This window comes from Corvus hawaiiensis, chromosome 1 (genome assembly GCF_020740725.1).
Source record: "Corvus hawaiiensis isolate bCorHaw1 chromosome 1, bCorHaw1.pri.cur, whole genome shotgun sequence".
NCBI lineage: Eukaryota > Metazoa > Chordata > Aves > Passeriformes > Corvidae > Corvus > Corvus hawaiiensis.
The window spans coordinates 50,082,252-50,199,486 of NC_063213.1; the positions used below are offsets into that span (position 1 = coordinate 50,082,252).

General features: G+C 37.8%; 1 protein-coding gene across 5 annotated transcripts; it reads left to right on the top strand.

The window, feature by feature from the left end:
- The first annotated feature begins 6,717 nt into the window (after positions 1-6,717).
- Positions 6,718-73,946, top strand: SNX13 (sorting nexin 13). Of its 5 annotated transcripts, none has more exons than XM_048304131.1 (26): positions 6,718-6,865; positions 27,745-27,857; positions 32,457-32,559; positions 37,519-37,608; positions 38,064-38,185; positions 40,548-40,669; positions 40,816-40,917; positions 41,583-41,671; positions 42,131-42,214; positions 44,562-44,700; positions 45,159-45,247; positions 45,898-45,997; positions 47,411-47,604; positions 48,647-48,751; positions 50,228-50,360; positions 51,102-51,139; positions 55,416-55,485; positions 58,031-58,203; positions 60,636-60,743; positions 61,477-61,587; positions 62,882-63,043; positions 64,260-64,331; positions 66,633-66,778; positions 68,559-68,627; positions 69,783-69,895; positions 70,378-73,946. In XM_048304131.1, the coding sequence occupies exons 1-26, from the start codon at positions 6,854-6,856 to the stop codon at positions 70,623-70,625; spliced, it is 2,907 nt and encodes a 968-aa protein (XP_048160088.1). In that variant the 5' UTR covers positions 6,718-6,853; the 3' UTR covers positions 70,626-73,946. The 5 variants fall into 5 exon arrangements, with proteins under 5 accessions (XP_048160088.1, XP_048160106.1, XP_048160097.1 ...); XM_048304114.1 differs by lacking the exon at positions 6,718-6,865 and adding an exon at positions 7,435-7,525; XM_048304123.1 differs by lacking the exon at positions 6,718-6,865 and adding an exon at positions 7,436-7,525 and having other exon boundaries at positions 58,064-58,203.
- Positions 73,947-117,235: the final 43,289 nt, after the last annotated feature.

A 117,235-nucleotide genomic window follows, 5' to 3' on the forward strand; every position in this document is an offset into this window, starting at 1 on the left:
TTCTGATGTTGAAAACAATCCAGCAGAGAAAGGGAAAAATCCAAAATTCCAGGAAAAAACAAAGTTCAACTCTCCGGAGGGAAAAAACTTACAATATTTAGCTTCTTTCTTATAGATTTTGGAGCCAAGTCATTTATTGCTAGGGAAGACAAGCTTTTAAAAGATTTTGTAGTGTTTATGATTGCAAAGCAAAGCCTGAAAATATGACTTGACAATTTCTTAGAGGTTCAGGAGACACAGAAAATGTAAACAACTTTCAGTTCCAATGTCATGATTCGTAGAGCCTGGCTAATGGCTCTGAACACCTGAGGCTGCTGATACTGCAGACAGAATACTTATTTTATTCATAGCTATTCAATTCGACTCATTTTCTCCCCTGCATACATCCCCTATAAGCAGATTAACTGTCTTAGAAATTTTGTTGATTATGGATTAGGCCTTTAGGACTCAGTGGAAAACTTTGCTTAAAGAAAAAAAAAAAAGTTTTAGAGTCACTTCTAATACCCCTCTGCTCAGATTTTGTTTTTTTAAATACACTTCCTAACCAAGAACCTTTTGTACCATATGTTAACTGCAGTCAGATTTCTAAGGATGATATCTTCATCTGGATTTATGTAAAGAGGACACAACAGATACCAATTTTGCAGAATACAAATATGGTAAATGATGCTAAATTTTTTAAGGCATAGTGAATAACTTTGCTTCGTATTTGTCTTTTTTTTTTTTTACTAGCTGTTAGTCTTATTAAGTGGGTATTTCCTCCCAAAATGTTTTAGATATAACTTATTTTGTGTTCTATGTGCCATTGAGTATCTTAATTTTGCTCTTAAGTCACTGGCAAAATTCTGTATTGTTGTAACACTCACAGTGTCAGTGTCACTGTAATCACTACTGTAGCAATTTGTAACCTGAAATTCAGGCCCAAACTCCTGCTTGGGACCTGCACATAATGTCTGGAAGGATAACTATGACATAATGATTCAAACAAATTCCTCTTACCAGAAAAGTAAACTGAGTCCATTGCGACACAATCACCAAACAAAACTAAAATCCATGTAAAGAAATTGTTTGCAATATGTTCTTAAAAAGCCCGTATTTATGCTCGAGAGGATACCAAAAGTAGGTATTTTTTAGACCGATAGGCCCGTCATGTAGACTGTCAGATACACTCAGGGGTTCAGATCTCAGAAGAGAAACTATCCAAACCCTTTTACAATGGGTACTTACTGATACCAGGTCAAGCTTGGGTAACAGCAAATAGTCTGACGAGAAACAGAAATATCTTTAAATCACAGATATGCTTTCATGACTCTTGACCCACGTGAAAGGAGTGGGATCATTTACCGTAACATAGAATAAAAATTCCATTCAACAGTTTTATCTACAAATTACTGTATCATTCAGATAAAGAATTGCACAGGTTGCTCTCAAAGAAATTTTAAGAATTAAGGTGACTTTTCTAAACACTTTGTTGTGTTTGACCTTGCTTGCCTTTGTATCAGCAATGTACAAATAGCATAGGAAGCCTTCTGTTTGTGTGCAGTATTTTCACAGAAAGTCCCCAGCCACAAGCTAAGTAGGTGATGACTAACATCTATGTTACAATTCTGATATTACTCTAGTTGTGTCATGATAGATTTTTGAAAAGGACACCATAATTTTGAACGTTCTCTTTGTATTAAAAATATAGCTTATCTTTATTATAATACTTAGACAAGTAGGATCAAGCTGCTAAGGCAAACAGTGTCTGTCTAGCTGCAGACAGCTGTTTGAATAGCAAAATGTTCACTACAGTGAAGACATGTAAGCTGGCAAAAGCTTTAAAAGACATTTCAGCCTCCAGTAAACAGTTTTGAGAACATGAACATTGGGGAGATATTGCATCCTTATTGCAAAGGATGAAGCACGAATTAAAGCTGATGCTTCTTCAGTAATTATTTATCTAATGCCCCACATCCACATCATATTGCCTTGAGTGGCCCTTTCACATACACTCTTGCATCTTCTGTCTGTGCTGCATCTCAGTGAATGATGAAAAAGCATAAAGTGAATGAGATCTTTAATTGGAAATTATACACCTGTGATCCTGACCAGAAACAAAACTTCCGATCAGGCCACGCAGACCAAAGAGCAACATCCTGAAATAACGGAATATTCAAATTTCACACATAAAAGATACTTTGAGTTCCCCTTTCAATCGCATTGCTATGTAGACTTTTGGGGGTCATGTGACCTTATTTTAAATGGAATAGAATGCAATCACAGAGAATTGCTTTTAAACAGTTAAGACTTAACATTTGAAATATTTAATGACTACAAATTCTTCAGATCTCCTCCACCTCACCTTCTCCCCCAACAAAAAGAGTGAATCCCAAACTAAACAACCCTATGCAAACTCTAACCGTACTGTCAGCTTGCACGACGAGCAAGTTAAACAAGAGAACAGAAGCCAAACTTTGGTTTGTATCAGTTGTTATGGACAATCAGAACTAATTTACAGTACTCAGAACTAATTCTGTAAAAGATCTTTCTAGACTGTAGAAAAAGGTACAGAAGTTCAGGCTTGCTGATGTTAGAAACAGTCTTGCAGCCACTTCCATGATACTGCTTTGTAAAGCAAAATTGGTCTGTTGTTCTTTCAGTCCGTCCCTCCCCCAACCCTGCCTGTAGTTTCCCCTTTCCTTAGCTTTCACTTGTTTTCTTGTATAGGCCATGAGAATGTATCCTTTTGCTCTCCAAATGCAGGTTACTGCTCTTTCAGAGGTTATCATGATGGCAATTAGGTCACCAATTTCAATTTTCATAAGCTGGTGAGCTAACAGTTATTTAGGTTGTGGAACTGCCCTCCTTTCAGGGCTGGAAAAAAATTTGCACTCCTTTGTGCTTCGCTGCAAGTTGGCACAGTTGCTCTTTTATTGCTAAATCTTGCTTATGCCCCTGCTTCTGTCTGTGCTGTGTCCTCCCCCTCATGACTGTATTTTTGTCTCTTAACTTAGTGGACTTCCTATGCTTTACTTCGCAAAATCTTTATAAACTTCTGGATGTAGAGCCTAATGGTGCTATCCCTATCTCCTCCTGCTGTATATCAGATTTTAATGCTGCATTCATCCCTCATTTAAGTACACAGCCCCATGGCTTCCAGTGTTCCCAGTGGGATTTCAAAATGTGGATCTAGACCATCAGACAACTCCTTTAGCTTATAGTGAAAACTGTAAAGAGTGCAAAGAACACTAAGATGTTTGGCAACAGGTAGGAGTTGTTTTTTAACTATGAAGGTATTTGCAGCCATCAGCTTTCAGGTACTCCTTCTAGATGAACTAAGCATTTGTCTAGGCCTAAGAGAAGAAAATTCTGTAAATATTTTAAGGACTGGGTGCAAACACTTTCTGCCAGGTTTGCATTTGACTACAGATATAAATACTTGTCCTATCACAGTACTTCACACTGTGCTTGTGGGCTTGTGCAAGTGACATGAAAAGTAAGGCGTGTGCTGCTCTGCCTGGATGAGTGTGGTGCTAATGTGGCTGCCCTGCTGCTGTTAATATGGCTTGTTGCAGCACCTGTCCCGAGCTGTATGTAATAAATGCAAAAGGATAAAATGGATAAAACTCTCTTACAGATGACCCATCAAGGCTAATGGAGTTACTTGAAGATGGGCTCAGGGAAACAAGTGTTCTAGTGCTTCTGGCCTACTGTTGATAATTCTTTCAGTCTCTGTTGAAGCCTCATTTCCAGACCTGTTTATACTAAATTAGAAACACCCTCCCTCCCAGGTAGAAAAAAAAAAAATTGTATATTTTTTCAATTTATTCTAAGAAAGGGAACTGGCAACATAACTGCAGATTTCTCTTTCTCCCAGCAGTTTTTCAAGAATTCCCTGATATCATCCTCTTCCCAAGCTGCTGCTCCTTCTCACCTCTCCTTTATGATGCTGACTCTTCTGTCTTGAGTCTGTCTGTGGTTCAGTCCTCCTCACAGCCTCACTCCTTGCTGTTGCAATTACACTGCCTTTCCCTTTTGAAGTTGAGGTGGTAGTGACCAAAAATTAGAACAACGGATTCTAGCATTAGTAAAAATTTTGAACTATTCAGGCTGCGCTGATTGCTGTAAAATCAGAGAACAGTTTTCAGCAGAAGTACTGGTAGGTTTATTCCAGCAGTACAAGAACAGAAGGTGCTTCCCAGACCATTATGCTGTTGGGCTGCCAAAGCCCAAGCAGAAGTAGGGGCAAATTCAAGTACAAAGTATTAATTGTGACTTCATCTTGGTGGGAGATTTGCATAAGATTTGCACTTCTTTTACATCTAGCACACTTAGGATATATACACCTTTGCAGTAAGTTTTCAAAGGGGATTGTTTCTTCTGAAAACCGTAACTGCTATATCCAAACAAACAAGAGATACAGTGCCTAGAAAGTTTGTTTTTCTAGACTATTACCTTGGTTCAGCTACTACTATTTATATATATTCATAAATATAATAAGATTTTTACCTCTTACCCCTTATATTTTATGAACTAGGTAATTTATCTTACCAGTTCACGATACTGTGCCTTGCCCAGAGGCCATATTTATTGACTCAATGACATGTCAAGCAGTAAGTGGTTAAGTATTTTGATTCTATTTCCTATCTACCTAAGTATGTGTTGAAGTTTTTTCATAACTACAAACTACTGATCATTTACTGATCACTCTGCTATTTTATAGCAGGGTGCCTTCAGGATTTCCTGTACCACAGATCTGAGCACAGGACATTATTTGCTTGACTTGAAGCACAATGAAAGCCACAAATATGGATCCCAGCTGTGTACATATACATCTGCCAAATAAGCACCTACAAAATTTTAGGGGACCAAAGCAATACAATTAAATTCGTATTTCACAACATCCACTGCTCAATGGTTTTGAAGAATTTTTAATTTATCAGAGTGGTGATACACCACATGCAAAGCCACTGCATGGCTCTGTTATTGCCAAGCCTATTGTTTAAAGCAGAGTTGTGTGCACTGTGAGATTTGGATTTTTCCTGAGGGATCAGCTTGGGGGGAAGAGTACTGCTAACATGAAACAATCAAAATTATAGACTCATAAGTAAAAAGTGTATCAGAAACTTAGAAAAAATAGTATTTTTTATTATTTAGAAAAGGCAAATAAACGATTATGAGTATCAAGGGTCTGCTCTTTTTGCTTCACATGACTAACAGCTGGGTCTCTGACAAGGGCAAAACAGTTGTATGAGTAAAACTGAAACTCCATAATACTCACAAATAAAACTAAGAAGTGGTCAACCTTGAAATGGTAAGTATTTAACAATCCCTGAGAAAATTACAGAACTTCAACAAAACCCATCAGCCTTAAGAACTGCTTAATGCGCTTCACATTTCTGCAAGAAAACAGATTTTGCTTTTACTCAGGGAGAAAAAACACTGTAATTGAAGAGGGTTGGTTTTCTTCACATTAAAATAGGAGTGTTGTTTTTCCTCCATCTTTCCTGCAAACCATTAGAATTTCTTTTGTTGTGTTACTGGCAATGCAGAAAAAAACCCCATCTTGTTTCTACTCTCCTTATGCACCTAAGGTTAACTTTGTAACTTTAAAGGCTTGTGAAAAAACAAGCACACAAACAAAAGCCCGCAGAACACTTCTTAAAGGAAGAGCAAGTTTCAGACAGGAATCTTTCCGTGTATTCAAATACTGAGCTGTGGGGGTACATCACCCCAGGGCTCTCTGGGCTGGGGCAGACATGGCTCTGTTTCTGAGGAGATGTGTTTCTGTTCCATACTTTATGCCATTACTTAACAATGCTGTAATAAGGTAACAGGCTTACAGACGTTTCTTTCACAGAATCAATGAGTTTGGAAAAGACCTCTGAGATCGTCGAGTCCAACCAATGACCGAACATCACCATGTCCACTAGACCATGGCACTGAGTGCCACATCCAGTGTTTCCTTAAACACCTCCAGGGACAGTGACTCCACCACCTCCCTGGGCAGCCCATTCCAATGTCTAAACATACTTTCAGTGAAGAAATTCTTCCTAATATCCAACCCAAACCTCCCCTGGCGCAGCTTAAGACTGTGTCCTCCAGCCCTGTCGCTGGTTGCCCGGGAGAAGAGACTGACTTCACCTGGCTACACCCTCCTCTCAGGGAGTTGTAGTGAGCAGTAAGGTCACCCCTGAGCCTCATTTTCTCCAGGCTAAACAACCCCAGATCTCTCAGCCACTCTACACAGGGCTTGAGCTCCAGATAGGACATGCGCTCTTCCTTAGCATCCAGAACAGGGAAAAACGCGCAGCGTTGCATACGTCACTGGTGGATGAGAGACCTGCTGCTTGGTCAGAAATGTAACAAAATATCTCGATTAGCGTCGGCAGCACAGTTGCCTGACACCGAAGAGCTCTGAGACAGGTCACAGCAAGGGAGACAGGGCAAAAACCCCAACCCGCAGTTTCGAGCTCGGTGCCCTGCGGCCGGACCCCGCCAAAGGCCGCCGATACCGATACCGGTGCCGGTGCCGCCGGGCAGGCGCAGCGCGGGCCGGGGCTGGGCGGGGAGCGGAGCGGAGCGCCGGCCCCGGCAGGGGCGGCCCCGCGGCCCCGCTGGGCGGGCGGGGCGCGGCGGCGGCGCACGTAGCCGTCCCAAGATGGCGGCCGCTCCGGACCGGGCTGCGAGGGCGGCGGCGCGGCCGGGGCCGGCGGGCGGGCGCTGAGCGGGGCGGCGGCGGCGGCGGGGGCTGGCGGCGCTCGCCTCGCCTCCCCGCGGGGTGCGGGGTAGTTTTCCGCGCGGCCGCCAGGCTTCACCATGCTGCGGGGCTAGAGCCGCCGAGGCGCCGCCGCAGCGCAGCGGGGTAATAATGTTAACAGAGGTAAGAGCGCTGCCCGCGGCGTGCCGGAGCGCCGGGAGCGGCTCGCTGTCCGCCCGAGCGGGCAGCACTCAGTGCCGCGGCTCAGACCTCCGCCGGGGGCCCGAGTTGTCTCGGCGGCTGGCAGTCTCCCCCTTGGCCGCGGAGGGCGGAGGCGCCGGCCGGCTCGCCCCGGGCACCGCCGGGCCCCTGTTATCAGCCTCTCTCCTCTCCCGGCCGGGCGGGACGGGAGCGGGGCGTTCCGCCGTGCCCGCTCCGTGCGGCCGCTGGGCCCGGTCCCTGTTTCGCCGCGGTCCGCAGGCGGCCGGGCTGTGCTGCCCGGCGAGGGGCCGTGGGGCCGCGCCCCCGCGGCGGGCCCGTGTCTGGAGGAGCGGAGCGCACCTGGTGACGGGAAGCCCGCCTCGGCCCTGGGCCGCGCTGGGGAGATGCCCCCGCCTGGGCCCCGCACGCCCGCTCGGGCTTCAGCCCCTCTGGCCTCCTCCTCCGCGGTGGCTTCGTAAAAGCTCCGTGCTTGCTTTCTTCTTGGAGAGCTTAAGCCGAGCGATTCGGCTGTGCTTGCAGGAGTTTGTGTCAGTAGGTAATCCTTAGAAGTTGGCTGCCCCGGTTCACCTCTGCCTGATGGAGGGTTTCCGTCCCGAAGCAGCCCGGCAGCTCGGCTGTGAGGTAGGTATTTGAGGATCAGCGTGGGCTATAAATGTCTGCTGTGTCCAAAGGCATTCTAAAAGGGGGAATCTGGCAGTGCTATCTGGCAGTGCTTTCCCGTTGCTGGAAATTAGACTTTACCCTGTATTCTGTTTTGTCTACAAAGAGCAATTGATTTTCTATTTTTAATATGTCAGCAAGGTATCCTGAGTGCAGATATTTCTCCATCACAATGACTGCGTTACCCATGTTTTATAATTTGACATTTTATTCTACAGTGGAGGTTATTCATCCAGAAGTGAGTTGTGTTAAAGCTTGCTTTCCAACACCTGAACATTTCAGCTCTGCTTTCCTGAATGATATTAAACAGTATCTTACACGTTTCAATTTGCATCAGTTCAAAGTTTTAGGGCATTAAGAAAGCAGTTCTGTAGAGCCATGAGCTCTCAGATTTCCCCAGGAGGGTAAAATTTGCAGAATGAGTTAAACCTGTAAAAATATATGACCTAGTTTTGCATTGAGGGTATTTGGTGGGTGGTCAGGATTAATAAGCTGCATTGAAGAGAGTTGGTGAGTGTGATGCGTAAGCATTAGCCATAGTAATTTAGATTATTTTAAGGGTAGCATAGAACATTCTGGGTCGGTGCCTCCTACTGGACTGTTTGTTCCTTTTGATGGTGGCTGTGTGTGCCTATCCAAGACACTTTATATTGGAACTGAATTTTTTTTTTTTCTAACAGTGCTGAAATTGTGTGAATAGCAGTGTGAATGACACTTAATCCATTGGCTTTTTGAGGTAAAGCTTAGTGATTTTATGTGTTAAGACCAGTTATGACACTTACCCTTGGTGTCAGGAGGAGAGGGTTCTGATGTTCCCTACTTCTAGTTCCTGTACATAAGTTATAGACAAGATGCTTCAAGGTAAAGTATTCCAGCCTTGGTCTCTGCCAAGGAGAGGAATTTAAATTTTAAGGGAGTCTAGCAAAAATGCAGGCTTTGCCTGCCTGAAAAGCAGTTGTGGGGAGTTCTTCAGGCAGTCAGACAGCTCTAGGCTGTCAGTAGTACCCACCTAAGGTGAGCTGGAGGAGTCCTTTCCCGGTGCACTTTTCTAGGTATTCCGATGGTGACTTGGTAGCTACAACACCCTGGGGAAACTGCAAACAGTCGCACCCATGAACCCTTACCACACTTTGGAGGAATATGCAGACTGTTTCAAGTCTACTGATAGATGCTTTCTTTATATATGAAAATTGAGATTGACTGTATGGTGAACTGGCATTAGAAGCAAAAACTGCACTAGTTTTTGGTGCTTGATATTTGTGGACTTTTCAAGTTTGCTACTGTCTAGAATGGCCAAGATCACTGTAATTTTTTTTTAGCCATTAAAAATTTAGATCAATTTCCCCCACTATAACTGGTAGTTTTATAACTTAAGAATGTAGAAAATATTTTTTCTTAAATATGTTTAAGCATGAAAGAAAAGCAGATCAGGTTTTACATGTATTGTAATCATGCAGTTAAAACATAACGTTGAGTTTCTCAAGGTCAGTTTCCTACATCCTTTGACTGTATCCATATTGCAGACCCCAGCAGATTCATTTCAGTTTTGTGTGAATGCAGTTAAGATTAGGACTTTGTAATCAGTAATTTCAGGGGAAGATCACACTTCCTGTCAGGAAAAAATACTCTGTGTGTTTTTTATTTGACCCTTTCTGCCTGTCTTATTTTAGTTGCATTCAAAACCCATGCTGTTGGATGCCAAGCACATACATTTATTTACCTAGCTAGCAAATGCCATTTCCAAATTTTTCACCATAAAACTTATTTCTGCAGTAGTGTCAAATACATTCTGTTGGCATGTATTCAAAGTCCTGCTGTGATGATCATTTCCCTAGTCTGTCGTGTTGGCCATTCTGTGCCTTTTCACTTGTTCCCCTTTTCTTGTTCATCGGATGTCTCGTCTGCTTTTCAGGCCAGTGTGGCCTTTTCAGGCCGTGTGACTTACTGTCTGATCACTTTCTCATCTGGCGAGGCCATGATGGACACGAGTTGCAGTGGTCTTTCTCTTGTCTTTTTGGAAAGCTGGCTTCATCATGCTCGCCTCTTGTGCGGTGGCAACCGCACTGCACTGGCTGCGGGGAAGCAGTTGGTGTTTTACAGCTCTGGCTCTTGGTGGTCAGTAGTGTCTTAAATTCTGATGGAACAAACATTCAGTAGGATTTTGACTTAGTTTACAAGAAGTTTTAGATGTCTTTAAAACTGATGGCCTGTGCTGCCTACATTTGCAGCCTGTGTTAGCTCTGGAGAAGGCATTTTATCTCAACTGAGAAGTAGATTCCTTTTACTTTTCTCCAGCCGCTCATTAAACTGCTTTGAGATGCTTAGGGAGGACTTCCTTCAGAATTTATCAGCAGCTAAATTTTTGACAACTTAATTCTCAGCAAGAGTAACTTGTTGCAGTACTAGTGACAGTTGAGAAGATTTTTGAAATTTGACAAAGTAGGAAAACTTTTTTTCTTACCCCACCTGAAAATGAGCCATACTAAATGAGCTCTGATGTGTTGGTATTTCTTCCTGCAACAAGTCAAGATAATTTACTAACTACATGCAATATTTCCATTAAACAATCCACATTTTGTTTATAAGAGAGGTTTAACAACCTTTTTTCTTGTTTTTGGTTAAATTTTGGTAACTATTAGCCGTTGAGAACGGTTTCTGAGCAAAACTAAGCAAATTAGCCTGTTTTTTAAGAATAAAGGTTGGCTCAGCAGCTTGTTTTAACTTGCTCTAGAATAATAGTGAATTAGCCTTCCTGCAACAGTAGCACATTGTAAAGTATATTAGTACAGCTCTGAAAGATGCAGAACACAGTTAACTGCTTGATGTACTGTAGCATTAACTTCTTCTGTTCCTTGATACATGGCAGTGGCAGATTGCTCTGGTGCTTTATGTATCTGAACTATGTTCTGCTGGAAGCACCATTTTCAAATGTGTAGACATTTACCAGGGTGCTGAAATAAATTAGTTTCTGTCCTTTTGTGAAACTTGTGTGCTGGGACTTTCTTTAGTGCCAGTGTTTTGCTAGATGAGATCTAGCTGGAGCATTAGTTACAAACCCTTGGGAGGAAAAAAGCCTCTTTCTCCTTTATTATTTTCTGTCAATGAGGTTTCCCGTACTGCTGGTTTGTGTTGTGTCCCTAATTGTTCCTATTACAGCTCTTTTAATAACTCCATGTTTTATGAAGTGTCAGTTAAAAGTATGTGAGAAATGCTAAAATTAAGAAAACTAACCTTTTACAAAGAACAGTTATCATGTATTCCTAAGTACTTGTTTTTAAATATTTTGCTGGCTACTAGTAAAACGTAGTGTCTAAACACTCAGGACTATTCTTAGAGTGTACAGTTGGGCCTAAACTGCTGAGACTGAATGCAGAGTTCTGCATCAACTCTAAAATATCAGTCTGGACCATTCCCCAAAACTGTGTGTAAAAAGAAAAGCATGAAGTTCCTTACTTCAACAAAAATAGTAATAGCTTGTCTGGTTAGATAGCTGAAGGAGCTCCACATGATGGTTTCCTCAGTCTGGTTGCACTCTAAGGAATTATCTCTTTTTTAAATATGTTTGTTGTCTTCTCCCCACCCTTACAAAGATGACAAAGCATGTTTTCTTTGAACTAGCATTGAGAGAATTTCTATTATTAGAAAAGAGAAGTCATTGGTATTATATCTTATTTGCAACACTGGAGGAATTAATATTTAGAAGTCCCACTAGCAGTTTTCCCCATTGCTTGGTTGAGAATACCAGGGCTCGAATGATAGCAAAATCGGTTGCAGTTGGCACTTGCAGTTATGTGAGCAAGAAGCTTCAAGAAGTACAAGGCATTGTAGTCTTGGGCCCAAATGCTTGCTCTTATGCCCCCACCATGTGATGTCTGATTTCTGAACTAATAAAATGAGGCATTATTTCATGATGTAAACATATTGACAAGTTTTAATAAGAGCACTCTAACCTTGTTTACATAATTTCTGTGGAATCACACCTTAAAATGATGATGGCATGATTGTGATTTACAAGTATGGGGTGAAATGGGTGTTTCTTTTTATTGTGAGTAAGCATAGATTATAGGTATGTTCAACTAGGGAAACTCCTTTTATAAATGCCTTTTGTTTTGGACAGGTCAATTCCTACGCTGTCACAAGTTTGGGAGGACCTGTTAAAGATTATTATTGCTCTGAAATGGGAGTAGCTGTAAAATCCTCAGAGGGTGGAGATGGATTTCTGAAGAAGTTGCAATGTTGATTGACTTTGTGTTCTGTGTGGAATGGGATGTGATCTCGGTGTTGCAGTTAAAATAGTGTGAGCCAAATTTATTGCTGTATTCTAACATTGACATTTTACAGACATTTAAAAAGCCCCACAAATTTTTAACTGGTTTTTTTCAAGTGGGATGCCATGAAAAATCTGGGATTTCCCAGGATGGAATACAGAATTTGACCATGGTGGTTAATGCAGGAGTTTATTTTGAAGCTGTTTTACCAGCGACACTGAAATTTTTTCAGTCCTGCTGTTTTGCCTATTTCCTCGGACAGTGAGCACAAGACTAATTTGATTTGAACCTCACCAGTTTGTCAGTCCACCAGTTGCCAGCAGAAGGAGATAAAATCATCTCTGTTGGCTTGCATTCCATTAAATCTTTTCATGCATCAAATGGCCTGTATGATGTCCTTTCTGCAACTTCACTTGGAAGGATTTTGTGATAATCAGAAATACTAAATTTCAAGAACTTTTTCTTTATTTCACAGGTGGAAATAGCACTGTGTTTATTCATGTGAGGGCTAATATGGCCTAATTAAAAGTTCACAGGTACCATTGTTGTCTGAAATGCTTAATTCAGGATCCCATTGTGGTTGGAGTTTTGAGTAGGAGGATGAGTTTTGCACACATTTTCTTTCCAAGAATGCTCGTAAGTTTGGAAATGTACTTTGAAGGATATTAACTGCTTAAATGCACTTGTGCTTTTGTTACAGTGTTGGGGTTTTTTTTAATGTCTGTTCCTTTGCCTTTCTTCCCTTAATCTCATGCTTCTTGGAGGAATGGGGTGATCCCAGTTCTATTTTAATCAAATCTGTTTGTGTCAGAATATTTTTATTTCAGAAATGTCACTATTGTAAGACCATGTATTCTTGTTCTTCAGTATATTTTTGCAATTCTAAGGAATGAGTACTCAGCCCTTCTGGTTGTGCCTCTAAGGCAGTGCAGGTTAGCCTATCTGTTGTGGTGTAAGGGAGTGAATTTGAGCCGGAAGTTTGAGTTGCTACATATCCTGTAGGACACCCTGCATTTCTACTCTTCCAGCGCTGTTAGACAAGGCCAAGTAGAAAATAATCTAGAATTGCAACATTCTTGCAGCAGCTGTCCAGCTGATTTTGAAACAGTGCCTCAGACTTGGGATGGTTTCTCACCTACCTCTTAATTGGCACTGAAAGCAGTGGGGAATGAAAGTGTATGGTGTTCCCAGTCACCCCTTATTCAGGATTTGGCATTCCAGACTGCATGGATGAGTTGAAGATCTGGTGATGTACATACCGTGGGAAACAAGTGTCCAACCTGTGTTACTGCAGAAAGAGTGATTGGTTTAAAGTCTTGCTGATTGTCAGAATGGTCTTGGAATTGTCTGACTTGGAGAGAGATGAGGGAGCCTTGCTTGTTGCCATGCTGCTGTTGTAACAACAGCTGCTGCAGGCTGAGATATCTCTGAGGCTTGAGTGTTTTCTCCTGTGTGAGGCCCACTTAAACCTTTACACTCCATGTCCATTATAATAAATCAAAACTTTGTTTAGGTTGGTTTTCCCCAAAGGTTGTGGTGTTTCATACCATTGTATCAGCTTACTTCTCTGAAGCATATGTAGTGATTTTTTGTGATAGCTTGAAAATAGTAGGATCAGTAAAAATGATAAGTATTCCTTATTCACTGAAGGAACTATTTGTGCTTGAAATCGCATCTGTATTTTACTGTATGATTTTTATTTTTTTTCTAAAAATCCATGCAAGTGGTTGTGGTTCCATTCTCTTCCCACCCACCCCCCACCAATGTATCTTGGTGTATTTGTTACTGATAGACATCTTAATTTTTCATGAAGCCTATTGGGGATTTAGGTATCCAACCTCTTTTAACATACTTGGAAGAAAAATACCTTTTTTTATTGTTTATATACTCAAATTAATATTTCTGATCACAATGCTAGCAAATGTAAATTTCATTAACTTTGTAAAGTAAAATCATATACTATGGAAGTCTTAAGTCTTGTGATTTAATGCCTGAATTACAAATTTAATTTGATGGTACATATAATGAAGTAGTAATTACTTTTTATGCTTGTTTATTTATTTTGTAAAATTTAAAAATTCTTGTCGAGAACAAATTGTTTTATGTGAATATAATTGTTGTCATTTTGATAAGAAGTTATTTATTTACAACATTAGGCTAGGACAGTAAGGTTTTATTTAAAATTTTCATGCTAAACAAAGTTTTTCTTTTCACAGTCAGCAGTTTTTCTAAATTGAATAGTGTGCAGTAGGTAGGTGTGTTAAAAATAATTTGTTCTTACTTTGTGTATACAAGCACTTTAGTACTGGTACTTTGCTTTATGGTCTTACAACTATGTAGTTCATTGCTTCTTTTGTGCTTTATGCTTGACTTGAATGTGTGCTTAAAACTTTGAAATAAGTTTTATATTTATTTCTTTATGTTGTTTTTTAAGGTCTGGACTTTAAATGGTACTGGTCTTCTGTCTTTCAGTTGGCAGTTGTCCTACTGCAGCTTCTTAAAAATTCTTATGAAGATTATGAATTAGCAGTAGAGAGACCAACAAGGAACAATATTTCTATGAATGTTTCTAAGATCTTCCATTACTTTATTGGATATTTTCCTTTATTGAATTCTCCAATTAATGATGGTTGGCTGTTGCCTATCACTGTTTCTTTTAATTGTGCTTTATTTTACTGGCACCTTTTTTGTTTGAAATATTTTTTCTATTTTAACAATCTCAATATAACATGATGCTTGCTGTCTTCTTAATTTTTCTCTCTAGATTTCTAGATAATTGCCCATAACTCCTATTTCCCTTATTCTCTATTTTTTGATGCATTATGCCAAATGTTTTTTTGTTTTCCAGTGATCAAAGTAGCTGCATTGTGCTGTGTGGAGTTATGTACCTGGGTTGGTCTATGAATACTTCCACCTTGCTGTCTGTGTAGTTCTTATTTTCTTCGTTCTTTGTTTCTCTCATGTGTTGCCCTCTCCTTTATTGTTATTTTCTTTATGTAGTTACCTTTGTTTTCCTGCTGCAGTCACTGGGATGGCCATGTATTTTCCTTTAGATGTCCTTCATGCACAAAGGCTTTAGGATGCTAGGAGTGCCATTTCATGTTTGGCTTCACTGGGTGTAGCTTGGGTGCTACTAAAGAGGTTTTTCTCCCCTCCACCAGACACAAGCTGGTCTGACTCTTCTTGTTTCAGGTCTAGCAGCTAAGTAGCAACCGCATGAAGAATTCTTTTGCCTTGGTGAATGAGTCTTGTGGAGGGATATGAGGGTGGGAACACAGGATAAGTTGCCAGATCAACAGCTGCATGGTTTGGTGCTAGGGAAGTGCATAGTGCTATTCTGCGTTTCCTTCCGCGTAGATCTAAACCAAGTCAATATCCAAAATAATTCCTGTACTTTGGAAAGCAGGGAATGTCACTATTCCCTCAGTGACTTCTGAATGCATCACTGCTTCCAGAAGAAGTTATGAGTAAGGTTTGTTAGCTCCAGTTAGGTTTCTTTTTTTTGTTCTTGGCCATGTGGCAATAATTGAAGTTTTCAGATATCTTCTCTAAACTTGCCCTGGGAGCTGGATACTCAAATGACTCAATTAGTTTAATCTATAATAAGTTTCAGTCTATAATCTTGAAGTGGGAAGAGTTGATGCACCATTTCTATGGTTTCCTTCCTCTCCGAATTCATTGAAATTTGTTGGAAATATTCCATGCCCTGATGTTTGAGAATGAAGTGTTTCAGCAAGTTCATGGAACTGTCCCTTTATGTAAATGCTATTTGTAGGTATTCACATTGCTTTCCCTCTTCTGTTTCTTAATGGGAGAGGTAGTATGTGAACCTGGAGATATCCAGAAAATAGTTGAGGTGCTGATTCTGGGCCCAGATTTAGTATGAGGAAGAAGATGACTACTTGAGGCTAAAAGATTAATTTAGGATACTCAACAGGCTCTTTTCTTTCATAGAGAGGCCAGATGGACAGAGGTTATGGAGCAGAGTCTTGGAAGAAGCTGTAGGAGGCTCCACGCTAGTTACACTTACCTGCAGCGCTGTCAGCAGTGTTCTGTAGCAAACCACTTGATAAAACTTGTGGAGTTTCTCAGGGTTGTGTGGGCAGCAGGCAGCAGTTTTCTCAGTAACAGTATTAGGGAAAAGGCAAAAGTGCAGAGAACTGTGAGAGAGATGCACAGAGTGAGCAAGCCTTCCCAAATGCCTTCCCCAAACATCTCTGGAAAGCAAGTGGGTAAAGCACACAGGCAATAAGGACTGTAGGAGGTTTTGGGAAAAGGGGATATTAAATACATGAAGGGGAAAGATTTGATTTGTTTCTGTTGCATTCCTGTTACGTTTGTTCCATTGGAAAAAGACAATAATATTTAAATAATTTCCCCCCCTGTTAAGTAAGGGCTTTTTTTGCTGATTAGAAGCAAAATCAGAGTGCTGATTTTTTGTGTTGGCACTGTCCATTCTGTGAAGGTAGGCATCAGCTGCTTATTAAAGAAGTTGCAGATTTTTTTGTATATTGTGCAGTATTGAAAAACTTGGTGACACTGAACTAATCTCTTTCTCTTGCTTTATTTTGTGCAACTGGATGATGTTATTCTGTCCAGAAAAACAGTTGCAAGGAACAGGAAGTTTTTAGGCTTACTCTAGCTTTGTAAAGGTTTGTGTCATTTTGTATAACAGCTGTTTCCATGGTTATTTTGTCTTAACCCAGTAAGCATGCTTCATATGAAATTTGGCCTTGTTGGAGTTCAGATGTACTCTCAGAGACCACTGGGAATTTGTAGTGAAATAGTGGTTTTATCAGAGTTTCTGTATTTAGTAACTGGAGAAAACCTGTGGTACTCAAAGAACTGCATAAAATTTAAACTTTGGAAGAAAACAGTGGAGTAACATTACAGTCTCCAGAGGAAGGTGCTAGTATTTTGTCAGTGGTTTTAAGTTTCTTTAAAACGTACTATATTTGCAGTTTGGGATCCTACTTATTATTTGTGTACTGACAGCAACTTCTTTGTGGTGCATACTCTGATCTTTGGAGTTTTTATATCCATTTCATTTTCCAGTTTGTTAATTATAATACTGATTAAAAAGCACTACATAGTTTTAAAAACTATTGTGGAACTATCAGTGCATTTTAGACAAGAAATTAGATATAGCAAAGGGTTGACCATTGCAAGCAGGAGTCCAAACTGGAACTGGTTCATGCTGCTGGCACTGATTGAGGTCTTGGAACTAAAAGAACAAAAAAAATCTGCCAAAATATTAAAATCAGTGAATACAGTGTTGGTAGCTGTTTCTTCAGAATCTGGTGTTTTGGCAGCAGATGCCCTTTATTACTTTGGTGGTAGGTGTGGAGAGACTACGACTCTTGTTTATTTTTGAAGACAAAGGTGAGCACCAGAGAGAGGAGGAAGGGAGTAATACTTTTAAAAATTGTGTTACTTTTCAGTCACATAAAAGAGGGTCAGAATGTTAATTGGGAGCACCCACAAGCTTTCTAAATCTACCCTTCTCTTGGTGGCAAGTGTCGCCAGTGGCTTCATAATATGGATATATTTTGTTTCAGCACAAAATCCTTTGTGGTGGAATTGGATATTGTACATTGGTTTCCAGATTGATTTGGATTTTAATGGGAAGGCCAAAACTGGACACAGGGCTCCAGGGGTGTCCAAATGGAGAGAAAGATTCACTTTGCTGTCTCTGCTGGTGACACTTCTGTTGATAGAGAGTAGAATACTGTTGGCCACCTTTGCTGCAAAGGCACACTACTGGCTCAAATTCACCTTACAGCCCACCTCGGGGTCCCTTTCTGCAGAGCTGCTTCCCAGAGAGTGGGCCCCAGACAGTATTGTGGCCCAGGGTTAGTCCACCCTAGATGCAAACTTCTGCTTGTTTTTGTTGAACTTGATGAGGTTCCTGTAAACCCATTTTTCCAGCCTGTTGATACACCTCAGAACCCTCCAGTGTAATGAGCGCTCACCCCACTTGAGGATTCTGTGCACACTGAGAGTTCACTGTATCACATCACCCACATTGCGAAGGCATCATTGGTCCCATATTGATCCTTGAAGGTTTCCACCTAGTTACTGGCTGCACACTGAACTCTGTACCACTAGTCACATCTTTGCAGCCAGCATTTTTTCACTTACCTTTTAATCTACTCATCCAGCCCATACCTCACCAATTTAGTGATAAGGAAGCTGTGGGATGTTGTGCTAAAGGCAAAGTGCACATCATCTAAGGCCCTGCCCTTGTCCTCAGTATCACTCACCTCACTGTAGAAAGCAGCTGGGTTGCTCAGACATGATTTGCACTTGGTAAATCTCTTGGTTGCTCACAACCTTCTTAGAGACTGAGGGAGATTCTGACTGGCATGTATTTTTCCTTCCTCCCTAGCCTGGACCTTCTCTCCTGTTGATGCTCTTCTGCTGCCAATACAGTCTGAATAATCATTTATGTTGGCTTCTGTTAAGCTTTGTGGTTTTGGATTCCATGATAGCAATTACAGTACTGCCTTTAGTCAAGGTGGCCTTTGACATTACAGTTATTGCCTACAGCTTTTCTCCTCCTTTTTAATAAATTAGGAAAAAGAGGAAAAACTTTATTCAGGGGTTGTAAAAAGGGTAGGGATGTTTTAACCACATTATTTCATTTACCAAAATAATACTACAAACATAGATGGCATTACTGTATTTAGAGACAACAGCCTTGATCACTTGGGACAATATGAAAATTAATTTTTAGTCTTGTTCAGTCTGTTACTGGAGAACTCCTTCTGGCAATTATGATATATAATATGAAATAGCTTCTTCCACTTGTATTCTTTCACATTTGTAACCCAACTTAATAAGGCAAGTAGAGTCAATCTTTATATTTAGTACAGACCTTGATAAAAATATTCTGAAGTTATGTTTTTAGCTTAGTATTTTTAAAGTAACTTTTTCATCTAGATGAGGAATGTTGCTTATTTGGAATCTATTAGATTGAGCGTACTATTCAAAGAATAAAAACCCCACAGTAAACCACTATATTGCATCCAAAGCAGTTGCATCTTACATTTAGTGGGATAATGCTGAAAACTGTGATGCAAGTAGCAAATAGCAACATAATATTAGCAGTGGATTAAAGAACTAAACAAAACTCTTGGATGACTAATTTTATAGGCTGAGGAAGCCAGAGTACTAAAAGGTTGATCAGAAGTTAATGACTAAATCTTTCTGCAGTAAATTTAAGTACTGGATTTTGTGTGTATATATATAATATTTATGTATATGTGAAATATGTATGAACACATATAATAAATTTAACTCTCAGTAAAAAAAAAATCACACTCCTGCAGATATATATTGAAACATATGGTTTATCAGTCTGTTTAGAAGAAACTACTGGTTTTAAGGAATTTGCTTGAAAACAATTATTTGCTTATGGCTGCTTTCAAGCAAGTCCTCAAGTGGTAGAACAAAAATCTTAGTATTTTTGTCAGTATAAAATTTGAAGGTGTTGTCTGCTGTTTACCTGTGATGAGTTGTTTAGGGAAAAGCAAAAAAATAAAGCTCAATAACTGCTGTTGCAGTGTGCAGTTCCAAAATGTTCAAAATTTTATATAATTCATCTTATTTTATACCTCATGTCTCTGACACATCTGTATTTGCAAAAACTTTGCACTTTCACTTAGTTTCACTTTTTGTTGTAGTGGGGTTGTTGTTTGAAGTTAGCGAGATTTTCCAAAGCAGATACTGTATCTTTGTGCATCTTTTTTATATTTATTCTTTTTTTAAGCTGATTCTATCAATTCAAGATTGCACAAACTGTTTTGCACACAACCACTGCTGTGAAATTGTGTGGTATCTCCATAGGAAAAAAAATGGATTTATTTTAAGAAAAGTAGTCATTGTTCGTCAGACCGCTTATAACCCATCTTTTTCCATGTTGTCCTCCCTGTAAAGATCATAGACAATAATGATTTGCCTTTGAACAGAAGACTCTGTCCAAAATAATGTTTATATAAATAATCTCTGTATAAATTTTTTTAGTAATGGTATAAATTGGGCAAGTGTAACGGAGATTTAAGTTCCAGGAATAGGCAGATGCTTATTGCTTGGCAAAAGGGATGCTTAGTTGAAGTTACCACTATGACAGAAGAACAGCATAGAGCTAAAGAGATTTCTTCTCTACTTCCCAAAACCACAGCTCTCTAGGTATGAAGAAACCTTTCTAAAAACATGTCCCAAGCAACTGTTTCTGTAGTATCCGTGAGCTCTGCCTACACGTTTTTATTAGAAACACAGAGAGATGACCACTAGATCTGATTCTTGTGGGGAGAGACTCATTTAATGCATACAGATAAATACTAGGAGCAGGAGTGGTAGAAATTGTTCTCAAAGCAAAGCTCATGATTCTTCAAGTTCATTCAGTGGAATCAGGTTTCTTTAGCAGTGAAAAAAGAAAAAAATGGTGAAAAGAACGTTTAGATAACTCGTTGCTGCCGGAAAATAAAAAGCTTAAGATGCTACTTGAGCAGTAGTCAAAAATGAAATAACAGTTTCTTGACCTAGAGCATGTGACCTCATTATTTTAGCTATATAGGAGAACAGACCTTTTTTTTCACCTGCTAAGGATTCTGGGGGCTTCCCCCTCTGTCCACTTTGCCACTATTTTGCACCAGAAGAACTTGAAATAGATGTAATCTGTTTATCCAGGGGCTGAATGTAGAGCAGTCTAGATTATCTCATTGGCTTGAATTCAAGATAGAGGGATTATTTTATTCTCTCACTGTAGATCACTTTAGGCAATCCTGTGAAGCCTGGCCCTGTTTCAGTCACCTAAGGTGATCCAAGATGCTTTTATCTTTTTGTCTTGCTTTCTGTCCAAATAAATAAATTAGCTTGGATACAAGTCAATATGTATTGTTACAAAGGAAAAAGATCACTTTCTTGGATTTTGTATTAAAGATGAGTTTGATTATGTCACTTTCATATTCAAGAAAGTAGCAGAAAGTGGCACTTGCCTCTTTTATTTCTCATTGCTATCCAAGATGCTCAAGTGCCTCTTTTAAATTTGACTGAAATTTCATATCCTTTAAGTAGAACATGATTCAGACTGGATTTTAATGCAAGCATGTTATCAGAAAGAGTGTGCATCTGTGAAGGTGGCCTCTTTGTTTTTCATAGCAAGATAAGTACTTGGGCGATTCAAGAAAAGGTTACATGAAATGAAGCTTTCTGTCCGTTGATGATAGTTTTGCTATATAATAAAGTAGCTGTTAGCACTGGAAATAAAGGTTAGTAAAATGAAGGTCAGTTTAAAATTAAACATTTCGCTTCCTAATCTCATGTAATGATCAGCAATGGTGGCAAAGCAAGTGTGAGAGAGGAAGAAAAAATAATCTTGACTCTTGACTCCAGGCTGAATTTTACTCTGTTTACTTGAGAAAAAAGTTTGACATTGGAAATATTTACCATTTCTTATAGAACTGTAAGTGATAATCACAAAAACGGTCTTTTTCTTGCAAAAACCCCAGTTGTATCAAAATATGGAACTTCTTAATTTTTAATTATATTACAGATTGTATAGTAATATTCTGTTTATTGCAAACAGTCAAGTTTTAGTAATGGAATTTGTTGCTCTCTGGATAAACACTAAAATTGAAGTAATGTGCACAATAACTTTTAGTCTTTCTAGTTACACACTATAATGTTACATATTTTAAGAAACAGTTAGAATGTATTTTCATTTAAATATTTGCACTTCTAAAAAAGAGTTTCAGGAATAGCCAAAACCGCAGTAATAGTGAATACAGACAAAAAATTATTGCCTATCCATTAGAGCTTAATGCATTACTCCGCCTTGTATAGCTGTAGGGGAGAGTAGGGGGAAACGATCCCAAAAGCTTTACTGTTTCATGCAATGTGAGGAACAGCAGGAAAACCCAAACTCAGTGCAGTTAGACATGATTGTGTTTGAATTAATCCAACTGTTAAATAATTAAGCCATTTGACATACAAAGTGTGCGTTGAATGGAAGAAGGGGAGGTGAGGTAGAGAGGAGACAGATGGACTCTTGCTTGCAACAGAGAGTTTCCAGCCTCTGTAACCAGGAGGGATCAGCAGGAGTACTGCGCTTACCTAGAAGAAACTTCATTGGCCAAACTTCTTAACTCTTAACATTAATTAACATTATCTTTTTTATTTATGTAAAAGATTATTAGTGTATATTTATATGCTTTAGTATTTTAAGCTCTCTTTAGAAAAAAACCCCAATCTAAATGTAGAATGACAAAAGCAAAATAGACTATGTAAAGTTCTTTAAAAATTTTTTTAAAATTTCGAGAGTTTCTTTGGAAGTACTGCAGTAAATTATTGTATAAATTCACCACAATTATTTTTCCATAGTGTGAAGTAGGAGTGGAGGTTAGGGTGTTGTTTGCCTTTATGGGCTAAGGAAAGAAAAGGGCAATAGGATAAGAAGAAAGAGCTTAAAAAAGGACCTTTAGTGTTGTTAGGATATCATGATATGCAGAACTCAAAACTCTGTTGACATGTCTTTCAGATGACTGCTTTAACTTTGGCAGATAGGAGAACGTAACTAGAAAGCTGCTAATGGTTTATTTCACAATTGTTAAATATTTCCCTGAGTAGTGTAACATAAGAATTTCACTGTGCTGAAATTGGCACTCCGGTTGGTACAGCTTTCCAATTTTACTTGTCATGCTAGTGAAGAGACAGTAATTTGAAACCTAAAATAATGTTTTTAATCACTTGACAAAAGTGACACTCACCTTAATTATAGAAAGGTTTATATGTGAACATGTTCCATTTGCACTCAAAATGGAAGTCAAATTAAAAGGCAGATGTGTGGAATTAACAAAATTAAACTTGACATCTACTGTAAATGCAATCTCTGACAATTTTTTTAATGTGAGCCCAGAGGAGGCATTAAAAAAACCCACCAACCTAATAATTTAAATTACCCAAATGGCAAAAGGTAGTTTGATTATCAGTGTGTGTTGGGAACAGATCATCTACTGTAACTTTTTAATGGACAAATGTAATTTGATAAACAGAGTAAAAGTTGAGCAGAGAAACATGTTTTTGTTTTTAAATGTTGCTTTTCTTTTGAAGTTCAGATGATTCTGTTGCAACCGTTAAATCTGAAAATAATCACAAATTATAATCTTCCAAAGTAGTATTGGTCTTTTGGATGCTGCGATAAGACTTACATCTTCTGCTGCAGCTTTAAGATTGACAAGCAGATGATTCCAGAGCCAGGCCTTCCTATATGGGTGTTCTTTATTTCCTCTTGATCTGTGTCTTCAAACCTGAAACCACAATTACTGTGAATGTGTGTGGGAATTGTGAAGAGAGACAAGTGCCTGGAACAGGAGCTTCTTGCTGGAGTAGGAGCATGGTGGCACCCAGAGCCTCATGAGTGGAAACACTTGTCCGTTGTTCACTGGCAGAGGGGGACTAGCAGGAACCTGTCATCTGGACTTGTGGAGTAACACTTGTTTTGCCCTGAACCAGACACACGTGTTACCTTACTGCCAGTTCCAAGCTAAAATTGACAGCACTAGTTTAAATCCAAACAACAAACCTACATTGGTGAATCATTTTTAGAGAAAGATGTGTCAAGACTGAAGATCTTGCTTAAAAATGAGTGTGGGGCAAAGGTCTGAAAGATTGTCAGATGGATTAAGCAAATAAGAAACCTATTGAAGCTACTTTTTAGTAAGACGTAATTGTTTTTGTTTCTGGAATAAGTAATTGCTGTGGATTGTGGATTTCTAGAAACTTCTGTGTGAATGGTCATGTTAAGTTACATAGTCAGTGTTAGCTCAGCACTATTAGCCGTAATGGTGTGCAGCTTCGACCATCAGAATGTTGCCTTGATTCGGAAGCAGAAACCAAAGAAAAAGCAAATATGCATAAGAAAGCAAATTCTTTAGGTACTATTAGTACTTGACTGTATACTGTGGAAAAATCATTCCATGTGAAAAATGGACAAAACCTAGTCAGAAAACCAAACAAACAGGTCATCGAGGTGATAGTTTTGTTATCTGTTAAAGCTGAGTCAAGCACATACGAATATTCACCTTTGTGTGCCTTCTCTCACTTGATGAGCCTCTGCAGTGTGCTGTTGGAGCTTACAGACACCGCTGTACTTCAGCTGCAGTTTATTTTGCTGAAGCAACTCCCAACTCTGGGAAGAAAATTACTGTGTGTGACCACAGTGCTACATTAACCCATCATATATTATATATATGACCTTAGTAATATACTGCAGAAGTCCTTGTAAAATCTTAGACTTGAGAGCTACGGAGTGATGATGGTGAGACAAACATGGAGTATCTGTAGTGGTGATAAGCAAAAGTGGTTAAAACTGGTGAAATGTGGAGCAGCTGCTGACATGGAATAAACCTCCTTTATCCATGTGTATGCACACAGTGTGTACCCGACCATGCCTACCACAGAATTGAGGCTTGTGTTTCTCTTTAGCCTTTAGGTAACTGTCCCTAATTCCTTGAAAGTCAGTGAACAGCACTATGCCAGCTCAGCTTGGAAGTTTGCTGTGCCAATATAGGGCATGTCAGCTTCTTTTGAAGGGTCTGGATAGCTGTGACTTAAACACTAGCAATTACACCATTTCTTTAGAAGACTGGTTTGTTCTTTCTGTCAAGAGTGATAAGCATTTGCCCTGCAGCTGACTTTAGTAAGACTAGACAGAGCTTTAGTAAATCTGTGAATCTTCTAAAAAATTACCATTATGAATAAAATTTGGAAATAAGCTGTAAGTGGGGTTTGAATTTAAATACCTGAACTATTTTCATACTGACCAGCTGCATCATATTTGTGTATGTTTGGACATTCTATTCAAAAATAGTTGGTTTTGATGTATATAGAACTTTTAAAGTAAGTTTTCATTTTTTTTCCTAGGAGTTATATTGCTGAAGTCCTGTCAAGAAGTGTGGAGTTAGGGGAAGTTCTGTTTACAGTCAGCAGAAAGGGTACCATCCTGATGATTTAATCCCTTTGAATGTCTCAAAATCCATAATACTATAAACTGCTCATTTAGGATATACAAGAATTGGGTCAGTATCTGTTGTACTTCCTGCAGTGTACCAAGTTGTACAAATTTTAAGAAATCGTATTAAAATACCAAATGAGATTTGAATCTCTGTACCCATATGCTAAACTGCAAAACTAGAGCATAGGACAAAAGGTCGCTGTTTTCTTTATTAGAGTTATAGAGCTTTCTTTGTTAATTATGCATTCATCCAGCTCTGAATGTACATCCATCTAGTTTAATTAAGTCATTTAGAGTGCTTATCCCATATTTAGAACTTAAACTTTTTTGAATGATGTGATTAAGCATAATGGGTTTTTGACATAAAAAGACCATCATTAAATGCTATCTTCTGTGTGCATATCTTCCTTATCATGCTTGTAGTGCTCTGCAGAAGTTTTAAAATGTATTTCTGAGGGCATGAATATGCAGAATCTTCTTTTTGTATTGAAATGTAGATGTGCAATGGGATCTCATGTTTTAGTTCTGTTGCATTTGCCAGGTTTTTTTGGTTTCTTTTTTTTGACTGGTGTGTCTCTCCTTTCTATCTTCCAAAGAGTTTATCATAGAATCCTAGAATGGTTTGGGTTGGAAAGGACCTTAAAGATCATCTAGTTCCAACCCCCCTGCTGTGGGCAGGAACATCTTCTGCTAGACCAGGTTGCTTAAAGCCCCAACCAACCTGGCCTTGGACACTGCCAGGATTGGGGCATCCACATATTTTCTGGACGACCTGTTCCAGTGCCTTGCCACCCTCTTGCCTAGTATCTAATCTAAACTTAGTCTCAGTTTGAAGCCATTCCCCCTTGTTTTGTCACTACATGCCCTTGTAAATAGTTTCTCTCAGTCTTTCTGGTAGGCTCTCTTCATGTACTGGAAGGCCACAGTTTACTTACACACATTTACTTACTATGAGTCAACAAAACAACAAAATCTTCTACTCAGTTGTGATTGAGATTTTTTTTTTTTTGTAGTGCCAATTCAGCATTTTAGTGTTGTGGCTTTTATGGTTTATATTATCTATTAAAGCATTTCCTCAGCTTAAAGAGAATTGAATAACTTGCAATGTGATTTTTTTAATTGCGGTACTTCAATTACACTCATCTACATACTAGTATGTTTTCATTTTTCCTAGACTGAAACACTAAGAATAAGGCCAGTACAGCTTTTATCTCTTGCTAAGAAAGTTCAACTAGGAGAAAATAGAATTTTATCTCAATGTTCCATTAAACTTTTAACTAAGAAGAATGAAGTAATTCTGATGACTGCAGTTTAGATCGACGAAACAGTCTCTCTTCAGAGCTGTGATTTTGCTTTTTGGTCTTGCTCTCAGAAAATAATCAAAGGTGCTTTATATAGGAGTCTTAGTTTGTATTATTTTTTATTGTCTATAGGATTTTTAAAACTTTTTTTGAAAAAGTTGATTTTTTAAAAACCCGTACCTAAGATGAAAAGATGAAATCTAAATAGTCCTTTGAGAGAAATGATCTGTAGCTCCTTCGTATTAAAAGCTAAAAAAGGGCTCTCTGCAAATCTGGTGTTCAATCTCTGTTTGTTTTCTAAATGTCAAACTGCGAGACGAGTTTATTTAAATACTTTCTTAGTGTTACTTGTTGACACAGTTGTCTGAGTTCGCATCAGGGTGTCATTTGATCACTGTTAGGAAAGGCGTAAATTCAACAACAACAACAACAACCAAAAAAAAAAATTGAGAACCTTAGAGCTGGAACAGTTTTGGTGGCCTATAAATACTTGTCATCGTTGTGTTTCACACTCTTGGGACTTGGCTGAAACATGCTTTCCATATTGAACTAGAGACTAGATTGAATTAAATTTATATAAGCTTTGTTGACTGCACTGCAGCATTGTGATGGTATAAAAACTATTGTCAGTCAGGTTTCCCTGCCTTGCTTTTTTAGATTACCATGCATGTACGTATAGGTATGTACAGACACGTGTGTCTAGATAGATAGATCAAGTATGTGTATACATGTATGTATATAAATGCACTTACACTATAACCTATATTGGCACAATAACTGCTGCCTTTTTTGTACTACTGGTGGTTACCAGTGCAGGTGGAGTTTTGCCTGCTGCATTTATGTCAGACATCAACCCCAAAATCGTGCCAGGCCCACATGTGCTCTTGTGGCTGACTTTAACCTCATCACGGGCTTTTCAAACAACCCTCGACTCCCTACCACTGCCCAAGTATCAGTTTCTGAAGTTTCCCTCCCTTTTATTTATGGGGAAGAGTAAAAGTATACTTGTGCCAATTATTTGGTGCACCTGTTGACCCGCCTGTGGCTTGACTGGAGAAAGAGACACCTTTTTAGTCTTGCACCTGCTTTGATCTAGGGAAGAAACAGCATTGCTTGGTTGTAGAAAATAACATGCTTAGATGTGTAAAACAAGGTTCTATTCTGTCTCTTCCTGTTCTGTCTCAAAGCCTGCTTTTTCTGAGGAGGTGGTGGAGAACTTTTCACACGGCAGGGATGGGGGGAGAGGTGTGGGGGAAGGGATCTCAAGAAACAAAGTGTACAGAAAGAGAATAGAGAAGAAAAAAGTGGTGCCTTGAAGGACGATAGTTGCATCTGAAGTGAGAGATGAGGAATAGTATTTGAAAGAAAAATGCTCTAATGTTGGCTAAACTGGATTACTGACCCACAATATAATGGGGGACATATTTGATAGCAATATGCTCTTAAAAACAAAGGTAATTTTTATTTCATCAGGGAGAATTTATATCTGGTTAAAATGTATCAAACATCGTAGAAACTACAAGTATTGCTCTGGAGACTTAAAAGTTGTATGAATATAATATTAATTATTCCTTTTCTATGTGTTCTTATTTACAGACCAGTCTTTCCATTTGGGGATGGGGAAGTCTTGGCCTTGTGCTTTTTCTAGTAACTTTTGGACCCTTCGCTATATTTTACTTTGCATTTTATATCCTCTGCTTTGTGGGTGGGTAAGTACACTGTGTAGTGTTTTGTTTAATTTGCTGTGAAAGAAAAAATTTAATGTGTGTATTAGCAGAGAGCTTGCTCAGAAAATCTGAAGTGGCTTTATGTAATTAATATTCCACATTTGAGCACCTCTTTATGAGCAAGATTTTTGTAATTGAAATCTCAACTTAGCTATTTTTAGTGGGTGTTAAGAGGACAAATGCTCACATAAAAATAGTGGTAATTTCAGTTCATACTTTTTATTACTGTGTCAGTTCTTTTCCCAGGTATTTCTAAGTACTTATGTTTCCTTTTCTATCACAATCTCATTTTCCTACCTAAGGCGCTTGATTCATGTGACTGGATGTTGTCCTTGGTGTATGGAAATAATGCTACACTTTGAACAAGTAGATCAGTTCAGCAGCCGTAGACTTTTCATGTGTTATCTTATAGGCAGGAAGGGAGCAAACAGGTGAAGTTTAGCACCATTACTACATTGTATATTATGGTGTCTGCATTGTAACCATTAAAACATTTTTAATGGCATGTTAGAATGTCTCAATGGGATATTCTTTTTCCCTTGTTACTTGATACCATACAGAATGTATGTATGTTCCTGTATATTTCATCAAAAATGTAGTAGTGTTTAGTAGCCAGAATTAGAGCTGCTACACTTGGGTTTCAACTGTATTAGGCTTGGTATTTCATCTCAGGAATCAGAATAGTCAGTCTGCTAGAAAAGGGATTTAGTTAAAGTAAAACTAACTTGAAATAAATGCTTTTGTCTTGTTAAGTCTTGATACAGGTGTTGTTGGCATATTTTGCTATCTGTTTGTCCAGGGCAAAAGTCAGAGTTCATCCAAAGGGCAAGAGTGAATCTGCTCTTTGTTTTGTCTTACCACTTCCTTAGTACTTGCAGTATGGAAAATAACATGGGATATAATAATTTCTTAGGAGGTTATCCTTCCTTCATTCTTGCAAAGTTTCAGTTGTTTGGCTTTTCAAAGCTAACGGTCAACGCAGTCTCGTAGAGCGTCTCTGAAGTCAGCTACAATTTGGCACCATTAAACTGCATGTGGTGCCTGAGCTCATTCATTCTCAAGTCAGCTCTCGTATCTCTTTGCCGTGGTTATTCTGCTGCTTTGGTTCATTTTTGTAGCTAGTCAGTAAACATTGATCTTATTAAGGAAAAATTCATCTAGTGGTAGTGTATCTGCTAAAGCAGAGTGTTTACTTATGTATGTAGATGTGAGGTCTCAGCCCTTGCAGTAGAAAGTCATCACTTCGTTACTTTGACATATACATCTTGGCTAAAGCTGTGATCTGGCCCTTTTTTACACTGTTAATCTTTTTCAGAGTGACTCACTTACTGTAACATTCAGCACACAGAACTGCGAGTGCTAACTAGGCCAAATAGGTTTGTATCTAAATTATTCTTGCCTGCTTCTTTTTTTTTTTTTTAATTAATTCCCTTGAAGTTTCACAAAGTGCTTGGTCATGCTTCTGTTAGAAACAAACAGAAATTGTTATGAAGTAACTTTTGCACTTATGATTAGCAATTATATGTCATAACATCATATATATAAATTTAGAAAACAAAACTTTAGTTTTGGTTCATGATCATAGTAGAAATTTAGTTTTAGTTCATGATTGTAGTAGTGTCCGTAATATTTACTGTACCCTTCTCTGGAGCAAAATAACAATTTTGGACATGGATTTTTATGGCTGAATTTTTTGTTGAAACTTGGAGTTCTTGTCCAATTTGTCACACAGTTTTCAAGGTTTTTATATTTCATTCAGAAAAGAAGTGGCATGTATGAAAAACTTCTGACTTCCACTAGGTGGAAGTCCAGCTTCTGTCCCATTTTGTAGTTTTAGCAAGAGAAAATGATGAATCACAGCTGGTCATATTCTTAGTATCGACCTAAGCATCTACATTATACGCCAGTGAGCTGTGCAGGAAGGCAATGGTGATGCTATATCTGTGTCCATGTAATCAATCTGTTTATACTGTTTAACTCCTATTATGTGCTAATGACTTCTTTTTGATTTGCTCTCAACTCTGTGTTTGCACAGATGTCTTGTAGTAAATGTACTATTGTTTTTGGTGGACATGGAAGAATACTGAAACCATTTGTATATATGAATAAAAGTTCAAAATCACAGTTTCTCTTTATTTCATGTCAAGACTCATTTATAAAATGTTAGCCTTTTTCCGTTCAGGATCTGGTAACTCATTCACTTAGGGAACTGAGCTCAAAAGCAAGACACTAAAGAAAGATATTTTTTAATTAACCTGTGTAGAATATTACAGGGTGTTATTCTTCTTTTTCCCTCTCCTTCAAGTAGTGGTGTAAACCCCTTTATCTGAGTGCTGAGACTGTCTGTTGCCATCTGTCTCTTCTGCTAAGACTGTTTCTTATCTTACTCTCTTTCCTTCCCTCTTTCAGTCCTAAGGAAGTAAAATAAAAATGATGTGAATTGTGGTTTTGCCAAATAAAAAAATTGAAATTTCTTGGATCATCAATTGCTTTGCCATTTAAAAGAATTTGCTCTGTCATCAAATCCCATAATTATTGATACTCAATCACATCCATATGTATATGACTGACTGGCTCCATTAATGATTGCAACTGCTGACCAAATCAGGAATGGTTCTGTAGCTGCTTTTTGACTTTCACAAAGCATCCAGCTGAGACTTACTTTCCAGATTTGAGGGGAAGATGACAAATCTGTGGTTTTCATTTTTCTCTCTCTTTTACCTTTGTTCTGTTGTTAATCTGCCCTTGAAAAAAAGCTGGTCATCCAGTAATCGTTGGAAGAATTTACAAAAAAATTAAGCAAAATACAATCTTTTCGTTTTTGTGCTCTATTCATTTAGGGAAGACTAATATGATTTGTCATTCATGTATTGAGAATCATCTTAATGAATTAAATAAGCATTTACACCAGACGATTCAGGTTAGCTAGCAGATGCCCTGAATGGTCAGACTATGTATCCTTCTCTAATACTCACAAGATTTTACATTAGAGAATAAAATGTATTAGATTCTGCCACAGAAGAAGCTCTTAGCATTTCTAGGATAAAACTGAAAATACTTAAAGGCATCTAAGAAGATGAGCATATTTTTAAACTGTATCGGTAGTATTAGTATTTTAGAATGAGTCATTAACTTTAAAAGCATGAAAATATTTGAGAGAAAACAGAGATATAATGTATAGGTAGTTATTTCCAAGGCTTCAGTCCTTTTGAATAAAGGAGGAGAAGCAGCTTGCTGATGGATGTTTGAAGTTAAAGTTGATTTTAGACCAAATTTGAGTATACTGTTTCTTTAAAAGACAACTGAGGTTTCTAATAGAAAAGTCTTAGAGGATCAAAAGCAAATCCAAACTTTAATAATTAAAAAAACCCCAAAACTTTAGTGAAACATGAAGTTCTTGTCTGTGAACTCTGATTGGTGTTATGATTTTAAAGTGATAAGGAGCAGAAGAGCAATTAAACCTGCTTTTGTTCCTTGCTGTCATATGTCAGGTAAAGATTGCTGCAAGGGAATTAGAGTATCCAGTAAACTCCTCTTATGCGTTGTCAAGCCTTTTTTTTTTTTTTTTTTTTTTTTTTTTTTTTTTTTTTTTTCCCCCTCTTTCATGGAGTTAACCTCCCAGCTTCTGAATTACTGGGCCTCTGGGGGACTTAAAAAGAAAAATTTTAATTGTGGGAATCAAAACCTTTAAATGGCATATTTTAGCTTGGATAAGATTTTTTCTCTAATCTTACAAGTGAGAGAGAGTATCATATATCAACAGCTATGTATATTAAAAGAATGTATTACTTCAGCACATTTCAAGCCTGGAATAGCTTTGTGAGTTCCTGTGGTCACAAATGCTGGTCAGCTGGCCTTTTAATTGAATGCTTTGAAATTTGTGTAAAAAGCTGTCTGTGCTTAGCCATCCCAAGGCTAATCTATTTTCTTTTCCTCTTTGCTTGATATTTCAAAGGCTACATGCTCTGCTTATGCTATAATTGGGAGAGACACTAGGTTTTCATCTATTTCTCAGTAAAACCAGCTTGATGTTCATGTGTTTTTGTCCCCTGGTGTCATAAGCTGTAAATAAATTCTTACTGTTGTAGCAAGGGTGAGCGCAATGTCTAAACATATGCAACGGTTAGTTATGCTTGCTGCATCAGTTTATTCCTGGACTGTGATTTTGTGGCTTATGCTACAGTGAAGTAGCCTACAGAGTTTATTTCTTCATAGTGTTGAAGTAGGAGAATCTTCATGTAAATACAACCAGAGCAACTTCTGTATGTACCCCTCTTCCCACGTGCTAATATTTATGAACACAGGCAATGTGCCATCAGAGCAGGCACACTGTAGCATAGACAATGCTATGTAGATCTGCTGTGTGGTAAGAATATATCAAGACAGATAATACAAGACTGGGAAACTTCATACTTAAGAGTTCTGTCAGTTATTTTGAGCAGCACGTTACAGTGTGAAAAAGCACAAGAGTAAACAGTGAGAACTGTCATATATTGTCATTTTATAACTTGCTGTTGAATATTTTCTAGAGGTCAGAAAATGTGGCTGTTGTTGCACCTAGTCTTTCTTTTTCCATTTTAGGGGTTTTGTGGTTACTCTTTTATTTGGAAAAAGCAATTCAGAAAAATACCTTGAGCAGTGCGAACATTCGTTTCTCCCTTGTACATCAGTTGGGATCCCTAAGGTAAGAAAAGTTTTCTGGTCTTAACTTCTAGATCAGATTTTATAACTTGGTTAGAAATAATCAGTTTTAATCTAAGAATTATTCCCATTTCTTAAGGTAAAATAGCCTGCTTTTATCTTTTGAGTCAGCTGCAATGTGCAAGTGAAATGCAATATTTTTCCTTTATGAAATACAAGGTTTTTAATAGGTTATGGAAAGTTTGTTTAAAGTATTTTTTCTTCATTATGAGAAATGAGTATGATATGACTGGCTAATATCATCTGTGAGGAAATGACTAAACCATTCTTTTCTAGACTACTCGTGTGTGTTGGTTTGTTCTGGGGGGTAGCTCTTCCTTACTTTTTTGTGCAAGATTGTCATCACTATTTAGGTGTCTTCCATCACTGCATCTGTAGTCTCTCCACTTTTGGTTGTGGTCAGAAAGTTGCTTGCCTATGAAAGTCAAACTGTTACAAAGTCTACATTTGCAGTACTTCAGGGATGTAGAGGTTATCTTTGGCTCTCTTCAAGACCTACCAAAATTCTGGAAAGGCACAGATGAATAAAGAGCAGCAGTGGAATCTACTTTTCAGCTCTTTTCTTTTCTGAGTTCCTAACAGACACGTCATTTTGGTTGATGGATTTAAAGTTCAGGGTTCCTAACTGGATAAATCTGCATCTGTTTAGTACAAGAAAATGTTGTTAATAGCCAAGAGGTAGAATTTCTAGGAATTCCTGGTGTATGAACCAATGCATCTTGTCAGCTGAGAAGTTCATATATATCTCTTGGTCCGATCCATTTACGCGCATCAGAATTCAGAAAACCCAAAGATTGCTAATTATTTTAAGTTTAATCTCACAGCTATTCTGACTGAAACATCCTGTTTGTTCTTTCTTAGCTATTAGTCACTACACTTCATACTGTCTATCAAAGGGGATGAGTGTTCTGCATTATTAGTAACACAGAAATTTACCTTGTGATTCAGCAGTATGTTTTCTAATCACAGAACTTTTTCTGTGTCTGGTTCATAGCTGGTTTGGTAAGTGGCCTTTTAACTTAGGTCTTTGAATCTTTTAAAATAAATCTGAAAGTATATCCTAAAAAATGTAAAGAAAGGTCACTGCTCCAGATGAAAAATACTGAGGTTAAGGCTGAAAAAGGAGAAGTCAGCAGTCAGCTAATGTTTCTGTTCTGTTAATGAAACCTCCTTTTAGATGGCTAAGATTCTTGGTGCTATATAGACTTTAGTGCTTCTGTTATGTAGGTTGTGGAGTGTTACTTATGTCCTGTGTTTTGAGAGCGGATTTAGAGAAGTTTTTCTGTCTTTTAAATTTCCTCTGCATGCTGAAGCTTTTTTTAATGTTAATGTTACTTTTTTGGGGTTCAGTATATATGTATGCTCTGGTTGCTTTATAAAGGACTAAATTCTTGTGGAGTTTTTTGTGTAATCTTTGCAAATTCAGTAGTTTGACTTCTGATTTGAGTATGGACTATTGACACAGCACTTTTCCTCAACTGACCTGTCTTGGCTAATCTCTGGGTTTAAGTCCTGTAATACAAAGGTATTTATTTTTAGCTGACGTATTAATTGCTGTTTGGAGCTGTTCACCAAATAAAATCTGTTTGTCTTCTACAATAGTGTTTTGCATTTCTCTTTTGCCACCGCATTAAAGTAGCGTTAACAAGTGCAGCTGAGCTTTTCAGTAGCAGTGCCAGTAGAGATGAGTCCCAACCAAAACCAAATGTGATGTTTGCTTGTGATTCCTATTTGCTATATCTGTATTAAATTTCTGCTGACTTGTATGGAAAGTAATATTTTTAACTTGAAGTTTTTTCATGTTTAAAACCATTGTGGCCCTAAGTGGTCTTGAACAATGAATATTTTTTCTATGGCTGGTGTGTATAGATTATACTTCTTCCATGAACCAAGTACAAACTGAATTCACCTTAGCATTAAATTATTTTCCAGTAGTCTGAGGAGTAATCTGGTGATATTGGTTCTTAATAAGATGGTCTTTTCATCAGAGTTCTGTTGATAGTTTTGGGTTATTTTTGGTACTTAGAGATTTTCTTTAGGCTAAGATAAATGCTCAAATGCTTGATTTTACAGAAATCAGTTGTAATATAGACCATCAAAGTTGTGGCTGGATGTAATGTGTAGAACGTACCATATGTTAGAACACCAGATTTGGTGCTGATTCCATGATTGCTGCAAATTATACCTATTAGCAAATATATAATGAATACCTCACATTAAGGAGAATACTTAATGTACATTTGATGGAAGATTGTATACCTTTCTGCTATTTTTTTCTTTGTTTACATACACATAGGGAGGCTTAAAAATTACACTTAGACTTGTTTTTCTTTTTGCAAGTCATTATATAACTTTTGTGTCAGAAACCTACTGGATGATGCAATAATGTACTGGCTCTGCAAGATACACAGTTGTCTGCAGGCTTGTGTTAAAACAATGTTGAATGAAAGGTAAATTTAGAGCCTTCTGAACTGTTAACTTGAATGCTACTTTCAATTTAACTTGCAGATTCACTCCAGCTTAAACAGAAGTGTGAAATGTTTCGTTCTTGTAGTTGATGTCTCTAAGCTTTACCCAAAAGACAAGGAGTTTCTGTAGGCTGGGTACAATATTGCCAAAGAACAGTAAGATAACAGTGATAACAACTTACAGGCTGTAGTTGCATGTTGGGTCCTTGAATAGTCTCTGAGTCTCTTGAAGTCACTGGGTCATAGCCTATGTCACAGATTTGATGCAGATGTGTAAATATCCTGTGTCTTGTCCATTCATGAAACCCTGTGACTGCAATAAGGGAAATAGTAGCACAGTCCAAACAAGGCATATCTCATATTTGACAGCTACCTAACAGTTTCAAAAGAGGACTTCAAAAATACCCATTAGTGCAGTGAAGCAAAAGTCTGAAGTTACTCAGTCAATGCAGTTAGATGCTTGTGGAGCCTGCATGTTTGTGCTGCATCTCACTTTGTGGAGTTTGTGTCTCGCATTCCTCCCAAGTGCTTCCTACCTGCTTAAAATGAAGCAAGGAGGAGTCAAATGTAACAAAAACAAGTGATAACCGTTTTTCCTGACTAATAATTTCTTACTGGTAGAGTGCATCAGACTAATTGTGAGTGAAGTGCCGTCAAGTTGGACAGTTGTCATGTGAGTTGGATCCTTCCTTGAAGTCTGTCTTCTGTGTCGGTGTCTGGAAGGCAGATGTAAAACCAGCAATGCTCTCCAAGTGAGACTACAGTCAGCTGTTGTACCTATAGTGAAATAGAAGCACATACTCTAAATTTTAGATGTCTTCAGACATATCAAAAGCAAGTTAAATTATACTGCAGGCACATAAAGATTTCATTGGAGAAAAAGAATATGAAAAAACGGTCTAACCTTGTAGTTGGCTCTGCTTTGAGCAGAAGGTTGGACAAGATGAATTCCTGAAATCCAGGTGAAAACCTGGATTCTATGAGCATATGAACATTCAAATTTTTACCAAGTAATCTTGCATAGTCTCTGTGTCCCTCTCTTTCTTGTGGCTGCTGCTTTTTTTGCTGCTGTATATTCCTCTGTGTTTTCCAAATGTGGTTTTATGCATGCAGTCCTTCAAAAGTCTTTTGACAGTTTTGTCTGGTGATTTGTACTATGCTGTGCTTAGTAAAAATATTTCATTATTTAGTTCTGTATCATTTTGGTGATTTTGACATGATCAGCACAAAAATACTTTGCAAATTCCTTAGTATATGGGTGGAATATACTAACTGTTTGGATTTGACCCAGTCTTACTTGTATTAGACAGTTTCCCTGTCTTGAAAGTTAAAGAATATACAGAATTTTGCAACAAAATATTTCTGTGTTGTGATAGAGAGTTGGTTAAGTAGGAGGATGATTTTTTTTCTGGCCTCAGGTATTTCACTGCCTTATCACTGTTAACTGCTTTGAATGAGAGATACTCGGGGCGAGTCACATAGAATAGATTCCCTGGATATATGGTTTATAATTCCTTCATTTATGGTTTTGGCAGTTCTTCTTTGTTTCCAATATAGTCATAGCTTTCTCTCTAGATCAAAGAAATTACTGGTTTATTTGAACAATAGTGTAAGTTGTTGGGTTGTTACTTCTGTGAAAATAGAGGAATTTATTGCCTATTTCATTGAAATTTTGTAGAAAGACACTGCATTAGTCCACTTGAGAGAGGCACTGATAAAGCGAGTTCTTTTTTTCAGTATGTCACTTGCCAAAAGTCACCTCTGATGAGGTCATTCTTGGGGTTAACTGCTCTGAGTTGCAAATCCTTCTATAAGTAATTTCTTTCCCTCCTTAATTACTTTTCAAAGGCTCATTTGTGGAGTAGCAATGGTACAAAAAAGTAATTTCTCTTCTGGCATATAGAATAAACTGAGGTGGATAAAGAAACCAAAAGCCCAACTGAAAATTATCTGCCTGAGATTGCATGATCGAGTTCACAAACAAGTGAAGAACTGGAGTCTTGCACAAAAGCTATCTTGTGCTGTTGTTGTGTCTCCCCCTTCCCTCCTTTTCTAACTATTTGAGTTTTATTTCCTTCTGATCCAGTAATTTAGCAAACACTTACTCCTTTATAATAAGCAAGAAGTAGGTTTTCCGGAGGTCCTCATCATTATGTACTATATAGTGAAAAACACAGAAAATATTGTGGTGGATGGATGCCCCATCCCTGGAAACATTCCAGGTCAGGTTGAACAGGACTCTGAGCAACGTGATGTAGTTGAAGATGTCCCTGCTCATTGCAGGGGTGTTGAACTACACCTTCTAACCTATATAATCCTGTGATTCTATGATTATATCTTCTCTATAAATTATAATAATATGGAAAATATATAAGGTCATTACTGGAAGTGTGTATATATATGTCATAAACAGTAGAGCTGTTTTTTAATTAGAGCTAAATCCTACAAAGTTACATTTCCCAATCTCTTTCAAGTGCATAGAAGAAATGAAACGTGAAGCCAGACCTATTAAGATTGACAGAAGACTGACAGGTGCGAACATAATTGATGAGCCTTTGCAACAGGTAAGTTCTAACCAGGACTATTTAACCTACTTTTATTTTCTTTGCAGGTATTGACTATGTAATACAGAAGTAGTTGAGTGACAAATAGAATTTCAAGCTTTTATCATATTTGAGAGTGATAAATGAAAAAACCATGGGAGATGGGCCAGCATATTGGGCAATATTTGAGTATATTTTCAGTATATTATATTTTCTCAGTGTAGTGGTGATAAAAACATTATGTGCAAACCAGTCTGAAAAAGAAGTGATAAAAACAGGGTGTGCAAACCAGTATGAATAAGAAGTTTCAGTGTGTGAATTTTATTGTTTCACTCCCAGTTTCCTAATGGTAAGGGAGTATTGTTCACTCTGGTAACCTTTTAAGATAACTGCTATTGCGTTATCAGGCACAAAAAACTGTTGTATATTTTTTTGTCCTTTGTCATTAGTTCTTTTTTTTTCCTTTCCAATTTCAGGTAATCCAGTTTTCCCTGAGAGACTATGTGCAGTATTGGTATTACACACTAAGTGATGATGAATCCTTTCTTCTGGAAATTAGGCAGGCTCTTCAGTATGCACTTGTTCAGTTTTCTGCCAGGTAAGGTTTATTTTTATTTAAATCAATATACTGTGAATTGTATGGTAGTAGATAAGTGATTAAGTTTATCTACTAGCATAGTTCAGTGCCCTTTACAGTAAGAACATGTAAAAATTTAGGATTAGATTGTGAGAAGTACAGTCTTTTGCTGATCACTTAGGGAAATAGTGGAGATGATGGTACTTGTAGTCACGATCTTTTGCAAAATGGCCATTTCAAAATTTAGATTAATGTCTAAATCACTGAACTGCCTTCTTTTTTTTTTCTTTTTTGCAACTTAAGCATTAAGTTTGTGAATCATGACCTCTTTGTATTGAGGTCTGTTTCATGTACAGAGTAGTGCTACTCCCAAGGTAAGTCAATCTGAAAGTCTGAATTCAACACATGTATCACCTCAAATGGTTTTTAGAAGTGGTGTGGCTCTTCAATATGTAAGAACAGTGGGTGATTTAAGAAGAATAGTAGTCTGTGGAATGAAATGGAATGCCACACATGCAAATACTTTTTTTAACACAGGATTGATTCAGAACAAGTGGGTAGTTTCTTATTTACCCCTTATTTCTACTGCTGTTCCCCGACTTCCTGCTACTTGATTAAGCAGCTTGTCTGGGAAATTCACTTATTTAGCATGGCTGATTTCTCAGCCCAGGTACCACGTCTTTATGTCCATATACGCATTTATTAAAGTTTTTATTTCTGGTACTCATCCCACTGTGCTTATTGTTACCTGCTTTCTCTGCACAAGAGGTTGTTCGTCACTTTTTAGCAATTTTAAGGTGTTGTTATCCCCTCCCTCTTGAAAATGGAGGTTAGTGTGCTTTTCTGACAGTGAGAGTCAAAGATAGAGAGCTGGGTTTAATAACGAAAAGTTAATTATAATATAATCTTACTAGTAGTAAAATAATGACAATCGTAGGAAACAGTATTGAAATAGTGAAAGCTATGCTAAATAAACTGTGTTACAGCAGCCAAACTTACGATTGCATGAAATGGACCTGGCTACCCAGCTTCAGTGTTTCTTGGTTTAGCAAAGTTACTTCATTGGACAGTGTCAAACACTGAGTTTGTATCAAAGTAGGTCAGGTTCTAGCAAGTTTATTTTTCTTTCCGGCAGTACTATAGCTCTTCAAAAATAGTCACTGCTCCTGTGCAGTTGTGTTCTGCTGTACAAAGCAAATCAATTTCACAGGCCTGCAGCAACTCTTTGTCTGCAGAAAAAATGATGTAGTGTATTTATAATGCCTGTAGTTGGATATAGCTGAGGCAGTTGAGATTAGAACCATCGCCTATAGTTTCATTCAGCCTGTCAGCTTCTGGGGAGAATGAGTACAGTGAGAATTTTTTGTTCCCTGAGGGCTGCAGCTTTGGGAGCCTGTTGTAAGGCTGCCACCCAGTGGTTTTGTGCTGTTCTGTCTTGTGCGGATGGGGGATCTGGATCAAACCATAGGAATGGTTTGATCGACTGCCCTTTGGAATAGCTCTGCTTCTTATTTACACGTCTAGATTTTGCAGTAGCCTTCCCTTTCTTCCAGAGTTCCTTATCTCTTTCCCTCTTCTCGATGAAAGAAGAGTAGGTAAGGGAACAAACACAACAAAAGGAAATGTTGTAGAAGGATTCCTGCTATAAAAAAGTGGGCATCTTGAGAGAGGTCAGGCGATAAAACACTTAATGCAGGATGAGAGCTATTACTAGCATCAATATTCATTGAACCTATAACGCAAAAATCACATTTTTAGTTTGCCTAGTTAGGCCAGATATCATAAAAATTTCTCTGTCCTTTTCACACCACTAAGGAAGTCATTTTATGTAAATCTAACAGTGACTATTTTCTAACCTAAACCTATATGTGTTGTTGGAAGAGTATGCTAAGTACCTCATCTAAGCTGTGGAGTCAAATGTTGATAATATTAGAGTGCATTTAGTTTCATGTAAAATGTGTGTTTTCTCAGTGGTACATTTTCTTCAAATTCAGAGGAAAATTATTTTGATTAGATGCCTTCCAAAATGGTAGGAAGTATGGCTGAAAAAGACCTGGAGAGTATTTTAGTTTTACATTGTAAACTGTTTATGTCAGGACTTCTCACAGATATTTGACAATGTCATGAATCAGAACACTATTCCAGATGCAAGTGTTGACTTTCAGCTAAATCAAACATTAATATTAATATGGTGCAGGAGTGATATTTTACAATATCTGTTTTTTCAGTGGATAGGCAATTAGGAGACTGATTTATTTCTTTGCTTTTGCATGTTTACTATCAGTGTGGCTCTTGGCAGGAAGGAAGGAGAAGCAGAAATTTATTATTGTTCTTTGTGTTCAGAATAAAATAATTCATTTCCGTGGATGTCCTTTACTAATAGGTCAAAGGAAACAGACTGGCAGCCTTATTTCACTACACGACTTGTTGATGACTTTGGCACTCATCTTCGAGTTTTCAGAAAAGCTCAGCAAAGGATAGCAGAGAAAGGTGATCAGATGAAAGGTAAAGTGAAATATTTTTTATTTGAGTCTGAGTAGGCTGGTATCTTCTGTGTGTGAAATACAGTTAGCCTTATTTTATAATTCAAGTTTGCTCTCAAGTTTTCAGTCTTGACAAAAACATGGTTTTTTTAATCTTCTTTTGCATAGATCAAGCTGAGGAACTTGTAGATACATTCTTTGAGGTTGAAGTTGAAATGGAAAAAGAAGTCTGTCGTGATCTAGTCTGCACTTCTCCCAAAGATGAAGAAGGTCTCTCAATATTATCTTCTGAGTAAATATTTTAGTATGGGAGACTAAACTAAAATACTAACAGTTGTGTTCATAATATGAAATGCATTAAATCTTAGCATGTGACTTTCAGAGTGTGGTTATTTACCATACATATATATTTCCTCTGGTTTGTACATAGTAATGCTATAATTAAAACAAAGCACGTACATATGTAAGTCTTCCTCCTTTCATTGGATGAATTTTAAGATAGAAATATTTTTTCCTGGAAGGGAGGGGATGGTTTTGCAGATTCTTACTGCTCTTTGTTAGATATGCCTTCCTTACCATTATTCTGTAGTCTTCCTTCAAAAAACACTATGTCTTTTGGCAAAGTGTTGAAGGAGGGGGGGGAAAAAAGCGGTATATGTTACGTAAGGAAAATGCATTAGAGTTAGGTTGTTGGGGGTTTTTTTTATCTTGGAATTTGGCTTTTGTTGTCTTGGGTTTGAGGTAGGTCTTTCTCATCAGTGATGCTTATATTCCATCTGAAAGTTGCTACTGTGATGCTTGGACTGTAAGAGATAAATGATTATATACTTGAATTCAAAATTAAGGATTTATCTATGGGATTTGATAATATTAGGTAAGATGTGAAGTAAAAGAATATGAAATTGTGCTGAGGGGTTTTTGTTTTCCTTCTCTAGGATTCCTAAGGGATCTGTGTGAGGTTTTACTGTATATATTGCTACCTCCTGGAGACTTCCAGAACAAGATCATGCGATACTTTGTCAGGGTAAGTACAGACTCTAAAAGCCATCCCAATTCTTTGGTTTAATGTCAAAAAAATTTTTTTAGATCTAAACTGCTGCTCTTATTTTCTAAAATTGATCTAATTTAATATTAGGGTATTTTAAAAGCTGTAGAGTCTTGATAAGTATTTAATAGCAGTGAACAGTTTGTGCGAAATGTTTTTGGAGGTTCTTTCAGCTCTACCAACATGAGAAAAGCATTAGAAAATGGATGTTGTTTTTCTTGAGGTTGTTTTTTCTTGGGGAGGTTTTTCTTGTAATTTGTTGTAATTACAAATTGCATTTGTAATGTTAATTGGAAGAGAATGTGGTAGTGCCTATTAAATTTTTTCTGTAATTACACTTCTGTGTTTTAAGCTCTACGCAGTGATGTTTAAATTGTTGCAGTTATACTAGCTTTATGAGTAAGTGTATAAAATAATCTATTATCTTTTGTTTTTTAGGAAATCCTCTCCCGAGGAATTCTTCTTCCATTAATAAACCAGCTCAGTGATCCTGATTATATTAATCAGTATGTCATATGGATGGTAAGATTTAAAATGTTTAAAATTAATTATATTTCCAGAACATTTTCTTATAAAGCTTTACTTGTGTTCCCTATAATCATGATGGACAGATGTTTGGTATTAGCATTACCACTGGTTATGTTGGCAGAGACAGTGAACTTTATATTACATTTTATACACACATAAACACACAGAATCTATATTATCCACACTCCTCATTTTGACTGTTCAGTAGAAGCTGCCTGACTGAGGACAAATATATGACAGAATGTAAAGTTCACTCCTCTGACTGTTCTGCTTGGCTGTTCGGGAAGTATGGTAACAGTGGAAGTGTTTTCCCCTGACTGTGTTTACAGTTTGTCCTTTCAAGCTTAAGAGGCCTCAAGAATGAAAACTAGTAAGATTTACTTTCTGCTAAGGAATTGCAGGGCAATTGTTTTAGGACTGTTTGTATTAACCCTAAATAATTCAACTGAATGGGAAGAAACAAATTTTTTACTTTGATAACTCTCTAATGCACCCGCAAGAAAAGCCCCATAACTTTTAAAAGTCATATTGTATAGTAAAGCTAACATAAATAGAATAATTGTGCTTTAACTAACATTACTGATTCTTTGCAGAGCAAGTTAATATTTACTCTTATACTTTATTATCCTTTATAGTTCATGAATCAATTTTAATTTCCCCCCCTAACTTCTCTCTTTTTATTCGTAGATTTTAATCTTATAGTGTACATTCAAATGCTATACTGAAAATACTGTTCCATTTCAAAGTTCTTGTTATGTATGGAATATGGAATGGATTCAAGTGCACGTGTACAATGTTTCCTTCACTCCAGCCTCCTCTATTTCATGTAAAAGTTTGCATGCTGCTATTCTACAGGAACCTAGCTTTAATAAGAAAAAATATTGCTCATCTGGACCAGAATTCTCAATTTTTGATTCCCTTTTCCTTCTACGCATGTTCTTTATTTATTTACCAAGCACTGCCCCCAGCTGCGTCCAGAGATAGGATTCTGAGTTTTTTATAAAGCTTTCTGTTGTGATGGTGATGTCCCAAATAAGTAATTTTCAAAATTGCTTTCTGAGATGAAGAAGCAAATGTTCTGGGCAAAAGATAAAGAAAAAATTTAATACAAGTCTTATGAAATGGAGATTGTTGCAGAAATTAAGGTCAGAAGCAGAGATGACTGAAATAAATCCTGGCTCCTTTTGGAACCTTTGACATAAAGTCAGACTTGAATGAAAAAATCAGTTTCTGAAAAAGAGAAGTTTAATTCCAGGTTTCTAGGCATACCACAGTTCAATACTAATTCTGTTGCAATAAAATACAAAGCTTCCGTATAAAATTAGAAGTTAATTCAAACTTCTCTCTTCACTGTGAAATTAACATTTTTACAAAATGTTTGAAGTTCAAGTATTCCTTGTACTCTTACTTATTAAAGGAGATTTCTAGGGAGATTTTTCCATTAACTTTGATCAATGGTATCCAGTCTTCATTCTTTCTGCTTCGTGCAACTCATGTCAATGCACTTCTGTGGTACAGACCAAGTATTACATTTCCGTATCAAAGTAAGCATTTTTAAGAGATGTAGGTGAAGTGACTTTTTTGGCTTCAGATGGTAAAGACAACATTAGAACTCAACCCTAAGCACCTGCGTGCACATGTTGTAAAGCTGCCAGCCTTCCCCTGATCTCCATGCTGCATTTACAGCACAGTTTCCAGTGATCTTGGCAGCGCAGCAGGCTTCCTTCACTTGCACAAATTCCTTTGAGTCCCTAGAGCAGGTTCACTCTCTGCCAGTACTGGTAAAATAGTATGTATTTAATTAGCTTAGTAGTATTTGCCAGGGTATCTGAATTAGGATTCCAGAGCAGAGTCATTTACTTTTTTTTCCCCTCAGTAGGTTATGATTACATTGTAGAATGTTTTAACTCTTTTTGTAATTTTGTATCTTAAGAAGCCATTACTCTGGGAGTGTGTATACTTGCATGGGATCTTGGTAAAGCTGAACCCTTTCAGTGGTCTCACCGTTTTCTGCCCATTTAGCTTAGGAGATAATAGAAGAAGAAGGTGGATTGGATTTTGGAGAAGATCTTAATTAAGAACATTGATGGACTGTCCATGTGTCTGGGTTGTACTTCTTGAGAACAGAAAGTGATGGTGTGAAATAGGTTTTGACTGTGCATACTTTTTCTTTCTTAGTTCATGTAAAATTTCAGTACCAAAAGGAAGATTTAGAAACATCAAAATCATTTTCAAAATGCCACTTTGCAGTGCTGTATCAAACTAGTTCACATGAAGAAAAATCATGTCTTGTGCTTTTAGCTGTTTTGCATTACTTACACTGTAAAACTTTGTGTTTCAGATTCGTGATTCCAACTGTAACTATGAGGCCTTTATGAATATTATTAAATTAAGTGATAATATAGGAGAGTTGGAAGCAGTGAAAGATAAAGCAAGTGAAGAGCTGCAGTATCTTCGATCTCTAGATACAGCGGGAGATGGTTAGTGCTGCATGGTTTTGCAAAATATTAAACGCATTTACCAGCATGATCTCTGTAGAATATTGCAACAATTAGAAAATAAAAGCTCTGATGCAGCATAGTATAAAGTATTTTATTTAAAAAAAATAAATTGCATAAGAAGTGTTAAAACACAAATTTTCATTTTCGTAAGTGTTTTGTTGGTTGGCGTGTGTTTGATTACTTTTTGTAAGTATAGAGTATTTGGTTAGCTAAATGCATTTTAGTTAAACCAAAACTGCCTGACTGGTGGTTCTGAATTTCAGTAATATTTAAGGTATTAATCAAACCTGGTAGTCAGTTAACCATTAATCTGAAAAAGGGAAGAGAAAAATATTTCTTCTTGTTCACTTCCATCAGTGAGGTATTTAAACTGAAAAAAATCCCCAAGCCTTCATTTAGTTATCTGCATTGCTAAATTGTCTTTTTTTTGCTTTCAGATATCAACACTATAAAAAATCAAATAAACAGTTTATTATATGTTATTAAAGTATGTGATTCAAGAATTCAGAGGTTGCAGTCAGGAAAAGTAAGTGTTTTAAATTTTTTTTAGTTTCGAAAGAGTGAGGTTGCAAATGACTGACTAGTTGTTTGGTTTCCATGTTTGATAACTCTATCTGTTTGATAGAGTTGGTATGTTTGGCTTTACTTTTTGACTCTCTTAATTTGGCCTGGGTGTGGTTCCAAGATAATGTGATATTCTGCATATATTGACTATTAAAATGATTAAGCATTCTATAGGTGGACCTGAAGGCATTATTGTAACAGCAAGAAATGTCATATTGGCAGAAGAAAGTGTGACAGAGATGAATTTAAGTTGTGGTGAGCTGCAGCCCATCAAAAGCTGAAATTAATTCTTGTTAATTAATTCTCTGCCACTGTCTCTGTTGATGAGGGATTTGGGGTTAATTTGACCTGTAGAGCATTACATGAACAGCAGTTTTAAAATCCACCTTATCATGTAGCTGAATAGCTGCAGCCCGTTTTGAAGACAAATAATTATGGGAACATGACCTTCTAATCTAGACCTTCATTTATTAGTGATTGTGAAAATAGCTAATCATTGAGATGCTACTTTATTATATGTAATTTTTCTTATCCTATCTGTTTTGTGGTAAGTATAGGTTTTAAAAGTTAATGTAAAAGAAGCCTATGAACACACTGAACTGTGTCTTACAGGAAATAGATACTGTGAAACTGGCAGCAAACTTTGGAAAACTTTGCACAGTCCCTCTGGACCATATTCTGGTAGACAATGTTGCACTACAGTTTTTTATGGGTAAGTGTTAATTTGTCTGATGTATTTTATTTATAAAGAATATGCTAACTCACAGGACTGTGTACTTGGAATTGCTAAATGTCAGTAGTGAGAATATCCATCAGTTTTGTCGGTGGTTATAGTCCTTTTAATGCAGTAGATGGAAACGGTCCAGGAAGTTCCCGGAGCTCATGGAAGATACTTCCTGACACAATTGGTGAGTCAGCCAACCTAGAAAGGCACCTGTCTGAACCTGTTGTTTGCAGACAGGGTGATGTGATAGTTGGAGGCTGTCTTGGGCATGAAATGAACACCCTCGGTCAGTTTGCCGATCATACTTCAGCTGGGCAGGAGTCTGCTGGAGGGCAGAAAGGCTCTCTAGAGGGAAGAAGGCTGGAGTGATGGTCCAAGATCAATTGTATGGGATTCAAGGCCAAGTGCCAGGTCCTGCACTTCTGTCAACCCCAGGCAACGCTACAGGCTAGGGGCAGGGTGTCTGGAAAACTGCCTGGCAGAAAAGCACCTGGGGGTGCTGGTTTACAGCAGCTAAACATGAGCCAGAAGTGAGCCCAGGTGGCCAAGAAGGCCAATGGCATACTGGCTTGGATCAGCAATAGTGTGGCCAGCAGGACCAGGGCAGTGGTGAGGCCACACCTCAAATCCTGTGTTGAATTTTTGGGACCTTCACTACAAGACAGACATTGAGGTGCTGAAGCACAGGTCTTAGGCAGGGTGGTTGAGGGAGCTGGGGTTGTTTAGGCTGGAGAAACGGATGCTCAGGAGGGACCTTATTACTTTCTACAACTACCTGAAACGAGGCCGTAGTGAGGTGGAGACTGGTCTCTTCTCCTAGGCAGCTAGCAACAGGGTAAGAGGAAACTGCTTCAAGATGTGCCAGATGAGGTTTAGATTGAGTATTAGAAAACATTTCTTCACCAAAAAGGTGAAGCATTAACTTGACAGGCTGCCCAGGGAAGTAGTTAAGTCACCATGCCTGGAGGTATTTAAAAGACATGTAGATGTAGTGCTTAGGAACGTGGTTTAGTGGTGGACTTGGAAGTGGTAGATTGGCAGTCTTGAACATCTTTTCCAACCTAAATGATCCTATGATTCTAAGAACCTGCTTTTTAAAAATTCGGTTTGAACTTCATTTGTATCATGCTGTACAAACCTGTTATATTCACGTGGTAACAGTGGATTCTCTTCTTACATGTGCATGTGAGGATTCAGTGCTTAGTTCCTAGACTTTGCTCTCACATTTTTTTAGTGATTATTGCCAATGTGTATATAGTATGTTTTTAATTGACTGTATATGGTAAGTATTCCAGATGTATAACCTGCTCCTGGTGTTCCATTTGTAGTCAACATCACAGAGAATTCCTATTCCAGGATGTACCACAGTAACCAGGGTCGTGTGGTGTCTGTTTTCTGTAGATTACATGCAGCAGATTGGTGGCCAAGCACATCTGTTTTTCTGGATGACAGTGGAAGGATACAGGGTTACAGCACAGCAACAGCTGGAGGTACTTCAAAGCCAGCAGAAAGATGGAAAACATCAGACTAATCAGACCAAGGGTCTATTAAGAGCAGCTGCATTTGGAGTTTATGAGCAATATTTATCAGAAAAGGTAGGAATAACTTAATTCTGAAATATTTGGTGTTTATTCTTTGTTCAGATACTTCTTTGTAGTTATGACTAAGTTAATATAAAATGGTTGTTATATAGCACAAGTTGCTTACATGTTGACATTTACACTATTACTTGTGTATCTTCTCTCTCTCCTTATGTCAAGCAGTAAGAAAGTCTTCCTCTTTTGTGTTCCCCCCATTTTAAAGGCTCATATTGCCACTGACTGTCCTGTCAAAAGCACTGAACGTGTTCCTGAGAAGTTGACTTTTTAGAATAGGCAAACTAGAGACAATGCAAAGACAGAATAAAAGTGTCTCTCTGCATATGCTGTCCTTTTCCTTCCTTTTATTCTGCCCTCCACCCTTGCCTTGCCCCCTTAAGAAGTGTTTATACAAAAATGGAACCGAATATTTGTCCAAACTTGGATTAAGATTGAGTTATCAAATGAAATCGCTTCCCGTGCCTCTCTACAACTGTTCGTGTAAATTGCTCAAATATCACCATTGGATGTCTTGCAATAGGCAGTAATGGATTCTCTGTGAAAGAAACCACTTGTCAACTTGTATTCACAAAACATCTTTCTTCTTAATTTGTGTGTGCAGAAAATTCACCTCTCACTCAGAAATGGGCAGAGTTAACAAACTGTTAGCCTTTCCTCAGATGTTTCAGGACTTTATCCTGTTACTTTTTTATTGGCTTGTTCTTAATTTCTGAATCTAAATCTTTTTTCAAAAATAAAAACTGTTTTTAAGTCTGAGTAAATCTCATTTAGGTACTGCTTCAAAATGTTTACATAATTTTTTTTGAGGCAATTCCTAGTGTTTAATTGTGAAACTTCGAAGTTTTAATACAAACTCTGAACTTAATTTGGGGCTGGAGGGGATCTGACTCCTGTTGTATGTTCTAGACAGTTATAGAGATATTTGTGAAGAAGAAATTTAGTTTACTTAGAGAGTTGCAGCATTGCATTGGATTTTATTTGTGAAAGTAGAACTTTCTTAATTTTATGCTGCAAAAGTTGATTTAGATCTCTATGACAGGCATCTCCAAGAGTTAATATTGATGACAACTTAGTAGCAAAACTTGCAGAAACACTGAACCATGAGGATCCAACACCTGAAATCTTTGATGACATTCAGAGAAAGGTATACTCTATTGTCCTTTATTTCATAAGAACTGTTAATGCTATAGAGTATAAAACATAATTACAGATACTAAAAAAGAAGGAAGTAAAACATCTAAAACCTGTGTTACCATTTTTCTATTCTATGGAAAACACACTCTAAATTGTCAGCTTTTGCTTTGCTGTTTGTTAGCCCATAGTTTTCAAAGCAGTAGACAGGAGTAGGTGTCCTGTATGAACCTAAATATGAAGCACAGTTTAGAACTATCATATTTTTATTTGTGTTAATGCACCAATTTAAGAAAAACATTATGAGTAGACTAAATAAGACGTACCATTTTCGTCCAGTTTTACTTCTCTTTTCCAAAGGTGAATGTAATGGTCCCATATTAAATTCTATAGTTGTTCCCAGAAATTATTTTGGCTGGTCTGTTTCTGCAAACTTGCACAGTGAAGCAGCAAGTACGGATGAAAAAACCAGTATTTTTACTACCTGCATATGTAGACTTTATCACTCAAGTCTAATATATGTATTTTAAAAGGAAAAGTAAATGATTGATATTCTGGCAGTAACTTACATACCCAGTCTGAAATATTTTTTTTTTTTTTTAGATCATTACTTTAATGTTCTCATTCATGCTAAAAATTAGTGATATGAGCTGTAGAACTTAGAATCACGCTGTTGTATTTGAGGCTCACATTTAAGACTAATGAACACCTTGTGAAATCTGTGTTGCTCAAAGTAAGTTAAGGGCCTTGCTTGTGAATTCTGCTGAAGAGTATAAATTTCCCATGTATTACAAAAGAAATGAACTTCCTCAAACATGGCTGAATTGGGTTTCTTTTCTATTTGTACCAGATGATAGTACTTGAACAGTGATGCATGAAAAAAAAATCATTAAAATATTTTAGAGTTGACAGGAGTATCCAAACATCATGAATTAATTCCTGCTGTGTATAGATACGTGTATGTTTATGTATATACGTTGTATAGGCTGTGAAGGTAAATTTTTTGAGTTGGTGTGGTTAAATCTTTGAGAGTTAGGGCTATATTGTATTGGCTAAACTGGAAATTGTCGCAAAGGTCACATATGGTATCTTCCTTCCCTTTCTTTCCCTCTTCTCACCTCCTGCCCTAAGTATTTGCAGGTCTATGTTTATGGTTTATCCACAAGGAAGGACTGAGATAACCTTTTATTAAATGGATAAAGACCAGTTAGGTTTATAGTGCAATTGGAAGGGTTAAGAGCAGAGGACAGAAGCATTTGCAGCTGTTGTGCTATTTCCCTTCCTAGATGTGCACGACTGAGTAGTTAGATATTTTCTGAGACTGTGTTATACTTCTGGCACAATGAGTTCTCAGCACCTTTTCGTTAAGAGTAAGTCAGAGACACGTATGCACAGATACTTCTTGTTCAAGTAAAATTTATAAAAACTAGTCTGGTCAATTGAAAAATGGAAAAAGTGTTTCTGAAGTTAACGTTTTTGTTTCAATAAGGTGTATGAGTTGATGCTGCGAGATGAGAGGTTCTACCCTTCGTTCAAGCAGAATGTGTTGTATGTGCGTATGTTAGCCGAGCTGGATATGCTGAAGGATCCCAGTTTCAGAGGATCAGATGATGGTGAAGGAGGTGAGCTCTGTATCTCTAAAGGGTATTTCCTGGGACCATTCTTTTCTCTGCTTTAAAACGAAAATAAAATAATTATCCACACTGTTTTTAGAAAATTAAATACTTCCTATGGTGTCTCTGATATTTAAATTAATGTTTCTTACTTGTGCTTTTGTGTGTAAATTGTTTTAGTACTCACACAGGGTTTTCCTTGTAGTAAGTTTATTAATCTCATAGAAATTCTTGTCAGGCCTTGGTAACAAGTTTGTCATTTAAACAAATAGGCAATTCTTCCATTCTACTTTCTTCTTTTAAAGTATTTAAAGCTCTTCAATATATTGTGGTCTTTTAATACATAACTCTACTCCTCTCTGGAAATAGAAATGGAAAGTATACATAGGAGATGCATCTTTCTAAAGCAAGTAAAATCATTGTTCTTGTTAACTGAAGTACAAATCCAGTGGAAATTTTTCACTATTAAACTAGCTCCTTAATGAAGCAGTATCAGTGGAGATATAAACTTAAAAAAATGTTATCTGAAGTATTTATTTAGGATCTGTATCTTTATAAACTTATATTTCTTTAGGTATCTTTATTGGAAATTTGAAACGCTTGCATGTTGCGTGCAGCATTTGTCCAGTGCCAAAGTTGTCCTTCCTTTTTCCATAATGTTTTGTGGATGCATTTTATTTATGTGTGGCCCTACAATGGGGGGAAATCTTCTAACCTGTTTTTTCCTTTTCTTTTCCTCACTGCTCCCAGAATCTTTTAATGGGTCTCCTACTGGCAGCATAAATCTGGTAAGTGCTTGGATTTTTTTTTTAATTATTTTTTTCTCCTCAACAGTAGAGAAAGAGTGATAAAACAGATTAACTTATGTACATTACAGTTTTACTTCACTGCAGTTGAATTTCTGAAAAAGTTCTTGAATCAAATTGAAACACACAGGTTATTAATTACTCTGTAAGATAAAACTTCTCCTTTTGTCTTTTCCCATGTTTGATGAAATTTTACATTGTTTCTCACAGAAACAGTTAATTTATGGAAAGCGTCAGTTTATATCCCTGTTTGGTTTTATTAAATAGATATAAATTTGGGGTTACATAGTAATAGGTGAAAACAAATCCTTGAAGGATTAAATTCAAATAGACTGTAAAATGTGCAATTTATTACATTTTTGTTGGTTGATTTTTTTTTTTTTTCTCATTAAGGCTTGATTTGGAAACATTAAAGTATCTGGAGTTCATTCCAGCCATGAGTCTTTGTTTTTTAATCTGACCAATTTCAAGTTCAATTTTGTAAGTGGTTCTTGACCTGTGTCAGTTTGTCAAAACCTTTCCTTCGTTAAATGAGCGTACCTAAACCAAAAATGCAAATACAGTTACTTAAAAAGGAAAAATCATAAAAAGTTTGATATCTATCCTCCCCATGTTTCTGTAGACAGTGTGTAGCTGAGCCACAAGGTGCAGAAGGTTCAGTTGAGCATATCAGAGTATGTTTCCAAACTTTTTAGTTTTGTGAAGGTTTACATAGAGATTTACAATCTACATGCAGTTTCCTGACTTGCATGATGCCTGGGCCCTTCTAGTTTGTTCTTGGAAGGTGCTATAGCTCCTTAGGAGTTTTACTGCATTTGATAAGATCCTGCTTGCATGCAAAAGGAATGAAGGATTCTGAAGGAATACACGTAACATTAATGTAAATGTATTTCGGTGTGGGGGTTGGTTGTTTATGGGGTTTGGGTTTTTGTGGGTTTTGGGTGTTTTTTCATTTAAATTGGGATTTTCTTTCCTACTATTTTCATGTTGTTTACATTTTGAAATGCAAAGAAAAAGGGAGGTGTTTAGCTGATACAATTTATGCAAACTCCTGGTAGATGCAGAAGAAAAACTTAATTTAGCCATGTTTTTTATGAATTTACATACAATTCTGGTAACTTTTCACAAGAGTCTTTTAACTGACTAATCTCTTTAGAAGATCTTTCAAATATCTTTCTAAGTACTCTTTCTAATAACGTTGTGACATATCAGAGTTAATTTTATGGATTTGTCATTGTGGTGGCTCATCTGGCTGGTGGTTATCTGCTGCTTCATTTCATGTGACTTTCCAAGCTAAGTTAGAAAGTCCTAAAGTCTTCATCAAGCACTGTTACAATACAAATAGGTATTTTCATGGGACTCTTCAAAGTCTTGACTTTTGTTTTTGTTGTGACAAGGGTATTTATAGAATACTACATTTATTCAAAAGAGTTAAGAACATTCTAGCAGAAATACATAAGTAAATTTCTCTTTATGCAGAACAACTTTTGCTTTTCTGTAGTCCATATTGTTCAGAAAAGAACAATATGGACTACACAAAAGTAGTCCAGGTGTTCAGTGCTTTTACAGGTGTTTGAATACTGGTAGATTAGTTTTTGCTGGCTGAATTCCATGTCAAGTGTAAATTTCTGTACACATAGTTTGACTCCCTTGTGTTAGTCCGTTACATAAGAAAAATAGACCTTGGAGAGGTTACTTCAAAGGTCAGGGAATTTCTGTACTTGTAGCTAATGACAATGTATTAAATAAGATTGAGTTGTGATATGATGTGATATTTTTAGGTTTTTAATTAACTTGTGCTCCTGTGAATGTATTTAATGGCAGAGATACTAGCTCATATTAAATGTCTGTCTGTTTTGTTATCTGTTCAGGTTTCAACATTTTAATTTACTTGTATTAATTGTTGCTGTATAGTGCCTTGCCACAGCAGTTGAGTGTTTCCTAAAGTTTGTATTACAAAATAAATTGCCTGCAGTTCATACTTCCACTGGAAGAATTTGGAAGACAGGCTCAAAACTGTTTTGAGGAAAAGTTGTTGTACCAAAATATCTTAATTTCTGCCTTTTGATTTGATACATTACTATATTATAATAATGGGAGCTTTGCACTGAGTAAATAGAAGAAGTTACACCGGTGTTACCGATCCAAGACCTTAAAGGGCAGCAGAAGTGGCCGAGTTGAACTTTTGGCAGTCATTAGCTTGAACCCCAGTCAGTAATCACAAAGAAATCTGAACTTGAGTGACAGTGAAGGGAAGCAGGAAAACAAGAAGTAATTATGCCTTTAAAAAAATACAACCGTACCTTAATGTCCGTATTTTGTAGCAAACAAAATGCTTGAGCAGTTGACAGTTACTTGTCTTCTTTTATAACATCACATCCCTTCTATCTTATTGATAATCAAATCTTAGAGCTTTCAGAATATGAAGTACTTACTTTATTCAAGCTTCCACAAATGCCTGCTGTTAGCCAGTCTCAGGTGATATTCTGCTTCTAAACTGGACACTGCAATATAGAGCAGCACACTTTGCAGGGTCATTGCTGTCCAAGGGACTTGCTCAAGAATGGCCTAAGTCAGAGTCCTGTGTCCAACAATGACTGAAAGCAAGTGTAAAGATTAAAGGAACAGCCTACTTATGGTGCTACTTTACCAGAATACTCTCTAGCATCCAGTAACTTAAAGATTGGGAAGTTCTTGAGGTAAAGATGATGTCTACTGTCAAAATATTTCTGCATAAATTCATCTGTTCTGCCATTCGACAGACATAAACTTTTAGCACTATAGAATGTAGTGGCAAAACAGATTTCCCAAAAGGGCTTTTCTTTCTTCTACCTTCTCTCAGTCTGGGACCTTAGTACTTTAAGTCTACAAGCTGTGTGATAAAGATATTCAGGAGACTCCCTACTGTAACATGTATTCAGACACTTTAAAGCTGCTTTCTATTCGGTATCTAGACTTTATCACAGAAATGTTATTTCCCTTGCCTTCTGTAGTAGACATTTAGGCAGAGACTGGCTGAGGTGGTTGAGGTAGAGAAGAGCCATTCCTTGTAGAGAACTAGAGGAGGAAGGAGTGGAGTATTATGTTGGGATATTGTGGAGTTGATGAAGAAGGAGCAAGAGCAGAGTCTTTAAATAAGTCATGTTTTCAAGTCCAGCGTATCTTTTGGTTATAATCTCATATATTGTTCTATGTTTAAGAATACAGAGTAGATTTAGAAACTGAATTGATGTAGGTAGAGTTTTAGTTTGATACGGGTATGGCACTGCTAATCAGTAAGTCCCATTCTAGGTAACTTTTTGTGGTAAGTCACTATTGAACCGGCTTGGTTAAGTTATACAAGATAGCAGATAGCTATATTTATTCTGAATGTGTTTCTTTGAAGAATTTTAGAATTCTGGAGAAAAATACATAAAGTAACTGGGATCCCAGTGCCTGTGAATTCTACTTAGGTAGCTCCAACTCTTTTTTTTTTAACCTGGTAATTTAAGATTAGGATGCGTAATGGCCCATCCTCTGTTTTTTCAGTTGAGTCTGCAAGTCTTTCAACAGTCTTGATTATGTTAAATCTTAGTAATCAGATGTATTAATTTTAACTAAAAGCAAAGCTTCTCTAAAAGACCCATTAGGCTTCTTTTGATCCCAGTAATTATTAGATATCGAGACAGAGCATTAACTAGCTGAGGATGTACCTGTTCATTTTTTACGATGGAAAGTATTCCTGAGAAAAATGTTGGCTGGTTTTTTTTACATAAAGCAGAAAAACTTCTGGTTTCTACTGCTGTGTAACATCTGTGCAGTGTGTAAAGACATTTGAAAGAAAACAGAATGATGTGACGGTAAAAACTAAAAGACCTGTTAAACAACATCTGTATCTCCTCAGTTGCTGGGGAGATGTTCTGCTTTAGGTCTATTTTTTTTTTTCTTTCCTAATGCTCAGTAAAAGACCATTTGTAGCTGTACTTCCATTAGAGTTGAGATATCAAACCAAAGTGGCAAATATGTTTGATCAAATATGAGTGGTCACAAAACTATGTGTGAAAATGATGGGGGAAATGAAAGGCCCTATATTGTGCAAAAGAACAGCTTTGGTAACCAGGTAGTACAAACACCTGCATTGTTACAGTGCACTAAGCTTTTAGTGTAGTGAACTGGAAGTTTGAAAATTAGATTAATCAAAACACTTCTCAAATACAATGTATTTCTGATCATATTTTTTCCCATTTTTTCCTCCTCCATTATGTCCCCCACTCTGCAGTCCTTAGATGACCTTTCAAATGTCCCTTCTGATGAGACAGTTCAGCTCCATGCATACATCTCAGATACTGGTAAGTGAATCTGTTATGTCTGCTTACTTTTTTCCCACCATTTACTTTGAGTTTTGTAATATTACAGGTCCTTGAAATCCTGATTTTCTCTTTTTTTGACCTCATAAAACATTTGAATTCATATTTTCCATTAAGTCCTTGTGGAAATCTTTACACTATTTCTTCTGTGGGTCACAGACTATGTATCTGTAGTTAAAAAGTTATTTAATTTTTATGGTTTATGGTATTATTATTATTTTTACTGCTTTTATTGCTGGAGAATCATTCATTAAACTTAATATTGAGTAGGATTTATTTTAGCAATTATTTTAAAAAATTCTGAAAGCCATCTCTCTTTCTAGTCACAGAGTTATAATGTTTGACTGTTTGATTTTCTTAGTATAATATTTTTCCCTTATTCTTTGTGCTTCCTGACTTAGTTTAAGAAGTGACTTCTGTCCTTAAGGTGATGGCATTTTTGGTTATCTTTTAAAAAACTTTGTCTAGAAAGAAATTACTTTTCTTTATTACATGAGAGTAAATAAAAAAATCTCAGCTATTATTTGCAAATACTCTAGTTAAATGAGATTGCATTGGGTAATTAAATAGTGATCTTCAGATACTTTTTTTAGTAGATTCTACTATGCAACACACTTTTAAATCTATGCATTTATATGGTGGACACATGCTGTCAGCAAGCATTCAGCTACTTTACATTTTAATTAAACTTATTCCAACTCAGTGTGAGAGCAGTGTGCAATCCAAGTGTCATGGTAGTCAGTCCTCCGGGAAAGGGGAAAATAAGAATCAAATTCTGCTTTTTTGTTAAAATGACATGTGATACTTCTTTTCTGAATTAAATGTAGAAGTTTCATCTTTTTGACTTAAGAAAAAAAGGTAAACTTAGAACCACACGAACTGTAAAATTTATAGATGGCAGTCTGTATGGGTAACTATCAGCCTGACTCTGTGAATACATAATGCTCCAGGTGTAACAGGAGATATGTACAGTTTTGTATTGCAAGATAGTATTAAACTGCATCTGTGAGCAGGTTCTTTTTCTCTGCCAGTTAATATCCTTTACTGTGCTTGAAGGTTGTATACAAGCAGGATTATCTCTGTGTGTTGCAGAATTCACATTGTCTTGGGTTGCAAAATAAATACTAATTAAGAGGCTAAGACATAAGGGGCAGCAGAACTTCTTTCTTTTTCTGCCTGAAGTCGTTCTCCTAAAGGTGCCACTTAGCAGTGCCCCTGAGATGTAGTCTGGTGGCTGCAGGGCCAAGTGGTCAATGTGAACGTAGAGGACAGGGCTTGTGCAGCATCTGTGGGGCTGGGCGTTTCTGGTTCCACTCTCTGGGCAGTCTTCTGGCACCATCCTGGCTGCCTGCTCTTTCCCTTGGGGGTTCAGCACTCAGCATTGTTTTTTAGAGGGTAGATCACAAAGACAAGATGCTCTGTGCCCACTTTTCACCTTTCTAGTGTGTAATTCTTGCATTGGCAGCAGCTGCCACTACCCTACAGGTGCTCCCTGGCTGCTTAGACAAAAGCATTATAATTCAGAGAAATCAAGACTGAAAGTACTACAGAGAATGAAATTGATTTTCCAAGAGAATTGTATTTTATGGTGTGTGAGTGCATAGAAAAATTCAGAGACCTGGGTTAGAAATACTTTCATCTAGCCACTGGAAAACTGTAGGTTTCCCAACTGGGTATTGGCTTACTACTTAGAGATGCAACATGTTGCCAATTTAAATGGTGTGCAGTGTAGACAGTATTGGATCTAGGTTATTCTCTAAATAAAATGGAAGGATTTGAAACAAGCTATACTGGGGAAATTCTGTGAGGGAGGAATGTCCAAGAAGACTTAAATATTTAATGGAGATCAAAAAGATGTTTGCTTCTATTTTGGATAGCCTGTATGTGTTCATTTCATTTATGAATTGACTTCTCCATACAAAGTGTATATGCACACACAGAGAATGCATTATATATATGTACACACACATCTGTATATATAGTTTCTGTTGACTAAAATAGCATGGGGAGTTTATCTTACAGTTAATAAAAATCTGATGATTTAATAACAAACTACTGATGCCAGTAACAAAACTGAATGCTTGCAGCTTGCTATCATTGTCTTGTATTTATAGACTTTTTTGATGGGCAGACTTTTGCAATATGATTAGACTACTTTGCAGACCAGAATTTCTTCTGGTTTCACAGTTGTCTTTCACCCCCATCTTGAGTTCTTCAGGTTAAATTTTTTTTTTTTTTTAAAGATCTATTTACTATTTAAAAGTTGAAAATTTTTCTGTTTGTTTTGCATGTCATTGAAACTTGCCTAACTTTAAAGCTGCTTAATCTCTATTTAAGTTTACGTAGTAAGTTTTGGAGGGTATCATACAGTGTTCAGGATAAAGGGATAGCTTAGTCTTCTTGCTTGCATGTCCATTTTTGTCTTTCAAGTCTGTCATTCCAGACATTTCTTCACTTCACATTTGTGTCCTTTCGTCTTCCTTCTTTCTGTTTGTTCCTTTTTTGTTTTTGTTTTTAAAACTACTAGTCTATGCTGACTCTGACCCATATGCCGTGGCAGGAGTGTGTAATGACCACGGCAAGACATACGCCCTGTATGCCATCACCGTGCACCGACGAAATGCAAACGGTGAGGAGATGTGGAAGACATATCGGCGCTACAGTGACTTCCATGACTTCCACATGAGGATCACTGAGCAGGTAACCAAGCTCATGAAAATCTTTATAGGTGCCCATTTCTATACTTTAATAACTGATGACTATATGATTGCTCTGTGAAAAAGAGATGGAAAGTCTTCCCCCTCTTCCCACACTGCTTAATTTTACTTGAATCTTTGTATGGAAGTGCTGTTGGTCTCAAACAGTGGTGTTTTAGTTACATTTGTCACAGAGATTAAGAAATAAAAGCTGAGGTTGGGAAATAGGTATTTGGGTTTTAAGTGTATGTTAAGAATTGGTGGGATCCCAAAAGGGAGAGCTGGTAGCACTTCACTATACTACTAGCAATCTGCCTTTTACTGCTGTACTTGTATTCTCAGACTCTTAACCCTCCTAAAATGAAAGAAGGAAGAAATAGAGAGTTGTAATTCAGCAGCTGGTACAAAGTAGAACCTGCTGACATGAAAAAATGATGAAAACGCAGTGCTTTTAAAAGGAGGCTGAAGTGCTTTTAAACCAAGCCTTTGGAGAAGTCAGATTTGACTGCATAACCTTCGAACTAGTCAGAAGTGTCGGTTTATATCCCTTTGATCTGTTATTAATTTAGAGTCATAGAGAACAAATTTTGTGCAGGTAAGTTAGCATTTTAAAGTTACAGCAGCAATAAAAATTGAAAAGGCTTTATTAAAAAAGCAAATGTGTTGAATATTTGGATTAATTATAAATGAAGTCTGACTTCCCTTTGAATTTCTGATGATCTTAGTGTGTTGTCAATAAATTTGAAATACCAATTTTTGTACTCCTTTAAATTGATTTTTTTAAAATTAATTCAGTGTTCTGAAGAATCCTGGATCTTACCGTGAATTAGGGTTCTGCTGATATGGGGCAGTCATTTAAAACCAACATAGCTCTACATGAGTAGAAATGTATAGCAAAAGCAAAGATGTTCACAATATGAAAGCTCAACATTTCTGATGGCTAAATCTGAGTAAATTTACAGAGAATAGAAATGTTATCCGAGAACACTAAGATTGCAAAAAGTAAACAGATTTCTGTGATTCACTGTGGCATCTCAGATGCTCCCAACTTTTGCTTTGTCTTGGCAATAAAATAGACATTCTTACTGTCTTGTGTGCTTGTCTGAGACATTTTTATTGACATGTTAAGGGTAAAAAGTTAGAGTAATTGATTTAAAATGAATAGGAAAGGCAGGGACTGTTTGTTTTTCAGAGAAAATAGATAGTTGATCCGAAATGGAATTGAAGTTAGCAGTTTGAAGTATTTACATGAGTTTTTTTTCCTTAGAGTACTGAATAGATTCACACCAGTTCCTTTAGTCAGTCATATAATAAATGTCATTTAAAGTAAATTCCTATATTTAAAATAGAGGCTGTTAGTTGCTTACATTGCTTCTGCTTAGATATAAGAGCCCAAATGAAAACTAGACCATCTTCTGTTCAGTTATTTTCCCATGTGGCCTACTTGCAAGGGAATGGGATTTATAAAGTTGTAAAGAGCTATTTTTTGGTTCTTCCTACAGACCATAAATTTTATATGATCTTCGTGGCCTTCCAAAGTTTAATGATGCAAGAAGAGATCTTGCAGGGGCTGAACGGAATCCATATCTTTAAATCTGTAGTGTTGTGGTCTTTTCTAGAGAGAAAAGGATGCAGCCTGTTTCCAGGTTGTTTCTTAAAGCCTAGAATACTGTATGTTTCTCTCTTTATCACCTTAAGGTTATTTTTTACAGGTAGTCTAGATTCTGTATGGGGATAGTCCTGATTTTTCAAGTTTTGTTCTTGTCACTTTTTCTTTTTTGTGCATTTTACCAAATATATTCAGCCTTGTTGAGTGTTAGGGCCTCTTTCCCTTCTGGTTCCCTGGGACTGCCATTCTTCTTGCAATACTAGAACAGTGGAATACATGTCAACCAGTGCCAATACTGTCCTTACTTGGAGAAAAGGCACAGGTGATGACATATAGAGCGAGCATATTTTGATAACCTGTGTGTACACTGAGTGCTGCCATCTCTCCAGGGATAAAAGCTTAATTTCCTTGATAGGCTTGATCACGGTAGGAAAGGAAAAAAATTTTAGAATGATACACAAGTTCTCTTGAAAATCTTTATATAGTCTCATAATCCTAGTAACTTCATCCCAAGTAATAAGCCTTTTGCACACTCTATTGGTCTATATTTTTGCACACTCTATTGGTCTATATTTCAAAAGTGAGTATTGTGTGCAAGTTCAGAAATTAAATTTTACCTTTGATAGTCTCTTGGGAATTTTCACGCATTTGTTCTTGACAGTGTACCTTTCCCTTTGGCTTCTCCAAGGATTCTGAGTCCCAGGCATGATGCAGAATTTTTTTGTCAGGTGTTAGATGGTATATAAGAATAGGTGAATATAATGTCCTTATATGAAGACTTGAAACTCTTTAAAACAGAACAAAAAAATCTTCTCTTTTTTTTCCAGTTTGAAAACCTTGCAAATATACTAAAACTTCCTGGCAAAAAAACATTTAACAATATGGACAGAGAGTTTTTGGAAAAGAGGAAAAAAGATTTAAATGCTTATTTGCAGGTAAGCTGTTACAGGTTTTTTTAGCTCTGTGCTTGGTATTATTTTTTCAGAGGTAGCATGCCTTTGTGGTTTTTTTCTTTTGGAAAAAAAAAGCTGTGTTGTTAGTGGTACACAAAACTAAATAATATATCATAAGAACTATCTCTTAAGTTTGCGTTTTCTTTGGTGTTTGGTTTATTTTCAGCCAGTTCTGTCACAGCTTTTCTGAGCTGATGAGGTTCCAGCTATGTTGGTTTTGAGCTTTATGCCATTGACCTTCTCTTGTTGACACATGTTTGTGGTCACTTTCTCTTGTGCTGTTGCATAAGGATTTCCGTGGCACCCACTCCAGCAGTGTAGCAAACCGCACAGTTCCTCTGTTCAGATAAGGCCTGTATCAGCCCACACAAAAGAATTCTGTTGTCTTCTTTCCTAAGGACTTTCTGGTCATTTAGCACTAAAATATGTTGATCAAGTCAATGAACATGTTAACAATGAATAATGAAGATGAGTAAAACACTGTGAACTGACAGTTTGAGTGGTCATAAAGGTGTATCTTTTTCTATGAGTTGCTATAATTAGCATAGTGGTTAAAATTATGGGAATTACTAAGAGGCCCCTTGTTTCCATCTCGAGACAAGTGGAATGTTGGAATAAAATTCAGGAATGAAAAGATACATTGCTAGATGTGATGTCTTTGGTTGTGTCTTGTTCGTTATTTATTAAAATAACTTTTAAAAATTATTTTACTCAGCTCTTGTTAAATCCTGAAGTGATGAAAGCTTCTCCAGCTTTAGCCCATTATGTGTATGACTTCCTGGAGAATAAAGCCTACAGCAAAGGGAAGGGGGATTTTGCACGGAAGGTAAGAATGTTTTGTACTGTCAAGGGAAATTCAGAGCATTCAGTCATGCAATGATTGCATTAGACATGTTGAACAGATATTAAGGAGCTGTGTAGCACTTTAAAAACAGCTTGTAAATGAGTTGCTTTAATATTTTGAGTGGCAAAGTATCTGAGGGCATACGAAACAAAAAAATTACCATTTTTATAATAGGTCAATTTGTTTGTATGACAAAAAAATAAAGTTTTGAAATAGGGCACAGTGAATTGCACTGTTCTAAAAGTGTGTTTGTTGCAAGTTGCTTTCTGTGAGACATCTGTGATTTTTTTTTTTTGGTGGTCTTATTCCTTCTGATTTCTTTTTTCAGTTCTTTCCTCTGTATTTGCTGCTGTTACCATGCTTTCCACTTTTCAGCCCAAAACATGATATGCGTTTCCCTTCAAAAGCACCTGTTAAGTATTTAGGTGTAACCCTCCAGAGTCATTGGTCAAATTCAGAGCTCTGTGCTCTGCATCCTTTTTGTTAAGCCTCCAGCACTGTGTTCAGACAAGTGGCTCTTTGTTCAGTTGACCAGTTTGTGTGAGCATCTGCTTTGCCAATGCAGCCATTTCAAAAGTTTTAGTGATTTTGATACAAAAACCATCTGCAACTCTATTGTCACTTCAAGTTACTGTCCTGCCTATATTCCTTAAATATTTAACAGTGAAATAGTTAAATATTTATCAACGTTTATATAATTACTAAGATGTATTTTCCAGCTTACGAGATGCTTTATAAGCATAACTTTTTAAAGGGCATCACGCTAGTATTTGTGCCTCTGTTTGGACTGAATTTAGAGTATATACTGAAAGAAAAATCGTAACAGTTTCTTTATAACTATTCTATGTTTTTAATTATACCTACCATGATACATACTATTCCAGTGCTGTTTAAAAGAGGCATGTTTCAAAGATGAAGAGTTGAAAGCAGAAGTGAAACATCTGGAAGTAGAAAGCTTGGAAGGGAGAAATGGTATTGAATGGAGAAGAAAAGGAAAATAAATTCAAGCTAAGAAAAACCAAGGGATGGGAAATGGAAATGACTCAGGAAAACATCTGTTGAAAGATGTAAATAGCTGCAGTAGGGCTGTAATGAATGAGAAATATAAATGGAAGTAAAATTAAAACTGTATTCTGCATTCTGTAATGAAGTTAAGTAATTTGAGTTGTTATTTTATATTATTGTTCTCTGGAACAGTGCCATACTTCTCATAGTGTATTAATATGCTGGTGTCCTCATAGATTATACAATTTTGGTTAAACATCTTCCCCCTCAGATGGACACATTTGTAAATCCACTGCGTAACTCTATGAGAAATGTATCAAATGCAGTCAAGTCTATTCCTGACAGCCTGGCAGAGGGAATGACTAAAATGTCAGACAACATGGGTAAAATGTCAGAGAGATTGGGACAAGACATAAAGCAATCATTTTTCAAGGTAAGAAAATACTGGTGGTTAATACATACTAACAGATTAATAGAGGAGTCACTATTGACTCACTTAAGCTCATGTTATCTAGAATAGTCAAGTCGTTAAACAGAAGACCAATCTGTTTTGTACCTGCACCCTTTTAATAAGGTTCAGCAGTCATTACAGGACAAAAATGGAGATCTTTGCTGTTAAGTAACGTTTTTAAGATGGCATCTACAGACTGTTACAGCTATCCTTCACTTAACTCAATGCAGGAACTTGAGAAGAACATGAGATTCACTGATGTTCTTATTTTTTAACCAGGCATTCTCATACAGCTAATTTCCTGCATCTGCTGTTTTCATTCGGGAAAAAACCCTATATATTTTGAAACTCAGAATAAGGAGATAGCCTCTTTTCTGCTTATTCCTTGCTGAATTCTGGTTTAAATTAAATTTTCTTTGTCTCTCCTGCCATCTTTCATCATCTCTTACATTCATAAAATATAGTACTTTAGAGGTGGGAATGGTAGTATGACATGCAATAAGGAAGTCCTGTGAAAATAGTAATCTTCAGAATATGTTCATCTTCACTGTTTCTCTGGTCCTCCTCTTCCTGTGTGAAGCTGTAAGGTCTGTGATAAGGGATTGTTCCATTTTGTGCTACCAAAGCAGTTATATATGGCAGATGTAGAACAGCAGCTGAGATGAGTGAATTAACCCTTAAACCATGAAAGGGAATAATAAATTGGGTCCAGGGGGGATTGGTGGGTTTTTTAATTACTTGCAGAGTAAAATGACTGTCTCTGGGCTTTCTCATTGCTAGTAACTTCCCTTTCCCTGTGTGTGACTACTAATATATTTACAGTTGTACTCACTGGGACTAGGTAGGACTTAAGATCAAGAGGAAATATCTGAGGAAATACCAGTCTCGTAAGAGTTTTTAGGTGATTTTCATTTGAAGCATTAGGCACTTGATGAATTATATGGTTTGTCTTAATGGTAAGGTTTGTCATAATGATAATTGTGTTGATTATTTTGGTAGCTACACAAGAATATATGCAGACTTGATTTTTGGTTTTGGAAGGTGAAAGGACCACTGTGTCTTTGCATTAGTTTGCAATTGACTTTTGACCAAATGTTGTTTTATATTTTCATAACCAAATTGCTTATGAAATTTTTTCTGATTTATTCATACTCTAACATACTTTTTCCGTCATAAACATAACCTTTTTTTATTGTAGGTGCCGCCTCTGATGCAGAAAACATATTCAGATCCAGACCATTGCCGTGTTGCAGCACCAATTGATGACAACGTGAGTCTGACATTGTCCCTTCAAAGTTGACACCTCTAAAACCAAACAAATGAGTTACTTATTCTGCATTGAGCTACACTTTTATTGTTTTCTGACACTATACCAGGCACTTCAAAACAGTTCTAAGCTTTTTAAAAAGAAACCTGCATACTTCCTTTTAAAGTTAGCATTTTTGCTAGCCCTGAAACGGTTTGCACAACATTGATATAACGGGGAGAGTGCATGTACTACTGCTTCTGTGTTTTATGGCTGGGGGTTTCATTTTTTTGGTTTTTTTCCTCTTCTCCCTCCAATTTCTGTCAGTTCAAAGATAGTGTGGTACCAAACTGCCAGCATCATTTCAATTGGCATTTTATGGATTTGATTTCTGATGTGACCTTTTAAGGACCATTTGTTTAATGGATCAAAACAAGTGTTTGCTATTTTGTTGTGGAAGAACCCTTCAGAAAGTGTTCCGAAATAAAAAATTTCTATTATGTGGACACCTAAAATGTGTAAAGTAGTAATATTAAAAACTTGAAAGTGAAGTTTAAGCTCCTGACGGTATCATAAGCTGTGGTATTTTACCATTGTTTTGATTGAAACATTGATCATATATGTGCAAACAATTGGAAAAAACCCATTTATCTCTAGGTAGGACAGAAAAGCCTAAGATTACCCATCAGTATATGCATTTTGCTATGCACCTGTTCTGCCCTTCATGTTTCAGGCTTTTTGGTCACATAAAAGCATTTCAGTTTGTTTCCCTGTACACAACTGCTGTGGTCACTTTGTTAGATGTATTTTTACTCAGCTAATTTCTCCTTGAATTCTTCTGGATTTTCTTTTTCCCCATTACTTTTCACTATATAAGACTGTATCCCCAAGTTTGTAATTACAATTGTAATTATAAATATATTTGGTACTCCTGAAGCTTCTGTTTTGCACAGGGAAAACAAAATAATATAATTCAAGTACATGAGCAGCTTCTCTGTAGGTATTTCATTGATCTTCTCTAAAATGATTAGATGTTGCAGTTCTTGATAACTTTAAGTTAACATATCAAGTGTTAAAGGCAGATTTCAGATATTTGAAAACCTTTCAGCTCTCAACTGCTCATATAAGATTAATTGCTCACAACTTACAATCACTAAGACAAAGAGAAGGCAGTTTGAATGGAGCTATACTTGGAGAAGCAGTACTGTAAAAGTGAGCCATGGATCTGTACAATCTCCAACTGGATTATGAACCCACTGTCTGTGTTCCAGTTGAATCTAAAGTCCACCAAAAGAATAATACTAACGTGTTTTTTGTGGGCCAATCTGTGTAATATTATCTGTTAAAAAATAAAATTATGATCCTTTTCTTAATCTTCAAGCATAAAAGCACTGCATAGTTTCTGAAAAAGTTCGATGACTTCGAGGGGGGAAGACATTGCAGAACAACCAATATGATTGATAAAAGCAAGCTCCGTTTATTAGCAATCCAGAGGCACTTACATAGTATATCAGTTTGTTAACTCTTAATTGGCTTAAACCTATCACAGCGCATTTCTGCTTCTACATAATTAGACTACATTGGCAAGCTTCTACTAGTTATGTTATGATTAAAAAGAATTCAGAGCTCACCCTCCCTTCTCATGGCCAGTACATCTTATCTACACAGCTGCACATCCTCAAAACTCCCTTTTTGTTCTCAGGCCTGTTTCTCACACAGGTGCTTTCTCATGCAGGCAGTTTCTCACACAAACCTTTGCTTGCAGGCCTTTTGCTTGTACAGTTCTTTTATTGATTTGTTCCCTTTATCAATAATCCATGTCCCTGATCCTCTAATCATTTTGCAACACATAGTCGTGCAGGTTACAAAGATGTCTAAGTGAAAGGCACTTCATTGCAATGAAATGTCACTGTTTTTAGCATCCATAAGAAAATGGAAAAAGCTCCTTCCAGAAGTTTTTGTGTAAGGCAGTTGGAAGCACAGCAACCAAGGAAGAGGTCAGGGATCAGGCCTATCTTAAGGACATATTTACGTGTATTATTCAACTTCAGTAGTAACTGTTGACTTTTGAAATAGCTGTTTCTTCTTGTCCTTTTTTAAAAATTCAATGTATCTGGTTTTATATTTAATTTTCAGTTTTTCTTTGCTACTAATAGTGTTATAGAAGATTTAGGGAAGATTTCATATTATAGTAAAATACAGAGCAAAGTGTTTGTCATTGTTGTGCTTATACTGAAGCATTTGATGCATAAAGTAGCTACTGAATCTGTAGCTTTCTTGAACTGAACTAAAAGTTTGCTGTTTATTCTTTTATTTTGTGGTCAGGCGGATGACAATATTCCCCTGAGAGTAATGCTCCTACTTATGGATGAAGTCTTCGATTTAAAGGAGAGAAATCAGTGGTTAAGAAGAAATATAAAAAATCTGCTTCAGCAACTTATTAGAGCAACATATGGCGACACAATTAATAGGTACTGTTTTTGTTATATAGAGCAGTCATGTCAGTGACACTGTACTCTACCTATGCATCCTTCTTGGTATTACTGAATTATTGTGGTTTAAATCTGCATGCATTCCTCTTTGAAGAAAATCAATAAACTGAGTACAAATGTGGTGTAAAGTGGAGATAAATGCAGCACATTACTGAAAAATACCAGTAACTCTTAGATGTCAGAGAACTTACAAAAGAGCTTTCACGTACAAGAGTTCATATTTCTGTGAATGTAACTTCATATTGATGCTTTTTGCCCTGTTTTACACGATACTTTTTTTTATTAGTATTATTTATTACTTTCTGCACTATTTCTGCTTACATCTCTTTCATGCCACAAATGATCCACTGGAACTATCAAATTATGTGAACTTTACTAAGTTGCAGTGTTAATGTTAAGTTTATGCTCTCATACTTTAAAAGATGGAAATGGGAAAGGAAAAGGACTCTTATGGGGTCTGTTTTGCCCTCTCCATATTCTTTGTAATTCACATATACCTTTATTCATGCAAATGCGAAGCCAGTTAATCGTGCTAATGAAGTAGTGTTTCTTGCCCTCATCTTAGAAATACACAGTTTCCAGGTTTTCCTTCTAGTAATTTGTTTCTGAAATGTAAACAAAAATCAACAACAACAACAACAACAAATTCTAGATACAGGTTTAGAACTGCATGATTACTTTCGATTTAGTGCCATGAATCAAAACCCTAATATCTAGCAGGTGAGAAGTAGCTCCCTATTACTTTTTTTTCAGGACATTCCTCACTGTATCATTTCTTTTTACCCTTCAAAAGAATATCTGTGATGTTTTCATCATCACTGTTAAACATACAGACTTGTGGTAGCAGTAGTGAAGTAACCATATAATAAAATAGCACTGGGTCTTTCTCAAGTGATTCCTTGTGGCCAGTTGAAAACTGTCTTGAGAACTGTGCTTCCAAGAACATGCTGTACTGTTAAACAGCTCCGAATACTTTTTGCTGTTTCCAGATTGTTGTATAAGCAGCAGAGTTGGTGTGCAGGCTGTTGCTTCCTTCTTGCAGAGATGGCTGTGTAGTACTAGTTTGCTTCTGCATTTAGAGCCATTCCAGACACTCATGGCTTCCTGTGGTCACCAGTCATACCTTGTCCTGGCAAGTTCTTGGAGTTTAATGGCATTCAGCAGAAAAATTGTCTTCTTCTGTTTCTTAGAAAACTAAATTCAAATTGTGGTTAGGGAAACAGTCCTGGGATTATGGTATACAGGGATGCATATATCATTTCTGTAAGCATTCTAGATTTGGATATAGAGCTGTGTATATGGTTGGTGAATGAAGGCCTGATGAATGATCAGTCTGTATCTCCTGTTAAGGATTGTGAAGTAACTGTACACACTGCAGCAAGTATTTTGAGATTCTGAGTAGGTCCTTTGCTTACAGAAGCAGAACTTAGAGTGCTCCATGAAGAGGCGTGCTCTGCAAGCAAACCAGTTTTTTAATGCTGATGGGAGATGCAACAGCAGTTTTGCAGCCAACTTCATTATCATATATTCACCCAAAAAAAAGAAATCTTTAGCTTTAGGGAGTGATCAGTGAACTTAGATTTCTATCTTGAGAATCAGTACTTGCCTTCCTATTGTGCAGTATTATAGAACCTACTTACGGAGTTGGAAAAAGTTGAAATTATGCTTTGTTTGCCCTAGAATGCTCTTTAAAATGATTCTTCACTTATGGGCTCTCTACTTTAAAAATTAAATGAGAGACTTTTTGCTTTGATTTTAGAAAAATAGTTGATCATGTTGATTGGATGACATCTCCCGAGCAAGTAGCAGATGCAGTGAAACGCTTCAGGTATGTCTTTTATCATAATTATTAAATATGAAGTACTCACCAGTTGATGTCTAATATCTATCTATATGTCTTCCTATTCTTCTTACGTGAGGAAATTATTATCACTCTCCAGAATACCAGTTGGATCATACGCTGCTTTTTACATACATTAAGTGACAGAAAGCAATTGTCACACAGAGAAGACTATTTTGGAGTTTTCTCCTCTACCTTACAAAACTTCTCTGTTAACCAGTCTAGAAGAGCTAGAGTACAGATATACTTAGAAATGTCTTATCACTGTAGTGATGTAGTGTCTTGGTTGCCTTGATGAAGGCAGGTACGTGCCTTGCTTTTAAAGGCAAACAAATTAGTGCTGCAAGAGCCTGAGCTCTGAGATACTGTTTCACTTTGAAAGGATACAATGGAAATGAAGTCTGAATTTGAAACTATCAGAGACTCTGTCTTTCAATTTCCGTGAAGTTTTAATGGCTTCTACATTGTTGTTGAGAAAGTGTTACCCACCTTGTTTTTTTTTCCCTATAGTTTGGGGTTTTTTTTGTTGGGGTGAAAGTCAAAGTAGGGTAATGTATTCTCCAAGGGGTCATAATTTACAAGTATTCTGTTATTCTTTGATTAAACTGTGGGAATGTGTATGTTTTATTCAAAAAAAAGATTGTCTTTCACTGGAGGAAAAATAGTTACTAGACAGAGGCTTGTCTTTTGCATTGGGCTTTCTACTACACTGAAAATATTTCTTCTCAGCTTTAGCTTGTTGAAAGGCTAACTGCTAGTGTCAAAATTCTGATAAAACAATTAATAGACCTAAGCCGAGAGTCTCAGTAGCAATAATCTGATTGGGAAAAGCAAGGCTTAGGTTTTTTTTATGTAAAAACTGTGTGGTATTTGAATGGTTTTGATTTGCATTGTTTTATTAAAATTTTATTTAATCTGATTCCTGTACTAAAAAATTATAGCTACTGATAGATTGAGTGTATTGCACTACTTGCTTTTGATTTCTTCACTTTTTTTTTTCCTCTTCTAATATTTGAAGTGTGTGTTAGGTTTTGTGCAATTTACTTTCTTGTATTTATTTTATGAGATAACCTTAAAAGATTTAAAAGAGCTTTTCACTTGATAAAATGTTAATGTATTTTGACAGATTTGCTTTTGTTACAGAGATGCTTTTTGGCCCAATGGCATTTTAGCAGAGACTGTTCCACGAAGGGACAAAGCTATTAGAATGAGAACAAGAGTGGCAGGGAAGACCAAATTACTGGAGGTGATGCCAGGTGAGTGAGTCTGGGATTAAACCATAATAATCCTTACCATATGTTGTTATTGAAATTAATGTCAGTATTCTTGTTGATTGTACTAAGTACTGAAATGAAATGCTGATGTATGAACTGTATTTAAATAAAAAGGTTTCTAATTATTAAAGCATTGGACATTTTCACGTGTACTGTCAGTAATTCTTTTAGAGCCAAGCCAGTATTTAGCTTCTAGATGATTTAAGTTGTGCCCGAAGTAGGTATAATCCCAAACAGTATGATTTCTTGCAAACATGGTTTCCACATATATAGGTTAAGAGTGAAGTAATTTTCAGAAATACTCTCTTCTGTAAGAGAACTTTTTGTTTAGTCATGTTGTGTAGAGGCACTGTTACTTCAAGTTTCAGGCTACATAGTTTGAAAGACTTACATTCAGTTTAAGTTTGTTGTTAACATGGAAGTAGAATTTAGCTTAAACTTCTTTGTAACTTCTGTTTTTGTAGATGAACTGAAGCACATCATAGGCGCTGAGACTACACGGAAAGGCATCCTTCGGGTCTTTGAAATGTTCCAGCATAGTCAGCTGAATAAGAGAATGGTGTATGTGTTTCTGGAGAGATTCCTAGAAACCTTATTTCCACAAAATAAGTTTCCTGAGCTCTTCAACAAACTGCATTCAAGGTCAAAGCAAATGCAGAGATATAAGCAGAGACTACACTCTACTCAAGCGCCTTCCTTACAGAAAAGGTGACACTTCAAATCTATTAAGCTGGTGTTTGTTTGTCCAGGATTAATTACTTGGGCAGATTCTCTGGGGCTTCAAACTCACATGCTGTCATTTCTGCACCAGTCTTCTAGTGTCACATATTAGATTATTAATGCATCTGTAAGACCTGTGGATCTTCTCATCTTCACTTGTAATTCAACCACTACCAGAATGGTTTGTGTGTCTTAAATGATTTGGTGCATCTTCATGCAACATTGAGAAGAAAACTGGCCCAGTATATCAGAATGCTGTTCCCTTCCGTTCTGAGTCGATGTTTTGCCAGCAACGAAAAGTGCCAGACTGTTCAAGTAAAGCACAACTATGGTGATACAATTGAAGAAAAGGCTGTTTTGGCACTGGGAGATAGTGCAATGTGTGACAGTCAGGTGGAATTGTTCTATGTTACAACTGTTGAGGCTCTGTAGGGCTATTTTAACATTCCTGTAAAGGCTGAGTTAACCAGAAAAGCAGTCTCTGGAATAGCAGGTTCATAGGAGAGAGGAGAAATAGCTATAGCCCCATCATAAAAGTACATTCATTGAATAAAAGTTGAGGTAAGGTGGCTTTTATGCCACATTTGCATCATCTTTCATATTTTGAAAATTAAACTAACCTTATATCTAATGGGGGTTTTAGTAAAAGCAGAGGTGCAGTAGAAACAAACCCTTTATTCTGATTATTGTGTAGCTTTAAGGGCCATATGCTGCTCTTACAGCGCCTGGCATACATTTTGCATGTAACTTCAGTGGAGAAGGAGCATCATATTTGTGTTCAATTGATCTACTGGAACATAAGTCAAGTTGATAGTTGTAGAAGGAAAGGGATATATGTTTCAAAGAGGATAGGTATTGTGTTAGAAGATGAGGAAATTGCACTAAGACACAGTTTACACACTACTCCCCACTAAAATCTGGAACTTTTTTGGGATGTAAAAGACTATGTCCTATTTAATTGAAAGATTCCTTACCTTTTAGTGTGTAAGCCTCATGTGGAAAAATGTTAGAATTACTTGGTTCCTCGCAGGTAAAAGATTTCATTAGTCATATGCAAACACTTGGAAATTTCTGAATGCATCTCAGTGTATATATGAAAATAAAAAGGAAATAAAACTACGATATTTTTTTAAATAATTTTTTTATTTTTTGCATAGTGTAAAATTTTAATAAAAATTTGACATCAAGGCCCCACATCCATCTGTTTAGTTTCATTGAAGAAGTTCTGTCCAATTAAAAATACAGTAACATCTGAATAATCCTGTTTGGCCACAGCATATCTCAGTTTGTGTTTTCTTTTCCATAGTCCCCAGCTGTTTGAGCACTACTATCTTGAGTGAATAGAGGGTAATCTTTTAGAGTCCCTTTTTTTCTGAATGCTAAACACAGGGTAAGATACAGCTATGGATCAAGGATCCCAAGGATCCTTGTAGTAATTTGTGTCGTAATGGGAACAAATGGTCCTTTTATGCAAGTGAGACACAGACCTTTGATGAAAGCATTCTGAGACAAGATAGAAGGCTCTCAAAGGACCTCGTTAAATTGACTGACACCTCTATATAGATAATTTTTCTCATGGACTCTATTAATGAAATGTAGCCTTTTATCATACTGCTTAATGATGATCATATTGTACTGTTAACGTTCTCATACAGTATGCATGGGCTCAAGTGCACTTGTTTTTTTCTTTATTGCAGAACTAAATGCTGTAAATTAAATCCCTTTCTTTTGTAATCCCTATGAAGACAACTTGGTAAATGTAGAAGAAGCCCTCTCCCTTCCTCTCTGCAGGTTCTCTAGAAGTGTGATGGTTGAATGCTTTTGAATTTAACAAAATTCCTGAGTTCTGTGTGAAGTAATCAACATAGCCAGCTCCTATTGTTTACATGCCTGTATCTTCCTCTGATGTCAGGGTGCTCAACCATAACTGATATCTGACTGATGAAAGATCATTCAGCAGTTGTTCTTGGTGATACAGTAAATATCTCATTAATCCTACCAAATCTAATTTATGTCTTTTAAGTCACTGAATTTGTTAAGCAGTATGAAAGTTGGAAGTTCACATACTGTTTCGTCAAATCTGTGGAGCCTTTTAACTATCTGTAGGTACCATGAAAAATTTCAAGAGGATAGTGATAATATACAAATTTGGCTTTTTTTTTTTTTTTTTTTTAAGTTATCTGGTACATTTCTGTACAAAAATAAAATAATATCTCTAGGAATGTGAACTGAACATAATACACCGTGTTTATTAGTCATTTTACTTAATGAATTTATTACATATACCTATACACACATTTATATACGCATGTGTGCATATGTATATATGTATTGAAATTTTGTCTTCTGTATTTAATTACAGAATGTGGCTTCCTAATTCAGTGGTCCCTGTTGGCTGGCAAGAACCATCAGAAATGAGTACTTTTTGTTAAAGTGAATTTGTATGTCTCTTGATTTAAAAGGTTTTCCTGTCAACGATTTAAAGTACTCACCCTGTAAACCCATGCAGCCTAGTATCCTAGGAAGTTTCCAAAACTGAATGTTAATACACAGCAGTCTGGGTGTTTCTTCTGGCCTTTAGGTGCTGTGACTGGCCGCTGAAAATTGTGCCATTGTCAATAAATGCACTTGTTTTAGCCTTAATTATTTTTAAGAGAAAATGAGCAATTGAATTTTTCATTTGGTCCATCCTCAAGCTTGTGCTGCTGGTGTTTGCTAGAACTAAACAGTAAATTTTAAGTGCTACCAGAATGTGTACCAAAATGAAACTATATAAATTCCACAATCTAAATTTTAATTTTGTGCAATATTTTCATTTAATGCATGTGTATTTGAATAGCTGTAAAATAAATGAATTTTTAATGTTCTGAAGTCTAGGTTAAAAATGTCTTCTCAGCTGAACAATTCTGCATTCTGTTGTTATGTTACTTTATTTAAGGACTTGTTTTAAAAGTCTTACTTGTTACTCCTTTGTTAATTCCTTTGTTCTCAATGATCCTTGCTCTCCTGAGCAAAGCTCATATATTACAAGGGAAGAATCTGAAGAACACATCTCATAAACTCATAGAGCTGTTCTAAATTACTTGTGCATATCATTGTACAGTAAGTGTCAGCTGTGTGCCTAATTGTTCTGTTGATGCTTTTCCCCTCCCTTCCCCCTTCTCTCGTTTCTGTAACAAAGAATGAACATGAAACGGGCTGCCATGCTCACTTCTACTGAATGGCAGAGGACTCTGAATTTTTTTTTGGAGTTTGCATTTATGTTCTGTCCAATAGAAAGCTAAAAAATTACACTAATAAAGTATTAACAGGATTACTATGAGTCTCCATTTATTTTTCAAATAACTGTCTCACTAGCAGGTACAAAAGGTCACTAAAGATAAAACTACTGCTATTTAAATAAAGCAACCATTTTTTGATTATTTTTTGACATATAAACTGGGTTTGCTTCTAACAAATTAATCTCTACATTAATTTTTGACCAGTGTTTGCAGAGAGTCCTGTATTTTAAAAAGAAGCAGAAATAATGGGATTGTATGATGGGGGGCGGGGGGGGGGGGGGGGGGGGCGGGTTATATTGGTGTGGATTTTTTTACTCTTTGGCTTTTTCCCCAGGGTTTATTTTTGCAGCAGCTGGATCTACCATGGGATCACAATTGTTACCCTTGATATATTTATTCCAGCTGTTTCACATTCATCAAAAAATGTCCTGAGCTACAGAGATGTTAGTTCTTTGACCCTTGAGTAAAGTGTTTACCGCTTTGTCTTGCTACAGGATATAGAGACATACCAGGAATTTTACTAGCTGATTGGAAGTTCTTATTTGTTGAACCTGTTATCCTAGGGTAATTTCATGGCAAAAATACACTCCATAATAAGCTTATTTTTCAAAAAGTTTCTAAAATGTCTGCCCTTTGCTCACTGAGGGTTATATGTGTCTGTGGTTTATTTAAATCTTCAGTCTATCAGATTACTTAATTTTGGTTTTGATGTCTAGTGCAGTGTGATTGCTAAAGTTTTCATGGAGTTCAATAGTCAGCATCAGTCTTCCTTGACTTAGCTACAAATTCCATAATTTATCTCTTGAAAGAAAGGAAATTGTATCATGAAAAGAATTAGTTCACTTTTGTTATGTGTTTCAGAAGAAATTAAGCTTTAATAAACACTTCAAACATGTATGCCACTACAGTGTCCTTCCCCAAAATACGTTTGACTACTTTTGTATTCAGATATCTCAAACAACTGTTTCCCAGTTATTTGAGATATTTGCCATGTCTCTGAATTACTATGGCATGTTGGGCTTGGGATAATCTGCACGGGTCTGTTAAATAATTTTATCCTAGTTCAGCAAGGGCTACCTGGAATTCTCATTTGGCATTTTAGAATTGGACTAGTACATAAATTAATTCTGAGGTTGGGCTTAAGTAGTGAACAAGATTATATTGAATTTGTTGGCAATCAAGACCTACTAAATGGAAATAAGGAATGTAGATTTCAAAAACTGTATTGTTCTTTCTGACCATAACACTTTTAAACACGAGTCCAAAGTAGTCTGTTGAGGTTTTGTGCTGCATTTTCTCAACTTGAGCTCTGGAAACATGTTAATTCTGAATTAAATTGAGAGATAATGATGAAATTTTTCTGTTACCAACTTTTGGGAGTTTGAGGTAAGAGATTCTAAAAATTATTGAGAAATGGGAGTCTTCTTCTTCATTTAGAACACGTGAAAGATGGTTCTGTGAGTTACCTGGTAATTCCACGTACAGAACAGGCAGAACTTTCACTTCTTTTTGTTCTTGTTCTTAAAATAGCCAGCCTGTATTAGGGTAAATACAAAACTCCGCAGATGTCAGCTCCCCTTAGCAAGCTACAGGTTTGTTATTTTTCAGTGTGATGGTAAAGCTGGAATTTGATTATCAAAGGCAATGTTTTTGTTACCAAGAACTTCATACAAAACATTCCTTTATAGTCTGTTTAAAAAATTGTTTTAACATCTTACTCAATTGTATGTTATCTATGTTGATTTAAAACACTGGCTTCCCCATTAATCCTGAACATCATTTCTGCAAACAGATGATGCCTTTCCGTGCTGGGTCCTAAAGTCCTGGTCACAGTCTTAGATTGTTGCTCCAGCCCCCCTGTAATTTGCTGGCAAAGAGAGGGGCAAAGCAAGATGTGTTCCAACCCAAGACTGCGAGTTTCAAGGTCTTTAGGGTCCCTTCGTGGTCGCCAGCAACTGATGCCTTTTCCTGGTCTTAAAATCAAGAGGCATACACGGTTAGAAGGGGAAAAGAGATTTTACCTTGGTATTTATTCTTAAGGATCCTTAGGTGTACACGTCCAGGTCATATGCATTGAGATGTACCCCACCGAGTCTTTCCCTGTGTCTCTGTGTCTCTCCTCTCGTGTCTTCCTCCCCCAACATTGGGTATAACATTATAGGCTTTATTAATTAGCATATCTATCAAAGATTCCCCAATGAGAGGTTCAGGTGAGCCCCCCCCTCCACAAGGAACCTTCCCCTGGATGGTTCTATCTTGGTTTACAGAATATGTTCTGGAGAGGACCTTGGGGTCTGGGGCACACTGATCCCTAGCTACGAAGCTTCTAAAATGTTTAGTCTCTTAGCTTAACAAACAAGTCCAAGAATGTAGGCAAAAAGCACTAGGAATACAGAAGCTGTAAAAAGGTATAACAGGGGTATAAAAGAAAAGGCAAAAATCTTCATGGCATCACAGACAAGACCTGTTTATATCTAAGGTAAAAACGCGGGTATCTGAGCGGGAAAAGGATAGGAGCTCCACGCAATGTTCTTCCGTCTTGGGGAATTGGATCACTGCAAAAGTGAAAGTGGGATGTCATGCATTTGGAAATTCACCAATTTTGCTGCCTTTGTGCAGTGCCATGTCATGGAAGCATGGGCTCATGGTTCTGTGGACCTCATGGAAAATATGTTAGTTTTTATTACATGTGGATTCTAGGTGTTGCTGAGGCTAGCGGCGAGTAGTTGTGGTAAATGCCTCTGAATGGGTTGGAGCCTCGCCGTTCCCTCTAAGGAGGGAAGTGTAGCCCCTAGAAATGTGAGTGTTACTGACAAGGGTTCTGTAGACCCAATACATGAGGTGTCACCACTGAAAGAACCTCCTGAAGCACCTGAGTGATGCCGAGTGATTTCACATAGAAACACCTGTGCTGTTCCACTTGCTGTAGAATCCATCCTTTTTTACTTTCTGTCAGTGGTATTGCTATTGCCAAGGATATCATGGTCTCTAGAGGGTGTGTCGTCCTGAGCCTGAGGAGTGTAGTAATACTGGATAGATGGCTGTGTAGGAGGACTCTTGGCTTGACAGTCATAATATTTTTCTTCTAGTATAGTGGACTACAACTGAAAAGAATCCGTAGGAAGCAATAACAAGAATAAGAGGAATTTTAAATAATAATTAAGATTAATTATTAAGAATAATAACTTTAAAAGTTATTTTAAATAGAAACTTTTGTACTGATGATTTATTTATTTGATACCAAGTCAAGTGATCCCTTACTAAACTGAGAGAGATGTGGCTCTCATAGTGGGTCTATTAACCCATTTCTTAGAAAACCAACAGTAAAATTTTGTACTCACTTAGCAACAGCATGTGAAGTACAATATTCTCAGTTCATTGACTTGAGAGAGAATTGGATACACTGAAAAGAAAACACTGCAGAAGAAAAATTGAGGTGGGTCAGAAATTCCTCTCAATTTCATATTCATTTTGAAAACTTAAATAAAACCTCTATCAACATCCCATTCCAATACTTTAAGCTTTTACACTATTTATACAAATTAGACAGTAAATAGTTGAATTTTGCAGCATAATTGATTCTTTGTGCATGTGTACTTCTGAGACTTACACATTTTGTATTGAGCATTTCACCTCAGAGAAATACTATTTCACATGCAATACTTGTTTTCTTTCCTATTAGCTATTTGTAGGTTTTATCACAAATGAAGAGAAGCACTCTCCAAATAAACTGCCTAGTCTTTGCAAACTGCTTTGGTTGATCACATCAAAATTAGTTAAATTTGCTCAGCTAGAAAATACTTCTCTTTTTGTTAAAAGACATAAAAGACTAAGTGCCAGCACTAGGAATTGCCAGAGGTAATGTTTGCTGCTTCTGATTATTTCTTTTAACAATCAGCAAATCTCATGTTCTTTCTTCCAAGGAAACCTAAACCAAGGAAGTCTAACACATAACATTAAGTTATATATATGTACATAAGTGTATGTTGTGTGTTGCAAAGTATAGAATTAAGTACAATCCTCCTGACCATTTCTGGGGGAAATGTGCAGTTTTGAAATCAAATATGGGGAAATGAAGAATTATGCTCTTGATTTTTTAAAAAACATAAAATATGCCAATCTTAACACCTTTTTTTAAGAATCCTTTTTGGTTGATTATTTTCTTTTTTTTAATCTAATCACTACTTTTATACTTGTAATAATCCCTAATGTCAAAAATACTCCCCCCCCCCCCCCAAAAAAAAAAAAAAAAAGAGAGGACTGGCATACATTTGCATGTCCCTTTGGCTACACGGAGTGTTTTCAGCTACTTGGAATGTTTTTCATGAACTTGCTCTTAAAATATGGACAAATGTAAACATGTTTATGGTAAGTGATGCCATGCATCCATGCATTGCTTAAACAGCAGTGGGACTAGCTTAAAGGCAGAGGGGTTGTCTCTATAGAGGCAATGTGGGCGAACAACTGTGTTTTGTGGGCATTACGGATGTTCAGAGCATGGGAGCACCAGAGTTGTTAAAGAATTCTTTCAAAGCAGAGGGGGACACAGTGAACTCTTGGCTAGCAGAGGCTTATTACAAAACAGTAATGCACATACTGGTCGAGCACAGGAAAGGGCTCCCCAGGGAATGGTCACAGCACCGAGTCTGTCTGAGATCAGGGAGTGTCTGGACAGCACTCAGGCACATGGTGTGATTTTTGGTGGTGTCCTGGGCTCCAGGACTTGGACTCACTGATCCTTTTGAGTCCCTTCCAGCTCAGGATACTCTGTTGTATGATTCATGAATTGCTGTCTGAGCCTCTTTTGACCATCTATGCTTTTGCCTTCTATGTGGTGGCCATCCCTTTAAGTTAAATGAGAAGGAAACCACAGTAAAGACTTCTGTTTATGTGCCTGTTTTTTATGGGCCTGGAATAATTTCATTTAAATGAATCTTATCTTTCCTATTAACAATTCCACATATAAGCTAAATTCCATTCTAACAGCCTGCTGCATCTTTTAGGTAATTTCATTTCACAAGTCCTAAGGAAAAAATATTCTAAGGATAATTGCCTGGGATTTTGCATGCTTGCATAGTGTATTACCATAACACATCAAGTTAAAAAAATTCTACTCTTGCTTTTTTATTTAATTATGTTTGAAGTAAACCAGACAATTCTAGTATTGTTTGTGCTCAGTAGGTTTTACAGCAACAACTATTTACTCAGTGTAGGAATAAGTTTGAAAGACTGTTTTTAGTAAAACTAACTTAAACTTACAAAAAAATGTAAAATATTTCCAAATACAATTAAACCTGATAAAAAATTTGCTCTTTTTCAACTCTGTAGTCAAAATCTAACATTTGTTGTTGTTGTTGTTCCTCAAGTTGCTTTGTTGTAGGTACAAGCAGGGGATAGCATGTTTCTAAAAGCAGATGTATTTTGAAGGAGATTGCATAGTGCACATGTGGAGTCGAATGATGCTCGTGACAAGGTACTCGTGGACAGGCAGTGATGTTACTGAGCGCTGTTAGGAAGAAGTGGAGTAGAGGAGCTGAAACCCTCTTGAACTGTAGAGGTTAAAAAGAGGTCAGGCACTGGAGTTCTTGAATCTACACCCCTTCCTCTTGTCCGTCCTTCCCACTCCCTGCAGAGTGTTTTGGTTATGCTTTATGGCTTCAAAATTCAAGAAGCTTGTCTCCTGGCGTGATTTGCTGCTGACATTTCATAAGAATAATTGGTTGTATGAGATGAAAATAAATACTTCAGAAATATTTATGGATTTTCATCCAAAGCTTCATGGCAGCTAGTTCCAGGCCTCTGTTCTCATTTATTCTAACCCTGAGCCATGTTCCTGGTCTACATTCCTCTCTCTTTGCACAGTGTTTTATGTTCTGTGTTTTTTATCAGTGTGTGATGGTCCAGTAGTGCCTGAGATCTGCTTGGTATAAAGGCAGTGATTGTGTGTGTCAGTATGATCAGTGCATGCAGTAAAGGAGCCCCACTGGGGGAAAACTGACACACAGCAGGTGTGCAAGGAATAAGCAAAAAAACATTTTACTATGATAAAGATCATGAAACTGAAGGCCAGAGAATGTCAACTATTTCTAAGACCCCTGACATTTTCATAAAGTGGTCTTATGGTACATGCTTGCCATCATCTGTTCAGCTGTGGAGGGTTTTGAGAAAAAAAAGTTAATTCAATGCTGCTGTCCTTGACAAAGTCCCAAAACTTCATGTTATGCACAAAAGTCTGTAAGCATAAAAATTAGTGGAAGGTGTAGTTTGAAATATTTTCTCCCAAAGCACTTGGTCTTTGTGCACTGTAGCACATTTGGGGTTGTTTGAGGATGGGATGCTTTGCAGTTTGGTTTCAGGGGTGCAGGAGTTTGTGTTTCTGAGCCCCACAGGACAGGGCTGAATATTTGCTACAGCCAGGTGTGATGCAAGATGGGCACAACCTTGCACAGAGAGAGGTAAGCTCCACCAAAGGCGTTTGCTCTGATAATTCTGGTGCTTTTGGGAAGAGAGAAAGGTCTGTTTTGAAAGCTACACTTCTGAAGTTCTCTGTTCCCACAGACCTGCTGATCCTTTTGTGTCAGAAGAGACTTTTCTGAAATTACGAAGGCTGTGGGTGTACAAGGAGATTGCCCTGGATTTAGCAGTTGGATCTGGTATATGTTCTTTTCAAAATTACCTACCGAAAGTCAGGGATCTCCTTGGCATCTGAGTCAGATCAAGAGAGATGACTGGTGTGTTTGCAGATCGATTTGCTGAAAATCTGCCCTAGTTTCCCTCCTAGGAAAGAAGCTTCAAGTAGGAATAGATTGTGTGGAGCCTGCTCTGAAGCCTTGAGGAACCTCTGGTGAGTCCCCCAGCTGAGAGTGGGCCAGGCTCAATGCTGAGCCCATGGGAGCCTCCATGTCTGAACAGAGAGACTGCCCAGGCAGTGGAAGAAGAGTTTTGTATCCCAGCATGTGGAGGAATGACGTTCAGGTCTAGCGGTATCTGGGTGATCTCCTGCGCGTTTCTTCCGTGGAGCCCCAAATGGAGGCTGTAGGAAATCATGGCTCTGCTTTCAGGGGCACAGAAAGAGCACAAGGCTCTGCAGGGAACAATTTGGTCCGTCGCTTTTCATTTTAGTCCTCACCAGGAACTTCAGGATGGTGCTCACGGGTTGCAGCTTATTCTCTGAACAATAACTAGTAAGATAGCCTTGAATGATAGAGATTAATAAATCCATGACTTTTCCAGGCTGGTGCTACTTTGAAGCCCTGTCTTTAGTGCTCTTTTTTAAAAGAACAGAATTTAACTGTTTGTGTCACCATATTTTTGCTTTGGTGTATCGGTCGGGCCAGCCCAGCTTCACAGTAGTTGGCACTTTTACCCTCTTGGAAAAAAAGCCTCGCTACAGGTGTTTTTCTTTTTCTATAAGGGGGTTCTAGAAGGTCACAGAAGCATGAAATCTATCCTAATTCAGCTTAGCTGCTAATCACAGAGAGAGAAAGGAAAGTGTGACTGAGTATTGAGTAAATGTCAGTTGGCACCTGTTTTCACAATCTCAATTTGTTTTTCTTCTCACACCATATTACACCTCTTAATTTAATTTGTGACTAGCCTTTTCTCCTTCCAGCTGTCCAGGGCTGCAGGGCACACGTTCCAGCTGGTGTTATCGGGGGCTTTGCTCAGCCTGAGGACTGAGCTGAGCAAATCACCCAAGTCCTGCAGCCGCCCAGGATCTGGGTACTCTCTTGCTGCCTTATCTCACTTACAGGCTGGTAACTTGATTCCCTGGACCTGAAATGGAATATGCATATTTCAAATACCTTTAAAAAGTCTTTCCCATCCTAACTATGTTGTTTTGGGATTAAAATGGACTTTAGGTAACAGAGTGGCCCATTCATCAGCTTTGCAATAATTATGGTGCTAATGTTGATTTAAGTTTGTTTTTTTGAAGAGAAAGGTTCCTAATGGCATTTGCAGAAGGGTAGGCTGTCTGGCAGTTGTGCTCTGAGCGTGTCACGTGTAAGGGCTGCATTCTCCTTCTCTCCCGTGTGAAAGCACATGAAAAACAGCAGGGTGGGAGAAATCCAACATCTCAGCCCCGTGCCCCAGAAAAGTTTAAGGCAGTCCCAGAGTGACGTTCAGAGAAGTAGCAAATTTAATTTCTTGGACCTCAAGATATGATAGCTTAATCCTTCCTCTCCAGAACAGCTATCTTCAAAAATAAGATGCAATACTGTCTGGCAAAATTAATAGACAGACTGAGAGATGATGAATTTTTAAGATACAGAAGCCAGTGTTATCGCCAGAGCTTCTCTTTGTGTAGATCTTGGCATTCCAGGTCAAGAGAGAAGGAAATTGCCCAGCCCTGTTCTCCCTAAGCAAATGTTTCTTGTCTTCTCTCAACTCTCTGAATTTCTAAAAATTACAGAGTGTGTATGTTGTAGTGCATATTATTAAATAGGCTGTTAATTTGCTGTACAGAAGCTAATCTGTTACCAACTGTGACTACCAGTGAAACTTGCTAGCTAAGGATACTTCCATCCTGATCAGCTCATTTTTTTACAAAAATCACTGTCACAATTTCTCTGACTGCTGTTAGCAATTTCTCCCATTTTAATTGTGGAAAAGTCCTTTATAGTGGTATGGTCCCTATATTAAATGATGCTGCTTCTCTTCCTCTCCATAAGTGGTTCCAGAGAGTGAATATGTTAGCAGTTGTCTTTCAATAAGTAGTCAGATTGAAAATGTGTTTCTGAAAATGGGTTCTATACTGAAGAACTGTATGAAGGGTTTTTTGTTGACAGTTTTTGTTTGTTTGTTTAGTTTGTTTGTTGTTGTTTTTTTGGGAGGGCTTGGTGGCTTTGGATGGAAAAAAATTGAAAAACATTTCATTTAGAAGCAATTTTGGTCAGCACAGGCTGTGGTTATGGATGGTATTGGCAGGGCAGGCATCAGACACATGGTCTTGGAGGTGGAAAGGGCAAAGACCTAGGTGGGAGTGACTGTCAGCCCTGCCAGCTCACAGAGGCTGTTTAAGGAAGCTCTAGAAAGTCTCTCATTTTCCCAAACCCTAAACAATTGCATTGTTTGTATTAAGGATGACCCAATATTGTATTTCATTTCGGCAGGTCATCCTCTGTTGCCCTTCTCTATCATTTTCTTGGCTTTATGTAAAAGCTCCTGGTGGGCAAAGGATCTGACATCTATTGAAATGTTACTCCCATTCTGCATGTATTTCATGGATGTGGGATGGATATTTGAGAAGAAACAACCTTTCAGTCTTCAGGTTTTGATTTTTAGTAAGTCTCTGCTTGCACATGATGACTAAAGAGGAATTTTTAGAAAAGTCACTCTTGTCACAGCTGGTGACTGCTTGAAGCCTGAAACTTAAGACATGTTGAGGCTATCATCATATAGGTTATTGCAGTTTGCTGTGTCCCCCAGCCTTGGCAAGGGCAGTCTTATCTCTGCAGAGTACTGCCACAAAGACCGTATTTTTAACTGCATAATTTTCTGCTTTTCTTGCTGTAGTTGTTTTCATATCTTTTTAGTCACCCAGAACCTGTAGAAGCAGTAACAGGAAAAATTAAGCTGCAGAGAGATCCCATAACAAAGTCAGAAAAGTACACTTTGGCAGTTTTTGGCAAATGATATTTATAAAAACCGCCACATGCTCATTTTGATTTGCAATAGTCCTTTTTTTTCCCCAAGAAACCGTCCCAGCTGTACTACTTTATAGTTCTCTTAGACCTGCTTCCTGTGTGCAGCAAATGCACTTTGAGCAAATGTGAAGAGTCTGGTGCCCAGGTGCAGTGTGGTAGCTGCTTCTGCAGCTGGTGGGAGACCTGGGTCTGCTCATAGCATCAACTTCCTAATCACCCTGGTGCAATGCATGAGATAGATACATCCACCGAGTGACAAAGATTAATTTTTCTTCATTTTTATGATGTTTTCTGCTCTCCTTATAGTGCCTGATATTTGGCAAAATTATGCCATAAAAATTGGAAGATTCCCTGTTTTGAATTTCTTTTTCATCTCTCCTAGTCTTGCAGGTTTGCCATAATAGAATTATTGGGCTGTTTTTTGTTTTTTGTTTGCCTATATTTACTTATATTTTGTACTGATTGCCACTACTTTGAATCAAAAATGTGCAGATGGTAGCACCTGATTTTCACAGATTTCCAGCTAAACTTAGAAAGCAGAAGGTTTGTATAAAATGCTGAAAGAGATTTATGGCTTGCTGGCAGTCTTCCCTCCCTCTTGCCTCACTTTTCCATCTTTATTTTAACCCTTACATTGAACGCTGCCCTTTCAAAAAGGTATTATGGGTCTGATACGGCAAATAATTTTACTTGTGTGCCCATTGCTGATGACAGAAATGTCAGGTAAAACTTCAGTGTGTGCAGGTTAATCTGTAGAGGCTGCTGAATTTCTCTTGCATTCTCTCTAATGAGGGATGCTGCTGCCCAAGATTGTCGCACTGAGATAGAGAAAAGTGAAGCTTGGACGAGAAGGAAACACTAGGAAAATTTATTTGCCTAATTATCCCTTGTGGGAGCAGGCTGGATTCAACTTCCAAAGATCCTTATGTGTCCTGATGAACTTTTATTTTTCTAAGTGCAGAGAAATTCCCTAACAAAAAACCACTGGCTTTAAAGTAGGACCACTTAAAAATAAGTGTTCCTCTTTTCCTGCAGTAAAAGTTGCTATTCTGAGTATTTCAGGCCCAGCACATTTTGAAAAGTTATGAGGAGTTACACAAAACAAAGTCTGTGAGGAGAAGTGGTGCATCCTTTTCCTGCAAGGAGGAAGAGGCTTCTCTTGAAAGGAGCCATGTATTCAGTTAAGAGAAGCGAGGTTTCCTGGTTGAAAATGCAGCAAGATTCTCTGCAGAAGAAAATACAGAGATTTATTTTATCAGCTCTGAATAATTGATTCAAATCTATGAAATGAGACCTCCAAAATAATTACCCGTTTTAGAAGGTCCCTATTATATGGATACTGTAGTGTCTGTATGACTTTTCTGTCAGACCTGAACACCTCTTGTTCTGTGTGTCTTAAATTACTCACACTGAACTCTACTCCCTGCCCAGCATGGTGGGGGAAGAAGGCAGTAAACCTGTTACTGTGTGGCAAAAGAAGATCTGCAGAGCTGGGGAAAGGCCTGCAGCACAAATCTTATGAGGAGGGAGCTGGGATTGTTTACCCTGGAGAAAAGGAGACTCAGGGAAGACCTTATGGCTCTCCACAAGTGCCTGAAAGGAGGCTGTAGTGAGGTGGGGCCCAGTCTTTTCTTCCAGGTAACAAGTGACAGGACAAGAGGAAATGGCCTCAAGTTGCACCAGAGGAGGTTTAGATTGGATATTAGGAAAAAATCATTATCTGAACATGTTGCCAAGTACTGGCACAGGCTGCCCAGGGAAGTGGTGGAATGGCCACCCCTGCAGGTATTTAAGAGATGTGTAGATGTAGCACTCAGGGGCACGGTTTAGTGGTGAATTTGGTTAATGGTTGAACATAATGGTTTATGTTAAAGATCATTTTCAACCTAAATGATTCCATGATTCTCTGAAATTTTTCTGAAGCCTCTGCTGCTGGAAGGACGTGGCCTGAGCACTCCCTCGCTGGTCTCTGCCTGAAGGACTCCAGTCCTTCATTATTCACTGCTTCAGCCATCTGTGTTCACCTGGATCTTTTTGCATGGCTGAGAATTAAAATTGGTGTTTAAGGTCTTTGATGGCAATACCTAATAAGTGAGAGCTGCTGTTTGTTCAAGCTACCTTTGTTAATTGTGTCCCCCTGCCTCTTTCTGTTCAGGTTTTGTGAACACGCATTTTTAGGTTAGACATGCTTCACTTCCAAATCTACTCGTTAAAGGAAACTTTGCTGCCTCAGGTTTTTATGGCTGATTACCCTAGCTTAAACATAGATGCAGGTTTCCCTGAAAGAACATCTTTTCCAGGGCAATTACGACTTTGCTTTTGGCTGCTGACTCCTGTACCAGTATCATGGTGTATAACTAAGGCAGGAAGTACATGACTATAGTTGTTGCCTGTCTTGTACTTGCCCTTGTTACTGGCAAGCTCTCAGACAAATGAAATGTTCAGAGCAGTATGTTTCTCCCAATGTTCATTGCCAAATCAGGGTTTCATAACTGGTAATATTTGGGTGCCTTTAGACAGAAATATTTTCTGTCTCTGTTCAACTAAAAGTGCAATTAATAATTAATAACTGTTACTGCATTTATTTTAAAAGTTAGTCTTTTATGTAAAAAACTTCTGAAGTAATACTTAAAGTGAAAGATATCAAGCATTTATTGAAGGGTGACCTAGACTTTTCATGTGCCTAATCTAAGCACACTGAAATATAACATCATCTAAGTTCAAGGGGAGAATTTGTATTGGGTTTTTTGCAAAGTTTAGCACAATGGTGGTGCCCCCCCCAACATTTCCCCTCACAGAGGGAGGGCTGCAAGGCTTTCTGGCAATGCAAAAAGAAGTATGCTGCTGCTTTTTTCTTTTCCTGTATTTGCCGAGAAGGAGGGGTGCTATCAGCAACCGTAACAAACTTGAGCAGAGAGGACTTCCCAATGACCTGATGACTGACTGGTTTTAATGACCCTCAGCTTTCCTCTGGTTCATTAACTCTCCTAGGTAGTCATTAATCCCCAGGAAACATCCTGCGCCTCAATGTTCAGTGTTTAAAGACATGACAGTCTTTTGCAGATATTTTTCCAACAAAGCATCCAAAACACATATTCAACTAAATTTTTTTTCTTTCCAGATGTTACAGTGTTTTTCAGTCTCCAGGAGGAATCTTCTCTTATCTTAGTGATTTATTTTGGCCTTATGTTGTGTTGGTATGCAGCTAGTGTATGTCTGTGATTTGAAGGTTTCCACACCCTCTGGTCTTGGGGCCTTTACTCTCATTTTGTTAAATGAAATGCAAACGTCTCTGCACAACATAATGATTGTTGTGCTTTGAAACACATAATTTATTGACCTAATTCTTGATTTCTGTCCTTTACAGTCACTTTTCTGTACTGATGCCCAGAACAAGAGCCTCTTGCAGAGGATGGAGGGATTGATGCTGTAACTGGCCCAAACCCATCCATTAACTATCGGAGCCAGGGATGAAGAACCCTGGGCCTCAGCAGCCACAGCATGGCTTGAATAGATGGTGCCTCAAAGGACCAGAAATACTTTGATTCTACTCTCATGTGCACTTATTTCCTTTAATATAGGGCTGTTTAGAGTTATCAGGATGATTCTTTGAAAAAATTTACATGATGATGCAAAAGCATCTGCTGCAAGGCACAGCTGAGTCCCAGAGAAAACAGCCCATTTTGGGGTTTGTGCTGTTTTGGGAGGTGCATTGGTGTGCCAAACACTTGATTTGGCAGTGGTGGGGAATGCTGACACTGAGCATGTCATGGCACTGCTGAGAAGCCTCTGCTGCTGGTTCTGTTTGTGGACAAGCTCCTTCTTTAGTGTTAAATGTTTTGGAATCTGCAACATCTGAAATGAAATGGTTTGTTACTAATGGTAGACCTCTGTAGAGACTGATCTCTTGGTTTTACACACAGCCTGCAAGAGGGAGTTCTTTTCTCCAAACACAGAACTTCTTGAAACATTTCTGGGGTACAAAATATCAAGTTCTGTCAAATGTTGCCTGTGTTACAGTAATCCCTCCGGAGAGCAGAAGCACAGCTGTGATGGCTGTGAAAGTTCCCAATAAAACTCTTCTCTGTGATACCCTTCTGTCTCTTGGTGTGTCTCTGTCTACGCACAGGACCCTGAAAGGGAGAATGGCCAAACTTTCCCAAAATGCACAGAAATCCTGTGGCAGAAGAGTAGAGTTTGGTGAGTGAAAAATCATCCCAAACTTGTGTTTCCTCCTCTTCAATAGGGGTCACAGAGTTTGTTGTGGTAAATCTCCCATTTCCTTCACTGGGTAAGGTGTTGTGAGTGGGAGCAGGTCCTGTGTAAGAAGTAGCTCCTTCCCCTTTATTTGTAGGAAATGATTTTCATTTCTTCTGTAAACCAGGGCTGAATTACTTTGTACTGTATGTGGTTTTTTTCCTGCGTACCTATTCAAATAGCCTTTTTGTGTGTTCAGACACCTATTAATTTTTTATTTTACTCCAGGTTCTTCCAGAAAGCAAAATTTACAGCATCTTTCCCATACAGAGCTTCTCTGGGTTCATTCTGTGTGAAAGGCAAATCCCACCTCCTGTAAAGGAAGCAGAGGTTTCCATTGAACCTACTTCTACTTTAAAAGTTCTGCCTATAAAATAGGCCCATGATCAGTTTCTCAGACATAAATGTAATTATAAATAAAGGTCCTGTTGCAAAATAATTCTACTTACCAAGAAACAACTTTTAAAAACTATATTATTTTCAGTTGGAATGCTTAATTTTAAGCTTATCTTTATTTCTAGAGATGAGGGGTTTTTTTCTATTTTGATGTTGTGTCTATTTAAAATTGAGTTGGTTTTCATTATTTGTTCTGCAGGCATGCACAGGTCAAAGTCCTGCTGCTGGAGTCTGGCTGAAAACAGCACAAACATGAAACAAGATTGCCACCTCCTGGTTGGAAACTGGGCTGAATTGGATGTATTGCAACATATTTAAACAGATTTTGGATGACAATATGGACGCCTGCTTTTCTGGCTCCGTGCTAGCTAACTGCATGCCTGGTCAAAGACTGACTGTGATGAGTCGGGATCCCTGGGAGAGGGTGTCAGGCAGGGAAGCCACCACAATCATGTTTATTGCCTTTAGTCAGCTCTGTGGTCCCTTTTAAGCCCCAGAATCCAGGGGGCATACATAATGAGAAATTTAAAGATATTAAGTAATTGTAGCTGTGGGAAATTCAACCAGTTAGAGCTGTATTTTCTGCATTAAAAATGGAAAAATAATTGTAGTGCCTAAAATATTCCTGTGGTGTTAAGACAAGGTAAATATTTAAATATTAGATGCCTTTAAACTATCCCTTGGAGAAAACAGTGGTGGGCAATGTAGATGTTTACCAGTAGCACTTTGCTTTCAGAATTTAGTACTAATTCCCCAATTTAATGTCTGGAAACGAAGCTAACAAATATTGGTTTAAGCACTGTGACAATATCTCCATATTCAATGTATGGTGGTATGGGTAAGATTTTGCAGTCCTATTCAGCTCCAAACCAAGGGTGACTTCCTTAACAAGTAGGAAGTGCAATATCAGAACTGAATCACTTAATTGATCTGGTATTTTTCTAGTAGAACAAGCAATCTCATATTTACCTTCCTACTGCAGATACTATTTTCTAAGGACATATACTTAACTGTTAGCATAACTCAGTATAATGGAAGAGAAGCTACAGACCTTAAACCACAGTATTTTATAAACAAACTATATCCCTAATGATTTTAAAGGGAGTATTTTACAAAACTGTCTGGCTGGGACCACTGTGGGTGGTCAGCCTTGCTGTGGGTCCCCTGTCTTGGCAGGTGCCTTTGCTTTGTCCACATGCAGGGGTGGCAGTGGCCAGTCCTCTCCCCAGCTGCCCAGTTATGCATGTACTCTTTCTTGGCTACTGGTTCTCCCTGTGACTGGTGTCTCTCTCTGGACACTGATAACAGGGACAAGCAACACATTTGGTTCTTTGCACCATTTTCATTAAAACATAACTTGTCTTCTTGTGCTGTCATCTCAAAGGGCCACACTTACTGTCAGCTGTTTTCTGCCACAAAAATGGCATCTGAAATGTCACTTTTGCTAGAACATCTTAATTAAAAATTATTTATGGAGGCTGAAGTTACTTCCTTGACGTTTTCTCAACTGTAAGAGAAGAACAGACAGACTGTATGGAAGACATACATCCAAACTAAGGATGAATCCACTTATCCAAAATGTATGAGCAGTGGTTAAATGCTTTATCATCCAAACAAAAATAGTTAAACTCCATTTGCCGTAACCACCTTCTAAATATGTTAGTGTGCTGTATTTTACCTCATGCATTTAATTTGAACTAGTACAAATAATGATATATGGCTGTAGGTTAAAACACCTCTTTTCAGATGGACTGAGCTTGTCTCTACTACCTACAGCCTACTGAAATCCTCTTACACTGTTACCTGGCCACAAGGAAAAGCTGCAGAAGAAAACCTACGCATGAAAGAAACTTTTTCAGTGTGCACTTTGTTAATGGAGTCCAGAAAACGAACACAGAAGTAACACTGAGGGTGCTATTTACTTATTGTTGCTTATTGCTGAAACAAAGAATAAGAAAATTCCCAAGCTTTTGAAAACTGGACCCTTCCAGTGCTCAGATGTGACTCTCTCTTTGTCCAGCATTTTTTCTGGAAACTCACAATGTGTGAGGTGCCAGGTAATGTGCTGTCTGAAAGAACCCTTGGTATTGAGGAGACTGAGCATAACACTCTAAAATGTGTTTAAACTGATGGATGTTGGAGGCTGTTAATGCTCTCGATTAGTTTGTGTGACAGGAATATTGAGTCACAGTGTGGCTGCAAGGTCTCAGTTGCAGGGTTAACCTCACACTCGCTCGCTCACTGGGGTACAGCTGGTTGTGTGCAGCTACAGCAGGACAAGGCTCACATGCCCCGTTTCCTTCCGAAGCCTGGGTAAATAGCTGAAGGGGAGATAGGTGGTGTTATTTGTCTGCTGGGAGTTGGACTGAACCAACTGACTCACTTAGCAAAGGTCATGACTTGGAGCTTTGCAGCTGTCTCAGTCACATTGCTGAGAGGAAGACTTTAGACTCTCAGCCATGAAGCACTTGCTAAGTAATGCATTAACTCCTATTAAATTCAGCACTTGTTCTTCCTTTTTCAAGGTTTGCTTGGTGAAACAGCAAAATGAAAGTGTATGTCTGGAGACAGAACTATAGCACTAAGCATTACTGCCGAAAATTTGAGGAGAGCTGCCAACTAATTAACACATCCAAGCAGCTTAGCTTTCCTGCTGAGTTACAGCTGCCAAGGGACTATTCAAGGAGCTGGTTGGGAGCACAGTGGTGCTCTGTGCCTTTTTCTGAACTTTTGATATGTGAGCAAGTGACAAACTGGAAGAAGAAAAACATTCAAATAAATACTTTTAAAGGACCTCAGGAATTACTCATAAGCGCACATTCCTGTGAATAGTAATATATGATTTTTAAAAAATGTCCTGCATGGAAACAGTGAAAGTATGCTTAATAGCAAAGGGTTGATTTAGGAGGGATTTTCATCACTCATATTTATGATTCTGACACCTTAGAGTCAGATTTGTCCCATCTCCTATTTCATCACCTGAGATCCAGATTTTCAGAAGTAGTCAAACTGGTAAGTGTACTTGAAAACATAATTCTAAAGGGCTCTTGGCCATTTGGAAATCCAGTGCATGATTTACTTTTGGAGCAAGGCTGGAGTTTGTCCTGTGGGAAGGCTGGGACACACATGTGAATGGGCCTTTCTTTTCTGTGACACACAAATTAAATATGAATAAATAAGGCCTTGGAAGAGGCTGTGCACCTCTCCCCTGGGTGCTGGGTACCTGTCAGACCTGCCCTGGCATCTTGGCCTCTCCTTTTCATGCCTCACATACAGCAGTGTCTGCCATTAGCTCTATTTTGTAGCTAGACCACAGACCACTTAAAAACTGTTGCTCATGATGTACATGACTTTTACATCAGGAAAAAGACCCCAAGGTGAGTGGGCTCCGGCCTTTCATGGGTAACCATTGGGTCTTCACTTTGACCAAGCAGTTTTGGCTTTACTTTGCTTTTTCTCTCCATGGGCTGGTACTAGATACAGACCATGCCAGCTCCTGGCTGCACCCACTGTGTCCACAGCCCATGGACAGACAAGTTGGAGGGGTCTTGGCGAAAAGTTACCCACTGAGAGTGCTGGAGAACCAGCACAGGCATACAGCAGGGCCTGCTGCTTTCCTCTGCTATCGAAACAAAATCAGCTTTTCTTTCCACCTTCCTCTTTGTAATCAGGTTTGTGAATCATTGGCTTGCTGGCCAAACCAGGGTTAGAGATCAGACCAGGTTTCAGTGTATTTTGCTGTACCATCAATCTTGCCGCAAGCTTTTGTGAGAAACCCTTGGCCCCCACTGAAAATGTGTCATCTTCAGTGGAAAGCACTGGATATTGTGTGCCAAGTTATTAGCTCCACAGGTTAAGAAAAGTCAGGCTCTTCCTTCAGTTCCCCTAATTTTGACATTTTTTTCTCAATAAAGATCAACCAACCTACTACATGAGCTGTTACTTTTAGTAATCAGTGAGTAAATAGATACAAACAGAATAAGTACCATTTATTATTACTATTATTGCAGCTGAGATTCTCTATCTAAACATTAAGAAATGTCAAGTTTAAGGCATAAATTTGTTGTTTCTTCCTCCTCCCGTGCTGGATTTTTCAGTTTATGAAGTTTTATCACCATTCAGAGCAATATATATATATATAAAGCGATATATCTACATGTTACATTTTGTGGATTTAATTTCATTTGGAAAAATTGCTTTTCTGCTTAACGTGACAAAACATGTCAAGTTAAACCCCAGAAGAGCTCTTAAAGAAGGCATGAAAAGATAACATTGCTTTTTCAGACAGCCGTCTGCAACAACAGCGGTAGAAAATACTGATGAGCTTTAAATTCACTTGTGGACTCATGGTGCCACCTAGTGAGTAAGGAAGAATTAGCCACCTTATACAACCCCCTACTAAAAGAATTTATTTTATACAATTATGTCATAGAGTTTGAAAGAGTACCTTTGAGTACTTTCATTGGATTTCAAGCTTGAAATGCTTGGACATTAAATAACAGGTTGTACTTAGCCTTGTGAAAAGGCTTGTCTACGTGATAAAGTATTGCCACAGGGTGATATATATCATGTCATGGACTTTTTTCCCAGATACGCAATTTCCCAGAAAGCCTGTGCAAGTTATGTTTTTGTGGCCTCTTGAAAATTTTTCCATTCTGTGTCTTTGTAAACTTGTTTTATGCTCAATCCTGATCACAGGGGTAGCTTGTACATTTAATATTGTTCCTAAGTGACATTTTCACTGGTGGGATTTAAGAATATGACATCAGGAAATCAAGAACAGATGGGATATTTTTCTGTTTATTTGGCTGGGGTTTTTTGTTTGTTTGTTGTTTTTGTTTTTGGGTTTGTTTTGGTTTTTTTTTTTTTTTTTTTTTTTTTTGTGGTATAGGTTTGGTTGTTTCTTTGGGGTTTTTTTTGAAAAAGGAACTCTCAGATGTCAGATTTTGATTTGTGACACTAATCCATATTTTGTGTCTGTCATCTCCATGGTGATTTCTTTCTGCTTTTTGTAATTTTGCACAGAGATATGTGCTGTATATATTTGGTCTTACACACAGAGAAGACATATATGATACATAGTGTTTTGCTTTTCTTGTATATCACAACTTGGGTGAATGCACAAGGTTTTTAAAGGTATTTGCTTTAAAATATACAAACAAAAAAAGGAGCAAGTCAAGTAACATGGAAGGAAAAGCACGAAAAAAAATTGCCTCTTTGTATTTGGCAGAAGTATTTTTATATTTTTTTACTTCCATTTAAGCCATCTGAAACACACTAAATTTTTACTGGAAACAAGAACACTTACCATCAATAACCTTGATGCGTCACAGTTTTCTCCCTGCTTTGAAGTATTTGTCTTTTGCAAGAAGAGAGATTCTTTAAGAAGAAAATTTTTTTGGTAGTTTTCATCCACTTGTTTGAATTATCCGGGGAAAAAGAGTCTGTATTTCGTTCTTGCAGTTTTTGTTTATTTTGGTAATAATTACTGTCATTTCCCTTCTTATATGGTTGTCTGTACGCTAGGAGCTCTCTGCCTGTAGCTGACTGCAAATAAAATTCCCTTGTGGCTCCCTTGTGTCTCTCTCTTGAGGGATATCTCTGATTTAGTTGTATATTATTTTTGGTTTTTTCCCCCTCCCCTGCTCCAAATAGATCCCTTTGGGTGGTTTTACTGGGACATGAAGGTTTGTGATTGCTCTGCTTGGCAGTTCTTCCTCAGCCAGAAATAATGGAGTGTACCCTGTCCCCAGGTGCCTCAAAAAGCACTTCCAGGTTGGATTAACCCCTTTTTGAATGGGGCCATGGCAAATTGTTGTAGAAAGGAAATGCAATTAGGGAAACATCAGCCCAAGCTCTTAGATATGAGTCTACAGGAAAACCAACCAACAACAGATGCACAGTCTATTGCTGACCTCCAAGGTCAAAAACTAGCACATTTAAGAGAAAAATGCTTTGATGACTAATGGAACCCTTGCAGCAACATCCTTTCCCAGCCCAGGAGAGTGGCTGTTTCAGCTTCGTCAGAAAACTGCCTCTGAATTGTATCACAGCTCTGATAACTAACTCTTTCAAGGCAGAAACAAATTCTGAAGCATTCAAAAGCATCTCTGATCTTTTATCTTTATCCATACTGTGGTGAAAAGAGTGTGTGCACTCTGGGCACACTATGAATAGGGATGAAACAAGCCTGCTGCCAGGTACTTTTTTCAAGGAAGCCATTCTATTCAATGCACTGAATCTTACTCCTATAAGGTTAAATTTCAGATATAAAACTAAAAAGTGGAATTTAGAGTTCAGGTGGCTTATTGTTACTTTAATAACTCCCTTGTGAATAATGTGCATTTGTTTTAATGTCAGAATCTTTCGTGACATAATCATGTAATACTGACTAGCCTCACCTACTTATATATCAAAATATATTTGATGATACTGATCATCATATAATCTTTCTTCTTCTGTGTGTGTATTTTTAGGGTGTAATGGGAAGACAGTGGGTTCAAATTCTTAAGATTTTTTGAGAGTTTCAAAATTAATGTAGCATTTTTCTTTAATATTTTAGCAATGCATTACTAAAATCTAAGGTTCTCGTCCCCAGACGATGCCAGAAAAAAGCAAAGTAGAAAATGGTGAAGAACCCAGGCTGGGGAAAGGTTCTGGCACTCAGTGTGTATACACACAGCATGGAAGAGGCAGCTCCAATGGGATGGAGCTTTCGAGCCTGTTCTTACTGAGAACCAGCACAGGCCTTGGCGTGGGATCACACAGCTCAGACACTCAGAGAGGCTGTGTTTGCTTGGCTGCATAGTCAGAAAAAAGACATTTGCTTGTCCACTGGTGAGTCAAACCAATGGCTTTCCAGATGCTGTCGAGTTAATGACAGGTTCCCAGAGCTGGGAAGACAACCTTGTGTTATTCCCTGTTCTTAAACGCCCCTTGTGTGCTCCCATTCCTAACCTACCAACCATCAAGAAAAGTGGTGTTTGAGCAGCTTCTCATCATGGCTGCATAGAGACCTCACTTGGCAAATACAAGCCCCTTCATGATTCCCCCACACAAAATGGTGGCACTTTTTTCTTTCCCTGCTTGCTGGTCTGGGTCCATCCTGAAGGAACAGGTTCACCAGAACAGCAGCTTGGCTTTTAACATCAGCTCTACAATAAGTCCACTTCACACCCACATAACTAAATCAATCAATTAACAAATAAAGTTAAGTTAGTAGGTTTGAAGTGCTCTGCTGTGTTTTGCTAGTTTTGCTACTTTTGGTGCTAGCAGTAGCTTCAGAGGCACTTTAGCTTTCTGTGCACTCTGTCAACTTCTGTTGGTTAGCTGTGTGGGGGATGTCTTCTTGGAAGACAAAGGAAAGAGACGGTCAGTAAGATTTCAAGGCCATTTAATTTTTTGTCCTTTCCATCTGAGATAGCTACCTTTGGTCCTAAAAAACTGTAGTCAGATGGCAACTAGGGACTGAAATAATTTTTCCTGTGAAAAATATACTGAGGGTAATGTATATTCACCACTGGTTTCAGGCTACTGTAGGCAGCTTGCTTCAGTATCTTCAGAGGGTCACAATTTGAAGCCTAGAATTTTAAATGCAATGCCAGTGGATATAGATATTAACTATGCATAGTCACAAAGAATCACTAGTGCTGATGCGACTCCAGGGAAAATTTTTCTTGATTCCTTCACTTTGACTTTCATGCCAGCTAGAGCTGAGATTTCTGTGTGTCTTTCTTGTTTATATGCACTCTGTGTTTCTATTCTGAGTGAAGGAACAGGATTATGTTTTGTAGTCCTGCATTTGTTTGCTCTGCTGAAGCTGGAGCTGCTAGTGGTGGAAGCATGTAAAGTTTAGATTGACTTTCCTGAGCTGCTCTTATCAAGCACTGCTTATGCTTTGGCATCTGGTAAGTGCCTTCATACATGGCTTTCATAATAATTATCAGTGACTCTTGCTGAGAGACTCTCAAGAGGTATTACTACTGGACAAGGATTTGCAGAGAGATGTTGGGCTGATGCCATTATCCCATGGGTGCCTTGTCTGTGCATGCCTATGCTAGCTGATGGCTAGATAACTTCTAGATAACTTCTTTTCCACTGCTAGATGACATTGTGTCTTAGGGCAGAAAATTCTGCACAACTCTATGCTCAGTTTTATCAGTGATGCCTTTTCCTTGGTCCTAAAATTAAGAGCCAGACATGGTTACGAGATACAGGGTTTTTACTCCAGTATTTAATAAGGATCCTTGTGGTGCAGCAGTTCATCAAGGTGGAATATGCCGTAATGCACCAGCATGGTTGATCACAGATATAATTTTGTAGACCTTGCAAATTAACATATCTAACAGAGATGCCCTAATGAGAGGCTTGAATAAATAGTGTAACATCTCCCCATCCTAAAGTATTCCCCCCCATATGGCCCTAACCTTCGTTTACAGGATATGTTCTAGAGGGGCCTTGGTTTCTCAAGATAGCGTAAGGCTTTCCGGCCCCCAGCTGTGAGGCCTTTAGGATGTTTGTTCTTCTGACTTAGCAGAATACCAGGATGATGCTAAGATATCAGACTTAATGAGTTACAAATATGCATGCCAAGGATACTGAGAATACATAAAAGGTATATAAAAAGAAAAGGCAAAATGTCATCATGGCAACACCAGAATATCTTTTCACTTTGTTTTAGCTGCTGGTTTTTTGTCGTTGTTGTAGATTTGTTTTTTTCCCAAACTGGAACATGTTTTTGTATTCTGACTTAAAATACCTATTCAGTTAAAAATGTCTTATTACTATGGTTCACAATATGGGGGAAACCATATCTCAGATGCTTTATTTATAATCACTACTTTCCAAAGGTAACTCACAGCCTTAGGCTTGCAACTTGGCTATGTAACAATGTGCTGATGGGCAGAGTTGTACTTTTGGAAAGTTTTCATTCTGTTGCAGAACAATTCAAAAAGGATGCCTGTTAGAGAAGTTTACTGGGTGGAAAAGATGACTTGGGTACCAGAACAAGTACCTTCAAATTGAAGTCATCCATTCACACGTCTCATATGCTTTGGCAGGCTAATATAGAAATGCATCTAGCTCAAATCTAACCTTGCCTCATTGAGGGCCGGGGTGGGGAGAGAAAGGAAAAGTTACACAAGGAGCAAAGCAGAAAATTTATGGCTTCAGCTGACAGAGGCTTGGCACAATAGGCTAACTTCAAAGTGTACTAATACTCTGCAGAGATCAGTAAACATGATTAATATATAGTCTGTGGGATATTATTTTCTGTGTGTGTGAAGTTATATAAAAACAAAAACAGCTTTTATATTTAATGTATTCCATATGAGAGAGTGTGTGTCAATATGTTCCTACTAAGGGACAGATTGGGGACAAAGTGCACATGCTGAGTAGTAACTTAGTCTGCAAATAGTGCAACAGCACTCTTCTAATGGGAAAATAATTAGCATATGAGTTTAAATCTCCCATATCAATATGTTTAGAAAACCAGCAACATGCTTCTCCAAATTTTCTCCTCTGTGGTCTCCTATTGGTCTCCTATACTGGTTTTCCATGTATTTTCTCTCTGGGGTCTCCTATTGCTCCCCTTTAACAGGCAGCCTGGAGAACCATGTAGCTCTGATACTAATTTTTATTCTGTGGTGGGTCTGCTGTGTCAGACTATGTGGTCTGTGCTACTCATGCCGGTGTGGCTTTACTGGAAATTCTTTCCCAGAGCCCATTCTTCCTTTGTGCATCTTTTTTTAGCTTAATGGGTGATACATCTTCTCATCAGTGGATGCTATGAGCCTAGAGCAATGCACTGGTGGCTCTTGTGTCTCACATGGTAATCATGCTCTGATTCAGGTGTCCTGAGTCATCTCTTCATTTCCATTTGCTTTCTTTAAACGTAAAAATTTATGGGTTTTTTGTATGTGTATTTTGTAGACTTTAAAGGGTCTCTGTTAGATATTTGTAGAGCAGTTAAACTCCAGACTTTCTCCTATCTAGCTAAGGGTGTAATCTGTGCTGTTCTGTTACCATTGGTCTTTCAGCTGGTACAGAAATTTGGTGTCTGAATGTGCATGTCATTTCCCTGCAATTCTCTTACTTCCTTTTAAAATGGTGGGGGCAAGGGGGAGAAAGTATGTTTAATGTGTTTGCTTTCTTCTTCCATTTTTCCTTGAAATTATTTGTAACAAAGCTATATACTGTTAAATTGTGAAATATCCCTGTTTCTCCTCCTTTCCTCTGCAGCTGCTGAACAGTTGTCAGCCAGCTGTAGCTTAAAAGGAGAATTTTGAGGGCGTTTGTGATTTTCTGCTGGCATCGAGGCCAGCTCTGCCTGCAGCCCCACTTGCCGGGCTTTGTGCAGCATATGTGCGCTCCCTGTGCCCTAATTGCTGTAATTACTGTGAGCCTGGGGAACACAACCTTTTCCTACTCCTATCTAAACTACCTTGGCCAGCCTGTGTCAGCTGTCCTTTCATCCCCAGGCATTGCTTGCCATGGCCTGCCAGTGAATGCAGTGAAATGTGCTATACTTTTCTTCATTCAACTTTTGTAAAAAGCTGATATCAAGTGTAAGACATTAACTTGTGAAAACTAAACACTGAAATACTGTAGATCCCAAACTGAAGCCCACAAAATGCTTCTATGCAATGTGCAAAGAACTTTCCAGTTGTGCAGTATGAATTATACCCTTCTTCTCAAAAGGCAGGGTAAATTTCCATTCTTTCTAATAGGAATGTGGCAAAACTAATGTTTATAACAGCAACAAGCAAAAGATCTTTTCCCTTTTTGGACTATTATTTAAAACAAAGCATTTTGAGGTGTGTATCTACTGCTGTGGGTGTCCAAGAGAAACCAAACAGGTGGGTTTTGTGTTGGCTTCCCCTGTACACTGCTCTGGCTAGGGTGGCAAGACTGGGATGTGACCCTATGTTATGACATCCTGCCACTGCTGAAGAGATTCCACTGTCTGAACTTCACCTGTCCATATAGATATGGACCATGGGTATCCTGGATGATGGAGCTCTCCCATTCTGACTTTCATGCTAACGTTGACAAGGGAAGACATCCAGGGGTGAGCTTCTGGCGGAAGACCCTTCTTTATTAGGCTGAAGTCTGGGATTGCTGTGGAGCATGGCTTTCTTGCAAGATGGAGAGAAGTGACTTAGGGTGTTTCCAATGCTGAGGAGATACCACTAATTGTGAGGATTTAACTGATGCTAGTGAGGCATTATGTAGGGCTTTTTATTTCTGATCCATGACATGAAGTTAGAATAACAAAAGCAGTATGGTCTTGCAAGGATTTGGGTTTGCTAGAGTTGTTTTCATTTTGTGTCAATTACTGAAATTTGTAACTACAATTTTTAAATGGATTTTTATTGTCCTGTAATTTGACCATGGATCAAAAGAATTATACCTATTACACCATGTGCTTGACAGCATGTTTGCACTGGAAATCTGTTTAAGATACATTCAGTATGCTAAAATCTTATAACAGTAGGGTGCTTTGCTCAATAACAATATTCAATTAAGCCAGAAATTTAATATATGCAACTTTTTCAATGGAGTTTCTTTGCTTGTGCAAGCAGCAGCATGCATCAGGCTTTGACAAAACACATTGATCAGCAGAAAGTGAATAGATGAGGTTTCTGCTGGGGAAAGGGACCTCTGGGAGGGAAATATTAACCATATTCCATCAAAGTCAAAGTGATTAGACATACAGTATTAATGTGAGAAAGATCTCCTTGCTCAATGAAGTAGTTGCTTGTTCAGTGGAAGTCTTTTGAAGATGAAATTAAAAGGCTCATGGCATTGGATGGGGAGAGATCAGGCAGTGAAGTTTTCCACAAGCTGCAGGAATCTTAAAGAATGAAATCCATTCACCTTTGCTGTTTGTTCTACCAATCTTGATTTGAAAAGACTTAAATGATCCCAGGTTGCAATGAGTTAAATATTAAGATGTTTTAATTAAGGATTTCAATGCTCTGGATTTCACAGTACTCTATCAAAGAGAAATACCACAATGAACTAAATATTTTGGAAGATATTTCTCCTCTGGGAGAAAGACATTTACAGAAATTCCGTACATGAAAATGTCAAATGTTACTCATCCTCTCTGTGGCTTTTTTTTTTTTCCTTTTTGAAGTATATTTACTTCCAGTTGGTAGCTGAGGGTGTCACTGCTTGTTATTTGATACGTGGAACTGGGGCACACAAAAGGATGACTAATCCCATTTACTGGAATTTTACAGTTTTCTTCAAGGCCACAGTTTCCATTTCAAGCTTTATAGTAAAAGCAAAACATCTACTGGCAAACTGATTTCTGGTTATTGTTGTAGTAAATTAATATGGATTACTATTAAAGTAAAAGGATTCTTTTTGAAGGTTGTTTCCTGAATTGAAAAGAAACTTACATTTAAATATTTTCTCAGGGGCAGTTTATAGTAGCTACATTGACAGTACAGAAGGCTCCCTGTCCTTCACCCAGCAATAGCAGGCAGCACATTGTGTGCTTTTGCAAATACACAAGCTCTCTCTTTCTGTGTCTCAGTCTCCTTCTCTCTTTCTCTCTTTCATTTCATGGTTTCAAGACCAGTGGTTTGCATCCAGGCTGAAATAAACTTCTTGTTTATAGCTATGTTACTCTCATAGTTATCAATGAAAAATGCATGCATCCCTTGTATCTTGAATAGTTTTTACTTATAATTCAGCAGATCTTGAGGAAAAAGAAAACCTCATAGTCACTGTCTTAAGCTGTTCCTTCAAAAGCTTTTTCTTCTTGCAGTTTCTCATGCTTCTATTGCAGTGGTGTGTCTAGAGCCTCAGTAGGGACAGCTATTGCAAGCCTTCAAAAAGTGGTCTGAACTTATTGTGACAAATTTTACTCCCCTTTTTAAAAAAATCAAACTTTGAGATAGCCACCAGTTTGCATTCCAGCATTAGGTCACTTCCACTTACACCACTGTGGTGAACTCTCTTCACTAGACACAGATCACACCTGCTGCTACTCCTTCTTTCCCTTTTGCTCCCATGAGTTCCAGTGAGTCCATGTTTTGTTTGCTTCCATCTTGCTCTCTCCAGACTACACCTATTGTGCACAACTTTGTGACCTCCTTTGTAGTGGATTGCTACAAAAGAGCACAGGCTTTGGAATAACAAGACAGACAAAAAGAGATTAGATTTATATAGAAATATAATCAGAGTTGACTAATTCTTTGCTTTTTTGAAAATCCTACAGTAGTACATGGTATTTTCTAAACCCCCAGCTGCTGTGGGTTTGTCTACCTAAAGACCTCATCTGGGGGAAGCTGGAGGACTTAACTAAACCAATTCTAAGGTCTGGTAATCACAAGTTTGGGAACTTCACGGGTTTTAAACCAAATCTGTGATCAATCCTGAATATACGACATCTTTTTTTTATTGCTCAGTGGATTTTTCTCCTCTTTTCCTCTGAAACTGTGTCTGCGTAGCAAAGTCTCCTTTTTGTGATGTTAGATACAATTTATTTTTGGGAATGGTAAAGTGCTCTTTCTGATGTAATCAGATAAAGGAATTACCAGCGCACAAAGGATAACAGAAATCTTTGGAAAGAAATGAAAAATTGGGCCAATCTACCATGGAAAAATATCTGTTGTAAAGTCCTCAGACTTCTGAAGACTGAAGTCCTCTCTTGTTGGCAGCACTGGGACGATATTCTTTTTCTTGAATGCTGGCTTTGGCCACATGCTGGTACCACATTGGGAGCAGACAAATGAATTGTGCAGCCTGACTTTCTTTGGAGGTGGAAAATGTTGCATGTCCCCCTATCAGGTCCATCAGGTACAGCCTGCTTGCGTGGATGGCAGGTCCCACCACACTGCCAGCCTGCCCCATCTCCCAGGGCTGAGAGCTTGGCCACAGCAGCACCCAGAGTGTGTTTTGCTCTGGGCTGAGTCAGTGCCAGCCAAGCCTGGTGGCTTTGGGCACAAGGGTCAATCCCCTGTGAGTACAGTTGAGCTCACCTGACTAATGCTTTATTTTGACAGTGGTAATGACTCCTTCCCATGTAATACAATTTCCTCTCCCACATGATCCTGTGTCCAAATTAAAGGTCAACCCTCATCTGTTTTAAATCATCATGGCTGTGCTGATTTCATGCTTGCATATACTAACTAATGAGCTGGAAATTTACAGCTAGCACTGTTATACAAATGGATGAAGACTCATGGCACAAGGGTCATCAGTGACAACATGAGTAAGGATGTTGAGACATTTTGGAGTTGGTTCTTGTGACGTCAATAGTTGCGAATTTGGAAAATCACCCTGCCATACTCTTTGTGGGGGCCTAACAGCTCTGTTTTCAGTTAGATTTCAGCTTTTGTAATAAACAGTCTCTACTCCTACACCATTCCTGCACAAGCTGTTCATCAACGTAACTCTGCTAATGAACTGAACATGGCCATCCTCAGATCCCAGACCTTCCTTGTAAAACTTTCATTTGCTTAAATGGCAGTCAGCCTCAAAGCCTTCCTTTTTTGTAAGTCTGGTGAGACATGACAGAGCCACTCTTGTGACAGTGTATTGCGAGGGGTCTCAGGAACTGCTGTTGATGCTGGTGTAACTCCTTTGTGTGTTAAACATTGAGGGAGCCTCCCAGAAACCGGGAGCTCTGCCATGACAGTAGGTTGTCAGCAGCTGAACTGCTCTCTAGAAATGGAAACTGTGTTTTCACATCTTCTGCTGTTCTTCTCTAATGAATTTTGAGGGTTTTTTCCCCTCTTTTGCTTGCCTGATCAAGCAAGTTGCCTAATCAGCTGAACCCATGTACTGCATCTACTATTGTCCTTTAACAACTTAGTATTAACACAAATGTGTCTCTCAGCATATAGCAATATTTTTAGACAGTATTTCAAACAGAATAAATGTTAATCCAGCAAAAATAACTACTTCTGGTTTTATTTTTTTTTATCTCTGTGAGATGCTAAGAAGAGTGATACTATGACTACCCTACACCATTTTATGGAAGAAAACAAACACGACCAGATTAATGACACAGCAATAGATTTGTTTTCTTAGAGAGAGCTGAACAGTAGGGTGTCTGTAACAGCACTGTATATGTATTTGAACATTGAAAGTTTGCCAGGAATGAGTGCTCCAAAGCTGATCTCTGTTGATTCACATCTGTCCCCTAGACACTCTCTTCCTTTATGAGCAGCTTTCCCTCTCCTCCTAGATTTTCCAGAAGGTGTCACTGTAAGGCAGTGATGGCCAAAAGTCTGTAGATTTAAAATTAAACGAGTGAAAAGCAATTAATAGCTCTAATTTTCTTGCAATGATGATTTAACTCCTAATAAATCAACAAGAACAGTTCAAAACATTAGAATAAGAACAAGAATTGGGAGTATCAAAGTTTCTTCATAGTTTGAATTTACAGCCTGTCTGAAAACGTGATCCCAAACAAAATTCAGCTGCTCAGGCCATTAGTTCAATAGCTGAGAGTGCAAAACTACCAAAATGACTGAGCAGTTTTAAAGCCTTCTCTTTCAATGCTCATATTATGTGTGTGCACACTCAGGGGTACACACTTCTGAGAAGCACATGTGCATGCCAGGGGATGCAACTTCATAAGGAAAAGCTGAAGACAAAAAAAGGTATTTTTCCAGGTATTCAGTGAGATATGATTTGTTTGCAGATTTCAGCTTGTTCTGGGCTTGGGGGCTCAGCACAACACCCTGGGGCCCTCATAGAATGAGTGGGTGACACAGACTTGGAAATGATGCTGTTGTGGGTAGAAGGATTGGAGGGTAGCACTGCAAGGGTGGATGACCATGAGCGTTCCAGCCATCTGAAGGGGATACACATATTATAACAATGCAAAGGCTCAGACTTAGGAAGAATAAGCCAAAAGTTTGTAGGCAACAAGTGAATAGATGAAAAGAAGGCTCAAGTCACAGTGGTATCTAATGGGCTCCTGATATAATCTGTCATGAAAAGTAAGTATGGCGTAGAATCAAGGAGAAGAGTTTCCAGGGAAGCCAGAGGAGCTTTAGCACCTCTGACCTGAGGCTGGCTGAGCACTCACCTAGAATGTTGCATCCAGCTCCAGTCCTTTGCCTTGGGAGGTAGTGAGTGTGGGCTGAAATGGGAAAGCAGTGGCATGCCTGGGGAGCCAACTGTAGCATGCCAGAAGCACAACTGAGGGTGCAGCAAAGTGGCAGCACAGACTAGTAGGGGGATAGTGGCCATTTGAGCTATAAAGTAGAGAAAAAAATAGATTTTGTGGACAGCACCCTTTGATTACTGTAAAACTAATTATAGACTATATGATATCTATATTATTATTACTCAAGACTAAAGTTAACAGTTCTGGGTGGCCTGTGTCCTTCCTGTTTCCTCATGAGATAATAACATGCAAATGCTGGATCATTCATTCCTCTTCCTCCCTGCAGGGGGTGGGTGCAGTTCCAGAAGTGATGCTATATGACCTATCATCTGTGTTGTGCTATCCCAAGAACAAACTTCTAAGGACTGTTCTTGGGGAGGAGGAAGAGGAGAGCAGCCTTTCTGTGCATGCCCTGCGCTGATATTGGTGCTGTGATAGTTTATCAGCAAGAAGATGAGCCCTCCAGACTTCTGCCAGTCTCCTTCACTGGTTGCTTATTTAAAATGGAATCCATTTTAATCCATTAAGATAGGACAGCCACTTTGTTCTGGTCATGGTTGTTTTCCTGGAGGAGCTCTGTCTTGTGAAAAATCCTGTGTCAGGAGCAGTTTTGGGGCAGGGGTGGATGGGTGAACTCCTGTGTCTTCATTGAGTGGGAAGGGGATCCCTGCAAAGAACCCCTAATGGATACCACAACAGTCCTGGTTGCACTGTGTGCAGACTTGGTTTGTGGGTCCTTTGGAGTAAAAAGCTGACCTGAAAGGTGGACATGAAGCCATAATGCTCCTGTGATTTCTGCTTCCCCAGGACAGGCATCAGAGCAGAGACAGAAAGGAGGGTGCGGGAAGAAACAAGGCGAACATTGGAGTTATGTCCCTGAAGGACCCTACTGGGGCAGACTTTCAAGCACTCATTGTTACAGCACATTCTTTAGCAACAAATTTTCTATTTAACCAGTGTGTTGACAAATAAATCCTGATTTGAATTTGTACATTGCTTTGATTCTTCAGGCAACTTTTGGATACATAGCCAGATTCTTAATATAGAAGCAACTGGAAGTAGGTCATTTCCGCCCTTCAAATACCATTTAAAAGTTTCTCCCTGTTATGGAAGAGAGGGAAAAGTTTTCCCTGTCTTTTCATCTTCCTAGGTTTCTGCTGTGCAAAGCAGCCTATGAAAATAAATTGGCAACAAATAAAAGTTGTTATTTCCTTTTTCCTTCAATTTTGGTCTTCATCAGGACAGTTTTAATGAAATCCATCTATTTAGTTTGCGGGATTCTAGTAACATACCTTCTCATTATACCATAAATAATGGCGAAGTAAGAATCTTATGACTATTACTTTTAAATCAAAATTATGGGTTTCTTAATGGATTCCATAATACAGATTTCAAAGTTTACAGTAGTTTAACCATACACAAACATTGTATCCTCCCCTCCTTAGTAATTCAGCTGCTCTTTATTTTCTTCTGCAGTTTCATATGGTTTAAACATCTGGGCTTTCGGAGCTGTTCCATGCCTGCTCGCCTTGTTAGAGGGTTTGGTGCTGGAGCCTCCAACTGAATGCCAGAGTCCTTCCCTTTGTGTTCCTCAGTGACGTACACAAGAACTTTGAGGTGGTGTAAGAACAGAAGGATTCATGGCTAATAAATACTTCATCTAAATGGGTGAGTGTTTGAGCTGGGCTGTTAGCTTAATTCTAACCATAAGGAGAAATAACCACAGCATACTTTGGGTGGGAGAAGATGTCAATCACTGTCACTTTTCAGCAGAGGAAAATGAGCAGAGAGGGAAGAAGCTGGCGTAGATTTTAGCTTTTGGAAACTGGGATGTAAGCTTCTCATCCAGGCTAATTCTCTTCTGGGTTATTGCTGTTCCTAATGTTTTATTTCAGTAGCAACATATCTCCTGTTACTAGGTAAAATAAGATGAGTATTATGTGTATTATGACTAAGGCTGGCTACAGATACATTATTCAATTGTGCTGGATTTTAGGAAGACCATATTGGTGTCTGGGTGTGTACAGAGGTTTTCAAAGTAACTCCCTTGACACACCAGAACCGATATACCTCTGTTGTACTCTGAAGTCTATTCAAAATTATTCAGCCTTGGGAGAAGTCTTGTGAATCTTGTCACAACTTAACATGCTGCCTTATCAAGGATTCAATAATTTCAGAAGCTTCTTTCTCATGGTCATTTTAATCTTAATTTACATCACCATTAGTAGGCAATGTAAAGATTTGCTTTTAAATCACCATGGTATGTTTATCAGGAGGCATGGTTCCCTAACAGAATTCTTTCTGAGGTGAAAATTATTTATTCCCTTTAATAAGTTTTGCATTCACTGTTTTACATGCAGAGGATGTACTCCTGGCCCTGCAGATGCCAGGAAAAGTTTTGCCTTTGACTCCAGAATTTCAAGACATCACCGTCAGTCTTCAGTACAGTCTGTCTCCTCCTCGTTTACCTGACAATCTCCTCAGCATTCCTGTGATTAATAAAAAACCCACTGACACTGTCCCTTTCTATTTGGTTTTTGGACACTATGTGCACCCAGGGAAATCTCATTTTCGTCAGCAGCATCACTGCTGTCACTGGCATGGGGAGAGGGGCAGCTGTGACACTGCATCGCTGTCTGTGCCCATTACCAGCAGAGGAAAGAGATCTCCTATATGTCTTATTCATTTAGAAGGGAGCCTTTTTCAATTGCAAAACTTCAGTCTCTTAACTATAATCACCATAGATGTTTTTTCTCGCAGACATATTCTGCCACGTTGAAGCAGCTGAGTTTTTGTAAAGAAAATGAATTTTCCTCTTTCTTCTGGAAAACTGCTGGCATTCAGATGAGTTGCTACTTCTCTTAAACCTCTCCCTCTGCCCAGTTTGAGAGCCAGTTGAGTAACATAACAATACATAAATGAGAATTAAATGAGAAGCTTTTGCTCTATATTTTTCCCTAATTATTATTACTCTATCCATGTCAGCTTCAGATTTACACCAGATTAAATTCTGAATAGAAGGAAAGCTGACACAATCCAGCAGGATCTCCTAATTAAACTCTTTAAATAGGTTGTATTTTTTTTCCTTTTTATTGTGACTTTTCAAGTTTAGTGGCCTGATCAGGCTGGAAATTCTCTGCTTGTATCTTTTGTAAAATCATGGATGACATTTCTGTACTTAAATGGTCATATACAGTTTTTCTGTTCAGTGAAGCTAAGAATTTTTTTGCATTAACAGAAATACTGTAACACCCATTGATAAAGGTAAAAGAAAAACATTGCTTTTTAAGTGCAATGAAGTTTAATAATGAATTCTTTTGTTCTTTGTATCTCTCCATTATTGGAAGTCTACATTCCCTTCCCTCCCCTATCATCTTTCTTGTCTATGCTTCTGCTCCTTCATACTGAGGAAGCGACTGGAACCTCAAAATACTTTTAAGATCATGATTTTACTCCTCTCATTTGAAAAACTGAGTTTCTTACCACCTCCATCTATCAGGCAGCTGCTAAGGAAGAAAGGTAATTCACCAGACAGCTGGGGACCAACAGTAATATCTACAAAAAGGAAATGGACAGTGTAAAGCACAATTCCTGAGCTGGTGTTAATAATGTGAGTGTCAGAGAAGAGAAGACCACCAATCATTGTTCTTGGCCTCAGTTGTGGAGAGACTCAGCATAAGGCGGAACTCCAATGGGCACCTGGGGCATGGAAATCCAACAGAAGCCTGGGAGGGTATTGAATGGTTTTACTGGGCCTTTCTGAGCACATCTGTGCATGCAGAAACTTGTAATTTGCTTTGATAACTTCAAAGCTGTGGATAAGTACATGGCAAGCAAGATTTGCAGTAGTAGGAAAGTTGCAATTTTGGTGCATATGTAGAGGATGGAGAGCTAGAAATAGGATGCAGCTCCTGAGAGCATACCTGGTGCAACAGCTCCCAGAAAGGACTGGCAAAAGACAATCTCAGTCTCTTGAGATGGTGACTGGAGTGTGCACCAGAAGCTCATCTGGTTTGAATAAATTCCTGTCAGTAGCCTGCCTTCTGCTTAATGAGGTTTGGGGTCAAGAAATTAGACTTCCTCTTGCCTTAGCTTGAAAGTTTTGTTTCTAGTTGTGCGATTTCTGGGGCTCCTAATACATAATGTTCACACAGGATTCATCTTAACACATTGGGGTGTGTGTGTTGAGCAGTCTTTTAAATAATAGCCAGAGATCAGAGTGCTTTTTCAGAGAGTGGGAGACTTAGATTTCAACTTTAAGAGTGCTCTAGTGATCTTGTCTAAGTATCCTGATAAAGTCTGACCCATTTTATCAGTGGGGTTTTGCTTTATGTAAGTTATCTGAATATTTTTTGGAGCACAGAAAAAAAATCACTTTCCGGCCTCATAATTCACCTTTAAGGTGAATAAGGTCCATTGCCTTTGTGGATTGGAAAGAAAATTTCATCCCTGTAATTATTTCCAATTGTTGTCTTGAGTTTTAATATGAAATGAGGAAAAGTAATAGGAGTTTGAGGGTACCCCCAAAACTAGTCTATGACCCGGGTGTTCAGACATTTATTCAGGAACTAGATTGCTTTGATTTTAAACTCCTTAATAAATGGAATCAAAGTCTCTATAGTTGTAAACATTATTTTATGTTATTTTTTTGGCTATTAGGAGAAAGCCTTAGTAATTTTTAAATGTAGTTTTTTTGTTTCTCAGACTCTTGCTATACACTTTGGAGAGTGTACTCTCTAAATCAAAATTTTTTTTCAGTCTATGACACCTTCTTTGAAAATATTTTTTTTTCTTTAAGCCAAAACAGTATTTTTATTTCTAATCATTCCATTCTGTTTTGCCTCATTCAAATCAGTTATAAAACTTTTCTGACTACTTGCTTAAATAATTCACTTTGTGGACATAATAAGTGAAACAAAGACTGACTGCTTTGAAAAAATCTGTTCCTTTCTTCTGGTACACAAAATAGAAGTGGTTGACCAGACAGAGTCTGCTCTTATTCTTGAAATAGTTCTCAACTGGGAACATTCAGCAGCATGGCTGATGTGTCAATGTGTTTGCCACTGAAGAATAAACATCTCCATGCCTACACTGTAAATAAAACACTCTTCCTCCCCCAAATACCCAGGTCCCCTCTGGAACTTCCTTACTGACCAGACACAGAAAAAGCATGTCAGCACTGAGAGATGGAGCTGATTATGTCAAAGGGAGAATCCAAACCACGTACCTAAAAGTTGTCTGGAAAGAGTTTTGATATGTCACTAAACCTAAAGACTTTGAATATCTTTGAATATCTCCCATACATGACCACCCCTCATCCCTTCCAACTCATTTGTTACAAATATTTGGCAGTATAATCTTGACAGTCTTTCAATTCATTAGTTTCGGAAGGATAAGCTCTCTTACAATAATGAGGAAATTGATCTTGGCATCCAAATTACTTCTGCTTATTCCACACTGGATCTCTTCAAATGACTACTGCCACTAATGCTCTTGTAATTCATGTGAATTACTACATATCTTTTAATCCTGTTAAGAAGAGAATAGTGATTATTTAGTTAAGGAGCTCATTGTAAAAATGATCTAAATTGTGCTCTGAATCATTAAACAATCCCATAATTGAATTTTGTAACACTGCGGAAAAACTTCTGTGATTATTTCAGTGGGTCAGCAATGAATATCAGTTTCAAATGTATTTAACTTTGAATACAAGTACGAAGAAGGATGTTATTCTCTGTCAGTGTTTCTTATTTTTATCCTTTTCACTATTTAATTAATTTAAAAATTTAGGATTGGATGGGTTCTAAAAAAAATATTCTCACCCAGTTGTAATTCTTCTGAGCAAACAGAAGCATCTGCCAACTCAGCTGGATGACAATGCTATTATTCACCTGCTCATAGATGTAGTTCAGTTCTTAGTGCATTCAAAAACTCGACTTTAATTGTATTTTTCTTTCAAATATATAAAATTTATTGGTTTTTAATATGGAAACTGCTGTATTGTTGCTCTCTGAAACCCCATTCCCCCCAATTCCATAAAGAGGTTGGTTGTTCTACTGAAAAGCGTGTATCCCTCTTCACCAATCATCCAGCAAAAGTCAAGACACTTGAGGAACATTTCAGAGGAATGATGAAAATCTGAAGTGCAGTGGTGAGTGTGTCTCTTGAGAAGATCTGACCAGTCTTGCAGGAAGAATATTTATCTACTTATCTGGTACCAAATGATGAATCAAACATTGCTTTTAACTTTGCTCTTCTAAGAACATTGCAGCACCAAGTAACAGAACAGACCATGACAACTGGTTCTTTAAACAACTACTTTCAACATTATAAAAGTTAAAGGAATTTCTTTTTACCTGTTTCTTAAATATGAAAATGTTTCTGGAACACTGAGCCTGCTACTGACCCTACCTTGTTAGGTAAAGACGAATTTCAAACTCAGTGTTAATGCTATTGTTAATGTTTAGCCATACTTCTTCAGCAAAATTGTATTAGGCATATGAAAGCAAAAGAGTGTTCAAACTAGCAAAAAATGTAAAAAACAACTTCACATTCCCCCTCTCTTAATGCTTTGAAAGAGTAGTTTCATAAAGCTGAAAACAATTAAGAGCTAAATCTTTTGGGAAAAAGCTTTTAAACAGAAAAATGTGAATGATAATTGGGAGCTGCTTAGGAATATTTTACCAAACGCTTCAAAAACCACAAATGAGAGAGAAGGCCATATTAGTTTAAAAAAAAATACCACCCAAACAAAACAAAACAAAATGAAACCCTGGCTCAAAGGGAAAGTGGAAACAGATATGAAACAAACATGCAAAAAAAACCCCAGGAAAAATGAAAATTTATATAAAAATGGAAGAAAGGTGAATTTGATAGTGGTACAAGTCAGAATCGTAGTCATACAATGGTTTGGGTTGGAAAGGACCTTGAAGAAGGTAGGAATTATTCAACAGTTGTTAAGGGGAAAAAACACCCCAGAGATAGAACATGTAGAGTGTAAGAGGGAAGTTTTAAAACATATTAAGAAAAGTTGCAATTATATTGTTCCACTGCTAAAAGAAAGTGCTATTATTGTCTGAATGACCCAGAGAGGCAGAACTGCTCTGAGAGTAATCATGTCATCCAGTATTTAAGAAGGATGTCAAACACATACTGTTCAAAGTAGATATTTTAAAATAAGTTAGTTTGATAAGCCTCCCTGTAAATATTTATTCTAATCTAGAGCTGGGGAAAATTAATACTGTATTAATGTTTTAAAGGAACAAGAGGGTGACCACAGTAGCTGGAGGATTTGTGGGAAGCTGCTGAAGAACTTCTACATGAAGAATGAAGGGAAGGTCCTAGTGTCAGCATCAATTGACATAGGTTTGCAGCAAACAGCTTTTAATATCTTGTTTTTAATAGATTGAGATGAGTTTGGTTGATAAAGACAACGGCATTGAAGTGTTTTTTCATTTGGCATTCTGGTTAAGATATGAAAAGGGCAATTGGTAATATAGCATAGACTAAAACCTCATCGTGATAGTTCACATTTTAATCATTTCTGGCAGCTGTCAGAGGACAGGTGGCTCCTGTCTGATGGATTGATGCAGAAAGAAAGAGAATAATTTATTTTTGTGTGGGGAGGTTATTCATCAAAGTATAAAACATTGCAGCAATGCAACAAAGGAGATAATGACGGAGGGAAAGTGGTGACAATCCTGTGAGAAGGATCAGAGGATGCCTCTCCTGAGACCTTTGGTTTCTGCTTTTCTGTCTATCTACAAAAAATTCATTCATATGGCTAGCAAGTATTGTCATAGTTTGTCTATTGCTGCAATTCAAGGCAAGTTTTTTTAGGACTTAACTGTGAGAAGTCCTGTAGCCTGTGAGAGGGTCAGGCTAGAAGGTCCCTTACAATCTATGAAGTTGCAAAGGAAGAAAAGACCATCCAAACCAGGAAACCCACAGCGGGAAGGGGAGAGAACTACCCAGGTTTGAAAATATTGCTGCAGATGTCACAACTCACAGAACATTTGGGGAGTTTTACGCTAATGTAATCCATCTCCTTAAAAATGACACATCTGTTTCCACTTTCTGTTTCTTATATTATCTTTGTAACATCACTGTAGACTCCATCTGGAACTGAAATTCTCTTTAATTTTTTTAAAGCAGCGTTCCTGATAAAATCTGGCATTGTAATGATTTGAAGGCAAGGATAAGCTTGGAAAACGGAACATTTTCTGTTTCCTGCCCATGTAACCATGGTCCTTCCCTCTCTGCAGGCACACATGGTAAAGATATACAGAAATATGAGTGCATTTACACTGCATGTATACTGTGAAGGGAAAACCAACGCAATTAGACTAAGAAGATAGATCCTTGCTAATCCTAATTCTACTAATCCTAAAGACAATAAATCCTAAATTAAAATGTGTATTTGGAGAAGTTTTTTAAATATTAAAAGGCATGATTTATAATTTCTTAGTATTAATAATTGTTGTACTGTTCCTTCTTCTTATTACTCAAGTTGTAAAATCACCCTTGGCTTTGTAGTCAATCCAGGCTGCTGGGGTTTGTTCTTGTGTTACTGCAGTTTAAAGGAATTTTGTCACTGATTCAGTAAGGGCCAGCTCTAAATTTACTTTTGCTTTGCAGCCTCTTTTAATTTCCTTTACTGTACGCATTAGCCCAGAGGTAATATTCCCAATCCTGTTATGAAAAGATCCATTTTAAATTTCAGCATTTAACTATTTCAGTGGAAGCGTGAATAATATCTTTGTGTGTGTGTGTGTGTTTTGATGATTAATACTGAGGGGAAAACTATTAAACTCTATCCTCAAGCTGTTTATCTATGCATTTAACAGCACAGAATACATTGGGAAATCTAAAAATATTCTTGGTTAATATGGAGTAACTCTGGATGTACCTTATTACACTAGGAAGAATGAATAAATGTCATTATTGAAAAACCTGTTTAGTCTCATATTATATTTTCCCTGGAGGTCCCAGTACAAAGCCTCCTGGAGTCAATGAAGGCTTGGAGTGCAAGCATTCCTCCAGTGGCTCTGATTTAGCAATAACAGTGACTTATTAATCTTCAGTTGCTAGACTAGAGCGGATATCTTTCCAGGAAAAAATGAACAGTAATATTTTGCTCAGGGAAAAGGAGGAAAAGAAAAGCAATTTAAAAAAAAGATTATATTTTTAAGCAATAAATCTATTGAATCCCCTTTAAACTGAGAGGGAGTAAATCAAGAAGGTTTTCTGGTAACTTAGCAGTCTCTCTGTGTCTTTTTTCCTGGCTGACTAGTCAGGCACTTTAAACGTTTTGCTGGGCAGGAAAGGAAAGAATAAGTAATGCCAACCATGTGACAAAAATTGAACATGGAGTGAAAGAGAGCACCTTCAAGGAGGACTGAAGACCACTTCTTGTCCAGTTTCATAGCTTAGTTTAATTTAGCTGTTTTTTTATGGAGGAAAGGAAAGGAAGTATTTTGCAGCGTCACATGTGGTTATAATGGAACTATCTCTGCACTTCTCTTTCTTCTTTTGTTTCCTGCACTCCCCTTTCCTGCCTCAGGTTTGGGAAGGAAACGCACTGCAGCCCCAACATAATGACTTAGTCCTTCACAGCATGCGGGAAAGGTCTGAGAACTTGTTAATGGTGGTGAACTGGCAATATGTTTCTCTCCTTATGAGAGTTGGCATGACATAACTCATCCTTATGACTTCACTCCTGCTTTTTCCCAGCAGCTTATCTATGTGACAGCAACATTCAAAAGACATTTCATCTGGTAAGAGTCAAGTAGCATCTTGAAGCTGTGCACATTCTTCAACTTTTCCATCAAAGACAGAGAGGGTTTTGAAGTGTTTTTCCTGTGCCCCAGACAAACAGTTATCCAAAAATGATGCCATCAATGCACTCTATCCATGCAGAGCTGGTAGTTTTACTCTCTCCCTCCCTCTGTCCTAGGTACGTACTTGTCTAATCTGGGTAGTTATCTATCAGTCTAACCTAGTGTGTGCTTTGATAGGTGCAAGTAACCAAGGCCACTGCTGAAGTGCAAAGAGTAGATTAATTCCATCCCCTTGCTGGCTGGAGGATTCCAAAAACAAGAGGGGACACATGCACTGGTAAGCTCAGTCCATGTTAGCAGGGGCAAAAAGCTGGGAGCATGTTCCTGCCCTCAGCATCTCCAAGGGCCTGGGGCATGCACAGGACTTCACAGTGCTGTGCTTTCTATAACTCCCAGCTCCTTATTTCTCTTCCTCCAAGCCTGTCCAGGGAGAAGGCCTTTTAAGTCTTTGACGGCTTTCTGTTATCCTCTACAAAACTCCACTTCTCAAGACATGCAGAAAACAACCCAAAGCAAGCACAATACATGAAAATTTCCACACTGGATATTCTTAGCACCCCCCAGCTGAAAGGTCATCTTGAGTGAAGACAACTCTACCCCATTGCCAAATCATCTGCTTTCAACCCTTTCCCCTCAACACCTAGATAGATAGATAGATTGACAGATAACTAAGAAAATGAAGGAGTTATTCTAGCAGCTTTTAAAACATCCCAGACAGAAGTCCATGTTACAGTTCGTGAGGCTATTTAACCCTTTAAAATTCTGTCTAAAATGAAGACTAAGCACAGAAAATGAAGTTCCAAATACTTCACAAAGAAAAAAAGAAATCAAGAAGTAAGTGTTCAAAGAGTGGGAAGATTTCTCTTGACTGTAGAGGAGACTAGATCAGCTCTCTGGCCACATCATGCAGTCTAGACTGTCAAGTGATACTGATAAATATTCATAATAGTGTTGAGGATTACACAAGGCAAACTGGGCATAAATGCATACATGTCTTTTGAAATTTTTAAAAATCTTGCTTGGAAAAAAATTAAATATCCAATGGTCTAATTTTTGTAAGCAATTCAAACCAGGCTTAGACTGAAAAGCTCTGAAAGTTGTCAACACTGAATAAAAAAGTTGAGTTTGAAGTAGTAAAGCAGTCACAGAGAGGGACCCATCACAAAACCTGCCCTGATAGCTAACACAGTTTTCAGTAGAGGCATCTGCTTCTGTTCTGGAGTAGAGAAGAGGCATTGTCATTCCAACTCACAAGGAGCTAGCTCAAGGATTGCCATTTTCACTCCCTTTTGGCCAGATGTGAAATATTAGGTAGTGTCAAAGCTGGGGCCAATGTGGTCTGGCTGAGTTCTCTGAACTCTATTTGCTACAAAACAATCATTACCATATTATTGAAAGAAATTTTATGTCAGTATAACTTAGATTTACAGTTTATGTTAAAACCCTTTAGAACCTTTCCAGGAGGGACACGGAAAATTAAAGTGAAGATAAATTGGAATGAACTAAATTGGAACGATCTAAATTGGAATTGCTACTTTTTTTCAAGCAGTGAAAAGAGTAGTCACTGCAAATGGGAATTGGTTGTCTTCAGGCAGGACTCAGGGGTGTGAATTTTCTATAAAGCTCCTTGTCATTTCCTCTGTTAAATGTGAGAAATCCTTAAGGAATTGATCAACTTTTCTGGAGACCATTACTGATCTGTAATGAAGCAGTCTGAAAATTTTCATTGATTTTAGGGTTCTAGCAAAATTGACCCGTGGAAGGACAGTGCATTATTACTTTTTGTATTGCCGCGTGTTGAATTCACTTGTGTGCTATATTAAACCGATAATTCATAAACTAAATATATAAAATGATTTGCCTTTATTTTTTTTTCACCACAGAAATGGAACTGACAACTTCATGTAAGATTTTCCCATTTGCAGAAAGGACAAAAAATAATCCATAAATTTTAAATTTCCTTTTGATTTATTTAACTCTTCTTTATGTTAAGAAAATTTAGTTTCAAAATGAAAATAATTTCTCATAAAAATGCCAAAATTACTTTCCTATTGGAAATGTTTGATCAGGCTAAACACAAATTTGCAAAGGCCTTGGGTTTCTCAGAAGCTTTCATACAGCTTCTGCAGCTTGTCACAAAAACTAATCCAGAGTTAGTCTTAATTTGCTCGGATATCAGTATGAGAGGAGAGTTAGGCCACATGTTTCCATTTGCTCATTCTAAGCCCTTTTATGAGGTGTCCAGTTTCAGTACAATCATATCAGATTTGAGATATCCACAGATATACTGTGACATCAGCAAGCTAGAAACATTCTGAAAGGTGCTGATACATGTGTGTGTGCATGCACGTGTGCCTTTGGAGGTTTCCTTTGAGGCTACGAGTTGTGATTTTATCTAATTTTACATAAACGACTTAGTTTTAATGGAAGCTTTGATCTCTGATAGAAGAAAATAGTTTTCATTACTCAAATTTCGAATGCAGAGGATGACTTAACAGTGAAGTGTGTGCTTAATGCTCATACCCCTGCTTCAGCCCCAGTATGCAGTGTGCTGTTTCCCCATGCTTTTCCTCTCAACCCGAGAACATCACGTTCTGTTCTAAAGATTGAAGTCGATAAGACAATAAGACATGTGTTTCAGTGGCCATTGAACCCAAAAGTTCACTGTGTTTGTTTTTTAATCATACTTTGGAAATTTTCAGAAGTATCAGTTATGGAAATGATCAAAAGCAAGAGCTGTGACATTACAGAGAAAGATTTCTTGTTTAAAATGAATGAGAATGGTCATTCATGGATTGCCTTAGTCACATTCAGCTCTGAAGGGCCAGGGAACCATGATACAATTTCATAGACAATGCAAAATGGACTTTTGCAAAAGTAATAATTACAATAATAATAAATAGGTCCTCTTAAAATTAAGAATTTTATGATAATGAATCTCGTGCTAGTTAAAGCATATTAGACACTAGCAACAGAGTCAAATAGCAAGATATTGGCACAACAAGATAGAAAGAAAATACTAAAAGAAAGGCCCAGTCTCATTCCCT

Excerpts from the sequence above, each read along its gene's own strand:
- SNX13 (XM_048304114.1), top strand. The coding sequence starts at position 7,481 with ATGGAGGGTTTCCGTCCCGAAGCAGCCCGGCAGCTCGGCTGTGAG. Across the intron at positions 40,670-40,815 it reads GAAAGGTGATCAGATGAAAG|ATCAAGCTGAGGAACTTGTA; the intron begins GTAAAGTGAAAT and ends TCTTTTGCATAG. Across the intron at positions 50,361-51,101 it reads ATCAGATGATGGTGAAGGAG|AATCTTTTAATGGGTCTCCT; the intron begins GTGAGCTCTGTA and ends CACTGCTCCCAG.